Source organism: Pinus tabuliformis, chromosome 5_1 (assembly GCF_031772625.1).
Source record: "Pinus tabuliformis cultivar Carrire ecotype Pingquan chromosome 5_1, CPIR1, whole genome shotgun sequence".
In the NCBI taxonomy this organism is placed as follows: Eukaryota; Viridiplantae; Streptophyta; class Pinopsida; order Pinales; family Pinaceae; genus Pinus; species Pinus tabuliformis.
This window is the reverse complement of record NC_142305.1, coordinates 403,453,323-403,597,501: the sequence shown is the minus strand read 5'-3', so window position 1 is coordinate 403,597,501 and position 144,179 is coordinate 403,453,323. Positions and strand designations below refer to the sequence as shown.

The following is a 144,179-nucleotide window of genomic DNA, read 5'->3' as shown; positions in this document are numbered from 1 at the left end:
GATAAGCCCCAGATCAAGAACTGGCTGGGCTCTTTCAGAAAACACAATCTGGGAGTTGGCTGGTTTAGCCGAAAACTTCCCCTAATGACCGGTAATCTAAAAAAAAGATTTCATGCACAACTTAAAATCAACCATTAACATAGAGGGAAAAAACAATAGTGAAATCCAGATCAAATGGAGATACCTGCCACTATATTTCAGAATCTACACTATCATTCAAACCCCAGAGATCAGACAAGATACCTATGCCTAAATCAATCTTCATCAAGCTATTAACCATGGCTGAAAATAAAATTATGCAGAAAAATAAATAATCTTACAGCACTTTCAGAAGAGTAACACCAGCAAGATTTTTAACCCCAAAGTCTTTCTTTATTGCACAAAAAATTACTACAAGAGAGCTTTCTTTAGCACCAGACTCTCCGATCTAATCTGATCTCAAATGACCCCTAACATCCTATTTAAAGGAAAAATTCCCAACGGCTAGTTCAAGTGATCCATGTCAAAATGATCTCGACCGTCGATGAGGATCAAGATTTCTTTTAATCTTATCTGTCGAATTTTTAAATGCATTTTAATATATTAAACAATTAAAATTCTGCATTTATTTACTCAAAAATTTGACTTGTTATTATTTTATTATTTTATTTTATTTTATTTTTCAAATTTTTATTTATTTTTTTTATTTTATTTTATTTTATTTTTCAAATTTTATTTTTTAGTATTTTTTTATTTTTTTATTATTTATATCTTTTATTTTTTATTGTTTTTTATTTTTTATTTTTAAATGGATCCTCGAACTTAGCCTTTGGAAAAATTCCCTAGGACCTAGGACTTAGGACTTATGAGGGGACTAAAACATTTTCTAACCCTCAAGACACTTTACATCATGACTTTTACAATTTTACATCCGAAGGGAGAAAACCGATTTGACATAGACCCTCATAGACCACCTAGTTCTGCGACCAAATATAATCTAGCAGATTAACGCACTAGGATTCCCCTAAGATTCTAATGACAAAGTTCATTCCGGCTTTGGGGTTAGGCTGAAGGAAAACTCTGCCGATCATGGATCGGTGAGACAAAAAACCTTCCGAAACGTAGATTATCACTAGAAAATTAGGTCCACCTAGGCAATTTACATACATGACTCATATTTGCTAAGATTATTTACAATTTACACATGCAGATTGGGTTTACAACATAACACGATTAGGTCGACGATGATTGTCGAATGGCATGGACATATCGATCAAGCGCTATCCCTTTTGCGAAGAAAAAGGGGGTGTACTGCTATGGGAAGTTGACACGTAGTGGTCAACAGAACATAAGGACGAAAATCAAGAGGATACTTGCTCGCTCTACCAATAAAAGAAGGTTGAATCTTGTGCGTGTTTTCTAAAGTACATCTTATGTGGAATAGTGTGAAGGTTCTATGGAATAATGCAAAGTCTGAAGATATATCTCTATGGAACTATGCGAAGGTTTGAGGCACATTACAGTGTGCAACCATGCAAAGTCTAAGGCACATATTCCGAGGTATGATGCAAACATCTATAGCATAATCTAAGGCTGAGATAGAGGACAAGCTTCAGTCCTCTTGGAGACTTGTTTTTTGAGGTATATCTCTAAGGCATAGTGTGAATTCTGAGGCAGAGTTGTCAGTCATATGGAGACCTTGTTACAGAGATCTTTGTGGACACAATTGTGGAGGGTTGACTTGGTCCTTGATGGTTGGTCATCTTGTTAGTTATTTGACTTTGATATATTGCTTTTTGCATTAATTCTCAAAGGAAAAGGTTCGTTGGGTTTTTCCCCATTGTGGGTTTTCTGTTAAAATTGGCAACTAGGGCAAAACTCCATGTGGGTCACCTTATTTATGGCTAATGATATTTTTCCTAGATTCCTTTCGTCTAGAGATGTAGGATTGATTTAAAGATCATCTGATTCCGATAAGTATTTATAGAGATATGAATTTATTTTGATTATGGACAAATTGTCAAAGTCGGCCAACAAACTTAAGTAGGCTCAGAAGCCCAACAATCATGTCTATTCAACCTCAACGTTTGCATATAAATACAAGGAGCATTCTCTTCATTTGGACAATTCATTCACTCATCTTCTCTCTCTCTCTCTCTCTCTCTCCCCTACGCATAAAAGGAGCCTCTCTCTCACACACGTGTGGCTGAAAGGAAGACATCCTAGGGCAAGGAAGACGCAGAAAGAAGGACGCTAGGGCAACAGGTCATCTCATTGATCAGCGTCGACCAAGCGTTGACTATCTAGGGGTGCGGATTGGCTGTGGCTGCCTCTCCTAGGCAGGCTGCAAATTTTGGCATGAAAGCCGAGGTGATCTGACCTCTGGTTTGTCCAGTGTTGTTGACTTCATAAATCTGCAAATTGACTGTACTTTTGGGGTTGTTCAAGGGCTGTTTCTTCAGGCTGTTAGAGGACAAGTTGACCGGAAATTAACCAAGCATTTTAGAGGTAAATTTCAACTAGTTTGACCAAGTTTGACTTTGCTGATCTAGCATTCGTTGCTGCTGATATAAAATTACAGAATTCAGATTTTGTACTATTTCACTCTGCTGAACTATTGAAGATAAAAGAAGATTTGATCAAAGGGTTTCCCTGCATTGGGGTTTGTCTCTGGCTAGACGCCACATCTTGTGTCTCTTGTCTTGGCTTGTTTTCTGTTGATCATTTAATGTTCTATCTACACTTTACTTAATGTATATGTGATTGCTAATCTATGGCTAATAAGAAGAAACATAAGTAAACTGCTCTAAGCATAGAACATACCATAATTTAACATGGTACCAGAGCTGAGGTGAAGACAAAGCCCAAGCAAGAGCAAGAGCAAGAGCAATCACCGAAGAGAAGGTTGGCAAGGCTATCTTAAAGGAATCATGGGGTCCTCAACACACTTCCCTGCTGAAGACAAACTCCATGAGAAGTCTGACTATCACGGGTGGAAGATGTCTCTCGATCTAACATTAGAAGAGTAGGAAGTGTTGGACCATGTGAGAGGCGGGATTGTTGAGCCTCCATCAAATGCATCCGCTGCTGCTAGGAACAAATGGACCAAGGGAGAAGTCAAAGCAAGGAAGATCATCCGTGACTCTATCAACAAACGCTTGGTGGCCTATGTTTCCGAGCTGAACACCTCCAAAGAAATCTATGATAGACTGGTGAGTTTATTTAAAGTTAATGATGCAAATCAAGTCTTGTTTCTTAGAAATAAGCTGAAGGAAATTAAGAAGGGCAAAGATGAGAGTATGCAAGCATATTTTTTAAGGATCACCGAAATCAAGAACGATCTCCTATCTATTGGGGAAGTAATTCTTGACAGGGAAATGACACTCACAACTCTTGGAGGACTGCCATCTGAATGGTATATATTCAGGACTACTCTTTTCAACAATAACGTAATTCCTGGATTTGAGGAATTAATGGCTAGATGCATTCAAGAAGAAACGAGGATGGAAGGGCAAGAAATGCCCATACTTAAAGGTCATCCCTCTGCCTTTTCTTCTTATACTAAAAGAAGAAACAATTCCGAGGCTAAATTCAAAGGAAAGGCTGGACCAAAGGGTGGAAGAAAAGGACGATGTTACAATTGCAATAAAACGGGTCACTATGCTAGAGAGTTCCCTGATAAAAGGGACTCACACCGGGATGATGATCAAAATCCCTCTCAAGGCAATCAAAGGAATGGCGGGTCAAATGGCAGAGGTAAAAGAAGTACCAAAAATCAAGGAAGAGGACAACCATTCAAGAAGGCAAGAAATTCCAGGTATGAATCTAACACTGTTAACAATAAGCAAGATGAATATTATCTACCAGCTGCTCTATCTACTACTGCTTCCCTAGACTCGCTGGGAAATTGGCTTATTGATAGTGGTACCTCAAGGCATTTCACTAGTTACAAAGAAGCTCTCTATAATTTGATAGAGAAGGAAACCAACCTGGAAATTGTTCTTGGAGATAATTCAAAATATCCCATGAAATGTGTAGGAAATGTCACTCTTCAATTGAATTAGGGTAATACCATTCACTTACAAGATGTATTATATGTACCTGATCTCAAAAAGAACCTGGTGTCCATTTCGACAGTGGAAGACAAAGGCTACAAGGTGGCTTTCAGCAATGGCAAGGTACATGTATGGAAAAAGAAATTTGAAGATGCTTTTACTCTTGGGTTTCGAGTTGATCCATTATATCAGGTCAGAGGAAGTCCGTTGGGTGTCATGTCTTGTGACACATCTCTTCAGTCCGAACTATGGCACTGGAGGTTTGCTCACCTTCATTATAAAGCTCTACTTGATGTAAGAAAAATGGTGACCGGAATACCCGAGTTCAAATTAGAGCAAGAAGGTGTATGTCCAAGATGTACCGAAGGAAAGCTCAAAAGGGGACCATTCCCCTCAAGCCAAAGTAAGACCTCCGATATATTGCAATTGGTTCACTCAGACATATCCGGTATGATGCCTGAGAACTCCTTGGGAGGATATTTATATTACCTCACTTTTACAGATGATTATTCTCGCAAGACTTGGATATACTTCTTGAAAAAGAAGGATGAAGTGTTCTCTTGGTTTCGGCACTTCAAAGCCTTGATCGAGAATCAAACTAAAAGGAAGATCAAGACCTTAAGGACTGATAATGGGACTGAATATCAATCCAATGAGTTTCATGACTTTTGCAAAGTGGCCGGCATGAAGAGGGAGACTATTACACCATATACTCCTGAGCAGAATGGTGTGGCGGAAAGGAAGAATCGTACAATCGTGGAAGTTGTCCGTGCTATGCTCCATGATCAAAGACTTCTGAAGTTTCTATGGGCTGAAGCTGCAAATACCTTCGTATATGTACAAAACCAATGCCCTCATCAAGCATTGGGTTCCAAGACTCCCGAGGAAATGTTCACTGGTAAGAAACCTGATGTATCTCATTTTAGAATTTTTGGAAGCCCTGTATATTTTCATGTGCCAAAAGAGAAAAGGAATAAATTGTGTGCATCTGGAAAGAAAGGAATCTTCGTGGGCTATAGCAAAAATACTAAGGGCTATAGAATCTATGTAGTTGGTCAAAGGGAAGTCGAGATTAGTCATGATGTCACCTTTGAGGAAGATATGGCTCTTAGCAAAGTAGACAATCTTCCTACTTTAAAGGGATCTAAAGAAGCTGACACAGGGGAACCGAAGGAAAAGGAAGATGAGATGATGCTCGTTGTGGAAGAACCTATGGATCCTATTGATCCTCCTCCACAAGAGCCTTCCTCTTCTTGGAAGAGGCCTTCATGGCTTAGGGGGACACTTGATGATGCTAAAGGACACATTGCACCCCAAGGAACCTTCCGTGAAAGTAAGAAGTCGAATAGGTATCAGGGATACCTGACCATCATGAGCACGATCATCCAAAATGAGCCTTCGTCATTCACAGATGCCGTCAAGCATCAATATGAGTCCATTATGAAAAACGATGTTTGGGATGTGGTCCCCAGACCCCAAGACAAAGCAGTTGTCACTTCAAAATGGCTTTACAAGATAAAGCATGTAGTTGATGGAAGTGCAGAAAAGTATAAGGCTCGTTTTGTCGCTCATGGCTTCTCCCAGAAGGAAGGTATAGAGTATGACGAGATATTTGCACCTGTTGCTTGATATACCACCATCCGCTTGATCATAGCCCTTGCTGCTTTGCAAGGATGGAACCTACATCAGATGGATTTCAAGACTGCGTTCTTACATGGTTCGATCAAAGAGGAGGTCTATGTGGAGCAACCCGAAGGGTTTGAGATTTATGATTGAGAATCTCATGTGTGCAGGTTGAAGAAGTCCCTCTATGGGCTAAAGCAAACACCCCGAGCATGGTATGAGAGGATCGATAGCTACTTGATGAAGCTGGGATTCACTAGGAGTGAAGCCGACCCTAACTTTTACTTTAAGGTTATAGATGACAAGCCTCTCATATTGGTGCTATATGTTGACGACCTCTTTCTAACAGGTGCAGACCCTCTTATTCATGAATGTAAGAGGGAGCTGGCTTCTGAGTTCGAGATGAAAGACCTAGGACTTACGCACTATTTCCTAGGACTGGAAGTCTGGCAGAAACCAGGGGAGATTTTCCTATCTCAAGGAAAATATGTGGTGAATATATTGGAGAGATTCAGCATGGTGGACTGCAAGCCCGTAACTACCCTGATGGAGCTTGACTTCCAGAAGTTAAGCGGTAGTACTGCCGGACCTGTTTTACGAAATGCAACCGAGTATCGTTAACTCGTCGGAGCATTAATGTTCTTAGTGAACTCACGTTTGGATATATGCTTTGCAGTCAACACATTGAGTCAACATATGGTTGAGCCTCACCACTCACATTGGATTGGTGCCAAGAATCTGTTGAGATATCTTCGTGGTACAATCACTCATGGGTTGAGATACACTGTCGGAGATGTCAGACTACTTGGGTATACTGATGCTGATTGGGCAGGCAGTGTGGTGGACCGAAAAAGCACTTTCGGGTGCTGTTTCTCTTTGGGATCTACCTCGATATCCTGGATGAGTAGGAAGCAGAAGTCGGTGGCTTTCAGCATCGTCGAGGCAGAGTACATTGTTGCTAACATGGCCTCCTTTGAGGCAGTCTAGTTGCGACAACTCTTTAGTGAGCTGTTTGGATTTACATTGGACATCACCGTGATCCTGTGTGACAACCAGAGCAGGATCCGTTTATCAGAGAATCTCGTATTTCATGATAGCTCCAAGCATATCGATACTAGGTACCACTATATTCGAGATATGGTGCAGCGAGGAGCAATAAGGCTCCAACATATCGGTACAGATGAACAGGTCGCTGACATCTTGACAAAGCCCCTAGGAAAGGTCAAATTCTTGACTTTCTGAGAATGGCTTGGTGTCGTTTAGAGACCCTCTTATGAAGGTCGTGTATGATGAATTGAGATCTGGGAGCTCCAGGGGGGCGCAGGGTACTTCTTGGAGCGACATGTGACCACAGGGCAACTCACCATCCCTTGGTGGAGCACTATGTACAGGGTAAAAGGTTCAACCTTCCCTTGTGACACCCTGTGGCGACTGTGGAACAGGGTGATTAGTTCTCTTGTGGGCCAGGATGATTCGTTCTCCGTGGCGACTGTGGAACAGGATGATTAGTTCTCCGTGGCATCCACTGGACAGGATGATTCGTTCTCCTGTGGATAGGATGATTAGTTCTCCTGTCGAGGCATCCTACCCATGCAGTCTGGGACTCATGGGAACTACCTCTCATCTGATCAATGAGCAGGGAAACGAGGATAGGGACCTTAGTAGTACTATCGATAGACGCATCGTTGTATCTATCGTACTCCCTATGCTAGGATGACCTCCATTGATCTGGGATCAGTGAGAGTGGTACACACTCTGAGACTGACTTCGGGTCAGTGGAGGATGGTATGATACATCCTCGATCATTTCTTCTTCTTCATAGTTCGAGCAGAGTAGAGCAGAGTAAAACAAAGTAGAGCAGAGTGGGGTCAAGCTGTGCAGGACAGTGCATTTGATGGATGGATAGTAGCGACGGTCAGACGGATTGCAGATGGAGTTCTCTCTAGTTGAGAGAGAGTGTTAAAATTGGCAACTAGGGCCAAACTCCATGTGGGTCACCTTATTTATGGTTGCTGATATTTTTCCTAGATTCCTCTCGTCGAGAGGTGTAGGATTGATCGAAAGATCATCCAATTCCGATAAGTATTTATGGAGATATGAATTTATTTTGATTATGGACAAATTGTCAAGGTCGGCCAGCGAACTTATGTAGGCTCAGAAGCCCAACAGTCATGTCTATTCAACCTCAACGTTTGCATATAAATACAAGGAGCATTCCCCTCATTTGGACAATTCATTCACTCATCTTCTCTCTCTCTCCTACGCATAAAAGGAGCCTCTCTCTCTCACACGTGTGGCTAAAAGGAAGACGTCCTAGGGAAAGGAAGATGCAGAAAGAAGGACGCTAGGGCAGCAGGTCATCTCTTTGACTAGCGTTGACCAAGCGTTGACCATCTAGGGGTGCGAATTGGGTGTGGCTGCCTCTCCTAGGCAAGCCGCAGATTTTGGCACGAAAGTCGAGGTGATCTAACCTCTAGTTTGTCCAGTGTTGACTGCCCTAGTTTAGGGCTGCAAGTTGACTTCAGAAATCTGCAAATTGACTGTACTTTTGGGGTTGTTCAAGGGTTGTTTCTTCAGGTTGTTCGAGGACAAGTTGACCGGAATTTGACCAAGCATTTTAGAGGTCAATTTCAACTAGTTTGACCAAGTTTGACTTTGCTGATCTAGGGTTTGCTGCTGCTGATATAAAATTACAGAACCCAGATTTTGTACTATTTCTCTCTGCTGAACTATTGAAGATAAAAGAAGATTTGATCAAAGGGTTTCCCCGCATTGGGGTTTGTCCCTGGCTAGCCGCCACATCTTGTGTCTCTTGTCTTGGCTTGTTTTCTATTGATCATTTAATGTTCTATCTGCACTTTACTTAATGTATATGTGATTGCTAATCTGTGGCTAATAAGAAGAAAAATAATAAACTGCTCTAAGCATAGAACATACCATAATTTAACATTTTCCAATGGTAAATCTCGTGTTCTTGTGTGGTTCTCTTTATGATCCTTTTGTCTCAAATGTTGTATAGTTGATGTTTTCTGTATAATTAATGAATGATGGAATATTAAATAACAATGTGAAAAGATCATAATCATCAAAAATAATTATCAGTTTAGAATTCTATTATTAAATCAACATGCTAAGCTTCTTCTGCTCTCAGATCTACTATCGTTCTGCAGATGAGGATTTTAGTAATCTCCAACAAAAATATAATTGAAATAATACATAAACTGCTTGTTGTAATTAGCAAAGCACCAAAAATTATTTCCTTCACTTCTGCAAGCCAATTCTACCTCTTAGAAGCTATTTAGCCCTCTTAATCAATTCGGCCCTCCTGTTCATGACTCCTTCTCCGTGCGTCTAGGACCTAAATGATGAAATTTCAGTTGTCCAAAGATTTCATTCAGTGACCACAGACAGGGATAGTTCATTACAGGCTTCAAAGTCAGAACCTTGAGTATAAGCATTGTTGGGTTCATTTCATGGATATTGTGTATTTTTTTTTGCTGGATAGTTATGGATGAAGATATGGATCATTGTACTCTCTTTTGCTGAATCATTCAATGAGAATCTAATAAGAAGAATAATTTGAAAGGGTTTTCCCCATAATGGGTTTTTCACTGGTCTTCGACCAATCCTGGTGTATCTATGTGTCAATCATTTTCTTCTATTGTTCCCTTATGTTTCGTTGCATTGATGATGATGATATTGTTCTTTCTATATAGTTGCATATGATGTTGAATAATGATGTAAATATGAATGATGTTATGATGTTATGGGGTGAACTTAATGTGTTAATGAAGAAATGCAATTACCAAAGCAAAGAACAATATAGCCCCAAGAAAAATTAGCAGTCGTCTTTTAGCCACTCCTACCTAGGGAGGTAACACTTTTATGTGACTAAGGCCCTAAATTTTGGAAGAGAAACTTTGTATGAAGTGTCACATTTCCCATTACTTGCAAGTTTGGTTCACTTAGATGCAAAAATGATTAAATTTACATGATGTCATAGGTTGCAGCATTGGATATTATTTGTGATATGCACGTGGTTTCATTATGGTTTGCGCAACTTATCTTGGACCCATGTCCACCAGAGGATCATATTGACACCCACAGGTGAGGCATTAGGAGCCAAGGGTCCCCAAAAAATCATAGAGCATCACTTGCATGCATTAGCACCTTCAGCACCCATAGCTTCTGCACATTTCCCTACATTTTTCATGGGAGGATGCACTTAGACTAGTTAGCCCCCAGTTGGCTTAGCATATGTACATGGTGTGGTAGCTAATCTGAGCCCTAGATGAGGTTTGTCTTGTTCATTAAGACATGGGAGGGCTAACACCATCTTCGATTCCCTCCACATTGGAGCAAACACATAGATTAAGCCACATGGACACCCATGAGAGCAAGTTTGTGCCCCAAAACACATTTGGGGGTCAACAGGAGCATTTGCACCGAGGTAGAGGGGCCAACCCCTCCATCACAGTTTTAGAGGCCCTCTAGACTTCATTCGACACAAGAAGGCCTCAACGCATGCCCTCTAGAGGCCTACGTATGCATGATGTCAGCATTTCAAACATCTTTTGGAGATGTATTTTGATTTTCGCTTTGGTTACTAGGTCGACCAGTGACCTAGAGACTTCTCTTGCCCATTTTTTTATTATTATAGGGGTTTGTAAGAATTTTAGGTTATGCTACACCTCATAGATATTAGAGAGATGTCATTTAATCCCTCATCATTATCACACATGGGATTTTAGCCTCCTTAGAGAGACTCGCACTTGTTCTTTTTTATATTTGGAGCTGATTTTTGGACATATTTTGAAGCTAATGGATGGATTTTCTTGCAAAATTGTCTTGTAAGTGCTCTATTGTTGAAGGTCTTTCATTTTCATGTCAAATGTATGGAATGAGTATTTCTAATCTATGCTAAATTGTGCCCTAATTGTTGATAAATATCTATTGAATGCTACTTAGAAGAAATGCATTAAACTCCATTAATCCTTTGTTAGGATATTCCGACACATAGGATATAGTTAAGTTCAACTTGGTCTAGTATAGAGTTAGGTTAGAGTTAGGTAAAGTGTGTTTCTTTACCGTTGTACATTTTGTAACTTACAATCCGACGGTCACGATATGTAGTGATCCGACGGTTCACTCTCACCTCGGTATTACCGACACTTGATCCGTGGCTTGACACCCGATTGGTCCATGAGTTCTATTTAAAGCGCATGGAGGGTCATTGTTCAGGTAATCCGTGCATGAGAGAAGCTTATGTAAATTTTCATTCTTTGATTAATAAATTGCCTGTAGTACCCACGTTGGGACAGGCCGTGGACTGTTTCCCTCCTTGCACTCTGAGGGTTTTAACCACGTCAAAAATACTGGTGTATTGATTTGAGATCTGGTTGTGAGCGGTGTCCTTTTGGTATTCTTTCTGTGGAACTTACCCTGTAAATTCCTATATGGTATCAGAGCTATTTGAGGGCCGCGTCCGTTGGTGATCCAAATCTGAAGCCGGTAAAACTGCATGCGGCTGTCGTTTCCTAGATCTGTTGTTTCTGACTGCTTTCGAGCCGAGAGGACTGCTCTGTTGCGTTCGGAGCATCTGTTCTAGTGAGGAACCCCTTTCGTTTCACGCGAAAAGGTTTCTGGTAGCCCTAGCTGCGTCATTTTTCAGATCGGGAGGTATACAGTGTTTTTTGCAGTTTACTGTCATTTTCTCTCTGCTTATTTCGGTCTCAGTTTATTTAGCCTTTTTTTTTACCGGATCTATACCTTTCATTTCTGCGTATGCTCTTTGCCCTGCGACTCTGTGCGATCTGGGCAAATCAGAAACAGAAAGGAAGGATTTTTCTCATGCGTATGCTCTTTTCCCTGCACCTTAGTGTGATCTCGGAAAATCAGAAACATTGAGAAAAATATTTAGTTTTTCGGCTAAAGCTAACTTTGAGATTTTTTTTAAAATTTCTAGTTTTTTGCTAAAGCTAACTTCGAGCCGTAAGGTTCGTTTTTCTTTGCATATTCGTGTTGGGTTTTGTGTTTTGTGTTTTGTAGGGAAAAAGAGCTTTCTCAAGGCAAGCACGCAAACCAAGGCCCCCCCCCCTCTCTCTCTCTCTCTCTCTCTCTCTCTCAAATTTTTTGTATAGATCAATTGGTTCAAAGCTATTTTAAGAGAGTAGAGGTCTTGGGTTCAAGTCTCCATTTTGTGGGGGCGGATTTTTTCATTCCCGCACATTCGCGCACTTTGCCGGCAACGTCAACAATTTTTTTTCAAAAAGCCATAACTTCTTCATCCGGAAGCCTTTTTCAGAGCCGTTTTTTTTAAAACTGCCTATTTTTTCGAGATCTATCCATTGGAACACTTACTTTCAGCATCTTCAGCTTCAGTTTTTTTTTAAAAAAAAAAATGGAAAGTCCATGCCAAGTCATTCTTGACAGCACTAACTACTTCCAATGGGTAGCCTACATGGGAGATTTACTTAGAAGTAAAGGTCTCTACAGAATAGCCACAGACCAAGAGAAGAAACCAAAAGATGAAGACAAGGCGGCAAAATGGGAAAATAGACAAGATCAAGCACGTGGTTTGATAGGGATGTCTGTTTCTCCTGATCTTAGATTCCACATTGCAGAACTTGAGACTCCTCATGAAGCATTAGAAAAACTTGCTAAAGTTTTTGGGATTAAAAATGAAATTAGAGCCCATCAACTTGAAAATGAGCTGCTTACTTTGGATCCTAATAATTTTTCTTGCATTGAAGATTTCTTGTCCAAATTCAAGACCCTTAGATATCTCTTGGAAGGTGTTAAAGTTAAGAAAGAAGATGGTAACCTTATTTATTCCATCCTTACTAAGTTGGGACCAGCCTACTCTGTATTTGTTTCCACTTTCCATTCTACAAGGGAAGCTTTCATTTGTCAAGGACAAGACTACAAGGCCCCTTCCTTTGACTCCTTTTGTGATTCCTTAATAAGAGAACAAGAAAAACTCTTACACCTTGGTCTTCTTAATCTTGGAAACTCTTCCACAAAAGCGTTAGCCGCCCAGCAGCAACCAAATTCAAAGAATCCTAAGAAGTCATATCCTCAAAAGAATGGTCCTAAACCATCTCAGCCTCAAAATGAAAGATCATTTCAGCAAAATGATAAGACCAATAAAAACAAATGGAAGAAGACTGATAGACATTGTAACTTTTGTAATCGAGATGGCCACTTAGAATCTAAATGCTTTAAGAAGATGGAAGCCTTGGAAGCCGCAATGAAGAAACATAACATCCATGTGGAGCCTACTTCAACTTCAACTTCCGGAATGGCACTTTCTGCATGTCATTGTCAATCATCTCAGTCTGGTTATGCATTAAATGTATCTTCTTCTTCTTCTCATTCTCATGAGTGGCTCATTGATTCTGGAGCCTCTTGTCACATGGCCAAAAACCAAGCCATGTTTTCTTCTTTAAATGATTGTAACACCAAAAATATATATATTGGTGATGATAGATCTCTTAATGTTGTAGGGACTGGAACTGTTCATCTAGACAATGGTCAGTTTAATGATGTATTATGTGTTCCAACCTTATCCTGCAACCTTCTATCTGTCTATCAGATAACTCATTCAGGTGAAGGTAAAATTGTTGAATTTTCACCTCATGATGTTGTAATCAAGGATCTAAAAGATCCTAAACAGATTCTAGCTACTGGTCTTGCTGATGATTCCAAAAGGTTGTATAAGTTTCACAACTTTGGGTCATCAAATCTTCCCTCAGTATTTGTTGCTCATAATGATGAAGTGAGCAAACTTTGGCATGAGCGATTTGGTCACTTAAACTATCGCTCCCTTCAGCATCTATGTAAAGAAAATATGGTGACAGGTCTTCCTATGGTATCTTGCAGAGATGGTGTTTGTTCCGGATGTGTACTCGGAAAACATCATCGGGACAGTTTTGACAAACGTGCCTCTTGGCACGCCTCAGCCCCTTTACAGCTTGTGCACAGTGATTTATGTGGTCCTCTTCCTGTTGCTTCATTCTCTGGCTGCAAGTACTTCTTAACTTTCATTGATGATTTCTCCAGACGCACTTGGGTATACTTCTTAAAACTCAAGAGCGAAGTATTTAACACTTTTTTGGCCTTCAAAGCCTTTGTTGAAAAACAATCTGGACATCAAATTCTTAAGCTAAGAACTGATAATGGTGGAGAATATGTTAAAAACACATTCATCAACTTTTGCACCGAAAATGGAATTCAAATGCAACATACTGTTCCATACACTCCACAACAAAATGGTGTAGCTGAAAGGAAAAATCGCACCTTAAAGGAAATGGCTAATTGTATGCTGCAATCTAAAGGACTCAGTCTTAGTTTTTGGGCCGAAGCAATTAATTGTGCAAATTATATAATCAATCGCACTCCTACTAAGGTTCTAGAGAATATCACTCCAGAAGAAGCTTGGAGTTCCATTAAACCAGATGTAAGTCACTTTCGTGTGTTTGGAAGTGAAGCATGGGCCCATATTCCAGATGAAAAGCATAAAGCTTTAGAACCTAAGAGTGAGAAATGTACTTTTGTTGGATATTCTGAAGATGTAAAAGGTTATAGACTTATTCCATTTAAGTCCAAAAATGTTATCATTAGAAGAGATGTAAAATTTGATGAAAATAAATCGGCCTGCGAGCCTAGTCCGGCGGATGTGCCACCTCTTCCTATCTCTTCTACTTTTGAAAACATTTCTTCTTCAGATGATGAAAGCGAGGATGATAATCCTCCCCCACCTTCTCAGGATCCTCAACTTCCAAGATGGGTCCGTGCTACTCGGGATGCAGCAGGTGATCTTGCCGGTGATCCTACAGATCAGCGACGTACACGTTCTCAGTTTGAAAGAGCCTCTTCTTTACTGGCTCAAGCTCCAGTAAATCATGATCCTGACACTTTTGCAGAAGCTTCAGGCCATCCACATTGGGAAGCAGCTATGAATGAAGAATATCATTCATTGATGACAAATGATACATGGGATCTTGTTCCTCTACCAAAGGGACGCAAACTTGTTAGATGTAAATGGGTTTACAGAACCAAGTATGGACCAGATGGGAAAGTTGATAAACATAAAGCTCGTTTCGTTGCTAAGGGCTTTTCACAGGTTGAAGGCATTGACTACACTGAAACCTTCTCCCCTGTTGCCAAAATGAACTCTATCCGCCTTGTTCTTTCCCTTGCTGCCTCTTTAAAATGGGAAGTCCATCAGATGGATGTTAAATCTGCCTTCTTGCATGGGGACTTGCAGGAAGAAATCTATATGGAACAACCCATTGGCTTCATACAAACAGACTCCAGCCTTGTTTGTCGACTTAAGAAATCCCTTTATGGCCTCAAGCAAGCTCCTCGGGCTTGGTATGCCAAAATGGATAGCTTTCTTTTAGAATCTGGCTTTTCTAGGTGTCATTCTGACAATACTGTCTACACCAAGAAAGTGGGCAACTCTCTTATCATCCTTGTTCTTTATGTTGATGATCTTATTCTTACTGGTAGTGATCCCAACCTTATAAACCATGTGAAGTCCAGCCTTAAAAAGAAATTTGAAATGACAGACTTAGGACACTTACACTATTTTCTCGGTCTTCAAGTCTTGCAATCCCAAGAGGGTATTTTCCTTTCCCAGTCCAAGTATGCTTGTGATATTCTTCGTCATTTTCACATGGAAGACTGTAAGCCAGCCCCTTCTCCCTTTCAGTCTGGAGTCAAACTTTCAGTCTCTTGTACTTCTCCTGAAGTTGATGCTACCTTATACCGTCAACTTGTCGGAAAACTCTTGTATTTAACCCATACTCGTCCTGATCTTTCCTTTGTTGTTGGCCTTGTTGCTCGTTTTATGCAAAACCCCCGTGAAAGTCATTGGAAAGCAGCTAAAAGAATACTTCGTTATGTTCGAGGTACAGTACAGTTTGGGATTCATTACAGTGCCAAAGCAGCTCCTCTGTTAGTTGGTTTCACTGATTCTGATTGGGCTGGTGACCATGATGATCGGAAGTCTACTGCCGGTTATGTCTTCACTCTTGGTTCAGGACCTATTACATGGGCTTGTAAGAAACAGGCTGCCATTTCTCTTTCGTCAGCAGAAGCAGAGTATCGTGGTGCCGTGGAAGCTAGTAAGGAAGCCTTGTGGCTTCGTCAGATCCTATCAAAGTTTGGCTTTGAGCAGCAGCATCCAACCACACTTTGGTGTGATAATCAAAGTGCCATTCAGCTATGCAAAGATCCAGTCCAGCATCAGCGCAGCAAACACATTGAACTACACATGCACTTCATCAGAAAGCTCATTCATGACCATGTTCTTGAAGTGCAATATTGTCCAACAGATGATCAGGTTGCAGACATCTTCACAAAGGCTCTCACAGAGGCGAAGTTCACTAAACTTCGATATATGCTTGGAGTTCAGGAAGTTGTCACTAAGGGGGGATAGGCTCTAGTGCCTCCTTCCTTCTCCTATTGTGTCATATTTGTAAATCCTTCAATCCTATCCCAAGTTGTTCTTAAGGGGGGATGTTAGGATATTCCGACACATAGGATATAGTTAAGTTCAACTTGGTCTAGTATAGAGTTAGGTTAGAGTTAGGTAAAGTGTGTTTCTTTACCGTTGTACATTTTGTAACTTACAATCCGACGGTCACGATATGTAGTGATCCGACGGTTCACTCTCACCTCGGTATTACCGACACTTGATCCGTGGCTTGACACCCGATTGGTCCATGAGTTCTATTTAAAGCGCATGGAGGGTCATTGTTCGGGTAATCCGTGCATGAGAGAAGCTTATGTAAATTTTCATTCTTTGATTAATAAATTGCCTGTAGTACCCACGTTGGGACAGGCCGTGGACTGTTTCCCTCCTTGCACTCTGAGGGTTTTAACCACGTCAAAAATACTGGTGTATTGATTTGAGATCTGGTTGTGAGCGGTGTCCTTTTGGTATTCTTTCTGTGGAACTTACCCTGTAAATTCCTATATCCTTGAGAGGGTAAATGCTTGGAAAATAAGCTAGGGCATCAATTTTCAGCCTCCTTAAGAGCAAGATTGGCCAATCTTTGACATCCATGACTCCATACACCCAAACGAGCAAGGTACTTGTCCAAGTCTTTGGTGATCAACCTAAAATGTTATCCATAATTTACTCTCCTCAAATTCGGTCCTTTTAAGGCTAGGGTGAAAAGCTAGGGCTTGGAGGGAAATTTTAGGGAAGAAGCTTTTTTTAGATTTGAGAGCCTAAACATCAAGAGATAGGTCTATGCAACTTAACCTATCGATACAGTGGGAATCCACTCAAATTTCATTCATAAAATCTCTTGCCCAAGGTATTACTCTAAGAGAGAACCCTAGTTTCTTCTCCCTCAACTTGAGGACTTCCTTGAGGGTTTCATGAGCCTTGGATTAGATGAATATCATTGTAAGAAACCCTCTCCCTCAGGCTTTGACCTTTTGAATACCTATTACTATCGAAAACCTCAAAACTGTAGCCCTTGAGATTTCCTTTCTATGGCTCTTGTTTGAGAGTGATTTTCTTCATTTAAGCCTTGTACCTTTCTTGTGCCTCTCTTTGAAAGAGCTTTAGTAGGGTCACTTTCAACCTTATCATTAGCATATTGATTATAAGTGGTTCCTCCTTTACCGAGACTCCTTCCATCCGTGAAAATTCGTAAAGAGCAGGGGGTTTTGGCTGAGCTAACATTGCGCTTTGTTACCCACCACGTGTGGGTGACACCCATAGGAGAATTTTTTTCTCGTAGATTGTCTTCAACTAGCACCCAGCAACCACCAGATACCTCTATGTGCCATCATCTCTGCCACCTGAGTTGGCCATTATGCACCCTTGCCCATCTTCATCATCATATGTTTGAAGGCGGGCCTTCCAACACCAAAGGTACGTCTTTCATTATGTAGTTGGGTATTTTTTTGCTTACTTATCATGGACACTTCCGGGCATGGATTAGTGGGGGCATTCAAAGAATGGGCTTGGTCTATACTCTTGTCCCCTTGTCCAACTTGGTGGTTAACCTTGTATCCTACTTGTGGGATCTCCTCTAGTGGCTACTAGCTTTAGGAGTGGCACATGGGAAACCCCGATTTTGGTTATGTGGTCCTGCTTCCCGACATCACATACATCACTCCCCTCCACTCATTATAACCCCTTTTCACATATTTCCCATCGGGGTCAACAATGAGTTAGCCTCCCCCTCCCCTTGTCCACACATTGGACAAGCAGTTAGACCCCCTTGTCCCTTGTGGTCCCAAACTTTTACATGTTTGTTATCTCATAAGACCTTAAGAGAGATTCTTGTATTCCCAAAGAGTCTTAGGTCTAGGACAATTTTTGTTAAGAAATACCTCCAATCCCTAGGTCTAGCCTCTATTGAGCCTTTCTTAGAGAGCCCCTTACCTTGCCCCTAAAGCAAGCAAGCCTATTATTTGAGTCTCTCTTGTGAATGGGCCTTAGAAATCACTATATATCCTATCATTGACTTATCCCTCCTTGTGATTTCCTTATACTGGGACTCCTCCCATCGATGAAATTCCATAAAGAGTAGGGGGCATCGACGGAGGTGACGGTGGGTCCTTGTCCCATTGTTTCCACTTGTTCTAGTAGTTTCCCCTTTGGAACTCCTCCTAGTACCCCTGCTAGATTGAGCGGTAACAAGCCTCTACCCTATTGTTGTCCCACTATCTAGTTTGTACTATGTAGGATCTTCCTCTTCAAGGCCTGCTAGAGTTTGCAGAAACACTACCTCCACATGAAAGGTTGTCATCCTACATTATCCTGCCATAGCTCCCACGGTAAGAATGATCGTTGGCCCCTTCATTCTGCATGATTGAACAGTTTCCCCAAGCGTGATACTAGCAATACCTCCAACTCAATCGTAAACTCTATACCAAGTACCACTTCATAGTCATCTATCCTAATGATAGTCAAGTCTACGGTTCCTTGCCAACTTTCCTCTTTTCGATGAAGGAGAAGTCTAATATAAAGGAGTTTTACGAGGTGAAATGTAGGATTCAATGGGAAACCCAAACAAAATCTACAGTCACCTATGTTACTACCAAAATGACCATCAATTTATTATGATATGTGTCCTATGAATTATGGTCTTTATTCAAATTAAATATGGATTTAAGTTATATAATTTTTTGGAGCTATTTTAGATACTTCACTAGATGATTATCCAATGAGAAATTATTCCAAAACAGTCATGATCTTAAATCAGCGAAAACCTATTCTAAAATTCCTTCAAAAAGTAAAAAACAACATGTTTTAGCCACTTAAAAAAAATCTATGGGTGATTTCTATGGTTGAAGGCACAAGTAAATGTAGAATTAATGTAACCCAGTCCAACCTCTCATGAACCTCATATTCCAGTTGTCCTACCAACACACGAATGGTTGTCATCTTGCATTCTCCTGCCATAACTCCCACTGTAACAACGATTGTAGGCTCGTTCATTCCTGCATGAATGAACAGTTTCCCCAAATGCGGTACTAGCACAACCTTCTACTCAATCATAAACTCTATGACAAGTACTACTTCATAGTCATGCATCCTAATGATAGTGAAGTCAACCTTTCCTTGCCAACTTCCAATCTTCATTGCAACATCTTCTGCTATCCCAAGGGCTTTGCTTCCTTCTAAATTCACCACTTTAAAATATGCACAGGTTGGAAAGAACCTTTGTCCCAACCTCCTAGCCACATCTTCCTTCATGATGTTGTGAGACATTGTAATATAAAACACACCCATCAGCGGACTCCCAACTACATCCATCTTCAAGAAATTTAGCTTCCTCCTTTCCAAATCATGTTTCGAGGTAGCTTCCTTCACCGTAGCTACTATCGAAACCTTCTTAAGTCCAACTGGTGCACAAGAACATTGTTCTCTCTCTTCCTTCTTGACTTGTTGCAAGGCTACCACCTTCTGCATTAATGGACAATGCTTGGTCATGTGCTCTTCATTGCACAACCAACACACAAGAAGTTTCTTCCCCTTTGGAAAGCCACCCAAATTCGTTCCATCTTCCTTCGCTCGCCCTACTCCTTCCCTTTTTTCTTTCCTTCACAGTAATCTACAACTATGTCTATAGTTGATCCATAAACTTCCGTGGATATTCCATTGGATAGTTTGTCACAAGAGATCTTATAAAATTATATTTAAAATCTGAAATTCTACACTATTAAAGTTTTATTTCTTTTTAGATTTATGGATTTTGTAGATTATTGTTAATAGTGTATGTACTGTGTAGTGAGGCCGATATCTTATTATTGTAGAATTAGTCTTCAATCAAATTTTTGTACAATAGACACTTCAAAACTTAACATCAATTACAGTTTATTTCAATTAACTTAACTTCAACAATAATCACATTCATTCATAAACAACACAAATCAAATAAAGAAATAACACTTCAATAAATGAGAGGGGGAACTCCCATAATGATTTCCCACTAATATTCAATTACAAAACTTCAATATACAAAACTTCGATTTATAATGGACTTCGATTTGGTTGGGTCGAATTCCAAATAGTTTGTTGCCACAACACTTGACCAATAGAAATATACAATAACTGGGTTACAACACTTTGACTAGAAACCCACACCCAAAACCCAATAAATAACTAAGTCGTAGCCCTTCAACCTACCCACAACCTGAATACAGAAATACCCCACCACATACCACCTGCAGCAATACTTCATTCCACAAACTCGCAAAACTTCCTTCTGTAGCGTGCTTTAGAAAGCGAGCTCCTTCTTGAGACTCAGCTTTCTTATTCCTTCATTGTCTCCTTCTTCTCTTGTGATGAGAGGATGTTGATCTTTGGTCGATTGATGTTCTAACTCGTCTCCTCCTCATCTTATATATATGAGTCACCCTCCTTCTTGAACAGTCGCGTATCTTCCAAGGGACACATTGGTTGAGCGTTCGAGCTGACCTTCTTTTGTTCCGGCTAACCATAAACACGAAATTTTGTCGCATAATTTGTTGCATACAAACTTGCCTTCGGTTCACCTTCTGTTGTGTTCCTTCTCATCCCGTCCTCAGTCGTGTGCCTTTGAAAGTCGGGAAAGCACATCTCGAATAGGAACGCCTTGTCTTCAATCGGATGCAACTCGTCTGGGTGTTCCTTCTCTTCGGTCGAGAGCACCTTGGCTACGCACCCTCATCGTGCTGCCTCTTCGATTCGTTCCAATGGACTCATCTCAATTGGCATTTGTAATTTGTTCCAATCATTCCACCAGACTCATCTAGGTTGGCATTCTTCATGTGCCTATCTCACGAAATTCGTTCCACCTAACTCATCTGGGGTGCACTCTTCGAGCCAACCAAGTCGTTCCACTGTACTCAACTCGCACTAACTCAGGTGCGCTTGGGTGCCTAAGCTTGAGGGGTTGACATCCTCTGCCACTTCAAAATGGTTTTCATCCTCAACAACACACACCTTGGTAAGCTTCTTAACCAAAGTTTGAAAACAATCCTCATCATGAACAACCTTCACATCAATTGTCTTCATGAATACGAAAGAATCTCGTCTCTGCATATATCCCATGTGTCTGCATGTATCACAACCTGTAAGAATGACATGTGTTGGATCCCCTCGTGTAATCAACTAGTCAGGTAGCTAACCTGACTATAGCGTCAACTCCACAAGAACACATGCACCCAAACATGTGCAACCATCGTCACCACTACCCTGTCACAAAATCTTTACTCTAGTTCTAGCCATCATGAAGTGCCTTTGAATGGCACCTCAAGCTCCCAAGAGTCTCACCATCCCGAGCAAGCGATAGCGATACCATCTCCTTCATAAGCCTTAAAAATATGGTGGTGTGGAGAGGTCATATGACTTCCCTATCCACATCACAAGGCCCTCTCTCCTCGTCTCCGAGATGAATCCACCCACAGCTAGTATGAACCCTAGATACTTTTGTACAATACACTTCATCAAAGGTGTATAGGAACACCTACTCATACTCTCTTCCGTTAACTTCATCAAAAATGGATCGTTATGGCTTGGTATATATTGTAGTGCCCACTCTAGTTTCCTGACCCTGATACGACATTATCTTAGACACTCTATTCTTCGAGGACCTCAGATTGAGGATCTGGACCCATGACACTATTATTAGTGATTGAGAGATTCATGGTTGTGATGTTTATGAATGCTTTCCATTGATATTATGGTAGCATGAATGGTTATGTATCTTATCTATCAGTATTCTGATGATTGCAATATTAATAGATAAGTTGGTCTCTATTTGAAATTATGATGAGGGTAGTAAAGAATATGTATGCGCTCTACTAAAAGCATAATGAGGATAAATTTTATGGATAGGTATATTTCTACGATGTTACGATGTGATAGCTTAATGAATATGTATGTTTCCATTAATGATTATTGATAATAGCCATGAGGGATGTGTCCCCTATTTTACCCACTTCCTTTAGTTCAGACTTACAATGGACAATGATGTGAATGACCAGGAATTGTTAATGATGCTATTATGATAATTGACTAACATTGAGAAACCGTGTTACTGATGATTATTGAGTATGGCAGGAAACCATCAGAGGCACTCGCATATGACATGTCGATGACACCTGGTTTGATGAAAATTTATATTACTTTATCTTTGAAAGTCTAAGTCGATCTTGGAATCTGTCATATATGTTTAACTATATTATGATGATATATTAATGGTTGCAGGCACAGATTAGCTGCTTGACCGAATGACTCACATATGGGTGATGGGGTTGTACAAGTGGATGGAACTACATGGGAGGGGTGGGACAGAGTCCCTGATCTCACCCACTAGCACTCCCGCCGTGACTTGGGCTGGAAGGGTTGAAACACCTTCGCCTTGAAGATCACGATGCCATGAGGGCAGGTTCCAATGTTGGTTCGCTCATGAGGACTTTACCGGGGGGCGCGCATCAAGGCGGATTCCTTGACCCCCGACACCATTAGTCTCACTATAGCAGGCAACATAAGAGATGACAGTGGTCTATGACGTTGCACTATACTTTCCCCTCGTAATCACTGGATTCTTGAAGGGCAAGTGGTGTGGCACCCTTGGAACTTCAGGGGAATTTCTTGAAGGGCACGACCAACTTGGCACCCTTGGCATCACAAATAAACTATTAGGTGTGGCACCCTTGGAACTTCTAGGGAAGTTCTTGAAGGGCACAACCAAGCTGGCACCCCTGACATCACAAATAAACTATTAGGTGTGGCACCCTTGGAACTTCTAGGGAAGTTGTTGAAGGGCACAACCAAACTGGCACCCTTGACATCACAAATAAGCTATTAGGTGTGGCACCCTTGGAACTTCTAGGGAAGTTCTTGAAGGGCACAACCAAACTTGGCATCCTTGGAATCATTAAAAATAAATAATAATAAATAAATATAAGCAAGGAATGGAAACTAGGTAAATTTACATCAAGCGTAAATGATGATTAGAAACCAATGTAATTAAATCAAAAATAAAACTTGGAATAAGGAGGATCATAGGAAGAATTAAAATAAAGTACCTTAAAAACTCTACCCGTCCCATTCTGGAAAATACTAGGAAGATTATGTGGTTTAATTAGGAAAAAGGGGAAAGACAAACATAATAGTAAGGATAAAGATTAATCCTAAACTAATTTAAACCTAATTAAAAAAAAGGGGGGAAGGTGAATTAAAATGAGAATAATAAATTAAATTTAGAGAATTGTAGAGAAGCTCCATGTGTCAACAACCAACATAAGAATATCCATCTAGGAGATAACCTGAGTTAAATTAGGGAGTAGATTGGGGATAAAATCTTGACTCATTAATTGACTTCAAGTAATGAACACAAATTAAGGAATAAAAGGGGGGGAATAAAGAGACAACTAGGAGAAGAAATAGGAATCTTGTTGAGGTGAGGAAAATATTAGTTTTAAATAAAAATTTAAGTAAATAATTTTGGGAGACCTTGATGTGAGAATGACACATGGGTGGGTGAATAATCAAGTTATTGAATTATAACAAAATAATTAATTATGCATGACATGACAAGTGTCACCTATGAGGACTCCTATAAAAGAAGGGGCAATTCATGGGAAAAGGGACTTTTTGGGAACCCTAATGTTGGATGGATGAGATGTTGTGAGAGCAGTGATTACGAAGCTATAGTGAGTTTGGTGAGGTAGAGGATTTAGAGAGGGGACTCTTGAGCCAAGGTGTGCTCTCCTCTACTAGCTAGTGCTTGTCTCCATTGTACAACCCCATTGCAGCTCGGGGGTCCGCGGGGAAGAAGAGTACCCAAGGAGTAGGCTGGGAGGTTAACCGGTGAGTCTTCGCATTTGGATCAAGTGCGTCATCATTCACTCGCGGAGGTGACCAGCTACAAGGGAATACCAGCAAGAACAGAGCAAGCGGAGTCTCGCCTTCTGGTGAACGGTACACATGTATTTCATTACTGTTGATCTTAGTTAACATATGTAAATGTTATGAGATGTTTTCCTGAAATGAGTTCCAGGAATGTGTGTGCTAAATAAATTTGAAAATTCAATGCGTTTCTTTTCTAGTTGTATTTGTTGTTAACTTAAAAAAAAAAATGTAATTAGTCTGAATCGTGGTCCTTACACTTGGTATCGGAGCTAAGTTAAACCCTTGAGACCTATGGGCCCATGACTAGTTTTGATTAAATTTCTACAACATTCTACCCTAAAATTTTGTATAATGTACTTTAGAACCAATGTTCTAAATGACCATATGCTAAAATGATTTGTGAACAAGACTCTGCGGATAAAATAAGGTCCTATAGTAATGTCGTGGAGACGGTCGACCTACAGGTTACCGTAACTATGTCTACAACTTACTTAAAGGTTAGAAGCCGCAGTACAATATATTATGTTAGGCTTTGGAAGTCTTTGATTTTTAATGCTCATCACGTTATTGTCTTTCTGCTTGCATTCAAGATTTCCCACTGGGATGCCCCTGCAAAAATAGTATTGCTTAACCTTATTACGGATTTTGTGATATGTCTGTTTTTGATCGCACCGAAAAAAAAAAAAGGCATCCGAATACGAAGAGATTCGAACCCTTCTCCTCCTGAATGATACCAACCCAAATATTTTCACTTTCGTCCAGGATCGTTTCTCTTCCGACACCTTCATTGCCATCTCCTCACAGGAGAAATCTCGCCGCCTCCGATCAGACTACCCCAAGCTCACCAAACCCCATTTAGTTCGCCAATATGTTGCAAGGTACACTGCGGGGGAAGATGTCTTAACCCTAAGCCGGGACTCGAGACTTTCCCCTGTCTTCTCTGCAGGTTTTTGTTCGAAAATCTTCTAGGCTTAAACAAGCAGCAGATCACGCAGTGCCTTAAAGATCCACTGAGCCTTCGTGGATTTGAAAAAAATTCAAATTCGAAGGATAATGTCTCAATAACCGTTACCAAATTTATTCAGGATGCTGAGAAATGCGTGGAGTCGGACCAGGTTGCTTCGCCACGGGTTGAGATGATCCGCCGAGTTACTGGACTAGAATTAGTCAAGGCCTGCGCAGACCTTGTGGCTCTACAGTGGGGTATGGAGATCCATGTGGAAATAACTAGAAGGAGATTGGACTCGAATGGTTGTGTAGGGAACGCCCTGGTGGATATGTATGCTAAATGCCAGAGAATGGATATTGCCTGCAACCATTATCATTTCAACATCATACCCACTGCAGAAGCTTCAGATTCTGTGGTGGAAAAGTGGTATCCATTTGACAAGTTCTTTTGCCAAAAAGCAGCAGCAACAGCGTTTCCAATGGATTGCATCCATTGAACGTCGTGGGCGCTCCAGTTATCCAATCCCACACACTTAGTACGAGTAATATGGATCCCAATAGAACGGTGGATTCCATAGCAGCGATTGCAGATGAAAATCCCCAGGGTAATGGAGGCGTATCTGGGCTTTGCAGCTCCACAATCCGCACATCTAGAGTTCGATTCCTGCTTCAACAATTCTCGAAGTTTCGCTTCTGGATCGTCGGCCGTATGTCTCTTCTTCCTTTTCTCCATGGGTTTCTGCTGGAATCTGAAATCTGGCCGACCAAATTGAAGATTGTTACGCTCGATCGAGGAAAAATGAATAATTGGCCGCTCTCAAACGAAATGAAAAATCTTAATTGATGCCTTCATCGATTTTTCAAAAACACCGATAGTGAATTAGTAGGCTTAAGATGTTTTTCAGTACATTTCTTAGTATTTCATTTAATTTATGATTAACATTAGAAAAAATTAGTATATTGCGTATTTACTTTTGAAGTAACAACTCATGTGTGGACAAGATGTTATTGGGTTTTGCTTCACATACTACAAAATTATGTTCACCATAAATCACGATTGGTGCACATCCCTTACCATATATTTAAGTTATTTTGTTGGCTGCTACAACTATAGGGTTCTTATGTGTTTAAAACAGTTGCTACAAAATCAAAACTTTGCTGCAAAGTTAGACCTGTAACAGTCTGCTGTGAAATCATACATGTAGCAGCCTACTACGAAATCAGACCTGTAACAACCTTACCTATTTGATTGAGTTGCATTGCTGCTAAAAGGATCCCAAACACCCATGCTGCTAGAAGGATTAGAAGCAGGCCAATCCCCTGTTGAATTAGCACTGATAAATGGACTCCAGTCATCAATTTGATAATTTCCTTCCTTGGAAGAATGGCTAGCACCCAGATACCCTGAACATTGTTGTTGGTTTGTGGTAGAGTCCACAGGGCAAAAAAAAAAAGCTTTCTTTCATATTTGTCTCTGATCCACTTTTTTCCACAAGATTATGTTGTACTTGGTTGTTCGGCCTATTCAAGGAATGCATGACTAATACTTCCATATATCTAAGGTTACTGCCATCAAGAGAATGTCATCGCTGTCATCAAGGTCACTGTTATGGAACAGGGTCATACTTCAAAGATACACTGCAATATAAACTTTACTTCCATATCAATATTACTGTCATTTTCTTCTGCACTCACCCAATAATTCTTCCAAAGGAAATATCAACACTCTCAAACGTCATAATCCTAAATTTGGCATTCAATTCTCAATCAACATTAGCATACAGGCCTTGGCTTCCAAAAACTTACGGGCCAGTAAGACTTTATGTTCTAAGGATTATTCATTTCCAATGCAACAATAATAATGATTTTAGTTTTTCATATGGCTAGTAATATACTTTGTTGTCAGTGATATATTACAGCATAACTTTTCAATATTCCATACGTTCTTCTTGCATATCATCCTTGCGCATGTCTTTCACAACGTTTGTCTTGTTTAGTCAAGGAAGAAGCTTGATCATACTTCTGAAGGAGTCTTGTGAACCAACACCACTACTACACACTGTGTATCACAATTCTTTTTATGCACACATAGTGCATCTTAGGTATACATGCACAGCTTCCAGTTCTTTATTGCATAGACAACGTTGCTCCAGATTTCACATTTTTGTCACCTAATGCACTAAAAAGGACTGTGTAATCTTCAGAACGTAGCTATCAAAAGTGTTGTTGGCTTACATTCCTTAGGCTACAACAAGCTTACAAGAGTTAGCATCCAACAATCATACATAAGCAGAGCTACTTCAAATTGGATCAGTCTTCACGTTGAATGTGTATCACTTTCAGCAAAAGGATCAAGTATTCATCCAGAACTCGTGATCAAGTCCTTCAAGTTAGACCACAGAGTCTATTCATTAAAACATGGAACATGTAATCATATACATTCGACATTTTCCATTCATTAAAATTGGGTAAATCTAGAATATTTAAAATATCTTTCTTCGATATTTGTATTTCAATTTTCTTGGCAACGATTTTCCATTTCAATTGCATTTACAATTTTATGGATTCTGTGCGGTTGGTCAAGTATTTTGGTATGTAAATTATTTGATATTTTAATGTTTTCAAGCAGGTTGTTTTGCCATGGAGAATTTAAGTGAGATATATTGAAGGTATTATTTTTAATTGAAATAAAATTTCCAATAAAAATTTACAGTGTAATTCGAATTATTTTAGTTTCTATGAAGTATTCAACTTTCTTGACTTATTGTGATTTTCTCTTGATGTTTAGCTTGCTCATTTTGGTTCCCTATAAATTGATACAATAAAAAGTAATCTAATATATAAACTTAAATCATATTAGTAGTAATAGAACTATATTTGTCTTGAAACTTCTATAACGAATTTATCAAATTTATAATGGAATAAACCCCTTGCTGGTAGATGAAGTTTGATCCCAAGAGTTCAGCCTTATTTAAGATTTATCCAACAACAAAGAATGATCCAGCAAGGAGTGATTATGTACATGCAATGTCTAAATAGGTCTTATTGTTTATCAATGGCCAAATTTGAAGAAGAGATAGTACTTTGGATGATTGGATTTTGTTTCTCATGTTAGTTAAAATGTTTGTTTCCAGTGGTATTTCCCTCTTGTCCTTTTCCTGTTTTCCTTGGAATGCTTGTTTTCTGTCGATGTTGTGTCCCATGAAAATATGTCACGAGTTTTTACATTGCTGGACCTATTTTTTTTCTTCCTTCTTTCAAAAACTGAATTGGCCAAACTAAAACCTTTCAACTTTCAAGTTATTTCTATTCTTATGGGAAAGGGACACGTTGATGAGAGTTTATTAGCTTATTGCTCAGTGGGCTTATTTTATATGATTGTCAACGTTATACAGTAACCATTTTAATCATTGCTCACTTCAGGGCATTTGTGCGAATTAACAGGCCTTGTATGAGTGGGCCATCTTGCAGGTGACCCACTTACATGAAGCCACAGAGAAGTACTTATTCCAGTGTGAGAGTGCTTTCTAGTCCAGATCAAGCTTCCGATATTACATCTTTCTCTTTGATCTCGGATGCGAGGAGAGCTTTTGTGCATTGGGGCATTCACAACTATCGATGATGACATCAATAGCTGTTCTTCCATCTCTACGTCTTATTTCTACCTCTAGTGCTGAGTGGTTCTTTTCTCTTTGCTATGGTTTATTCTCTTGCTTTACACCTTCCTACCTTCTACTTCATTTTCATTTGCATTTGTTTATTTTTGGCACTTAGGAGTTGCCTTGGTACTGCTACATTATGATTGTGAATTGTTTGTACTTTTTAGTCCCATTGATCTCTTTTGGTCACTTTATCTCATCTTCTCTCTTTTACTGAAAATCAGAGGTAGTTTTTGTGCAAGCTTTTTGACTTTTACTTTTCTCACATTATAAGGGGGAAAGATATAGCACTTGTCTTGCTTTTTAAAAGACTATTCTCATTGCACTATTTTGGTTTCTCATGAACACTAATAGAATTTCAATTATCTCATCTTCTCTCTTTTACTGAAAATCACAGCTCGTTTTTGTGCAAGGTTTTTGACACTTATTTTTCTCACATTATATGGGGAGGAGATACAGCACTTGTCTTGCTTTTTGGAAGACTGTATGTAGAGATTAAAACTTCATTTTGCCTTTAGGAAGACTGTATGTAGAGATCAAGACTTGTCATTTCATTTCAGATATTCTGCTGCAAGAGGAAGCTAGATGGCCTCATTATTCTCTGTGTGTTTTCTTTAGCTTTTATCCCTTTGCAGGAATTGTGAGAACCAGAGTTTGTAAGGCATTTTTATAATTGATGTATATTGATGATTTTATCTAAGTATTGCTTCTGTTCTTATTTCAGTGTTGATGTCTGTGGTCTGTGTTGACAAAATCTCCAAGTATTCTCTTTAGCCTTTCCCTCCAATATGATACAATAAACTGTAAAGTTTCTTGTGATTGAAGGTATTACTCTTGTAGTTTCTTTAGCTTTGGTATGTGTTTATTAAATGCTAGATATTGATAAATAGAGAACCTATTGACAGATAGCCTGGATTAATCAAACAGAACATGTTTTAGCTGCCATTTAAAAATAGTCTTCCTAGTAAATATTGAGTAATATTTGGAGAAGATTTTGGATGGAACATCATTGGGAGTCTTAGAGGGGATGTTATACTCCCAAACAGGAATACTGGTGCCTCATTAAATAGTGTTTAGAGGTAATTTCGTTAATGGCTTTTATCTTTGTATTTAAATTTTACAGAATCATTAATATGTGGTGATACCTGAGTTATATCTAGGCTGAATGTCGGATGCAATGGCCCTGTAAATCAGGTGGAATGTTGCAGATTGAATTTTAAACTTGCTGGACAGATTTTAAATCTTCTATGAGCAGTTGTTGCCCTATAATATTCATCTTCTAGTACATATTTTCTTTTGTGTGATGGGTGCTATTTTTGAAGTAATAATAAATATATATCAGTTTTTCTGATGATAATGAGCCTTGGAACTAGCTTTTGGAAAATTACAAAGACTCCCATGAAAAAAAAAAAAAAAAAAAAAATTCCACTTAGAGGTGAACAAAAAACGATGATCAATATTTTTGATCTGCTTTCAGTGACTAATCAAACACAAGAAGTGATGTTACATGGAAAGGCTACGCAAAAGTTATGTTTGTGAAATATTTTGTTGGTATGTACTGAGTAGTATGTTTAACTTTATTGAATGAGGATAAATAAAGTGATACATGGTTATGGTTCAAGGTTCCAAATGTGGAATAAATACACCATGAACAAAAGGAAATACTGCAGATTTGGTTGTTCAAGGGATCTTCGTTTAACAATAGAAGCTCCTAATGACACAACCCTGCATTTATGCCAGGTAAACTTCCTGATCTGACTGAATTCTCTGACCACCCATTCTATCTGAAGTTCTGTTAAGTAGGTTACATTCATAATATATTCAATTTCTGATTAGAAATATCTTATATATATTGGGTAAGGAATGCAGCTTTATTCTAGTTTGCTCTCTTCTTCTGGCATGTTGTTTCAAAATTTAAACTTCTATTGAGATGCACATTGGTCTAGATATCTCTTTTATCTTTGAGGATTCAATTATGGATGAATTCTGATTTTTTTAAATGAATGGGGCAAGCCTTGTATTACATATCATTAGATTCAGTAGGATTAAATAAAGATAGACCCCAGATAGCCTCACTCGCTTACCCTAGCGAAAGGAAGTAGAGTAGCTGGGTTTGAAGGGATGAAGGTTTGGACTACTCATTCATTGCAAGTGATGATTACGTTCTATGTAGTTAACATATTTTTTTATCTCTAGATAGTGTGTACCATTAGGTATCCACTAGAAGGGAGTGGTATGCATTTATTTTGAAGTGCAAATGGTAGTTGTAAAACATTGAACTTTCAGAACATGGATCATGAAGGTAAATCAAGTCTCTAAGAAGGTGTAGTAGGCATTGTTAGGTCCCCCTATCAAGCAGTGGCATATGTTTATTTTCAAAGTACTGTTTGTAGTTCCCAACAAAATTGAAGATTTAGAACATGTAAACAAAGGTGGATAACGTCATAGGTGAAATATCAAGCAATAATTAACACAATTATTATTGACCATTACAAATATTGAAGTCCAAGCTTAAGGTGGGTAGTTCCTCCTATGAAAAAGGCATAGGCATCCCCTATGAAATTGAGTTAATGCACAATTATTGCTATCTTAATTGCACGATTGAATGAATAAAACTAGAGAGATTTCTCCTAAATTAGTCAATTTGTAAATTGAAGGAGGTGGGTGTTATTAATTGTTGCTTAATTTAGATGTGATTTTGATTATGATGATTTTGTTGGAAAAGTTTATGTATGACGCTTCCTTTAACTATTAATTTAGTTAATATCTATAATGTATGTTTTGTACATTTATACAAAAAGTGGGTTGCAATGTTCCCCAGATATAGTCCTTCAGTCATAATGGAATTCGTGTTATAGATACCTTGGGAAAATTTTAACCTGCCCACCAGAAGGTTGGCAAGAGTTTCAGGAAGGGTTCCTAAGATTATGTGTCTCCGTTTCTCCTTTATGTTCTAAGGACTTCGGGACGAAGTCCATTGTTAAGAGGGGGTGTATGTAGTGCCCACTCTAGTTTCCTGACCCGGATACGACATTATCTTAGACACTCTATTCTTCGAGGACCTCAGATTGAGGATCTAGACCCATGACACTATTATTAGCGATTGAGATATTCATGGTTGTGATGTTTATGAATGCTTTCCATTGATATTATGGTAGCATGAATGGTTATGTATCTTATCTATCAGTGTTCTGATGATTGCAATATTAATAGATAAGTTGGTCTCTATTTGAAATTACAATGAGGGTAGTAAAGAATATGTATGCGCTCTACTAAAAGCATAATGAGGATAAATTTTATGGATAGGTATATTTCTACGATGTTACGATGTGATAGCTTAATGAATATGTATGTTTCCATTAATGATTATCGATAATAGCCATGAGGGATGTGTCCCCTATGTTACCCACTTCCTTTAGTTCAGACTTACAATGGACAATGATGTGAATGACCAGGAATTGTTAATGATTCTATTATGATAATTGACTAACATTGAGAAACCGTGTTACTGATGATTATTGAGTATGGCAGGAAACCATCAGAGGCACTCGCATATGACATGTCGATGACACCTGGTTTGATGAAAATTTATATTACTTTATCTTTGAAAGTCTAAGTCGATCTTGGAATCTGCCATATATGTTTAACTATATTCTGATGATATATTAATGGTTGCAGGCACAGATTAGTTGCTTGACCGAATGACTCACATATGGGTGATGGGGTTGTACAAGTGGATGGAACTACATGGGAGGGGTGGGACAGAGTCCCTAATCTCACCCACTAGCACTCCCGCCGTGACTTGGGCTGGAAGGGTTGAAACACCTTCACCTTGAAGATCATGATGCCATGAGGGCAGGTTCCAATGTTGATTCGCTCATGAGGACTTTACCGGGGGGCGCGCATCAAGGCGGATTCCTTGATCCCCGACACCATTAGTCTCACTATAGCAGGCAACATAAGAGATGACAGTGGTCTATGACATTGCACTATACTTTCCCCTCGTAATCACTGGCACCCTTGGAACTTCAGGGGAATTTCTTGAAGGGCACGACCAACTTGGCACCCTTGGCATCACAAATAAACTATTAGGTGTGGCACCCTTGGAACTTCTAGGGAAGTTCTTGAAGGGCACAACCAAGCTAGCACCCCTGACATCACAAAAAAAATATTAGGTGTGGCACCCTTGGAACTTCTAGGGAAGTTCTTGAAGGGCACAACCAAACTGGCACCCTTGACATAACAAATAAGCTATTAGGTGTGGCACCCTTGGAACTTCTACGGAAGTTCTTGAAGGGCACAACCAAACTTGGCATCCTTGGAATCATTAAAAATAAATAATAATAAATAAATATAAGCAAGGAATGAAAACTAAGTAAATTTACATCAAGGGTAAATGATGATTAGAAACCAATGTAATTAAATCAAAAATAAAACTTGGAATAAGGAGGATCATAGGAAGAATTAAAATAAAGTACCTTAAAAACTCTACCCGTCCCATTCTGGAAAATACTAGGAAGATTATGTGGTTTAATTAGGAAAAAGGGGAAAGACAAACATAATAGTAAGGATAAAGATTAATCCTAAACTAATTTAAACCTAATTAAAAAAAAAGGGGGAAGGTGAATTAAAATGAGAATAATAAATTAAATTTAGAGAATTGTAGAGAAGCTCCATGTGTCAACAACCAACATAAGAATATCCATCTAGGAGATAACCTGAGTTAAATTAGGGAGTAGATTGGGGATAAAATCTTGACTCATTAATTGACTTCAAGTAATGAACACAAATTAAGGAATAAAAGGGGGGAATAAAGAGACAACTAGGAGAAGAAATAGGAATCTTGTTGAGGTGAGGAAAATATTAGTTTTAAATAAAAATTTAAGTAAATAATTTTGGTAGACCTTGATGTGAGAATGACACATGGGTGGGTGAATAATCAAGTTATTGAATTATAACAAAATAATTAATTATGCATGACATGACAAGTGTCACCTATGAGGACTCCTATAAAAGAAGGGGCAAGCCATGGGAAAAGGGACTTTTTGGGAACCCTATTGTTGGATGGATGAGATGTTGTGAGAGCAGTGATTACGAAGCTATAGTGAGTTTGGTGAGGTAGAGGATTTAGAGAGGGGACTCTTGAGCCAAGGTGTGCTCTCCTCTACTAGCTAGTGCTTGTCTCCATTGTACAACCCCATTGCAGCTCGGGGGTCCGCGGGGAAGAAGAGTACCCAAGGAGTAGGCTGGGAGGTTAACCGGTGAGTCTTCGCATTTGGATCAAGTGCGTCATCATTCACTCGCGGAGGTGACCAGCTACAAGGGAATACCAGCAAGAACAGAGCAAGCGGAGTCTCGCCTTCTGGTGAACAGTACACATGTATTTCATTACTGTTGATCTTAGTTTAACATATGTAAATGTTATGAGATGTTTTCCTGAAATGAGTTCCAGGAATGTGTGTGCTAAATAAATTTGAAAATTCAATGCGTTTCTTTTCTAGTTGTATTTGCTGTTAACTTAAAAAAAAAAAATGTAATTAGTCTGAATCGTGGTCCTTACATATATGACTTCACAGTCCCATCTTGGTCCACAGAAATCCCTCCAAATTCCTCCTCTTCTCAGTCTAGTTCCTGCTCCAAACTCTCAATCCATCTATCAACATCTTCATCCAATTGACATACTCCTCTACCCGTTGATCCTCAGCCCCTCTACACTCTTCAATGGTAGAAGTTTGGGCATCAACAACCCCACACTCTCCAAAGCAAGTCCCCGCATCCATCCTCTTTGGCCTATCCGATAAACTCAAAATACCATCTGACAATGTTGCTATCAAGTTCGAATGCTCCATGAGCTTGGACCTTACTCGATCCAACCTCTCATGAACCTCATATTCCATTTTCCCTACCCGTTACCCACCAAAAGTGGGTTACCCCACAGGAGAAATTTACTCCTTATCATCTCATCCAGTCGGCATCCAATGGCCCCGAACAGCCACCTAGTGGTCGATGTGGCATGCCATTCATATCTCCACCACCTAGTAGTCAGGATCACATGTTGGAAGGTCGACTTCTTGTTGGAAGGTACTTTATTCATTTTGCATTCGGGTGCTTATGCTTATGCTTGTTTGTGACTTGGAAGAAAGAAGGGTCTTGGCCTTAGTGTTGCTCCCTCACCTGAAATAGGGAGTTAATTTTCTATCCTAGTCCAGCAGAACCGCCTCTAATGGCTTATGGCTAAAGGCTTTCATTCATGACATTGTAAGAGGTATCCTAGTGGTGAAACTCTTTGAAGCTCTTCCCACAAATTCCATTATTCCTTGAGTGGGTAAATCCTTGGAAATTGAGTTAGGCCATGAATTTTCAGCCTCCTTAAGAGCAAGATTAACCAATCTTTGACATCCATATCTCCATACACCCAAGGGGCAAGGAACTAGTCCAAGGCTTTGGTGATCAACCTAAAATTTTGTCCATAATGTCGTCTTCTGATATTCAGTCCTTTTAAAGCTAGGGCGAAAAACTAGCACTTAGAGCGAAATTTTAGGGAAGAGTATTTTTGGTGATTTGAGAGCCTAAACATCAAGAGATAGGTCTATTCTACATAACCCATCAATCTATGGGCATCCACTCAAATTTCATCCATAAAATCTTTTGCTCTAGGCATTGCTCTAAGAGGGAACCCTAGTTTCTTCTCCCTCAATTTGAGGACCTTCTCGAAGGTTTCATGAGCCTCGTATTAGTTGAATATCATTGTAAGAAAACCTTTCCCTCAGGCCTTGACCTTGGGAAAACCTATTGCCATCGAAAACCTCAAAACCCTAGATCTTGAGCTTTCTTTTCTAGGGCTTTTTTGTGAGAGCGATTTTCTTCATTGAAGCCTTGTAGCATTATTGTGCCTCCCTTTGAATGAGCTTTAATAGGGTCACTTTGAACCTTATCATTAGAATAAAGATTATAAGTGATTCCTCCTTTACCGAGACTCCTCCCATCGATGTAAATCCGTAAAGAGTAGGGAGTTTTGGCTGAGACATTGGGCCTCTACCCCATTACTGTCCCATTGACTAGTTTATACCTTGTAGTGTCTTCATCTTCAAGGCCTGCTAGATTTTGCGGCAACACTACCTCCACATGAATGGTTGTCATCCTTCATTCTTCTGCCATAGTTCCCACAGCAGGAACAATCATTGGCTCCATCATACCTGCATGAATGAATAGTTTCCCCAAGTGTGGTTCTAGTAAAACCACCTGTTCAATCATAAATTCTATGCCACATACAACTTCATAGTCATCCATCGTAATGATAGTGAAGTTGACCTTTCCTTGCCAACTTCCAACTTTCACCAGAAAATCTTCCGCTATCCCAAGGACTTTGCTTCCTTCCAAATTCACCGCTTTAAAAGATGCAAGGGTTAGAAGGAACTTTGGTCGCAATCTCCTAGCCACATCTTCCTTTATGAAGTTTTGAGTTGCTCCACTATCCAACATAGCCATCAACAGACTCTCAAGTACATCCATCTTAATGAAATTTAGCTTCCTCTATTATCATATGAAAATTGTACACTCATCTGTATGCATTAGAAGACATGCAGATTCAGTGATCAACACATATAGAGGTTACATTTTTAGCAGAAAGCACCATGAAGACCAAAAATTAAAAGCTTTCCTAAGGTTCAAGTTAAAAAATTGATCCGCGCAGGTGCACCATTATCAGAAACTACTAACTGCATGGTTGTTTCTTCGGTAGCCACACAGTCACGAAAAGTCCAGTTAGCACCTCAGGCCGCGAACTTGCTTTAGGAACACTCCAAATCTTGACATGATGGGTTGACAAATTCGAGTCTTGAACCCCAAGAAGCCTTTAAGGCAAGGAGATGGTAGCTTTCATCTCATTTATGAGGTGAACAACCACATTACTGAGCTAAGGAAGGAAGGAGTGTCCAAAAAAATCTATAAATACAAGTTCAAGGAGAGCTAAGAAACAATAACAAGTAGAGCATTGTTATGTTGCCAAAATTATTCCCTAGCAATCAATCATTTCATTGAGAAGAGTATTCCATCATCGAGAGTGTCTTCTATACTTCTTTGAGAGAGAGAGAGAGAGCTTGCAAGGAGATTGAGAAAGGGAATTCCTTGTTCAAGATTTTTTAGCACCATTGTTCAAAAAATTATCTTCAAGTGTCTTGTATTCATCTATTATAACTCTTCTACCATAAGAAGTAAAAAATGGGGACCCTTTTCCTAGCCTTTCTTGATTTGTTTGCTTCAATAAGCTTGGTTATATGTTATCTAGTGTAGTTTTTAGTTTATGTTTATATTTATTTATGCATTTCCATTACTTTCAATGCTTTGTTTATCCATTTTGTCCACTAACAACATCCAATTACTTATATGCTCCTTGTAGGGAACAACCAACTCCAAGGAAGGTGTCTGCGGTACTCACAAGCAATAAACACACCAATACATCCTCCATTCTGGATCATGTTTCGAGGTAGCTTCCTTCACCGTAGCTTCTCCCAAAACCTGCATAACGCCAACTCTTCCAAAATAGCTCGTAATTCCAAGGAGAGGTTTCAAACGTAAGAATATATCCGCAAAATAATGTAAGGGACCTCCAAAAATGTTGAAATGACCCTCTCTGAGTAGAAAATAATGAAGCCACATGTTCACTAATAGCATGTAGATGTGTCCACCAAAGGGTTTTGAGCTTTATTCCAGTTCAAAATAGTTGGAAAGATGATGATATAGGAGGGCGTTCAAGGATATTCAACATGGAATGTCAACAGGATGCCCATGCATGCGAAAGTTGCCTAAATGGGCCTTGAATGATGTGACCAATGACGTGGCATATGTGTATTACCAGGTCAACTATGAAATTGCCCCATGAAATATGATGCCACATAAATAATCATAAAATAATCTCACATTGACCCAATCCAAAACGTGTCAAATACATAAAACGAGGTCCATGCTTAACAAGGTAGATAAGAGTAGTGTTAAGCAAGAAGCATAAATGAGATGCAAAAAACCAAGGAAGAATAGTTAGAATTAGGATACTTATAATTCATTGAACAAAAGAAATGTCTTGATGTTGGAGCTTGTTGAAGGATGATCATGTTATGGTTTTACATCTACAACAAAACATGACACCAACTATTTAACAAAGACACGAGGTGAACAAAATCAAGAGGAAAACACAAGAGAAGTATTGACACTACTCTAGCACTTGACATGTCAAAATGATGCCCTTGCATGAAAATGTTTCCTGAATGTACCTCAAATAACGTGACAAATGCCTTGGGATATGTGTACTACCATGAGAACTATTAAATTGCCTTACGAAATCTGACACCACATGAACAATCATAGAGTCAACCCCAGGAGTCCCTAGCCAAAATGTGTCAAATACATACCATGGGGGGGCATGCTTAACAAGATAGATAGGAATGGTGTCATGCCACAAGCATAAGAGAAATGGAAAAGACCCAAGGAAGAATAGTTAGAAATATGATACCTATAATTAACTCAACAAAAGAGATGCGTTGATGTTGGAGCTTGTTTTACAATCTAAAAGATGTGAAAATGGTAACACCACTAACAAAATAGGTTATAACCCTACAATGGTCATCTTAGAATTTTTCCTTTAGGGGAGGGGGAAAGAAGGTGACACCCCTCCCTTGCAAGTACATGAGGTGAGGAAAATCAAGAGGAGAAAACAACAAAGGTATTGACACTAATTAAGCACCATCACAAACTAAAGGTAGAAATGTCCATGTAAATAAATTAAGGGAATCTAAAGTGGTAAAGTTCATGAAATAGCTATGACGCTAATAGGTAGTTATGCCCTATTGATTTTTGGTAGCATCGGATGTAATCTAGCCTTGAAATTTGGAGGAGAGGCTAAGGAACATGAGATCTCCAAGACCCATAAATCATTTTGAGAAATTCCATCCAGATGAGGAGTTATTAAAATAATTAATATTTTTAATGGGTTCCTAAGTCTAAACTTAGGAAAATAAAAATATTAATGGGTATTAATAAAGATAAGGATGAGAAGCTTCTAAGAGACGAGGATCAAGTCTATTTTAATCTTAGCTATTGATTAGGGACTTAATCTCGGTCATTGATTCATCAACAGGAAAAGTATAAGAGAAAACTTGAGGGTCATTTCGAGAAACACCGGCAGATACTCAGTATCTCAAGGAATTTGATTATCAAGGAAGAGGAGATCGATTTTAGAGGGAGTTGCAGGGTGGAGGAAGAGAAGGGCTTCAGCAGTAGGCAGTGATCGAGGAGGAGGAGACACAGGGTCAGTGGAAGACAGCGCAAAAAGAGAGAGGGACACAGGGACGCAAAGCCACTCAGAGCCACGCTAGGTCAATCAGAGTGCTACAGGGGTGACACAGAAGTGGGAGCAAGGTCTCCAAAGTTTCAGATGGTCTCAGAGGGAAAGTCTCAGGTGTTTTCTTTCAGTGTCTCTGTAAAATCATTCCTTATAAAAGAAATTGCTACTGAAGATTAATAAAGCCCTCATCTGCTGCACCGGTTTTCCCGCATTGGATTTTTTTGGGGACAATTGTCCAAAAATCAATGTGTCAATGTGATTGATTCTTATGCATGTATTTTTTCTCTCTGGGTAATTGTGTGATAATTACAGTAGAATTTATTTTAATATTTGCTGAAGGAATATTTCGCAAATAACTTATTGAGAATAATAAGTAGGTGAAGTAAATCAGTTGTTGCAGTAATAGAATTTCAGTTTAGAAATTTTCACATGGTATCAAAGTAAAGATCCGACAACAGGAAAGGAAAATCGATTATGGGTCAAGAGCATGATGCAGAGGCATCCACTCAAGGGGACTCGCGCAGATTTCCAAAAGAATGCACAAGGGACGAATATTCGATGTTAGCTTCTAGATTGAAAGAAGTCGCTTGCCTTGCAAGCTCTGCCTCCTCGGAGATTTGGTAAATAGACAGTGGAGCTTCCTGGCATATGACAGGAATCCGAGAATGTTTTTCAGATTATCAAGAAGAAAGAATGAATTTTCATATCACCATGGGGAATAAGGCAAAGTGTACTCCAGTAGGAAGAGGTACCATAGTTTTTCAAACTGAAGCAGGAGAGCAACTTCAGGCAACCAATGTGCTGCATGTGCCGGGATTGGGGATGAATTTACTTTCCGTATCTCAACTTCAAAACAAGGGCTATGACGTTTCTTCATCAAGGAGAAATTATATGTCAAACACCCAAGTTGGAAAAAGAAGGCTCAGATTGGAATTAGAAGTAACAGGTTGTACAAGTTACAACTAGAATCACCAATGGCACTGATAGGCAATGATGGAAACAAAGACTTGAATGAGCTATGGCACAGGAGGATGGGACACTTACACCATGGGGCTCTGAGAATTCTTGAGAAAACAATATCGGGAGTTCCAGAACTAAGTACTGAACGGGATGATGTATGCAGAGGGTGCGCTTTGGGCATGTATGCCAAAGTTGCATTTTTGAGAAGTAACAATAGAGTGAAGAGTGTGCTAGGATTGATACACTCAGACATCTGTGGACCGAAGTCCACAAAAGCTCTTAATGGTGCCGAATACTTCGTCACCTTCATCAATGACCATTCCAGAAAGACTTGGATCTACTTTCTGAAAACCAAGGATGAGGTTTTCGGTCGATCCAAAGAGTTCAAGGCTCTAGTGGAGAATCTGACAGGAAAGAAGATAAAAGTGTTGCGCTCAGACAATGGTGGAGAGTATGTTGACAAGGACTTCATGAATTTTTGCGCTAAGGAAGGCATCAGAAGGGAGTGGACAACTCCCTACAATCCGGAGGAGAATGGAGTAGCAAAAAGGAAAAACAAGACTATTGTGGAAGCATCTAGGGCAATGATGTATGATCAGGATATACCTAAATTCTTGCGGGCATAAGCATGCAGCACAACATTTTATGTCCAAAACAAGACTCCTCACAGGGCATTGGGAAAAATCACTCCGGAGAAAGTCCTCACTGGGAAGACACCTGAAGTCGGTCATTTCAGAATATTTGGGAGTTTAGTATATTGCCATATACCTGAAGGGAAGAGAAAGAAATTAGATCAAACTACTGAGAAATGATATCTTGTGGGATATAGCGAGCATGCTAAGGCATATAGAGTCTATCTTCCAGGGAGTAGGAAGGTAGTAGTTCGGCGGGATGTAAAGTTCATGGAGGATAGAGCTTTCAGAAAATCCTGAGAAATGCCTTCCGATGAGCAGTCGAAAGACGAGCCGTTGGTCAGACCATTTCAACCAGCGGAAACTAGTCCAGAAATCATCCTGAAGACAAGGCTTCAGAACATGAGGAATCTCAGGAAGAAGAGAAGTTGATAGATGTACCTACTACCAGTGGAAGAACGAGCTGACAACTCCGAAAAATTCTACGGGATGCAGAAAACTTCATTGGTGCACCCAAGAATAGTATAAGGGAGCGAAGACAACCAGACAAATACCAGGCCCTAGTAGCTCAGGTTGGGGACCCTTCTAGTTTTCAGGAGGTCGTTCATCATCAAGTATGGGTAGATGCTATGGTGGAGGAATACAGCGCTATAATGGTCAATGATGTCTGGGAACAAGTACCTAGGCCTCAGGACAAATCAGTGGTAGGTTCGAGATGGATCTACAAGGTCAAATATGTTGTAGATGACAGTGTGGAGAAATACAAAGCCAGGTTTGTGGCTAAGGGGTATGCTTAAAAGGAAGGGATAGACTACGAAGAAACCTTCACCTCAGTAGCCAGGTATACTTCTATTAGGACCGTGATATCTCTTGCAGCACAGATGGGGTGGGAGATTCATCAGATGGATGTCAAGATGACATTCTTGAATGGGGTAATAGAAGAGGAAGTATACATCGAACAACCAAAAGGTTTTGAGACACATGAGAAGAAATCTCATGTATGCAGATTAAAGAAAGCCTTGTATGGGTTGAAACAGACACCTAGGGCATGGTACGGTCGAATTGATCGCTACTTGCAAAAGATGGGGTTCGTCAAGAGTGACGCAAACCCTAATCTCTACTATCTGGTTGTAGAGAATGAGCCTCTAATCCTAGTGTTATATGTGGATGATCTCTTCTTGAGAGGATCATCCAGGCTCATCAAACACTGCAAGAAGAACCTAGTCACAAAATTTGACATGAAGGATTTGGGACAGATGCATTATTTTCTGGGGTTGGAAGTTTGGCAGTAGAAGGGTGAGATCTTCCTAGGACAAGGGATATATGCTACAAAAATCCTGAGAGATTCAAGATGCAAGACTGTAGACCTATGTCTACTCTAATGATCACCAACTGGAAGAAGATTGATGCATCAGAAGATAAAGATGTTGATCCCACCTTGTACGACAGCTCATAGGGTCCCTGATGTATCTGGTCAATACCAGGCTAGACATTTGTTATGTTGTCAACACCCTCAGTCAGTTCATGGTAGAACCTATGAGGGCGCACTAGGCAGCAGCCAAATATGTTCTCAGGTATATACAAGGAGTAGTCGAGCATGGAGTATTGTACACCAGAGGTAATGACATCAGGCTGAGTGGGTTCACTAACGCAGATTGGGTTGGAAATTCAGCAGACCAAAAGTACAACAGGGTATTGTTTCAACATTGGATTAGGAATGACCTCCTCGTGCAGTAGGAAACAGAAATTCGTGGCTCTGAGCTTAGCTGAAGCAGAATATATGGCAGTTAGCATAGCTTCGTGCGAAGCCATATGGCTTAGAAAATTGCTTGTGAATCTATTCAGGAGAAGGATGGAAGCGACTAGGATCATGTGTGATAATCAGAGTTGCATCAAGCTCTCTGAGAATCCAATATTTCATGATTGGTCGAAGCATATTGATATCAAGTGTCACTTTGTCAGAGGCTATGTCCAACGAGGAGCAATACAGTTGAGGTACACTCCTACAGGAGAACAGGTGGCAGACATCCCCACCAAGGCTCTAGAAGAAAAAAGTTTGTTCATTTCAGGGAGAATATGGGGATGGTAAAGAATCCATTTCAATAATGGATAAGTATCAGAAGTTGCAGTGCAACAGTCAGTAGTGGCAGTGCTATGGGCAGCATGATGTAGCAGGTTGAGAGGGAGCTATAGTACAAGAGTAGCAGTGGCAGTGGCAGTGTCATGGGCAGCAGTACAGGAAGCAGTGGTGCAGAGGATGTGAGGCAACAAGCCAAGCATCAACACAGGTACAAATGCGGAAGATCAATGTGATGTTTCTATAGTGAAATATTGCTAGAGCATATTCCTCACTAAGAGGGAGTGTTGATTTTTGGTAGCATCGGATGTGCTCTAGCCTTGAAATTTGGAGGAGAGGCTAAGGCACATGAGATCTCCAAGTCCCAGAAATTGTTTTGAGAAATTCCATCCGGATAAAATAATTAATATTTTTAATGGGTTCCTAAGTCTAAACTTAGGAAAATAAAAATATTAATGGGTGTTAATAAAGATAAGGATGAGAAGCTTCTAAGAGACAAGGATCAAGTATGTTTTAATCTCAGTCGTTGGTTAGGGACTTAATCTCGGCCGTTGATTCATCAACAAGAAAAGTATAAGAGAAGACTTGAGGGTCATTTGGAGACACACCAACAGATACTCAATATCTCAAGGAAGAAATTCGGTTCTCAAGGAAGAGGAGATCGATTTCAGAGGGAGTTGCAGGGTGGAGGAAGAGGAGGGCTTTAGTAGCAAGCAATGGTCAAGGAGGAGGAGACACAGGGTCAGTGGAAGACAGCGCAGAAAGAGAGAGGGACGCAGGGCCTACGCAGGCTGACACAAAGGGATGCAAAGCCACTCAGAGCCACGCTAGGTCAATCAAAGTGTCGCAGAGGGAAAGTCTCAGGTGGTTTCTTTCAGTTTCTCATTAAAATCATTCCTTGTAAAAGAAATTGCTGCTGAAGATTAATAAAGCCCTCCTCTGCTGCACCAGTTTTCTCGCATTGGGTTTTTTCGGGGACAATTGTCCAAAAATAACTGTGTCAATGTGATTGATTCTTGTGGGTGTATTTTTCTCTAGGTAATTGTGTGATAATTGCAGTAGAATCTATTTTAATATTTGTTGAAGGAATTTCGTAAATAACTTATTGGGAATAATAAAAAGGTGAAGTAAATCAGTTGTTGTAGTAATAGAATTTCAGTTTAGAAATTTTCACATGCCCACATGTAGCAACCTAGGCTGCAAGAGATACAAAGATTGGTGAAGCACCAATGAAGGAAAGATCTAGAAATACTATCACCATGGTAGCTCTAGCATGAGAACTAGTGATTTAAGATAGGCAAAATCAAAGGCTACATCAGACAATGTTAGCACAAAACAAGCAAAGGTGTGAGTTGTGTTGAGCAAGTGACATACTAGTGAAGACAAAAATATCTATCATGAGCAAGTAGATGTTGGAAATATGAAAAAAGAAGAATGAAAACAAGAAAAAATCTAGATATAGAAAGAGGGAAAACTTGTTACAACACTAAAGTTGTATTAGCTAACTCAAGAAGCAAACAATTAGAGGAAGGATGTGTTGGATAAATCATTAAGCAATCCCATAGTTGCAGTCTACGAAATGCAACAACCAAAACCAACCTTCCAAGGAATTGACAAGGAGGAGGTATCATGGCGACTAGAATTATCTAAGAAGAAGTATCCCAAGTCGGGCCCAACTCAAGACAATGACCTAGAGGGAATCTATCACTATTGTGGTGACTATTACCCACCATTTTGTGTGTGATATCCCTAGGATAAAAAAATTCTCCAAGATGGTCCTCAGCAGGTAGCTAGCAGCCCCTTGCAGCCACCAACTAGCTCGATGTGCCATTTCTCCGCCACCTGAGCCAGCCATGTGGTCCCTTGCCCATCTATTATGATCATATTTTTGAAGGTGGGCCTCCCAAACCTAAAGTTATGCCTTGTCATTTGGTCATTGAATATTGCAGTTTGCTTATCGTGGACACTTCTGGACATGGATTCATGGGTGGATTCGACGGAAAGAGTGTGCTATGTCTGTGATCTTGTCCCCTAAACCTCTTTTGGATCCATGATTGTCCCAACCCCTAGTGGGCAATGAATCGCCCTACCTTAAAGGGGGTATCCATTGCTATATCTCACACATCATGCTCTTATCCCTTGAGCCATGTTATCAACTTTTGCCTACACCTACCTACAAGTTAGTGAAAAAAGCCTTCAACCCCACAAGGTGTGGTTTGTGGCAAGGAACTCAGAGAAGGGGTTGTCAAACTAATCCTGACTCACTCCGTTTGAGCTATCTCCTAGGTTAGCTAAGGGGGGTGGTCCCTAATGGAAAGTTAAGTTAAAAGATGTGAGTTTCTAGGAGAATTGTTAGAGTTAAATAGATTATTTCTTTAAGATTTATTAGAAAAAACTTATATGAGCAATAACCATCAATACATAAGATAAGCATGAAAAACATAAACAATCAGAGCCTTCAAAGTATTAATATTTAAGAAATGAAATTGTATTTTCTTAAAATGAAGTGAAATGCTTTCAAATGGAAAGCCAAAGTAATCATGAAAAGTGAAACAATAAATTGTTAGCACGAGATGTTATAAATGCTTTTAAGATGAATAAGTCTACAAATCAAAGCATGGAAACTATCTGGCTCAAAAGGATACAATTAGAAATCTACTTCTGAGAATGAGATGAAAAAAAGAACTCAAATGTTAGACCAAGCTGACAACATGCAATTAAGTTTGCAACCCAAAATAATAGTACTTGAAAGTGAAATCAACCATTCATGACAATATGCAATTAAACGAAAAGATAAGCCAATTTCCAAGTACAAGAAAATTAAACTTGTTGCAAAATTAAAAGAGATTACAATGTTTGCATCCAAAGTGCCTCTTGAAATAAGATTTGCATGTGAGACTTTAAACCATCAAGATAGCAAAAAATTTAAGAACTTCGCAAACAAAGCAAATGTGATGGAATGTTGTTCTTGGTTTATTTTATTAATTAGTGCTAAGGCAAAGTTACAATTGAACTTTAGTCCTCAGACCTCATCCTCGCCCAAATATTTGGATCTCACAATGAGGAGTCAGTAGAGGTAGAGGGTCCCTAAAAATCTATTCAACCAACTTAAGTTGGAGGTAAGTTTTAGTGATGCTTGGGGCATGTAAATAAATTAACCAAACAATGAAAATTAACCTCAACTTGAAATGTACTTGGCTGACATGAAATAAAATGTTACTTTATGGAGAAAATTTGTCCAAATACTTGATGCATGTAAAATATGTTTAATGGTGAAGCATAAGTAAACTTGGAACTATGTTCAAACCAAATAAGATCAAGTAAAAAGTGTTTGCATGCAAAAATTCTGAACTTGTTATGGATTTAAAACATGTAGTGCAAAATGAGTGTGATGCATGTTGTGTTAATTTCCCAATTATATGATATGCATGCAAAATGAAATAAACCAACAAAGTCAAACCACCAAGCCTCTCCAAAAGGTGGAGAGATAGGGATACCAACAAGTAAAACCTACGCTCTCAAAATCAAAAATTTTATTAGTTCTTACAAGAAGGAAAAGACAATGAAGTCTCCTCTAAAATCCAAGGAAAGTCTTAACAAATTGGTATCAGACCATAGCCCTTTCCTCGCTAAAAATTTCTGCAATTTGAGGCCCACAAAGGCTCAACAAAATGCAGATTGTTTTTTTTTTAAGAAGAGAAGATCAGCCTCCTCTATGGCCACGCCAAGAGAGAGAAAGAGATGGCCAAAATGAAATCGGCCTCTCTCAAGAAGAACACAACCTTATCCAAGATGAATTCGGCCTAAAGGTGAAAGCAATCACTAAATCTGAGCCCCAAGGTTCTGCATGCAAACTTGTAAGTAGTTTTCTGATGATGAATCCCGCAATTAGCTGCAAGAGAACATGTTAGAAATGACTACAACAACACAACAAATATTAGCTTAGGAAAACTATAAAATATGTTACAGAAATAAGCTACAATAGGCTAGGCCAAAGAGTATGAGCAAACTCTCCTCTTTGACTAGCCATGACTTAACTCTTTGAAATAGCCACATATTGATAAATGAAGTACAATACGTAAAAAAAATAAAAAATAAAAAATCCAAGTTTGATATTTTGATGCAAGAAATAAAAGTTTTAAGAAACTTGAAAGAATCCCTGCAAGACACAAATAAGATATAGATGAGACTTTGGAGTTCAACACATGCGGGTTCTCCTTGAATATTTTTCAAGATGGATTGATTCCTCTGAGAATTTCCCCTCGCGCTTGAAAAGCTTGACCAAATAATGATTCATCTACAAACTTCACCACAAATCATTAAATCGACATGAAATTGAATAAGCGCGGTGGAAATAATTCCTAGAAATACATCTATTATCCACTAGAAGATTTATTTTCCTAAAGAAAATAATTAATTCTTATGCTAATATGAGACAGATGCATACTAACATAACTTGAAACAAGCAGGAAAGAAACAATGACATGAGAAAATAGATAGAAGCATAACAACAAGTCAAGAATTTACACATATACAAGAAGAAGAACACCATCATGCTTTACCCCAGAGACTGTTGTATTATATTGCAAGTAGTGAATACAATCCCACAGAGTCTCCTTAAGCACAATAACTCGTATTACATGATACAATATGAGAGCACATAGCCTCATTATATAGAGAGTTGGGAGAAAATCCCAAGGAAGAATGTATGTGAGAACTGAACTTGGATCAAATCCCAAGGAAAGATAAGTCAAGTTCGATGTGGAGAAGATAGAGACACCAGAGCAAAATCGAATTCCATATGTGCACCTCAAGGAAAATCAAATTCCATATATGGCATAGTAAACATATCCATGAGTGAACCAAAGCAATGAGATAACTCCAGTCAAACCAAATCAAACTCGAACCAAGTGTCGCCACTTCAGATGATGATACCAAAGATGATTTGCGCAGATCCCTAGGAACTGCGTGATTTCCTCAAGTGAAAATTGTAATCCTCCATGTGAAGTGCTATGTGTAGAAGCAACTTGAGCTGACAGTGAGAGAAGGCCCCACGAAATCCTCAATCTAAATATTCCGTAGAATATTCCTTCAGTGCATGAGTTCCTCTAATAAATTCAATTTTCTACATGCAACTTTTGCTTTATCTCTGGGAAATTCGATTTTATGAAATAATAGTATATTTATGATGCAATGTGCTCAGTCATCTTCCACATGTCCGTTGACTCAACTCTTTAACTTAAAATAATTTCCAAGTCATTTCCATGTCATTTTGTCCCATGGAATAATTTATAACTCTCTATTTTATTTAATTCTAGCCTAATTAAATGCCACAATTTCCACTAAACTTAAGAAATATGGGTTTTGAGGGTCCAAAACAAGTTATGAACCCCTCAAAGTGTGTCATAGTAGAAAGTTGAAGGTGAGAGGTGTCATTTTTATTACTCATACCCCATACAACTTCTCTAGACTACCCTTATTATAATTTAAATACAAATTTATTTGCAATCTTTGACTTGCGATAAATCTAAAAAATTAAAAAATGACTACCTAAACCTAACTAAATTCCATCAATTTTTTATGTGATCTAGTATGGTAATATACATTGACTCTAGACACTAAGATGTGTTAGGGGCTCAACCTTCAAAACGTCACCCCGGTTTTGGCGTAAAAAGTGAGCGAAAAAACCTAGAAAGTTATCTTCCTTCGAAAAAGAAGGGATAATTAACCAGACAAAAAAAACATTCAAAAGTGTACTCGTTTGTTGATATAGTCCCAACATCCTAGGCCTGTTACAGACTCAAAAACTCATCATTACTAATATCACTTATTACAATTCCTCGCAAGGTGTGGAATCTGGGTACAAGAAAGATGATGAGAAGATAGAAGTAGAGCTAAAAAACTTTGTTGACTGATGATATCTGATGGTACAAGTGTCCTCTGGATCATCCTTCAGCTTGGAGTCTTTATATAATTATCAGGTGCCACTCCAGTGGTCAACAAGCCCCAAGCAGACAGTTATAGAAAAATCATAAAAGGCAAAAGACATAAATAATGGCGGAAAAATCAAGGTCGAGGCACCTTATATACCATGATTGCTCCCTCCTATACATTATATACCCAATTGTGGGCTTCCCTTTTATTGGCTACCCTTGTACCCCAACATGTGGCCCAGAGCTGCCCCTTTTCATCCCCTACTCCATTCATCTCTTTATCACATGCCACCACCCTTTAAAAGATGTACCTTGGACATATTATCCCCTTTCAAAGTAGAAACCACCTAATAGGGAACTTGGTTAACCCCGTTTGGAGTTTGGAGACATTAGCACATGCCAAAGCCCACTATGGAAGGGCATGTCATTATGAAGTGCCCACCTGTTGTCCATGGTTTGTAAGCTGTTTTACTCAATTTCCTTGATGATTGTTGTACTGGAAGGCTAGGGGATGCATTGGATCTTATGCAGGATTGCAGGTGGTCTACATTTTGGATTTGGTCTCCCTATACGAGGCCCTAACTATTGAAGGAAATGTAACTAGGTTCGGTCTTCATAAATGTACTTTTGATATTTGTATTTATTCAAGAAAAGAAATATTATTTTTATTATATATGTCAATGAGTTTCTTGCTCATTGAAATAGGTCTAGCACATGTTAAAGTGCTATAGGTGAGTTCAAGAGTCAAAAGAATCATGTTGAGGACCTTAAGGGCATGTTACTGTAGGTATACTTATGTATTAGAGTCAAGGAAGACACCTCCAAGCAAAGTCAAGTCCCCTCCAAGCAAAGGCACCATCAAATGAAGTAATCTGTAGCAAAGAAAACAAGTCTGCCTACAGTCTTCAAGTCGGCCTTAAGGAGGGACATACCTCTATATATAGATATATAGAGGTTGTCCACTCCTCCAACATCAAGCTCACTCATATCTGAAATCAGCAAAGTAAATGAAGCCGATAAAAGGGTGAACAAAGGACAAAGAAGGGGTCTCCAAGTGCAGCGAAGAAGAAGGGTACACAACCGAGCCTAAGAGGACTGTTTCTAGGGCAAGCTACAGTCACACATGCAAGGAAAAAGAAGGTTGTCTGCTGTCATAACAGCAAAAACTCATAGTCAACATATCTCACCACTTGGGCTAGAAACATAGGCCTAAAATGCCTCCCATTCAAGCGAAGAAACAAGGAAGGAAAGCGAGGTTAATAGGACTGTTCTAAATCCTATTACAATCACACGTGCAAAGAGAAGGAGGCTCTCTTTGCTGTCATAACAGTCCTCCCATTACAGTCATACAAGTTCATTGGTTGGTGAAGAAGAGGAAGACATCATCCCATGTGAAAGGGTCTCATCAAAGATCAAGGATAAGTGTCTCATCTAGAGAAAGTGCAACAAGATCTAACAAGAGTTGGAAAGAGGACGAAGTGTCGAGGAACGAAGTGTCGAAAGAAGGAAGACGTGTCAGAAGAAGGAAGACTAAGTGCCGGGGAACAAAGTGGAGAAAGGGGAAAGGACTTGACTTGTGCTTGGAGGAAATTCTAGTCAAGGGTCTAGGGTTTGGCATTTATCAATAGAAGCTTCAATAAGAGAAACTTACTAAAGGGTTTTCCTCTCAAGATAAGAGAGGCTTTGGCCCTGGCAAAGAGCCAACATCTTGTGTTCCTGTTCTTATGTTTCTGGTAGCATTTTGATGAAGTACACGCATGCATTAATAATAAGAAGAAGAAGATTAAGATAACAAGAAAAAGTTAAAATACTCCACAAATTGTTATCAAGTCAAGAAGAATCACACTACACCTAATTGTCCTTGATTCTTCAACATGGAATCAAAGCTAAGGTGACACATCAAGAAAAGGGCATCTCAAGAACACTCATCAAGGAAGGTTATCTACAATGTTGAAGCATCAAGCCAATAAATCTCTATCACATCAAGGACAAGAAGGTCTACCATCCATCACTCATCAAGGAAGACAACAAAGCAAGAAGAAGATCCCTATAAAGGCACCTACAAGAAGAGCAAATTAGAGAAGGACCTACATCAAGCTACAAGTCATCAAGCAAGCCCACTTGAAAAAAAAAACAAAAAACAACTTGAAGAACATCAAGATCTAAGGAAGGCAAGCCATCAAGTCTTCAAGGAGAAAGCAAGTCCACTACATCTCAAAATCTATCAAGTAAGTATATGTCCCCTTCTAAATATACATCAATGTCTTTTTTCAAGGAAAGCAACAAATTGGTAGGTACCAATAACTTTCTTACATGGAAGAAGAGGACTGATTTACTTCTCAAGGAGAATGAACTTCTAGAACACATCAAAGGGAATATCGCTATCCCTGCTAAGGAACAAACTCAAGCCTTAACCAAGTACAATAAGGATGAGACAAGAGCTCAAAGGATTCTAATAGAATCCATCAAAGATTCTCTCATTCTTTATGTCTCCAAACTTGAAACATCAAAACAAATCTACGACAAACTAGTAGAGCTATTATCTGTAACCACAACTGGAGAAGTGATATCTCTACGAAAAGAATTGTACAAAATGAAGATATCAAAGGAAGGAATAGCTCCCTACTTCATGAAGATCTTTCAGATGAGGGATCAACTTCAAGAGCTAGGGGAAGTCATGTCCAACACAGAAATGACAACTGTAGTACTCAATGCTCTACCTGAGGATTGGGTCAACTTCACATCAAGCATATATGCAAAGAAGGAAGCCACCCCACTAAGTGAAATGTGGTATCTATGCAAAATAAAGGAAACAAGACTCAAAGCAAAGGAAGATGTGGGATCACAGGAGCAAGCATTTGCTACCATAGCCAAGAGAAAGGGAAAATTTGGTCCACGAAGAACACACAATAGAGATATGTCTAAAATCCAATGCTTTGGATGCTAAGAATAGAGACATTACAAAGGGAATTGTCCAAAACTTAAGAAGGACAACAACAACAAAAGAAAAAGGGAAGAAGCTCACACGACTCGAGAGGTGAAAGAAGAAGCAAAAGAAGGAAGATCCTCCAGATCTCTAATATGACTAAGTCTACTTCTTTACTTCAAGTCTTCTTTCAAAGTTTTGAGTAGTATAGGAACATGTAGGAATAGAATAAAATTGCATGTCTAGAAACATCTTCTAGAATCTAGAAGCATGAAGTACATAGAGTTCAAAATACTCATGTAGAAGGAGCATTTATAAATAGAACAAAATGCATGGTTAGAAATATCTTCTAGAATATAGGAGCATGGTATATAGCTCAAGATATTCATGTAGAAGGAGCATACCTACTATAGGACCTCATCCACAATGAAAGAAAATTGATCATGATTAAGAATATTAGAAGACATCCATCATCAAAAAGAAAGAAACATTTGCTGGGTAAGGGTCTTCAAGATCCTCATATGCAATCTTCAAAAGAAGATTCATAATCAAAAGCAGATGTATCATTGGGAGTCCCATTCATGGGATTCAAGAAAAGGATGATCAGTAGGCAAGCTAAGATAAAGCGAGAAGGGCACACCATGGACAATCAATTGAAGCTAATATGATCAAATGAGAATCAAGATGAGGTATGTATGCATCAAAGTTTAGTCATGTTATCATATGTATATTATTGTGTCATGGGAATAGTTCTATGACATGATCAAGTAGGAAAGAATCTCTTTCACCAATGACATGCTCGAAGGCATGTACCACAATGCAATGAAGGTCAACAAAAAGAAATACTCACATAAGGAGTATAAGATTGCTAACTAAGAAGCAAGTGAAGAAGGAATGTTGACTAGTCCTAGAAGCAAGTAATGAAGAAGTGCTCCCACAAGGAGCATAAGGTGATTGACTAATCTATCCAAGAAGAAGAAGATGAAGAAGGAGATAAAGCATGTGAAGAACACCATGATCACAAAGAATCACTATCTAACAAGATTCATTGAAGACATCTCCCGAAAGAATGCAAAACAACTCTGACAAAGGAAGGAAAAGATCAAAGGACCCTTGACACCTATGAAGGCCTTGGAGATATGAAAGGTGCAAATAATTGATTCTACTCTACAAAGATGTCATGATGAAGAATCCATCCAGAAAAAGCAACATTTAATGTTGAAGCAATATCAGGATGAAGTCATGAATGGCTACTAGATTAAAGCATGGGAACAAGCAAGTACAACGAAGCATCCATGTGAAGAGTAGTCCGAAGCATAGACAAGATGACAAAGGAGTAGACAGAAGACAAGAGAACCTGATATATGCCAAGAAGGCCACTTTCCACAAAGGAAGCAATGACATGACAAACCAGGAAGGAAAGTGATTGATGGATGGTGCAATATCAAGAAGAAGTTTGAACAAAGACTTCATGACATCAAAGGAAAGAAGGAGATAAAGCAGCTGGAGGACCCACGAAGAAGAAGTTTCTAATGAATGGACAAGTCCCTAGCCAAGAGGGAGTTATAACAAGTTCCCAATCACAAAGGAACTTGGGCAAGTACCTTGTCAGAGGATACTTGTTAAAATTGGCAACTAGGGCCAAACTCCTTGTGGGTCATCTTATTTATGGCAACTGATATTTTTCTTGGATCCCTCTCATCGAGAGGTGTAGGATCGATCTAAAGATCATACAATTCCGATAAGTATTCATGGATTTATGAATTTATTTGTGTTATAAGGCAATTCGTCAAGGTCGGCCAGCAACCAAATAAACCCCACATGTGCTCAACGTTTTAGTATAAAAGGAGATGACTTGAGAGTCATTTCACACACACTTCTCTCTTGATTCCTCTCCACTCGCTTTAGGTTTTAGTGGAAGAGAAATCAAGGAGTGGAAGCCCTAGACATTGGAGGAAAGAAGGCTGCCATAGCCATAACAAAGAAGACAGGCCAACGAAGCTATGGAAGGGATCTACATTGACCTAAAGGAGCTCATGGAAGAAGTTTAACGCAGCTATGGAGGAGGCCTTAACAAGCCCTAACCGCAGTCCTAAAGCAGCCCTAACGCTATCCTAAATCTGCCCTAACCGCAGGTCTGCCCAAGCCCTAGACGCAGGTCTATTGAGGTGTCTTGGGTACAAGAAAGGGCAGTGTATGATGCTACAAGAAGAGACCAAGGCAGCAAGGGAGTTAATGTCTGGTTCAAGGCTAACCGAGTTGTTGTTAGAGGGCCGAGGAGCTGAGCTTGGAGGCCGAGTTGAAGAAGGGTGATCACAGGTCTGTTTGGGGCAGCGAAAAGGTAAGGGAACCCTGTTTTGAGTGGGTTGTAGGTGACAACATGGGACTGTGGTAGCATGCAGTCCTAACCACTTCAAAACAAGTACAGCGTGGAGAGGTTGAGGGCTCAAACATGCCCAAAACAGTAGCGTGCTAGGCGAAGTGTCTCATGAAGGTGTGTTGCAGTCTTTGAGGGTTGTTTGTGGATTGTTAGAGGAGTTTAGGGCTGCCCTAGTACCCTAACCAGAACAACCATGAACAACAGTATACAAACATATTTTAGCAACATTTGTATGGTGTGTTGGCAGCTAGATACATGGGACAGCAAGGTCACTTGGTGGAGAAACCAATAGGACAACAATCAATGACATGGTGCAACAAGGCTACAATGGGACAAAAGCAATAGCATAGTGTTGCAAACTCATTAGGAGCAGCAAGGTACAACATGCCAAATGAGACAGCTAGGCAATGGTGCTTGTTGGAGCATAGCAAATGGGACAGCAGTATGCCAAACATGGAATGGCAATGTCACTAACAGTGGGACAGCAGTATGCCACATGGAATAGTAGTGGCTAGCATGGTGCAGCTATGGCACATGGGACAGTTGTGGCAGCATGATGCAACAATGACACATGGGACAACGTAGCATAAGGTGCAGCAGTATGATGTGTGCAACATGGTTATGAGGTCCAACATAGTGATGATGAGTGCAGCATGGTGTAGCACGGTGAGGTGCAACATGATGATGAGGAGCAGCACAATGAAAGGTGCAGCATGGTGATGGAGTCACCTTGGAGAATCAGTTGAAGCAGCTTGTCTTCAACTGAGTTCAACTACCTCATGTATCATCTACTCAGAGATGATCTATGCTCGTACTTAGATAAGTCAAAGTGTTGACTTCTATTGTATATGTACTATCTCTCTCTCTCTCTCTCTCTCTCTCTCTGTTGAACTACTAAAGAACATATAAGAAGAATTGATCAAGGGTTTCCCCACATTGGGGTTTGTCCCTGGCTAGCGCCACATCTTGTGTCCTCTTGTCTTGGCTTGTCTTCTGCGATTTGTGTTTATGTTCTCTCTGAAATTTACTATTATGCTAATGTGATTGCTAATCTGGAAAAAATATTGAGCTAACTGTGAAAATTGAAATAAATTGCTCTAAGCATAGAACATACCTAAAATTAACATGGTATCAGAGGTGAGGTGAAGACAAAGCCCAAGCAAGAGTGAAAGAGAAATCACCGAAGACAGTTGGGAAAGGACAAAAGGCTCAATGGATTCCATATCCCTCTTCAAAATCACCAAGGGTGAATTCGAAGTAGAGAACATTATCAAAATAGTGTAGCGGAAGTTTCTGATGGCCTACCTAAAGATCACTTCAATGGGAAGTCCGGATCTAAGGATGGAAGTAAAGCCAGATGCCTTGTTTGTAATAAGTTCAGCGATTATGCGAAGGAGTGTCCAAATGGTAGTGACACATTACTTGATGATGATAACAATCATTTCAGGGACATCTTCAATGATCAAAGGAATGACAGGTAATGTAGGTCATCAAGGAAATAACCGACTCTTCAAAGTAAGCAAGGAACCCCATGTATGAAGAATCAAATGTTGTTTCTGATAAGATAAAGAAGCATTATCTTATATTGGCCCTCTCCTTCAGACTCTTTGGGAATCTAGCTTATTGATTGAAGTGCTTCGAGGCACTTCCTCGGATAGAAGGGTGCTCTGTCTAATTTGGTAGAGATGGAAACAATCGTGGGATTATACTTGCAGTCGATGCCACATTTACGAGAATCCCTTTATGTACCTGATCACAAGAAGACCCTGGTGTCCATTTCGGCAATGGAAGTCAAAGGTTTCAGGGTGGAATTCATCGATGGAAAGGTACGTGTTTGAAAATAGAATTTTCAAAGATGCTTTTATCTTTGAGTTCAGGGTTGGCAGTTTGTATCAAGTTGCAGGATGGTCCATTGGGGACCATGTCAGTTGTCACATCTCATCTATAGCACCGAAGGTCCACTTATTATGGGGCCCTACCCGATGTGAGTCAGATGGTGACAAGGATGCCTGAATTCAAAAGGAGCATGAAGGTACATGTCTAAGATGTACCGATGGAAAATCTTACAAGGCGACCATTCCCCTCATGTAGCAAGTCCACAGGTTTGGAACAACTCGAGGGGTTTGAGATTCATGATCAGGAATCTCATGTATGCAGGTGCAAGAAAGCCCTTTATGGCTTGAAGCAAAACACCCCAGGCTTAGTATGAGAGGATTGATAGTTGTCTGATGAAGTTGAGATTCACTAGGAGTGAAGCCGATCCAAAGCATTGCTTGAAGGTTGTGGATGATAGACCTCTCATACCGGCACCTTCTGATGATGACCTCTTTCTGACAGGTGCTGACCCTCTCAGTTACAAAAGTAAGAGGGAGTTGGATTCTAGATTTAGAATGATGAACTACAAGCCAGTGACTATCTCGATCGAGCTTAACTTTCAGAAGTTATGTGGTAGTGATGTCGGACCAAATTTGGGAAACGCCTTTATAAACTCATTCGCATTGATGTTCTTGGTGAACTTCTGTCCGGATATATGTTTTGCAATTAGCATGATGAGCTCATATATAGTTGAGCCTCACTGGATTGGTGCCAAGAATCTTCTGAGATATCTTCAGGGCACAATCTCTCATGGATTGAGATACACTTCCGGAAATGTGAAGCTACATGATTATTCTGATGCTGATTAGGCAAACAATGTGGAGGATTGCAAGAGCACTTCTGGGTGCTGGTTCTCTTTGGCTTCTGCTCGATATCCTGGATGAGCAGGAAGCAGAAGATGGTTGCTTTGAGCACCGTTGAGACCAAATACATAGCTACGAGCATGACCTCATGTGAAGCTGCCTGTTTGTGGAATCTCTTCAGTGAGCTGTTTGTACACATGATGGATACCATCGTGATCTTCAGTGTCAATCAAGGGGGGATTCGATTGTTGAGGAATCCCGTATTCTATGATTGCTCTAGCATATAGACATCAGATACTACCTTATCTGGGATATGGTACATCAATAAGGGAGAAGGCTCCATCGCATTGGGATTGATGTGCAAGTCGCAGACATTCTGTCAAAGCCCCGAGGAAAGGTCAAATTTGTAACTTTCTGAGAACGACTTGGAGTCATTGAGAGACCCTCTTATGAGGGTCTTGCATGATGCATGCCTTGAGCTCTAGGAGCTCTAGGGGGCTTGGGGTACTTCTTGGAGCAACAAGCGACCATAGGGCGACTCACCCTCCCCTAATGGTGTGTTGTGTACAAGGTGAATGGTTCAGCCTTCCCCTATGATACCCCGTGGCGACTTATGGACAGCATGGGTGGTTCTCCTGTCGAGGCATCCTACCCATGCAATCTGGGACTCATGGGAAGTACCTCTCATTTGGCCAATGAGCAGGGAAATGGGGTTAGGGACCATAATAGTACTATCGATGGACGCATCATTGTATCTACCGTACTCCCTATGTTAGGATGACCTTCATTGATCTGGGACCAATGAAACTAATCTGGGATCAGTGTGAGTGGTTTGAGACACTCTCTTTTGATATTGACCTGCGATCAATTGGAACTGACTTCGAGTCAGTAAGAGTGATATGACTCACTCTCTTGGAACTGATTTGGGATCAGTAAGAGTGGTATGACACACTCTCTTCATATGGAATAGACTTCGGGTCAGTAGAGAATGGTATGAGACATTCTCGATCAATTCTTCTTCATGATTCAGCAGAGTAAAGTAGAGTAGTGCAGGGCACTGATGGCAGAGATAGTACAGTGTGGCAGATGAATCAGTGGATGGAGTTCTCCCTAGTTGAGAGGCAGTATTAAAATTGGCAACTAGGGCCACACTCCATGTGGGTCATCTTATTTATGGCAACTGATATTTTTCAGGATCCCTCTCATCGAGAGGTTTAGGATTGATCTAAAGATCATCTGATTCTGATAAGTATTCATGGAGTTATGAATTTATTGGTATTATAAGACAATTCATCAAGGTCGGCCAGCAACCAAATAAACCCCACATGTGCTCAACGTTTTAGTATAAAAGGAGATGACCTGAGAGTCATTTCACACACACTTCTCTCTTGATTCCTCTCCACTAGCTTTGGGTTTTAGTGGAAGAGAAATCAAGGAGTGGAAGTCCTAGACGTTGGAGGAAAGAAGGTTGCCCTAACAGTCGCAAAGAAAACAAGCCAACGAAGCTATGGAAGGGACCTACGTTGACCTAAAGGAGCTTATGGAAGAAGTTTAACACAGCTATGGAGGAGGCCTTAACAAGCCCTAACCGCAGTCCTAAAGCAGCCCTAACGTTGTCCTAAATTTGCCCTAACCGCAGGTCTGCCCAGCCCTAACCGCGGGTTTGTTCAAGCCCTAGACGCAGGTCTATTGAGGTGGCTTGGGTACAAGAAGGGGCAGTGTATGATGCTACAAGAAGAGACCAAGGCAGCGAGGGAGTTAAGGCCTGGTTCAAGGCTAATCGAGCTGCTGTTAGAGGGTCAAGGAGCTGAGCTTGGAGACCGAGTTGAAGAAGGGTGATCACAGGTCTGTTTGGGGCAGCAAAAAGGTAAGGGAAGCCTGTTTTGAGTGGGTTGTAGGTGACAGCGTGGGACTCTGGTAGGCTGCAGTCCTAACCACCTCAAAATAGGGACAACGTGGAGAGGTTGAGGGCTCAAACATGCCCAAAACAATAGCGTGCTAGGGAAGGTGTCTCATGAAGGTGTGCCGTAGTCTTTGAGGGTTGCTTGTGGATTGCTAGAGGAGTTTAGGGCTGCCCTAGTGCCCTAACCAGAACAACGACGAACAACAGTATACAAACATATTTGGAGCAACATTTGTATGGTGTGTTGGGAGATAGATACATGGGACAGCAAGGTCACTTGGTGAAGAAAGCAATAGGACAACAATCAATGACATGGTGTAGCAAGGCTACAATGGGACAGCAGCAATAACATAGTGCTGCAAACTCATTAGGACAACAACAAGGTACAACATGCCAAATGAGACAACTAGGCAATGGTGCTTGTTGGAGCATAGAAAATGGGATAGCAGTATGCCAAACATGGAATGGCAATGTCACTAACAGTGGCACAACAGTATGCCACATGGGACAGTAGTGGCTAGCATGGTGCAACTATGGCACATGGGACAGCTGTGGCAGCATGATGCAACAATGACACATGGGACAACAGTGGCAGCATAAGGTGCAGCAATATGATGTGTGCAGCATGGTTATGAGGTCGAGCATAGTGATGATGAGTGTAGCATGGTGCAGCACGGTGAGGTGCAACATGATGATGAGGAGCAACACAATGAAAGGTGCAGCATGGTGATGGAGTCACTTGGAGTATTAGTTGAAGCAACTTGTCTTCAACTAAGTTCAACTACCTCATGTATCATCTACTTAGAGATGATCTATGCTTGTACTTAGATAAGTCAAAGTGTTGACTTTTGTTGTATATGTACTATCTTTCTCTCTCTCTCCACTGAACTATTGAAGAACATATAAGAAGAATTGATCAAGGGTTTCCCCACATTAGGGTTTGTCCCTGGCTAGCGCCACATCTTGTGTCCTCTTGTCTTCTGCGATTTGTGTTTATGTTTTATCTGCAATTTACTATTATGCTAATGTGATTGCTAATCTGGAAAAGATATTGAGCTAACTGTGAAAATTGAAATAAATTGCTCTAAGCATAGAACATACCTAAAATTAGCAATACTTGGGCATGTCTTCCTCAATTGAGAGGAAGAGATAGACACAACATTCTTGTCTCCACTTGGGAAGAAAAAATGGGAGGACTGGGTAATCATCTGGCATCCGATACTGTTTGAGGATGTGTAGGCATCCAAGATAAGAGTAGGCAAAAGGATCGATATTCTTTGAGGGCTGGGAACCCAAGATAAGAATAGTCCTAGAAGGTCATACACAGTGAACACCCGGGTGGGTATGTACCTTGAGAGGCAATGACTAAGGTGTCTATAAGTCATTGATCTTGCCAACATTGTGCTCTGATGTATTGAGAGATAAAGCTGTTAGTCAAGGCCTTGCTGTGGAAACAATGTTGGTTACTATGATGCTATAACAGATGGATTTCCAATCCGGCTTCTCTTCTGTGGATTCTTCGAGATTGAAAAAATAGCCAAACACCTTGTAATGTTGTATGAATACCTCTCTAGTTAAGAGGGAGTGTTGAAGGAAATGTAACTAGGTTTGGTCTTCATAAATGTACTTTTGATATTTGTATTTATTCAAGAAAAGAAATATTATTTTTATTATATATGTCAATGAGTTTCCCTCTCATTGAAATAGGTCTAGCACATGTTAAAGTGCTATACGTGAGTCAAACAGTCAAAAGAATTATGTTGAAGACCTTAACGGCATGTTACTATAGGTATACTTATGTATTAGAGTCAAGGAAGACACCTCCAAGCAAAGGCACCATCAAAGGAAGCAATCTGTAGCAAGAAGACAAGTTAGCCTGCAGTCTTCAAGTTGGCCTTAAGGAGGGACAGACCTCTATATGTAGATATATATATAGGTTGTCTACTCCTCCAACGTCAAGCTCACTTGTCTCTGAAATCAACGAATTAAAGGATGTTGAGAAAAGGGTGAACGAAGGATAAAGAAGTGGTCTCCAAATGTAGCAAAGAAGAAGGGTACACAACCAAGCCTAAGAGCATTGTTTCTAGGGCAAGTTGCAGTCACACGTGTGAGGAAAAGGAAGGTTGCTTGCATTCATAACAATAGAAACTCACAGTCAATATATCTCATCACTTGGGCTAGAAACATCGGCCTAAAAGGCCTCCCACTCAAGCGAAGAAACAAGGAAGGAAAGTGAAGTTAATAGAATTGTTCTAAAGCCTATTACAGTCACACATGAGAAGAGAAGGAGGATGTCTCTGTTGTCATAACAGTCCTCCCATTACAGTCATACAAGTTTGTTGGTTGGTGAAGAAGAGGAAGACATCATCCCATGTGAAAGGGTCTCATCAAAGATCAAGGATAAGTGTATCTTCTAGAGCATGTGCAACAAGATCTAACAACAGTTGGAAGGAGGATGAAGTGCTGGAAGAAGGAAGACTAAGTGCCAGGGAACAAAGTGCAGAAAGGAGAAAGGACTTGACTTGTGCTTGGAGGACATTCTAGTCAAGGGTCTAGGGTTTGGCAATTATCAATAGAAGCTTCAATAAGAGAAACTTACTAAAGGGTTTTCCTCTCGAGATAAGAGAGGTTTTGGCCCTGGCAGAGAGCCAACATCTTGTGTTCTTGTTCTTATGTTTTTGGTAGCAGTTTGATGAAGTACACACACATGCATTAATAATAATAAGAAGAAGATTAAGCTAACAAGAAAAAGTAAAAAAACTCCACAAATTGTTATCAAGTCAAGAAGAATCACACTACACCTAATTGCCCTTGATTCTTCAACACTAATTCTCCAAAGGGATACATTGGCACATGTAGGGTGTGCATTGAGAGCCACGGGCCTCAACAGCATTAGAAAGCACACCATGGATCCCCAGAGATGTTCAGATATTGCTTGATATTCACCTATTGTACGAGGAAGATGTACCTGTTTCACCTCTGCCCAGGCAGCCCCATAGTTGTACCATACTCTTGGCAGATGACCCAGGACTTGTATGTTGATGTGGCATCACTTACACCATCATCTGAGCCCTTACAAATGGTCTACAAGCATCTTCGACTTACTTGGAGACCCATGAGGTCACTTGTGTGCCCTCACACCCATTGGGAGCACCACAAGTTTATTATGTGGAGAACAAGGGGCGAACCCCTTGTCCATTATTTTGGAAGTCCTATTCATTATTATGGCACTTATGGACTTCATCAAGCTTCTTAGAGAGCCCAAAGATATGTATTATTGATCACTCGATCTCTTGAGAGGCTTTTTGGTGGGATTGTCACCAAAAGTTAGTTATTTGCACATTATTTCTATTTTAGGGGCTAATGTCGGTATAAATAGCTAAATTGAACTCCTTAGAGGTGAATAAATACAAATGATGAGAGTTCATTTATCATCATCACTTGGTTTAGACTTGGATCTCTCTTGAGATTTTTGCTATTCCTTCTTGGTGGACGGAATTTTGGGTGCATGGATGAATTTTGATGTATGGATTGTCTTTACTTATCTTGGAGATTCTTGATTGGCAAGTTTATTGGTGTTTGGATATATTCTCTTACATGTAAGTACAAATTTAATGCTATTTATTCTTTTACCTTTTCACATACATTGATAATGAGATTTTCGTTATCTTAGGGCTAGTTGTTGCATGCATTTACAGCGAAATTGTGGAATTATGTTTCTATATAGCATATCTCTATGTATGGGCCATGGATGTTGAACGAATTCTCCTAGGGATAATTCTATGGTTGAATTTATCTTGATAATCCACTTCACCTTCCAAAATGAAGTATAAAAGCCTTTAATGTCACTCTCCTTTGCCCTAATGACAAGCGAAGTTGATCTTAGAGCCTCCTTGACCTAGAAACCAAGTCTATCTTCATATTCTTCTTGAATCCAATCTCCCCAAAGGATTAGGCACTAGTCTACCATAAGGTGATCACATAAAGAAACATTTCTCTTCACCTCTCCTTCTTTATTCTAGGTCTAGCCACATTAGGATTCCTAGGGCATCATTTTCCTGACAAACCACTCATAGAAACACTTCGATCTCTTGGCCTCAACTGCGTTGGTGTCTCTCCTAGGCCTCCTCCAAAATGGAGGAAATTCCAACAGTGGGGTTGTCAAATATCCCAAGCCCTAGCCTCGAGATTTGTTTTTGCCCTAGGTTTCCAAGGCTAGTTCCTCATAGGGATCATTTTGCACCTTCAACTGAAAATCAATTCTTAGATCCCCTTCTCCTCCTTGTTTAGGTCAAGTCTATCATTGGTTGTTAAACTCCTTCCTCTTGACCTAACCTGGGTCCCATAACTTTGAAAAGTCAACTCTTCAAAAACCACTTGGGAAACAAAGTTCAACAAGAATTTTAGAGTTTTGGAAGCTCCTTTATAATTCACACTCCTCAAACCTAGCCCTTAAATCCTCATCCCCTTCTCCTAGAAAGCCCTGTACGATGCTTAAAAGGCAAGCAAGTCCCATTCTTGAGCCTCCCCTAGGAAAGGGTCCTGAGATCACTTCACACCCATTTTCGCTGATCTATCCTTCATAAGTGATTCTTTATATATTGAGTCTCCTCCCATAGGTGAAAGTCCATAAAGAGTAGGAAGCTTTAGCTGTGGTGATAGTGGCCTTTAGCTTCATTGTTGCTCTTAACCTAGCAAGTGACCCTCTAGGACCCCTGCTAGTTTGAGTGCTAACATTTTGGCGTTGTTGCCAGGGACACGAAACATGTGTTCCCTATACGACATATTGACATATCATTATTGGCGACTCCGTTGGAAGAATGAAGCCATAGTTCTTCATTAAGCTTTAAAGTTAATGCTTGTAGGGTGAAGCAAGCATCTTTCAAGGCACTTTAAGTCACCCTGGCGACTCCATTTCAATCCTAATATGCAAGACCATAGAAAATGTACTATAGTAAAAGAAAGATTGATCTTGGTTCTATATTCACAAAACTCACTGACCAAGGCATTCAAGAACTACAAAAGAATGGGAACAAATATGCAGAATCTTATCAAAATGTATTGGAAGGTATGGATATGGAACTCATGCTCGGGGTTTATAGATCACAAAAAGTATAACTCGACATAATGAGGGATTTCTATAAGGGGGATCCTAGTCACCTCTTTGACCTTGCTCGCCTAACCTATGCTCTGAATATTCTGACTGACCTGGTCAATGATAAATGTCATAGTCAACCGCAAAGTCCCACAAAGGGAAATCAATTGGACGACATTGAAGAAAGCTTAAGTGCAGGTAAGGATGATGAGAAAATGTCAGTTATAGAATTGGAAGACTATGGCGATAAGAAGAGGAACAACTCCTCTGACGATGAAGAGTTGGATCCTCTAAGCCTCTGAATCACGCAAGAAAGAACGGATCAATATAGTAGATCATGCAGGGGGTTAGTAAGGGAATGTAATTCTAACGAAGTGTTCTTTCATTTGCACAAAGAAGAGGTGAAGCTTCATAAGATGAAATGTGAATAGAAAGAAAACCCCACTAATACTCTCCTCCTAGAAGCATATTACCAAAATCATGTAACAAATGCCTTATCAGTTGTTCTTCAAGAGAAGAGGGAAGAAGAGATTTCCCACTTGTCAACCAACCAAGATGAAGATACCCTTGAGAATCTATCTGATAAGCAAGAAGGTGTGTCCTTGTTGGGTCCACATGATGAACGGGATGAATTTGAGAACACATGTATTGGGGATGATGAGGCTATAGAAAGTAAAGTTTAGCCTGACCTTACCTTTCTTAAGAATATCAATCCTTATGACTCTTCTTTTGAGAACCTTGAGGAAGGAGATCCTGTGAGCTCCATGAAAGATGACATTGGAGACTATTTCCGCATTGAAAAGTAGAAATGGGAAATTGTTGGGCCTCAATTTGATTATGCTCCCATTTATGATACCAACAAAGAGGATGAGGCTGAGAGTAGTTTTCCCTTTCTCCCAGGCTTTACTTGCGATGACATATCCATCAATACCCCCAAGAAGGAAAATTATTATTTTCCCTTACATGAAGAAAGACAGTTGGAAATAATCACTTCTCCTTTTAAGGGAAACCCGACCGTTGATGCTTATAATGAGGAAAGCAATAAGGCTCCTACCTACCTTCCTCATGATTCTGAGAGTATAGTCAAATCACTTAAGCCTCTAGAGTTGGATTTTCAGGATCTGTTGAAATTTCATCTTGAGTCTTAATCAATTGATTCCCTCACCCCTTGTCATATGATCTCAAGTGACTATGAGCCCTTTACCCCTTCCAAGTATAGTGTCGAGGAAGAGCCCCTCATTGATTATACTTTACCTTCTTGGACATACCCTCAGGGTTTTGATCACTCCATGAACTCACATGTCAGATGTGACCATCACATTGAGGAACCTATTTGTTGCACTCCTTTCCCTCACCCTTCGCTCCCCTCTCATCACAACCTTGTGACATCTTCAAAGCATAATATTACAAGCAATGATTGTGATAAGGAGTGCTTCAGAGTGATCTTTCATTCCAAGATTGTGTACTTTGAGGGAAAGCCCCGCACTTCTAGATTGTTAAAAGTGGCAACTAGGGCCAAACTCCATGTGGGTCATCTAATTTATGATGGCTGATATTTTTCTTGGATCCCTCTCACCGAGAGGTGTAGGATTGATATAAAGATCATCCGATTCTGATAAGTATTCATGGAGTTATGAATTTATTTGTGTTATAAGACAATTCCACAAGGTCGGCCAACAACCAAATAAACCCCACATGTGCTCAACGTTTTAGTATAAAAGGAGATGACTTGAGAGTCATTTCACATACACACTTCTATCTTGATTTCTCTCCACTTGTCTTGGGTTTTTAGTGGAAGAGAAATCTAGGAGTGGAAGCCCTAGAAGTTGGAGGATTGAGGCTGCCCTAGCCACAGTCAAGAAGAAGAACGATGCCCTAATCTAGAGGACGCAGTCAAGTGAGAAGCCCTAACGCTACAAGGAGGACAACCCTAGTATCTACGCAGTCTAGAAGAAGAAATACGCTGCCTAAGCACTAACGCTATCAAGAAGAAGCCCTAGCCTATACGATGGCCTCTACGCAGCCAAGAAAGAGGTTGCCTTAGACATCGTGAAGAGCTGTGCGGACAACGGAGCCTTAGCCGTAGTATGAAGGCTCAAAGGGACAGCGGAGGTTACCCTAGACAGCGTGAAGGGTTGTGGTGACAACGTGGTGAGAAAGAGCAGTTTTGAGGGTAAGTTAAGGGTTGTTCCTAGTGCATATTGTTGGGCAGATTAGGCCGAGGAACAACAGGGCAGACTAGGCCGAGGAGCAGCGTGTCAGTTTTGGAAGAGAAGTCGAGTTAGGGCTTCACAAGTATTGTTTTAGGGCAGTGTGGTGAAGGTTTGGAGGGAGGTTGAAAGCTACAACAACTGTTGTGTGAGGTCGTAGCCAACAACTAGATAAAGGGTTGTAGGGTGATGCCCTAACCAGTGATGCAGTGCAATGGTGCAACGTCATGGACAACAATATGGTGAGGCTATTAGACAACAGCAAAGGTATGCTAAGGCAAAGAGCATGGACAGCATGACAAGCAAGCAAAATGGCCATGTCACTAACAGTGGGACATCATTATGCTAAATACGATAGCTGGCTACATGGTGCTGCTAACTAGTGCAACAAAGTAAACAGGACAGCAAGGTGACTAGTGCAGCAAAGATGCATGGGACAGCAGGCTACATAGCGCTGCAAAGATGCATGGGACAATAGGCTACATAGCATCGCAAAAATGCATGGGACAACAAGCAAACTTGGAATGAACAATGGGACAGCAGTGACTAGCATTGTACAACCAATGGACAACAGCAAAGGTATGCTAAGGCAAAGAGCATGGACAGCATGACAAGCAAGCAAAATGGCCATGTCACTAACAGTGGGACATCATTATGCTAAATACGATAGCTGGCTACATGGTGCTGCTAACTAGTGCAACAAAGTAAACAGGATAGCAAGGTGACTAGTGCAGTAAAGATGCATGGGACAGCAAGCTACATAGCGCTGCAAAGATGCATGGGACAATAGGCTACATAGCATCGCAAAAATGCATGGGACAACAAGCAAACTTGGAATGAACAATGGGACAGCTGTATGCCTCATGGGACAGCAGTGACTAGCATGGTACAACCAATGGACAACAGTGCAGCATCAGGGGCAACAGTATGTAGTGGTTCAGCATTGTGATGATGGGTGCAGCATGGTGGAGCACGGTGAGGTGCAGCATGATGACGTGATGTAGCACAATGATAGGTGAAGGAGTCACCTTGGAGAATCAGTTGAAGCATCATGTCTTCAACTAATCTCATGTATCATCTTCTTAAGAGATGATCTATGCTCTTATCTAGATAAGTCAAAGTGTTGACTTCTGTTGTAAATGTACTCTCTCTCTCTGCTAAACTATTGAAGAACGTATAAGAAGAATTGATCAAGGGTTTCCCCACATTGGGGTTTGTCCCTGGCTAGCGCCACATCTTGCGTCCTCTTGTCTTGGCTTGTCTTCTGCAATTTATGTTTATGTTCTATCTGCAGTTGACTTTAATGTTGATGTGATTGCTAATCTGGAAAAGATATTGAGCTAACTGTGAATATTGAAATAAATTGCTCTAAACATAGAACATACCTAAAATCAACATGGTATCAGAGCTGAGGTGAAGACAAAGCCCAAGCAAGAGTGAAAGAGCAATCCCCGAAGACAGTTGAGAAAGAACAAAAGTATCAGTGGATTCCTCATCCCTCTTCAAATTCACCAAGGGTGAAGTCGAAGCAGAGAATATTATCAGAATGGCGCAGCAGAAGTTTCTGATAGCCTACCTAAAGATCACTTCAATGGGAAGTCTGAATCTAAGGGTGGAAGGAAAGGCAGATGCCTTGGTTGCAATAAGTTCAGACATTATGCAAAGGAGTGTCCAAATGATAGGGACACATCACTTGATGATGATAACAATCATTCGAGGGACATCTTCAATGATCAGAGGATTGACAGGTAATGCAGGTCATCAAGGAAATGGCCGACTCTTCAAAGAAAGCAAGGAACACCAGGTATGAAGAATCAAATGTTGTTTCTGATAAGATAAAGAAGTGTGATCTTGTATTGGCCCTCTCCTTCAGATTCTGTGGGAATCTGGCTTATTGATTATAGTGCTTCAAGGCACTTCATCGGATAGAAGGGTGATCTCTCTAATTTAGTAAAGATGGAAACAATCGTGGGATTATACTTGGAGCTGATGCCACCTATCCCGGAAAGGGTGTAGGGAATATAACCCCTCAATTGAATGAGGGTAACTCAATTCATTTACAGAATCTCTTTTATGTACTTGATTGCAAGAAAAACCTGGTTTCCATTTCGGCAATGGAAGTCAAACGTTTCAGGGTGGCATTCATCGATGGAAAGGTACGTGTTTGAAAATAGAATTTTCTAAGATGCTTTTACTCATGAGTTCAGGGTTGGAGATTTGTATCAAGTTGCAGGATGGTCCATTGGGGACCATGTCAGTTGTCACATCTCATCTATAGCACTGGAGGTCTATTTATTATGGGGCCCTACCCGATGTGAGTCAGATGGTGACAGGGATGCCTGAATTCAAGAACAGCATGAAGGTACATGTCCGAGATGTACCAAAGGAAAATCTTACAAGGGGACCATTCCCCTCATGTAGCAGGTCCAATGGTTTGGAACAACTGGAGGGGTTTGAGATTCATGATTGGGAATCTCATGTGTGCAGGTGGAAGAAAGCCCTCTATGGCTTGAAGCAAAACACCCCGGGGTTAGTACGAGAGGATTGGTTGTTGTTTGATGAAGTTGAGATTCACTAGGAGTGAAGCCGATCCAAACTATTGCTCGAAGGTTGTGGATGATAGACCTCTCATATCGGCACCTTCTGAGGACGACTCATTTCTGACAAGTGCAGACCCTCTCATGTGCAGAAGTAAGAGGGAGTTGGATTCCGAATGTGGAATGATAAACTGCAAGCCCGTGACTACCTCGAGGATCTTAACTTTCAGAAGTTATATGGTAGTGATGTCGGCCTGATTTGGGAAATGCCTCTGTGTTTCATAAACTCATTTGCGTTGATGTTCTTGGTGAACTTCTGTCCAGACATATGTTTTGCAGTTAGCATGATGAGCTCATATATGGTTGAGCCTCACTGGATTGGTGCCAAGAATCTTCTAAGATATCTTTGGGGCACAATCTCTCATGGATTGAGATACACTGTCGGAAATGTGAAGCTACATGATTATTCGAACACTGACTGGGTAGGGAATGTGGAGGATCGCAAGAGCACTTCTGAGTGCTGGTGCTCTGAGGCAAAGAGCCAATGTGTTATGTTCTTGTTCTTATGTTTTTGGTAGTGTTAACACCCAGGTTGTTCCCTTTGACTCTAAGGGAATACGGCCGGGGTAACCACTAACCAATCTTTGGATTACAGCTTCTAGCCAAACTGTGATCAGAGAGGGCTCTCTCTTTAATATTTATCTCTGTTTTGAACTGATTTTAGGCTAGCTATAAGTTCAGGTTTGTTTAAGGTTTTGGTTGGATGATAATTTCAGTCAAGTTGCTTATGCATTCTCCAAAGTGTTATAGTCCATTGGGCTATGGAGTCAGTGGTCCTTTAGTTATTTTGAGGCGCTGAGTGATTTGCTGTAGTGACGCTGCAGAGCCAGATTAGTGTCTGAGAACAACGTTTATAATAGTGATTAAGTGGAGTGTATCCAGTTAATGCAAGGCAGTGAAGAATCTTGCAGTGAACTGCTAAAGAAACACAAGGGGAATATTGTCCTAGAAGCAATTAAGAATTTCTAGGTAGTATTCATACTTATAGAATCAATATAGACATGAGCAATTAAGAATTCATGTGCATAGTAATCCTGAAGACAAACATTTACAGTAGTAAAAATTGAGTACAAGGTGTAGCGAAACAAGTCCTGCACTATTCTTTCTTTTTACTGCTAGCCTAGTATAAGATGAGTATGATTTTGACAAACATAAGTAAAACAAGAACAGAGTTTGGAGAAAACTTGTTATTTCATCAGACAGCACAGGAATTCTGCATCAGCACATGGAGCATCATCCAGACATCAAATATTTCAGGAAATCACTGAGCTCATCCAGCCCTTTGTATTAGATAATTCTGAAAGTGTACAATACATTTGTCTCATAGAGAAAATTACCAACCCCTTATGAGTTACTCAGGGGAGTATATATACAAAATTTACATCAAAAATATCAGCGAATGAGTTAATATCTCATTTATGATATGCTAATCTCTGGAATGCAGTAGCTGAAGGAGTGAATGCTGCAGTAATTCCTTAATGCCTCAGCTGTCAAAATGGTCAGAAGATATTTGGACTTTATGGCTGTTACAGTCGGCTGGAGATGTGCTGTCTGAAACTTGGATAGCTGTCATTGTCTATGTGATGAGTCACTTTTTTAGCTGCTTTAACTGCTGACATTTGTCATGTTATTTGTCTTGTAGTGACCTGGAGCTGGCAGTGGCCGAATGACTGAAGCTACCGTGGCAAAATCTGAAGCATAAATTGCCACCAATCCTCCTTAGGCATTTGATGTCTGCGCATCTTTATCAATGTTTCCTCGGCCTCTGTATGTCTATAAAGATTGGGAGGGGTTTCAAACAGGTGATTCACTTCATTCTCAATGAAGAACAGGCCTTCAAGTTTTTCATATAAGCTCTGCCCTGTGGGAGGCCCTGCTTGTTCAGATGAACTGCCAGATGCAATAATCTGATTTTCAATAGTGGTTGCCATTCTGTTGGCCATTTGATCTGGAGAGATCAGTTTTCCTGCACCACTTAGTAAGCTGGGCAGGCCTTTTGCTTGCAGCACTCCCATTTTAACTTTGTATTCCTCCACATCTGCTTGCATCTCATAGTACTGTTCAGGAAGTCTATCATTCTGTTTGCCTGCTCTGCTCTGTTCCCTAGCACTGTCTTGGCCTTTTGAATTTCTGCTTGAGCTTGACCCATTAAATCCATCTGCTCATGCATTATTTTTATTGACCTCCATTGCTGTTTGATGGATTGGCCAATTTTGGCCCATAGGATTCTCTTTATGTCGGCCATAGCAGTCTCCAGATTCAGCTCTTTCTCTAACGCCTCTATCTTTTCTTTTTGGGCCTTTATTTCTCTGCCCTGTTCTGCTACAGTCACTTTGGACTTGTCATACTTGGCATCCAGTTCTGCCAACTTCTCCTTGGCCTTCTTTATTTCATCTGCCTGGAGCTCCATTGCTTTGACGGCCTTGGTCAATTCCTCTACACTTGGGCTGGCATCTGGAGCTGCTGCTGTTCCTGCTGTTTCTGTTGTGGGGGCCACTGCTGCCCCTGAAGTTGCTGTTGTTGTTGAAGTAGTTGGAGGAGCTTGGGAAGTGGATTCTGCCTGTTTATCTTGTAATGCTCCTTCCAGCTCTCTCTCCAATTCCCTGATCCTGTGGTCTTGCTGCATTAGGAGGTCCAGTTGGTCCTCAGCCTGTTTTTGCTTTTGAAGTTCTGCTGTTTGAGGGTGCTCTGTGGGTTGCAGCTTCAATCTTTTCTTCAAGGCATTGAGGTCATCATCTTTCTTCTTCATAAGGGCCTTCACACCCTTTGGATCACTAGGATCATGTCCTAGATCAATGATGATCTCCTCCAGAGACTTTATTCTATTGTCTTTGGCCAGAGAGGACATTCTCTCAAAGTCCAATTGGGTATTGGTGTTTTTGAGGGACTCTTTCAGCTCATGTGCCATGGTGGCCTTCTCCACCAAGGTTGCATAGACCATCTCCCCAGCTTGCTTATGGAGTTCAATCTGGTCCATGGGATGTATATCTCTGGCTAGGACCTCCACCCTTGTCTTTACAAAATCTGCAACTGTCTTAGGCTGCGGCCCTTTGGGCTTAAAGTGGCTGAGGAGCAATTTTTCCTCCTGAATGTCATATACCGACATTAGCCTTTGCTGCTGGGCTGGTGTTGCATCTATGAATTGCTTGTAGACCTCAGCCCTTAGCAGCTCATTCTGAGCTTTTATTTGTTTGAAAGAAGCCTTGGTGCTCTTGGGCTTCTTGCTTTGTTGGGAAGAAGAGGACACCTCCAAACCGAGCTGTAAAGTTTGCTCCTGCTGAAAGGAGCTTGTACCTGTATGCTGACTGCCCTACCTGTCTTTTCTTGCACTGTCCAAGACATCTTCAGTAATGTCTTCTACCTATGGGGAGTCTGCTCTTTGCCTTTTGGCTTCTGGCTGGTGGGAGGATCCACTGAGAGGAGTGGACTCTTCTCTATCTCTTTTTGTCCCCCTTTCCTCATGTGCTGGGGTCTGTAAAATTGGAGCAGTTACTGGCTCAGTTTGTGGGGGTGGAATTTGCAGTGTTGGAGCTGCTGGTAGCTCAGTTTGTGGAAGGACAGTTTTCCCTTGCTGCTGTTCTTGTTGCTGCTCTTGCTGCTGCTCACCGGAAGGGGCAGACTTTTCTTTCATTGTTTGTTCTTCTGCACCCATTATCCCTTTGCCTTTATCTAACATTGGTGCTGTTGTGGAAGATGCCTTTATTACTGGTGCAGTCCTTGAGGCTGAGGTCCCTTCTCCCACTGAATAAGGCGGTCTGAAAGGTACCTGCTGCACATAGTCTAGGTCAATAGTTTTTTCAAGCTCCTTCACATTCTTTAGCATTGTCTCTTCCTCAGTTAGATTTTCAACTAGAGTATCCATCTGCCATTCTTGCAGGTTGGCATATTTTTCAATGTGTGGGTACTGGCAATGCTTAATGCCTATAAGCCTATACTTGTTTCTCCTAGCAGTGATGAAACCTTCAGGGTCATAATGGACCCACCGAAAACTATAGGACAGCTTGTATTTATCCTTAAGGATTAGGTCTGCATCTTCCCACCCTTCATTCTTGTTCATGATGAAGGGGCCCAACTGGTGTTTGAACTTGAGGTGGGCCTTCTTTTTGGCGTTGTGGAAATGGGTGAGGTCGGACTGAATCAACTGCCTGTAATACTCCAAGGCAAATAACCTCATAGGTACATATTTTGGGAGCCTGTATGGACAGAGCTCACAGCCATAGATCCTAATGACAGTATGGTTCTCATATAGGTACCAGTTACCTATTTTATATTTTTTGGAAAGCTGCAGAGCTTTCTTTATCTCATTTGATATTCTGGGAGGAGGGGACCTCATCAACAGGCAAGAGACTGGGTATACAAATTGGTCAACAAATTCACAGTAGGTGTAGGGTGAATTTGTGACTTTGTGATAGACAGAGGTCCAGAAGATGACAGATCTTCTTTCCCCTCTGTGATCCAGCTTTTTGATGTAGCATGGGAAGGCTTCAGAATGATAGTACATGAACAGGTGGTAAATATAGGCCGAGTACTTGAAGACCCCCTGTCTGTCCACTCTGCTCAACTGATCATGAATCTTGTTAGCTATGAACTTAGCAAAGTTATATTTGCGGGCAGGGGGTTGGCGTGGGCTGTAAGCAGATAGCAATACCAGCATTGTTTTATCCACATGCTCACTGTTTTTGTATCCCAACACATAGGCAATCATGTCCAGTAAAACCCTGCCTACATCATTGAAATGGACATCCAAGTAGGGAGGTGGCCCTGTAGGCTGGCACTCAGGTCTCATGAATGTCCTGGACCTTTTGAATCTCCTCACTGGTCATCTTGGCACCAGTGTCCAGCAAATAGTTCATGGAAAATGGGATTAGCAACTCTGTCTGATCAAAATGTAACATTTTGTTGATGGACTCAGCATTAATGTAGAAAAGGATCCTCCCAGATGGAGTGCTAATAGCTCTGTGCTGCACATCATAGTTTTCAGCACATAGGTGAATGATTTCAGGGAAGACATTTACAGCTGGGAGACAATAGTATGGTAGGTTTGACTCCCATATCCCATGTGTACCATGACCATCCTTATAGTCCTCTCTTAATTGACAGAAGGTCTGCAAGAAGTCCCTGTTACCTTCAAAGTCTTCAATAAGATAGTCCTTGTCAGCAAATGCCAAGGCCTCCAGCTCTTTATTTGGTGGATTTAATGGAGTTACACTGAGGGATGAGGATGCAGAAGCAGCCATTGTAAAACTTGATTTTGAAATAAGGTGATGGCAATGGTTTGCAAAGTTCTTTAAGAGCTTAAGTAATAGGCCAAATGTAGACCAAGTCTGAAGTGTTTTTCTCAGTGGAAAATGCAAGCTGGTTTCTGTAGTTTGTTGCAAATTCACAGGGATGTGAATTGCTAAGGGTAAGTTGCAGAGGGTATGAGGTTTCCTTTGGTAGAAATTGCAGCTGGCATGTACTCGGCAAAAGGGAACAATGTCGAGCACCTCGAGGACAATTTTATGGTTCTGGCCCGCAGAGAGACTGTTTTAATGCCAATTTTTAGTTCTGGGGGCAATGCAAGTTACTTTAGCTGACTCTTGGTTAGCAGACAGAGCTAGACTGTGGATTTTGACCAGTCTTCAATGGTGAATTTACAGAGAAATGGAATGCATGGGCAAAATGGGGAAATCTGGTGAAATACCTGGAAAAACGTTTGACAGGCCTGCGGGCCGAACTGTGCAGGCTCAATGTAGCTGAATCCTTGACTTGTAGCGGTCTGAATCTTGAATTTGATGGCTGGAAACGAATTTTCGCAGCAGCTGGTTGACAACGGCTACGTCGTTTGTGCGTGAAAATGACCGCAAACGGCTAATTTGGTCGTTTATAACGACAAATTTGGAAAAAACATGCTATTGGCGCTTTTCCGCCGATGACGTCAGCATGACGTCATCGTGGGGCCCGGGTACGGAGGTGACGTGGCTGCTGAGGTGTAGGCCAGGGTGGCAGGAGACGGTGGCGGGTAGATGCGGTGGCAGGGCTACGTGGAGGGCCACGGGACGCGGGGGCGGGCGGAAGCGACATGACGTCAGGCTGACGTGAGGGTGACGTGCGCCGGATGGATGGTAATGGGGAGGCGGTAAGCAGGTTCCCCGCACCACCTTTGGGCCAAAGGCGGCATCGGGGAGGGGGCTCCGAACAACCCCACCACCTGCCACGCGTCCCTGTACGGGGCGGAAAACCATTTTCCCCGGACGCTAAAGGTCGGCAGATCCGGGCCCAAGAATACCCGCCCACCGTTAGATCATGGGTGGCGGAAGATCGACAGCTGGCGGGCCCTCCGACGGATCGTGCAAGTTGGGGGGACCCGCTGGCCTATTAAAATATTCAATTTAATATTTTTAGGCGGAAAACTTTAGAGTTAAGGGTTTTTGCGAGTTTTTTCGGGGTAAGGGTCAATCTGAAAGGGGAAAAGTGGTAAAAAGGTGGTTTTGAGCAGAGAAAAGGGGTTCTTGTGAAATTTACCGGGTAGAGGTGAGGTAATGGCTTAGGGGGAGGCTGTCACTCCAACCTGAGGTCAGAGCAATCCCATGACAGGGTTGACCATAGTCCATGATGGACTAATGTCTCCCTTGACAACTTATTTGGCTATAGTGCTAAAGGGAGGATATGTATATAATGCTGGGATTTATACACCATAGTGTTATTATAGTAGGGAAAGGGGACCATAGGGGACTTAGATAATAGAGTTAGGGGTTAATATGGATAGAAGAGGTGAATGAGGAGTGAAATGACCAGGTTTATTTGAAAACCACTTAGCTGTAGTAGTAGATCAAAATGAAAAGATTTTACATAGGAAATGTGGCTTTTAAAGGCATAAGCACCAGTATAAAACCTCAAACTTTTTCATGAATCTTGGCTGCTCAAGGGATGTTAGTAAATGGATGTGAAAAAGGGGACAATGGGAAGTTAGACATGCTCCTTTGCCTTGCTTTTCTTATCTCGACCAGCAAGATTCAATCTGAAATGAATATCACTTCTGCAACCCCATCTACTTACCCAGCTATTTTGCCTAGCATTTTTTGTTTCTTCTTGGAGGGTGCACTTGAACTAGCAGACCCTTATGTGCCTTTTCTTTTCATTGGCTTTTCTTTTGATCATCTATCTAAAACTGCCCTTATTTCTTCCAAGGCCCCAGATTAAGCAGTTGGGAACCTTAATTCTCTACCTAACTACCTTTGCCTGCCAAGATTAAACTGTTTGGACATACTTCTTTCTCTAATCTACAACAAAAATTGAGACATGGCATGACCTAGCTTAGGCTGTTGGATCACCCATTGAGAAGTATAACATCACTAATAAAATGCACATGTGTGCCTTTCATCAGAATATGAGATCTTTGCCTTGCCAAAGTAGATCATATTGGCATTTCCCAAGCCAATCATGAAAAATGAAACCTATTGGTATAGGTAGCTAACAGTGGCTCCACTTGGGGATGGTTTTTCTTCTTGAAAGACCAAGAACACAGGTCAGAATGCCTTGGTCATTGATCTGTTTTTACCAAAACTTTTAAGTTCTCTTCTTGTAGTTTCAAAATTCGGAGGCCACAACCTCTGTGGAATTTCTGAGACACTAAGCCCCCTTCTGCTTATTTACAGCAGCATTCTCAAAATGAACTATTTACATGCTGAAAAGAAAAGATATATACAGCTGTCTTATGTACAGAAGGGAACACCCTGTTATGTGGATGAAAAGTGATCAAAATAGTGTTTCAACATCCTGCCATTTACAGGACCTTCACCTAGGTCGGTGCCATCCAAATTCTCCAAAAAATAAGTGTTATTTCCTTGTAATGCTTGAATGACAAAAGGTCCTGTCCAAAGGGAATCAAATTTGCCATGTTTTCCTTTATCTTCTCTTCTTGAATCCCACTTGAGCACCTTGTTCCCTATGAAAAAGTCTTCAGCTTTGGTTCTTCTGTCAAAGGCTTTCTTCAGCTTCTCTTGAAGGATTTGGACTCTGTTATACACTTGATCTCTAGTTTGCTGCAGACATATAATTTGATTCACCCTCCTTTGCATATCATTGGGCTCAGCTTGACTCTCTTGCAGTAGTTTCATGACAGGAACCCCTAGTGAAGAAGGAAATTTGACTTCTAGTCCATAGACTAACTCATATGGGCTGACCCCAACAGACCTCTTGGTTGTTAGCCTATCTGCCCATAAGGCATTCACTAGTTTCTTATGCCAATTCTTCTTGTTTTCTTCCAACACTTTCTTTATGATGTTCACTAGGCTTTTATTTGATGATTCAGCTAGGCCATTCCCTTGAGGGTAGTAAGCAGTGGAGTGGCCCAAAGTAATCTGAAATTTGTGGCAGAAGTTGACCATCTTCTTGGATCTGAAAGCAGCAGCATTGTCTGTTATTATCTTGTTGGGGCAGCCAAATCTAGACAGTATGTTATTCTCCAAGAACTGAATAATTGTTGAATCATTTGCCTGTGTACATGGAATGGCCTCAACCCATTTGGTAAAGTAGTCTGTGGCTGTGAGGATCCATCTATGTTGGCCTGAAGATGAGGGATGAATTTCTCCAATGAAATCCAAGCCCCATTGCTGAAAAGGTCTTTCTGTTGCAATAGGCCTCAAGGGAAGTGGCAACAACTTTCTTTTTCCCTCAAATATTTGACATTTATGGCATGAGGTAGTAAAATTCTTAACATCAGAGAACAAAGTGGGCCAATAGTAACCAGCCCTGAGTATTTTATCCACAGTGGACTTCCAATACAAGTGTCCACCACAGTCACCTGCATGAAATTCTTCCTTGATCTTGTTAGTCTCATTTTCAATCAAGCAGTTCAATAAGATACCCTCATGGTTTTTCCAAAGAAAATTGCCATTCATAACACAGAATCTTGAGGCTTTCATTTTCACAAACCTACACTTAGTTCTGGACAGTCCTGGGGGAGCACACAGGTTTTGTAACACATAACAGATATCAGAATACCAGGGGGATTGTTCAAAGGCTACATTGATCTTTGGAGTCGCCAGCTCCGGTTCACTGTCCAGTTGATTGATGTCCAAGGCTTGGAAATTTGTTTCAGACATTAATTTGGCCAAGCCTTGCCCTTTTATCAGTTTTGTAGGTTTTATTTCAATATCAAATTCCAAAATGTTGGCAATCCATTTTCCTCTTCTACCTTCCAAGTTCTCTTGAGTAAGTATGTCTTTCACAATTGGGCTTGGTACATAGGCTATAACATGGGAGTACAGGATGTAGATCCTAAAGTCTTTAATAGCTTTGACCAAGGCATATGCTTGCTTTTCCATGATCTGGTATTTCAGGGGTGCATCTCTAAGAGCTTTACTAAAGAAAGCAATGGGTTTCTCATTTCCTTGGTCATCTTTCTGTAATAAAACAACGGCAATTGTGTGTTGGGAGGCAAAGGAAAATATGATAAATTCCCTATCAAATTGTGGATTTGTTAGAACTGGGGTTTGGGTGAGGGCCACCTTTATTCCTTCAAATGCTTGACTTGCTTCTACTGACCATTTTACCTTTGAATCCTTTTTAAGCATATTATTGAGTAACCTACTTAATTCGGCCAGATTTGGGATAAATCTCCTTAGAAAGTTGATTTTCCCCAAGAAGGCTTGTAATTCCTTCACATTTCTTGGATGAGGCATTTGTAAGATGGCCTGGATTCGGTCTGGATCAATCCTAATTCCATCTTTAGAGATGATGTGACCTAACAGTTTACCTTCCTCCAAACAAACAGGGATTTTTTAGGATTTAAGGAAATCCCATATTTCCTACAAGTTATGAATATCTGTCTCAAATGTTTCAAATGTTCTTGGTCAGATTTGGAAAAAGGTGTGAGGTCATCTAGATAAATGACAAGGAAGTCATGAATCTCTTTGGCAAAAGCAATATCCATTGCCCTTTGGAATGTGGCCCCTGCATTTTTCAACCCAAAAGGCATTTTAACATATTTGAAGGTTCCCCATGGGGTTGTAAATGTTGTTTTGTCCTGATCATCAGGATGTACTAAGATCTGGTTGAAACCTGAGAATCCATCAAGTAGAGAAATTCTTGAGGCCCCCACTACTCTCTGCAAGATGTGATCCATCTTAGGTAAGGGGTAATTATCTTTTAAGGAAACCTGATTCAAGTTCCTTAGGTCAACACAAAGCCTTATCTCACCGGTTTTCTTTCTTGTAGGGACTAAGTTTGAAATCCAATCAGAAAATCTGATTGGTGCTATGATGCCTGCCTTAAACATTTTCTGTACTTCTTGTTCCATTGCTGGGAGAAGCATAGGATTTATTCTCCTAAGTTTTTGTTTAAAGGGTTTTTGATCTGGCTTGAGAGGGATGGTGTGTTGAATTACAGAGGTGTCATAGGATTTTAAATCCTCATAACTCCAGGCAAAGACATCCTGGAACTCCTTGAAAAGGTCAATGTATTTAGGCTTTTGATCAGGGGGTAATGCAGCAGACAGCTTTATGATTTTGGGTTGTTCAGCAGTCCCAATGTTGCACTCTTCTATGGCAGTGTTGAGGGGCTGCAATTTTGGTTTGCTGGGAACATCATTGGAATCAAAAATATCTTCCAATGGAGCTAAACCAGTGGGAAGAAAATTGTCCTTCAATTGTATAACTTCAGCTTCATCATCAGCTGTCTCCTCACAATTAATTTGTTGAATTTCTAGTATATTGTCTTTGTTAAAAATTGTAGGATGTAGCATTTGGTTAGCTGTTTTAGGTGATATTGCTTTGTTATTTTGTTCATACTGTATTTGTGATTGACTTGCTCTTTCATGTATTTGTGATTGACTTGCTCTATCAAGTATTTGTGATTGACTTGCTCTATCATGTATTTGTGATTGACTTGCTCCATCAAGTATTTGTGATTGACTTGCTCCATCAGTGTCAATACTTAGTCCTGAAAATTCTTGCTGCAAAGTCAAGAAATTTTTTATTTGCATGTCATCATCAAACACTTGCCAATCCTTAACATTGTTTGGGACAGACGGTCTGTGTTTTATCTCAGCTGTAAAGCAGTGGTGGGGCTCAAAAGGTAGCTTGCAGGTACTTGCAAATGTGGCCAAGCTATGAGCATGAAGGTTCTGAGTCCTAGGAATTTTGGTAATCTGAAATTCAGTAAACGAATTTAATAATTCAGCAGCAGCAGACCTATAGGACCTCAGTCTTTTGTCATTGGTGACAAAATTACCCTTGACTTGTTGGATAACTAGGTCTGAATCTCCTAGGATTGAAACTTTTATAGCTTGTAGGGACTTTACTAGCTTGAGACCTAGTAAAAGAGCCTCATATTCAGCCATGTTGTTAGTGCATCTGAAGTTCAATCTATAAGCTCTGCCCTCTGCATGACTGTTTTGTTTATTGTGTACCCAAATTCCAGCTCCAGCCCCTAGCTTGTTGACTGATCCATCAAATTCTTGGAACCATAGGATCTCATGTTCTAGGGGAGATTTAATAACTTCTCTATGATCTGGGATGGTGAGTTGAAGTTCTGGTTTTTTATTTGGTTTGTTTTTTGGAACAGTCTCATCACTTGATTGGATCAGCTTTATATCTAGAGCAGCAGCTTGTTCATTAGAGTCCTGATCTTGTTTGAGTGTGTTGGTTTCATCATTATTTGTGAAACCTGACTTATCATTGAAGAGAATGTATGAATCTATATCAGAATGGACAGCATATATGGGAAAGTTTTGAGGTTTTTCTTCACTGCTGACCATGTATTTCATGAGTGACTCTCTATATAACCTCTTGGGTTGACCAAAGACTGTGATTGTGGCATATGACATGTCTAACTGCAAGGAACCTTGGAGTTTAGCCCCCCATGATCTTGATAACAGCATTCCATATTTGGGTGGGATATCAGCAACTACAACATCCATTAGGATTGTTTTGTTTGGGTATTGGACAAGGGATACACACAAGTCTTTTATCAAACCTAAACACTTAACTTGGCTGGAGTCAAATGAGAATAGGTCCTTATATGGTCTCGTAATGTCTAGATTCAACCTCTCCATCACTGATTTAGGCATAAGGTTATGAGAAGCACCTGAATCAAACATTGCATTGTGTAGTATTTTGTCATGCACATGTAAACTAACATAGAAAGGTAATATCCCTGTGACAGCTATTTTTCCATCAACCTCTGGACCGAACAGCAATTCTGGGGTGTCATCCAACACATTGACATTATCTTTACTATGAGTGAGTTGAAGGGATTTCTTGATCTGCTGTTTGTAGATGTCATGTTTGGCTAATTCTGAGAGAGGAATGGCCACTTTCAGTTTGCCAATTTCAGCCTCCAAGTCAAAAGGTTTTTCAGTTTGAACCTTAGTGTGGTGGGCAGCAACCTTTTCTTTGTTCACTGCGTTTTCTTCTTGATCTTTGTCTTGATCTTGGGGCCTATGTTTGTCATTCATTTTTTGAGAATTATCAGTTGGTTTAGGCTGCAAAGAAGGTACAGCCAGTGGCTGTTGTGTTGAGGACATTTGTTCAGTAATCTCTTCCACAATTTCCTCTGTTGCAGGTGAATCAGTTATGTTGATTGGTTCAGTGACTATGGCCCTTTTAGGCTGCAGCCTGTCCCTTGGTTTCTCAGGCTGTGTTATATTTACAGTTCTGCTCCTTAATTTGTATTGTTTATGAACTTCATAAACAGCTGTGTCATAGCCTTGTTTGAAGTCAAATGACTCACCTGATTTGGTTTGGAATTGTGGAATATCATCATCTTTGTGATCTTCTTGACTAAGAAAAACTTGCTGCCCATCATTCAAGCCCATCAGGTTGATGTGGGTATCATCTTCTTGCTCATTTGAAGTAGATGTTTCAGCATAGTTTTCTTGAAATGGAGGTCTGATTTCTGGATCAGCATTGGCCTTGCCAACGTTTGGGTTTGGATTTCTCCTAAAATTGGGATTCCTGATAGGGTTGTTTTGTGGTGCTTCCCATGATGCTTTTCTCTCAACTGATTCCACCCTATCACCCAACCTCTTCATACCATTAAGTATCGCATCAAGTTTTTGATCAAAGGCTGAAGGTTCTTCTTTGTATATGTTTCTCTTTTCTAGTCTTGCCTTGTTTCTTTTAGCAATCAGGTTTGCTTCCACTGTGACAGCAACCTTTTGGGCTTCTTGGAGAGTTTCAGGTGCCCTTTCCTTCAACTGATATGCCATGTCAGGATCAAATCCATCAGGGAATTTGTACAGGGCCAAATCAGGGGGAGGTCTTAAGTTTTGTGGTATTGCATTGTATACATTGTTGAATCTAGCACAATACTCCAGAACGGTCTCTTGAGGACCCCTCTTGATTGTGTCATATTCACCAAGTATGTGCAGGGGATCTTTCTTCTTCTCCCATCTATTAGTAAATGCTTGATAAAGCTCATCAGGGGTTGTGATAGTGTTTGCAGCAAGTGACCTGAACCAGGTTCTAACATCACCTGTCAGGCTTTGGACAAAAATTCTCATCCTCACACTGTCATCATCTATTTCATAGTTTTCAAAGTGATCTTGCATCCTCTTAGCATGTTGGATGGCAGAGTAAGGGCCAGTGGAGTCAAAGTATGTGATTTTGGTTTGGTAATCCTGAGGTAAGGCTGCAGGATTAGCAGGTAACTGTAAGGGTGCATATCTGTTTGCCATATTTACAGGGTTTAGAGGATTAACAGGGGCAGCTGGGATAATAGGAACAGTGGGTACCACAGGGGTAATAGGTAAGGGTGAACCTAGAGTGTTGGTCAAGGGGATATGTGCAGTGGATGAAGATGTGAGAGGAGGACTTTGAGATGTGGATGGTGAACTAGGGGAACTAGGGGTAGACCGGAAAAGGACCTTGCATGGAGTAGAGATGAGGCTGGGATGATCTGAATCTGAGGTTAAATCAGCAGGCTGCTCCTGCCTTTGCTGCCTCCTAATGTTTCTAGGGATAGTATTTGGATTATCAACAATGATGGGTGGATTAGGGTCAGGATTTGCCCTAGTATGCCGTGGATTTTTCTTGGGAGCCAGCTTCTAACTGTTTTTAGGATTTTATAGGAAGTTTTTATATCTGCAAGGACTGGATAAAGATTTTGGAATGGCTATATATATTTCAAAGCTGAGATGAAGATTCACTGAAAAAGCTCTTCCCTAAAGCTGTCAATGTGACACAGAAACAGTTTTGAAGGCCTCCTGACTGATTTCAGGCTTGATTTGTAGCTTTGAGAGATGTATAGAAATTGGAAAATCCTAAGAAGTCCCCAGTGGAGTCGCCATTTATGTTAACACCCAGGTTGTTCCCTTTGACTCTAAGGGAATACGGCCGGGGTAACCACTAACCAATCTTTGGATTACAGCTTCTAGCCAAACTGTGATCAGAGAGGGCTCTCTCTTTAATATTTATCTCTGTTTTGTACTGATTTTAGGCTAGCTATAAGTTCAGGTTTGTTTAAGGTTTTGGTTGGATGATAATTTCAGTCAAGGTGCTTATGCATTCTCCAAAGTGTTCTAGTCCATTGGGCTATGGAGTCAGTGGTCCTTTAGTTATTTTGAGGTGCTGAGTGATTTGCTGTAGTGATGCTGCAGAGCCAGATTAGTGTCTGAGAACAACGTTTATAATAGTGATTAAGTGGAGTGTATCCAGTTAATGCAAGGCAGTGAAGAATCTTGCAGTGAACTGCTAAAGAAACACAAGGGGAATATTGTCCTAGAAGCAATTAAGAATTTCTAGGTAGTATTCATACTTATAGAATCAATATAGACATGAGCAATTAAGAATTCATGTGCATAGTAATCCTGAAGACAAACATTTACAGTAGTAAAAATTGAGTACAAGGTGTAGCGAAACAAGTCCTGCACTATTCTTTCTTTTTACTGCTAGCTTAGTATAAGATGAGTATGATTTTGACAAACATAAGTAAAACAAGAACAGAGTTTGGAGAAAACTTGTTATTTCATCAGACAGCACAGGAATTCTGCATCAGCACATGGAGCATCATCCAGACATCAAATATTTCAGGAAATCACTGAGCTCATCCAGCCCTTTGTATTAGATAATTCTGAAAGTGTACAATACATTTGTCTCATAGAGAAAATTACCAACCCCTTATGAGTTACTCAGGGGAGTATATATACAAAATTTACATCAAAAATATCAGCGAATGAGTTAATATCTCATTTATGATATGCTAATCTCTGGAATGCAGTAGCTGAAGGAGTGAATGCTGCAGTAATTCCTTAATGCCTCAGCTGTCAAAATAGTCAGAAGATATTTGGACTTTATGGCTGTTAGAGTCGGCTGGAGATGTGCTGTCTGAAACTTGGATAGCTGTCATTGTCTATGTGATGAGTCACTTTTTTAGCTGCTTTAACTGCTGACATTTGTCATGTTATTTGTCTTGTAGTGACCTGGAGCTGGCAGTGGCCGAATGACTGAAGCTACCGTGGCAAAATCTGAAGCATAAATTGCCACCAATCCTCCTTAGGCATTTGATGTCTGCGCATCTTTATCAATGTTTCCTCGGCCTCTGTATGTCTATAAAGATTGGGAGGGGTTTCAAACAGGTGATTCACTTCATTCTCAATGAAGAACAGGCCTTCAAGTTTGTCATATAAGCTCTGCCCTGTGGGAGGCCCTGCTTGTTCAGATGAACTGCCAGATGCAATAATCTGATTTTCAATAGTGGTTGCCATTCTGTTGGCCATTTGATCTGGAGAGATCAGTTTTCCTGCACCACTTAGTAAGCTGGGCAGGCCTTTTGCTTGCAGCACTCCCATTTTAACTTTGTATTCCTCCACATCTGCTTGCATCTCATAGTACTTCCTCTCCACTGTTTGTATATAGTTCCTGAGAGTTAGTACCTTCTTGGCAGAGAGGACAGCCTCTGTTCTGTTGGGAATGCCTATAGCTGCCAATTCCTCCCTTTCTTGCCTGTTCAGGAAGTCTATCATTCTGTTTGCCTGCTCTGCTCTGTTCCCTAGCACTGTCTTGGCCTTCTGAATTTCTGCTTGAGCTTGACCCATTAAATCCATCTGCTCATGCATTATTTTTATTGACCTCCATTGCTGTTTGATGGATTGGCCAATTTTGGCCCATAGGATTCTCTTTATGTCGGCCATAGCAGTCTCCAGATTCAGCTCTTTCTCTAAGGCCTTTATCTTTTCTTTTTGGGCCTTTATTTCTCTGCCCTGTTCTGCTACAGTCACTTTGGACTTGTCATACTTGGCATCCAGTTCTGCCAACTTCTCCTTGGCCTTCTTTATTTCATCTGCCTGGAGCTCCATTGCTTTGACGGCCTTGGTCAATTCCTCTACACTTGGGCTGGCATCTGGAGCTGCTGCTGTTCCTGCTGCTTCTGTTGTGGGGGCCACTGCTGCCCCTGAAGTTGCTGTTGTTGTTGAAGTAGTTGGAGGAGCTTGGGAAGTGGATTCTGCCTGTTTATCTTGTAATGCTCCTTCCAGCTCTCTCTCCAATTCCCTGATCCTCTGGTCTTGCTGCATTAGGAGGTCCAGTTGGTCCTCAGCCTGTTTTTGCTTTTGAAGTTCTGTTGTTTGAGGGTGCTCTGTGGGCTGCAGCTTCAATCTTTTCTTCAAGGCATTGAGGTCATCATCTTTCTTCTTCATAAGGGCCTTCACACCCTTTGGATCACTAGGATCATGTCCTAGATCAATGATGATCTCCTCCAGAGACTTTATTCTATTGTCTTTGGCCAGAGAGGACATTCTCTCAAAGTCCAACTGGGTATTGGTGTTTTTGAGGGACTCTTTCAGCTCATGTGCCATGGTGGCCTTCTCCACCAAGGTTGCATAGACCATCTCCCCAGCTTGCTTATGGAGTTCAATCTGGTCCATGGGATGTATATCTCTGGCTAGGACCTCCACCCTTGTCTTTACAAAATCTGCAACTGTCTTAGGCTGCGGCCCTTTGGGCTTAAAGTGGCTGAGGAGCAATTTTTCCTCCTGAATGTCATATACCGACATTAGCCTTTCTTGCTGGGCTGGTGTTGCATCTATGAATTGCTTGTAGACCTCAGCCCTTAGCAGCTCATTCTGAGCTTTTATTTGTTTGAAAGAAGCCTTGGTGCTCTTGGGCTTCTTGCTTTGTTGGGAAGAAGAGGACACCTCCAAACCGAGCTGTAAAGTTTGCTCCTGCTGAAAGGAGCTTGTACCTGTATGCTGACTGCCCTCCCTGTCTTTTCTTGCACTGTCCAAGACATCTTCAGTAATGTCTTCTACCTCTGGGGAGTCTGCTCTTTGCCTTTTGGCTTCTGGCTGGTGGGAGGATCCACTGAGAGGAGTGGACTCTTCTCTATCTCTTTTTGTCCCCCTTTCCTCATGTGCTGGGGTCTGTAAAATTGGAGCAGTTACTGGCTCAGTTTGTGGGGGTGGAATTTGCAGTGCTGGAGCTGCTGGTAGCTCAGTTTGTGGAAGGACAGTTTGCCCTTGTTGCTAGCTCAGTTTGTGGAAGGACAGTTTGCCCTTGCTGCTGTTCTTGTTGCTGCTCTTGCTGCTGCTCACCTGAAGGGGCAGACTTTTCTTTCATTGTTTGTTCTTCTGCACCCATTATCCCTTTGCCTTTATCTAACACTGGTGCTGCTGTGGAAGATGCCTTTATTACTGGTGCAGTCCTTGAGGCTGAGGTCCCTTCTCCCACTGAATAAGGCGGTCTGAAAGGTACCTGCTGCACATAGTCTAGGTCAATAGTTTTTTCAAGCTCCTTCACATTCTTTAGCATTGTCTCTTCCTCAGTTAGATTTTCAACTAGAGTATCCATCTGCCATTCTTGCAGGTTGGCATATTTTTCAATGTGTGGGTACTGGCAATGCTTAATGCCTATAAGCCTATACTTGTTTCTCCTAGCAGTGATGAAACCTTCAGGGTCATAATGGACCCACCGAAAACTATAGGACAGCTTGTATTTATCCTTAAGGATTAGGTCTGCATCTTCCCACCCTTCTTTCTTGTTCATGATGAAGGGGCCCAACTGGTGTTTGAACTTGAGGTGGGCCTTCTTTTTGGCGCTGTGGAAATGGGTGAGGTCGGACTGAATCAACTGCCTGTAATACTCCAAGGCAAATAACCTCATAGGTACATATTTTGGGAGCCTGTATGGACAGAGCTCACAGCCATAGATCCTAATGACAGTATGGTTCTCATATAGGTACCAGTCACCTATTTTATATTTTTTGGAAAGCTGCAGAGCTTTCTTTATCTCATTTGATATTCTGGGAGGAGGGGACCTCATCAACAGGCAAGAGACTGGGTATACAAATTGGTCAACAAATTCACAGTAGGTGTAGGGTGAATTTGTGACTTTGTGATAGACAGAGGTCCAGAAGATGACAGATCTTCTTTCCCCTCTGTGATCCAGCTTTTTGATGTAGCATGGGAAGGCTTCAGAATGATAGTACATGAACAGGTGGTAAATATAGGCCGAGTACTTGAAGACCCCCTGTCTGTCCACTCTGCTCAACTGATCATGAATCTTGTTAGCTATGAACTTAGCAAAGTTATATTTGCGGGCAGGGGGTTGGCGTGGGCTGTAAGCAGATAGCAATACCAGCATTGTTTTATCCACATGCTCACTGTTTTTGTATCCCAACACATAGGCAATCATGTCCAGTAAAAGCCTGCCTACATCATTGAAATGGACATCCAGGTAGGGAGGTGGCCCTGTAGGCTGGCACTCAGGTCTCATGAATGTCCTGGTGACCTTTTGAATCTCCTCACTGGTCATCTTGGCACCAGTGTCCAGCAAATAGTTCATGGAAAATGGGATTAGCAACTCTGTCTGATCAAAATGTAACATTTTGTTGATGGACTCAGCATTAATGTAGAAAAGGATCCTCCCAGATGGAGTGCTAATAGCTCTGTGCTGCACATCATAGTTTTCAGCACATAGGTGAATGATTTCAGGGAAGACATTTACAGCTGGGAGACAATAGTATGGTAGGTTTGACTCCCATATCCCATGTGTACCATGACCATCCTTATAGTCCTCTCTTAATTGACAGAAGGTCTGCAAGAAGTCCCTGTTACCCTCAAAGTCTTCAATAAGATAGTCCTTGTCAGCAAATGCCAAGGCCTCCAGCTCTTTATTTGGTGGATTTAATGGAGCTACACTGAGGGATGAGGATGCAGAAGCAGCCATTGTAAAACTTGATTTTGAAATAAGGTGATGGCAATGGTTTGCAAAGTTCTTTAAGAGCTTAAGTAATAGGCCAAATGTAGACCAAGTCTGAAGTGTTTTTCTCAGTGGAAAATGCAAGCTGGTTTCTGTAGTTTGTTGCAAATTCACAGGGATGTGAATTGCTAAGGGTAAGTTGCAGAGGGTATGAGGTTTCCTTTGGTAGAAATTGCAGCTGGCCTGTACTCGGCAAAAGGGAACAATGCCGAGCACCTCGAGGACAATTTTATGGTTCTGGCCCGCGGAACGACTGTTTTAATGCCAATTTTTAGTTCTGGGGGCAATGCAAGTTACTTTAGCTGACTCTTGGTTAGCAGACAGAGCTAGACTGTGGATTTTGACCAGTCTTCAATGGTGAATTTACAGAGAAATGGAATGCATGGGCAAAATGGGGAAATCTGGTGAAATACCTGGAAAAACGTTTGACAGGCCTGCGGGCCGAACTGTGCAGGCTCAATGTAGCTGAATCCTTGACTTGTAGCGGTCTGAATCTTGAATTTGATGGCTGGAAACGAATTTTCGCGGCAGCTGGTTGACAACGGCTACGTCGTTTGTGCGTGAAAATGACCGCAAACGGCTAATTTGGTCGTTTATAACGACAAATTTGGAAAAAACATGCTATTGGCGCTTTTCCGCCGATGACGTCAGCATGACGTCATGGTGGGGCCCGGGTACGGAGGTGACGTGGCTGCTGAGGTGTAGGCCAGGGTGGCAGGACACGGTGGCGGGTAGATGCGGTGGCAGGGCTACGTGGAGGGCCACGGGACGCGGGGGCGGGCGGAAGCGACATGACGTCAGGCTGACGTGAGGGTGACGTGCGCCGGATGGGTGGTAATGGGGAGGCGGTAAGCGGGTTCCCCGCACCACCTTTGGGCCAAAGGCGGTATCGGGGAGGGGGCTCCGAACAACCCCACCGCCTGCCACGCGTCCCTGTACGGGGCGGAAAACCATTTTCCCCGGACGCTAAAGGTCGGCAGATCCGGGCCCAAGAATACCCGCCCACCGTTAGATCATGGGTGGCGGAAGATCGACGGCTGGCGGGCCCTCCGACGGATCGTGCAAGTTGGGGGGACCCGCTGGCCTATTAAAATATTCAATTTAATATTTTTAGGCGGAAAACTTTAGAGTTAAGGGTTTTTGCGAGTTTTTTCGGGGTAAGGGTCAATCTGAAAGGGGAAAAGTGGTTAAAAGGTGGTTTTGAGCAGAGAAAAGGGGTTCTTGTGAAATTTACAGGGTAGAGGTGAGGTAATGGCTTAGGGGGAGGCTGTCACTCCAACCTGAGGTCAGAGCAATCCCATGACAGGGTTGACCATAGTCCATGATGGACTAATGTCTCCCTTGACAACTTATTTGGCTATAGTGCTAAAGGGAGGATATGTATATAATGCTGGGATTTATACACCATAGTGTTATTATAGTAGGGAAAGGGGACCATAGGGGACTTAGATAATAGAGTTAGGGGTTAATATGGATAGAAGAGGTGAATGAGGAGTGAAATGACCAGGTTTATTTGAAAACCACTTAGCTGTAGGAGTAGATCAAAATGAAAAGATTTTACATAGGAAATGTGGCTTTTAAAGGCATAAGCACCAGTATAAAACCTCAAACTTTTTCATGAATCTTGGCTGCTCAAGGGATGTTAGTAAATGGATGTGAAAAAGGGGACAATGGGAAGTTAGACATGCTCCTTTGCCTTGCTTTTCTTATCTTGACCAGCAAGATTCAATCTGAAATGAATATCACTTCTGCAACCCCATCTACTTACCCAGCTACTTTGCCTAGCATTTTTTGTTTCTTCTTGGAGGGTGCACTTGAACTTGCAGACCCTTATGTGCCTTTTCTTTTCATTGGCTTTTCTTTTGATCATCTATCTAAGACTGCCCTTATTTCTTCCAAGGCCCCAGATTAAGCAGTTGGGAACCTTAATTCTCTACCTAACTACCTTTGTCTGCCAAGATTAAACTGTTTGGACATACTTCTTTCTCTAATCTACAACAAAAATTGAGACATGGCATGACCCAGCTTAGGCTGTTGGATCACCCATTGAGAAGTATAACATCACTAATAAAATGCACATGTGTGCCTTTCATCAGAATATGAGATCTTTGCCTTGCCAAAGTAGATCATATTGGCATTTCCCAAGCCAATCATGAAAAATGAAACCTATTGGTATAGGTAGCTAACAGTGGCTCCACTTGGGGATGGTTTTTCTTCTTGAAAGACCAAGAACAGCAGGTCAGAATGCCTTGGTCATTGATCTGTTTTTACCAAAACTTGTAAGTTCTCTTCTTGTAGTTTCAAAATTCGGAGGCCACAACCTCTGTGGAATTTCTGAGACACTAAGCCCCCTTCTGCTTATTTACAGCAGCATTCTCAAAATGAACTATTTACATGCTGAAAAGAAAAGATATATACAGCTGTCTTATGTACAGAAGGGAAGACCCTGTTATGTGGATGAAAAGTGATCAAAATAGTGTTTCAACATCCTGCCATTTACAGGACCTTCACCTAGGTCGGTGCCATCCAAATTCTCCAAAAAATAAGTGTTATTTCCTTGTAATGCTTGAATGACAAAAGGTCCTGTCCAAAGGGAATCAAATTTGCCATGTTTTCCTTTATCTTCTCTTCTTGAATCCCACTTGAGCACCTTGTTCCCTATGAAAAGTCTTCAGCTTTGGTTCTTCTGTCAAAGGCTTTCTTCAGCTTCTCTTGAAGGATTTGGACTCTGTTATACACTTGATCTCTAGTTTGCTGCAGACATATAATTTGATTCACCCTCCTTTGCATATCATTGGGCTCAGCTTGACTCTCTTGCAGTAGTTTCATGACAGGAACCCCTAGTGAAGAAGGAAATTTGGCTTCTAGTCCATAGACTAACTCATATGGGCTGACCCCAATGGACCTCTTGGTTGTTAGCCTATCTGCCCATAAGGCATTCACTAGTTTCTTATGCCAATTCTTCTTGTTTTCTTCCAACACTTTCTTTATGATGTTCACTAGGCTTTTATTTGATGATTCAGCTAGGCCATTCCCTTGAGGGTAGTAAGCAGTGGAGTGGCCCAAAGTAATCTGAAATTTGTGGCAGAAGTTGACCATCTTCTTGGATCTGAAAGCAGCAGCATTGTCTGTTATTATCTTGTTGGGGCAGCCAAATCTAGACAGTATGTTATTCTCCAAGAACTGAATAATTGTTGAATCATTTGCCTGTCTACATGGAATGGCCTCAACCCATTTGGTAAAGTAGTCTGTGGCTGTGAGGATCCATCTATGTTGGCCTGAAGATGAGGGATGAATTTCTCCAATGAAATCCAAGCCCCATTGCTGAAAAGGTCTTTCTGTTGCAATAGGCCTCAAGGGAAGTGGCAGCAACTTTCTTTTTCCCTCAAATATTTGACATTTATGGCATGAGGTAGTAAAATTCTTAACATCAGAGAACAAAGTGGGCCAATAGTAACCAGCCCTGAGTATTTTATCCACAGTGGACTTCCAATACAAGTGTCCACCACAGTCACCTGCATGAAATTCTTCCTTGATCTTGTTAGTCTCATTTTCAATCAAGCAGTTCAATAAGATACCCTCATGGTTTTTCCAAAGCAAATTGCCATTCATAACACAGAATCTTGAGGCTTTCATTTTCACAAACCTACACTTAGTTCTGGACAGTCCTGGGGGAGCACACAGGTTTTGTAACACATAACAGATATCAGAATACCAGGGGGATTGTTCAAAGGCTACATTGATCTTTGGAGTCGCCAGCTCCGGTTCACTGTCCAGTTGATTGATGTCCAAGGCTTGGAAATTTGTTTCAGACATTAATTTGGCCAAGCCCTGCCCTTTTATCAGTTTTGTAGGTTTTATTTCAATATCAAATTCCAAAATGTTGGCAATCCATTTTCCTCTTCTACCTTCCAAGTTCTCTTGAGTAAGTATGTCTTTCACAATTGGGCTTGGTACATAGGCTATAACATGGGAGTACAGGATGTAGATCCTAAAGTCTTTAATAGCTTTGACCAAGGCATATGCTTGCTTTTCCATGATCTGGTATTTCAGGGGTGCATCTCTAAGAGCTTTACTAAAGAAAGCAATGGGTTTCTCATTTCCTTGGTCATCTTTCTGTAATAAAACAGCGGCAATTGTGTGTTGGGAGGCAAAGGAAAATATGATAAATTCCCTATCAAATTGTGGATTTGTTAGAACTGGGGTTTGGGTGAGGGCCACCTTTATTCCTTCAAATGCTTGACTTGCTTCTACTGACCATTTTACCTTTGAATCCTTTTTAAGCATATTATTGAGTAACCTACTTAATTCGGCCAGATTTGGGATAAATCTCCTTAGAAAGTTGATTTTCCCCAAGAAGGCTTGTAATTCCTTCACATTTCTTGGATGAGGCATTTGTAAGATGGCCTGGATTCGGTCTGGATCAATCCTAATTCCATCTTTAGAGATGATGTGACCTAACAGTTTACCTTCCTCCAAACCAAACAGGGATTTTTTAGGATTTAAGGAAATCCCATATTTCCTACAAGTTATGAATATCTGTCTCAAATGTTTCAAATGTTCTTGGTCAGATTTGGAAAAAGGTGTGAGGTCATCTAGATAAATGACAAGGAAGTCATGAATCTCTTTGGCAAAAGCAATATCCATTGCCCTTTGGAATGTGGCCCCTGCATTTTTCAACCCAAAAGGCATTTTAACATATTTGAAGGTTCCCCATGGGGTTGTAAATGCTGTTTTGTCCTGATCATCAGGATGTACTAAGATCTGGTTGAAACCTGAGAATCCATCAAGTAGAGAAATTCTTGAGGCCCCCACTACTCTCTGCAAGATGTGATCCATCTTAGGTAAGGGGTAATTATCTTTTAAGGAAACCTGATTCAAGTTCCTTAGGTCAACACAAAGCCTTATCTCACCGGTTTTCTTTCTTGTAGGGACTAAGTTTGAAATCCAATCAGAAAATCTGATTGGTGCTATGATGCCTGCCTTAAACATTTTCTGTACTTCTTGTTCCATTGCTGGGAGAAGCATAGGATTTATTCTCCTAAGTTTTTGTTTAAAGGGTTTTTGATCTGGCTTGAGAGGGATGGTGTGTTGAATTACAGAGGTGTCATAGGATTTTAAATCCTCATAACTCCAGGCAAAGACATCCTGGAACTCCTTGAAAAGGTCAATGTATTTAGGCTTTTGATCAGGGGGTAATGCAGCAGACAGCTTTATGATTTTGGGTTGTTCAGCAGTCCCAATGTTGCACTCTTCTATGGCAGTGTTGAGGGGCTGCAATTTTGGTTTGCTGGGAACATCATTGGAATCAAAAATATCTTCCAATGGAGCTAAACCAGTGGGAAGAAAATTGTCCTTCAATTGTATAACTTCAGCTTCATCATCAGCTGTCTCCTCACAATTAATTTGTTGAATTTCTAGTATATTGTCTTTGTTAAAAATTGTAGGATGTAGCATTTGGTTAGCTGTTTTAGGTGATATTGCTTTGTTATTCTGTTCATACTGTATTTGTGATTGACTTGCTCTTTCATGTATTTGTGATTGACTTGCTCTATCAAGTATTTGTGATTGACTTGCTCTATCAAGTATTTGTGATTGACTTGCTCTATCAAGTATTTGTGATTGACTTGCTCCATCAGTGTCAATACTTAGTCCTGAAAATTCTTGCTGCAAAGTCAAGAAATTTTTTATTTGCATGTCATCATCAAACACTTGCCAATCCTTAACATTGTTTGGGACAGACGGTCTGTGTTTTATCTCAGCTGTAAAGCAGTGGTGGGGCTCAAAAGGTAGCTTGCAGGTACTTGCAAATGTGGCCAAGCTATGAGCATGAAGGTTCTGAGTCCTAGGAATTTTGGTAATCTGAAATTCAGTAAACGAATTTAATAATTCAGCAGCAGCAGACCTATAGGACCTCAGTCTTTTGTCATTGGTGACAAAATTACCCTTGACTTGTTGGATAACTAGGTCTGAATCTCCTAGGATTGAAACTTTTATAGCTTGTAGGGACTTTACTAGCTTGAGACCTAGTAAAAGAGCCTCATATTCAGCCATGTTGTTAGTGCATCTGAAGTTCAATCTATAAGCTCTGCCCTCTGCATGACTGTTTTGTTTATTGTGTACCCAGATTCCAGCTCCGGCCCCTAGCTTGTTGACTGATCCATCAAATTCTAGGAACCATAGGATCTCATGTTCTAGGGGAGATTTAATAACTTCTCTATGATCTGGGATGGTGAGTTGAAGTTCTGGTTTTTTATTTGGTTTGTTTTTTGGAACAGTCTCATCACTTGATTGGATCAGCTTTATATCTAGAGCAGCAGCTTGTTCATTAGAGTCCTGATCTTGTTTGAGTGTGTTGGTTTCATCATTATTTGTGAAACCTGACTTATCATTGAAGAGAATGTATGAATCTATATCAGAATGGACAGCATATATGGGAAAGTTTTGAGGTTTTTCTTCACTGCTGACCATGTATTTCATGAGTGACTCTCTATATAACCTCTTGGGTTGACCAAAGACTGTGATTGTGGCATATGACATGTCTAACTGCAAGGAACCTTGGAGTTTAGCCCCCCATGATCTTGATAACAGCATTCCATATTTGGGTGGGATATCAGCAACTACAACATCCATTAGGATTGTTTTGTTTGGGTATTGGACAAGGGATACACACAAGTCTTTTATCAAACCTAAACACTTAACTTGGCTGGAGTCAAATGAGAATAGGTCCTTATATGGTCTCGTAATGTCTAGATTCAACCTCTCCATCACTGATTTAGGCATAAGGTTATGAGAAGCACCTGAATCAAACATTGCATTGTGTAGTATTTTGTCATGCACATGTAAACTAACATAGAAAGGTAATATCCCTGTGACAGCTATTTTTCCATCAACCTCTGGACCGAACAGCAATTCTGGGGTGTCATCCAACACATTGACATTATCTTTACTATGAGTGAGTTGAAGGGATTTCTTGATCTGCTGTTTGTAGATGTCATGTTTGGCTAATTCTGAGAGAGGAATGGCCACTTTCAGTTTGCCAATTTCAGCCTCCAAGTCAAAAGGTTTTTCAGTTTGAACCTTAGTGTGGTGGGCAGCAACCTTTTCTTTGTTCACTGCGTTTTCTTCTTGATCTTTGTCTTGATCTTGGGGCCTATGTTTGTCATTCATTTTTTGAGAATTATCAGTTGGTTTAGGCTGCAAAGAAGGTACAGCCAGTGGCTGTTGTGTTGAGGACATTTGTTCAGTAATCTCTTCCACAATTTCCTCTGTTGCAGGTGAATCAGTTATGTTGATTGGTTCAGTGACTATGGCCCTTTTAGGCTGCAGCCTGTCCCTTGGTTTCTCAGGCTGTGTTATATTTACAGTTCTGCTCCTTAATTTGTACTGTTTATGAACTTCATAAACAGCTGTGTCATAGCCTTGTTTGAAGTCAAATGACTCACCTGATTTGGTTTGGAATTGTGGAATATCATCATCTTTGTGATCTTCTTGACTAAGAAAAACTTGCTGCCCATCATTCAAGCCCATCAGGTTGATGTGGGTATCATCTTCTTGCTCATTTGAAGTAGATGTTTCAGCATAGTTTTCTTGAAATGGAGGTCTGATTTCTGGATCAGCATTGGCCTTGCCAACGTTTGGGTTTGGATTTCTCCTAAAATTGGGATTCCTGATAGGGTTGTTTTGTGGTGCTTCCCATGATGCTTTTCTCTCAACTGATTCCACCCTATCACCCAACCTCTTCATACCATTAAGTATCGCATCAAGTTTTTGATCAAAGGCTGAAGGTTCTTCTTTGTATATGTTTCTCTTTTCTAGTCTTGCCCTGTTTCTTTTAGCAATCAGGTTTGCTTCCACTGTGACAGCAACCTTTTGGGCTTCTTGGAGAGTTTCAGGTGCCCTTTCCTTCAACTGATATGCCATGTCAGGATCAAATCCATCAGGGAATTTGTACAGGGCCAAATCAGGGGGAGGTCTTAAGTTTTGTGGTATTGCATTGTATACATTGTTGAATCTAGCACAATACTCCAGAACGGTCTCTTGAGGACCCCTCTTGATTGTGTCATATTCACCAAGTATGTGCAGGGGATCTTTCTTCTTCTCCCATCTATTAGTAAATGCTTGATAAAGCTCATCAGGGGTTGTGATAGTGTTTGCAGCAAGTGACCTGAACCAGGTTCTAACATCACCTGTCAGGCTTTGGACAAAAATTCTCATCCTCACACTGTCATCATCTATTTCATAGTTTTCAAAGTGATCTTGCATCCTCTTAGCATGTTGGATGGCAGAGTAAGGGCCAGTGGAGTCAAAGTATGTGATTTTGGTTTGGTAATCCTGAGGTAAGGCTGCAGGATTAGCAGGTAACTGTAAGGGTGCATATCTGTTTGCCATATTTACAGGGTTTAGAGGATTAACAGGGGCAGCTGGGATAATAGGAACAGTGGGTACCACAGGGGTAATAGGTAAGGGTGAACCTAGAGTGTTGGTCAAGGGGATATGTGCAGTGGATGAAGATGTGAGAGGAGGACTTTGAGATGTGGATGGTGAACTAGGGGAACTAGGGGTAGACCGGAAAAGGACCTTGCATGGAGTAGAGATGAGGCTGGGATGATCTGAATCTGAGGTTAAATCAGCAGGCTGCTCCTGCCTTTGCTGCCTCCTAATGTTTCTAGGGATAGTATTTGGATTATCAACAATGATGGGTGGATTAGGGTCAGGATTTGCCCTAGTATGCCGTGGATTTTTCTTGGGAGCCAGCTTCTAACTGTTTTTAGGATTTTATAGGAAGTTTTTATATCTGCAAGGACTGGATAAAGATTTTGGAATGGCTATATATATTTCAAAGCTGAGATGAAGATTCACTGAAAAAGCTCTTCCCTAAAGCTGTCAATGTGACACAGAAACAGTTTTGAAGGCCTCCTGACTGATTTCAGGCTTGATTTGTAGCTTTGAGAGATGTATAGAAATTGGAAAATCCTAAGAAGTCCCCAGTGGAGTCGCCATTTATGTTAACACCCAGGTTGTTCCCTTTGACTCTAAGGGAATACGGCCGGGGTAACCACTAACCAATCTTTGGATTACAGCTTCTAGCCAAACTGTGATCAGAGAGGGCTCTCTCTTTAATATTTATCTCTGTTTTGTACTGATTTTAGGCTAGCTATAAGTTCAGGTTTGTTTAAGGTTTTGGTTGGATGATAATTTCAGTCAAGGTGCTTATGCATTCTCCAAAGTGTTCTAGTCCATTGGGCTATGGAGTCAGTGGTCCTTTAGTTATTTTGAGGTGCTGAGTGATTTGCTGTAGTGATGCTGCAGAGCCAGATTAGTGTCTGAGAACAACGTTTATAATAGTGATTAAGTGGAGTGTATCCAGTTAATGCAAGGCAGTGAAGAATCTTGCAGTGAACTGCTAAAGAAACACAAGGGGAATATTGTCCTAGAAGCAATTAAGAATTTCTAGGTAGTATTCATACTTATAGAATCAATATAGACATGAGCAATTAAGAATTCATGTGCATAGTAATCCTGAAGACAAACATTTACAGTAGTAAAAATTGAGTACAAGGTGTAGCGAAACAAGTCCTGCACTATTCTTTCTTTTTACTGCTAGCTTAGTATAAGATGAGTATGATTTTGACAAACATAAGTAAAACAAGAACAGAGTTTGGAGAAAACTTGTTATTTCATCAGACAGCACAGGAATTCTGCATCAGCACATGGAGCATCATCCAGACATCAAATATTTCAGGAAATCACTGAGCTCATCCAGCCCTTTGTATTAGATAATTCTGAAAGTGTACAATACATTTGTCTCATAGAGAAAATTACCAACCCCTTATGAGTTACTCAGGGGAGTATATATACAAAATTTACATCAAAAATATCAGCGAATGAGTTAATATCTCATTTATGATATGCTAATCTCTGGAATGCAGTAGCTGAAGGAGTGAATGCTGCAGTAATTCCTTAATGCCTCAGCTGTCAAAATAGTCAGAAGATATTTGGACTTTATGGCTGTTAGAGTCGGCTGGAGATGTGCTGTCTGAAACTTGGATAGCTGTCATTGTCTATGTGATGAGTCACTTTTTTAGCTGCTTTAACTGCTGACATTTGTCATGTTATTTGTCTTGTAGTGACCTGGAGCTGGCAGTGGCCGAATGACTGAAGCTACCGTGGCAAAATCTGAAGCATAAATTGCCACCAATCCTCCTTAGGCATTTGATGTCTGCGCATCTTTATCAATGTTTCCTCGGCCTCTGTATGTCTATAAAGATTGGGAGGGGTTTCAAACAGGTGATTCACTTCATTCTCAATGAAGAACAGGCCTTCAAGTTTGTCATATAAGCTCTGCCCTGTGGGAGGCCCTGCTTGTTCAGATGAACTGCCAGATGCAATAATCTGATTTTCAATAGTGGTTGCCATTCTGTTGGCCATTTGATCTGGAGAGATCAGTTTTCCTGCACCACTTAGTAAGCTGGGCAGGCCTTTTGCTTGCAGCACTCCCATTTTAACTTTGTATTCCTCCACATCTGCTTGCATCTCATAGTACTTCCTCTCCACTGTTTGTATATAGTTCCTGAGAGTTAGTACCTTCTTGGCAGAGAGGACAGCCTCTGTTCTGTTGGGAATGCCTATAGCTGCCAATTCCTCCCTTTCTTGCCTGTTCAGGAAGTCTATCATTCTGTTTGCCTGCTCTGCTCTGTTCCCTAGCACTGTCTTGGCCTTCTGAATTTCTGCTTGAGCTTGACCCATTAAATCCATCTGCTCATGCATTATTTTTATTGACCTCCATTGCTGTTTGATGGATTGGCCAATTTTGGCCCATAGGATTCTCTTTATGTCGGCCATAGCAGTCTCCAGATTCAGCTCTTTCTCTAAGGCCTTTATCTTTTCTTTTTGGGCCTTTATTTCTCTGCCCTGTTCTGCTACAGTCACTTTGGACTTGTCATACTTGGCATCCAGTTCTGCCAACTTCTCCTTGGCCTTCTTTATTTCATCTGCCTGGAGCTCCATTGCTTTGACGGCCTTGGTCAATTCCTCTACACTTGGGCTGGCATCTGGAGCTGCTGTTGTTCCTGCTGCTTCTGTTGTGGGGGCCACTGCTGCCCCTGAAGTTGCTGTTGTTGTTGAAGTAGTTGGAGGAGCTTGGGAAGTGGATTCTGCCTGTTTATCTTGTAATGCTCCTTCCAGCTCTCTCTCCAATTCCCTGATCCTCTGGTCTTGCTGCATTAGGAGGTCCAGTTGGTCCTCAGCCTGTTTTTGCTTTTGAAGTTCTGTTGTTTGAGGGTGCTCTGTGGGCTGCAGCTTCAATCTTTTTTCAAGGCATTGAGGTCATCATCTTTCTTCTTCATAAGGGCCTTCACACCCTTTGGATCACTAGGATCATGTCCTAGATCAATGATGATCTCCTCCAGAGACTTTATTCTATTGTCTTTGGCCAGAGAGGACATTCTCTCAAAGTCCAACTGGGTATTGGTGTTTTTGAGGGACTCTTTCAGCTCATGTGCCATGGTGGCCTTCTCCACCAAGGTTGCATAGACCATCTCCCCAGCTTGCTTATGGAGTTCAATCTGGTCCATGGGATGTATATCTCTGGCTAGGACCTCCACCCTTGTCTTTACAAAATCTGCAACTGTCTTAGGCTGCGGCCCTTTGGGCTTAAAGTGGCTGAGGAGCAATTTTTCCTCCTGAATGTCATATACCGACATTAGCCTTTCTGCTGGGCTGGTGTTGCATCTATGAATTGCTTGTAGACCTCAGCCCTTAGCAGCTCATTCTGAGCTTTTATTTGTTTGAAAGAAGCCTTGGTGCTCTTGGGCTTCTTGCTTTGTTGGGAAGAAGAGGACACCTCCAAACCGAGCTGTAAAGTTTGCTCCTGCTGAAAGGAGCTTGTACCTGTATGCTGACTGCCCTCCCTGTCTTTTCTTGCACTGTCCAAGACATCTTCAGTAATGTCTTCTACCTCTGGGGAGTCTTCTCTTTGCCTTTTGGCTTCTGGCTGGTGGGAGGATCCACTGAGAGGAGTGGACTCTTCTCTATCTCTTTTTGTCCCCCTTTCCTCATGTGCTGGGGTCTGTAAAATTGGAGCAGTTACTAGCTCAGTTTGTGGGGGTGGAATTTGCAGTGCTGGAGCTGCTGGTAGCTCAGTTTGTGGAAGGACAGTTTGCCCTTGCTGCTGTTCTTGTTGCTGCTCTTGCTGCTGCTCACCGGAAGGGGCAGACTTTTCTTTCATTGTTTGTTCTTCTGCACCCATTATCCCTTTGCCTTTATCTAACACTGGTGCTGCTGTGGAAGATGCCTTTATTACTGGTGCAGTCCTTGAGGCTGAGGTCCCTTCTCCCACTGAATAAGGCGGTCTGAAAGGTACCTGCTGCACATAGTCTAGGTCAATAGTTTTTTCAAGCTCCTTCACATTCTTTAGCATTGTCTCTTCCTCAGTTAGATTTTCAACTAGAGTATCCATCTGCCATTCTTAGGTTGGCATATTTTTCAATGTGTGGGTACTGACAATGCTTAATGCCTATAAGCCTATACTTGTTTCTCCTAGCAGTGATGAAACCTTCAGGGTCATAATGGACCCACCGAAAACTATAGGACAGCTTGTATTTATCCTTAAGGATTAGGTCTGCATCTTCCCACCCTTCTTTCTTGTTCATGATGAAGGGGCCTAACTGGTGTTTGAACTTGAGGTGGGCCTTCTTTTTGGCGCTGTGGAAATGGGTGAGGTCGGACTGAATCAACTGCGTGTAATACTCCAAGGCAAATAACCTCATAGGTACATAATTTGGGAGCCTGTATGGACAGAGCTCACAGCCATAGATCCTAATGACAGTATGGTTCTCATATAGGTACCAGTCACCTATTTTATATTTTGGAAAGCTGCAGAGCTTTCTTTATCTCATTTGATATTCTGGGAGGAGGGGACCTCATCAACAGGCAAGAGACTGGGTATACAAATTGGTCAACAAATTCACAGTAGGTGTAGGGTGAATTTGTGACTTTGTGATAGACAGAGGTCCAGAAGATGACAGATCTTCTTTCCCCTCTGTGATCCAGCTTTTTGATGTAGCATGGGAAGGCTTCAGAATGATAGTACATGAACAGGTGGTAAATATAGGCCGAGTACTTGAAGACCCCCTGTCTGTCCACTCTGCTCAACTGATCATGAATCTTGTTAGCTATGAACTTAGCAAAGTTATATTTGCGGGCAGGGGGTTGGCGTGGGCTGTAAGCAGATAGCAATACCAGCATTGTTTTATCCACATGCTCACTGTTTTTGTATCCCAACACATAGGCAATCATGTCCAGTAAAAGCCTGCCTACATCATTGAAATGGACATCCAAGTAGGGAGGTGGCCCTGTAGGCTGGCACTCAGGTCTCATGAATGTCCTGGTGACCTTTTGAATCTCCTCACTGGTCATCTTGGCACCAGTGTCCAGCAAATAGTTCATGGAAAATGGGATTAGCAACTCTGTCTGATCAAAATGTAACTTGTTGTTGATGGACTCAGCATTAATGTAGAAAAGGATCCTCCCAGATGGAGTGCTAATAGCTCTGTGCTGCACATCATAGTTTTCAGCACATAGGTGAATGATTTCAGGGAAGACATTTACAGCTGGGAGACAATAGTATGGTAGGTTTGACTCCCATATCCCATGTGTACCATGACCATCCTTATAGTCCTCTCTTAATTGACAGAAGGTCTGCAAGAAGTCCCTATTACCTCTCAAAGTCTTCAATAAGATAGTCCTTGTCAGCAAATGCCAAGGCCTCCAGCTCTTTATTTGGTGGATTTAATGGAGTTACACTGAGGGATGAGGATGCAGAAGCAGCCATTGTAAAACTTGATTTTGAAATAAGGTGATGGCAATGGTTTGCAAAGTTCTTTAAGAGCTTAAGTAATAGGCCAAATGTAGACCAAGTCTGAAGTGTTTTTCTCAGTGGAAAATGCAAGCTGGTTTCTGTAGTTTGTTGCAAATTCACAGGGATGTGAATTGCTAAGGGTAAGTTGCAGAGGGTATGAGGTTTCCTTTGGTAGAAATTGCAGCTGGCCTGTACTCGGCAAAAGGGAACAATGCCGAGCACCTCGAGGACAATTTTATGGTTCTGGCCCGCGGAACGACTGTTTTAATGCCAATTTTTAGTTCTGGGGGCAATGCAAGTTACTTTAGCTGACTCTTGGTTAGCAGACAGAGCTAGACTGTGGATTTTGACCAGTCTTCAATGGTGAATTTACAGAGAAATGGAATGCATGGGCAAAATGGGGAAATCTGGTGAAATACCTGGAAAAACGTTTGACAGGCCTGCGGGCCGAACTGTGCAGGCTCAATGTAGCTGAATCCTTGACTTGTAGCGGTCTGAATCTTGAATTTGATGGCTGGAAACGAATTTTCGCGGCAGCTGGTTGACAACGGCTACGTCCTTTGTGCGTGAAAATGACCGCAAACGGCTAATTTGGTCGTTTATAACGACAAATTTGGAAAAAACATGCTATTGGCGCTTTTCCGCCGATGACGTCAGCATGACGTCATCGTGGGGCCCGGGTACGGAGGTGACGTGGCTGCTGAGGTGTAGGCCAGGGTGGCAGGACACGGTGGCGGGTAGATGCGGTGGCAGGGCTACGTGGAGGGCCACGGGACGTGGGGGCGGGCGGAAGCGACATGACGTCAGGCTGACGTGAGGGTGACGTGCGCCGGATGGGTGGTAATGGGGAGGCGGTAAGCGGGTTCCCCGCACCACCTTTGGGCCAAAGGCGGTATCGAGGAGGGGGCTCCGAACAACCCCACCGCCTGCCACGCGTCCCTGTACGGGGCGGAAAACCATTTTCCCCAGACGCTAAAGGTCGGCAGATCCGGGCCCAAGAATACCCGCCCACCGTTAGATCATGGGTGGCGGAAGATCGACGGCTGGCGGGCCCTCCGACGGATCGTGCAAGTTGGGGGGACCCGCTGGCCTATTAAAATATTCAATTTAATATTTTTAGGCGGAAAACTTTAGAGTTAAGGGTTTTTGCGAGTTTTTTCGGGGTAAGGGTCAATCTGAAAGGGGAAAAGTGGTAAAAAGGTGGTTTTGAGCAGAGAAAAGGGGTTCTTGTGAAATTTACCGGGTAGAGGTGAGGTAATGGCTTAGGGGGAGGTTGTCACTCCAACCTGAGGTCAGAGCAATCCCATGACAGGGTTGACCATAGTCCATGATGGACTAATGTCTCCCTTGACAACTTATTTGGCTATAGTGCTAAAGGGAGGATATGTATATAATGCTGGGATTTATACACCATAGTGTTATTATAGTAAGGAAAGGGGACCATAGGGGACTTAGATAATAGAGTTAGGGGTTAATATGGATAGAAGAGGTGAATGAGGAGTGAAATGACCAGGTTTATTTGAAAACCACTTAGCTGTAGGAGTAGATCAAAATGAAAAGATTTTACATAGGAAATGTGGCTTTTAAAGGCATAAGCACCAGTATAAAACCTCAAACTTTTTCATGAATCTTGGCTGCTCAAGGGATGTTAGTAAATGGATGTGAAAAAGGGGACAATGGGAAGTTAGACATGCTCCTTTGCCTTGCTTTTCTTATCTTGACCAGCAAGATTCAATCTGAAATGAATATCACTTCTGCAACCCCATCTACTTACCCAGCTATTTTGCCTAGCATTTTTTGTTTCTTCTTGGAGGGTGCACTTGAGCTTGCAGACCCTTATGTGCCTTTTCTTTTCATTGGCTTTTCTTTTGATCATCTATCTAAGACTGCCATTATTTCTTCCAAGGCCCCAGATTAAGCAGTTGGGAACCTTAATTCTCTACCTAACTACCTTTGTCTGCCAAGATTAAACTGTTTGGACATACTTCTTTCTCTAATCTACAACAAAAATTGAGACATGGCATGACCCAGCTTAGGCTGTTGGATCACCCATTGAGAAGTATAACATCACTAATAAAATGCACATGTGTGCCTTTCATCAGAATATGAGATCTTTGCCTTGCCAAAGTAGATCATATTGGCATTTCCCAAGCCAATCATGAAAAATGAAACCTATTGGTATAGGTAGCTAACAGGTAGCAGTTTGATGAAGTACACACACATGCATTAATAAGAAGAAGAAGAAGAAGAATAAGCTAACAAGAAAAAGTAAAAAGACCACAAATTGTTATCAAGTCAAGAAGAATCACACCACACCTAATTGCCCTTGATTTTTCAACATGGAATCAAAGCTAAGGTAACACATCAAGGAAAGGGCATCTCAAGAACACTCATGAAGGAAGGACATCTACAAAAGTTGAAGCAACTAGCCAAGAAGTCTCAATCACTTCAAGGACAAGAAGGTCTACCATCTATCTTTCATCAAGGAAGAATACAAAGAAAGAACAGCCTTACATAAAAGCACTTATAAGAAGAACAAATCAAAGAAGGACCTACAAGTTATCAAGAAAATCTCAAGGAAGTCGACTTGGAGAAAACAACTTAAAAAACATCAAGATCGAAGGAAGGCTAGCCATCAAGTCTTCAAGGAGAAAGCAAGTCCACTACATCTCAAAATCTATCAAGTATATGTCCCTTTCTGAATATACATCAATGTCTTTTTGCAAGGAAAGCAAAAAATTGGTAGGTACCAATAACTTTCTTGCATGGAAGAAGAGGATTGATTTACTTCTCAAGAAGAATGAACTCCTAGAACACATCAAAGGGAATGTTACTATTCCTACTAAGGAACAAACTCAAGCCTTAGCCAAGTATAATAAGGATGAGACAGGAGCTCAAAGGATTCTAAAAGAATCCATCAAAGACTCTCTCATTCCTTATGTCTCCAAACTTCAAACATCAAAAGAAATCTATGATAAACTAGTAGAGCTATTCTCGGTAAATACAGCTGCAGAAGTGATATCTCTACGAAATGCATTATACAAGATGAAGATATCGAAGGAAGGAATAGCTCCCTACTTCATGAAGATCTTTGAGATGAGGGATAAACTTCAAGAGCTAGGGAAGTCAGCCAAGAAGGAAGCCACCCCACTAAGTGAAATGTGGTCTCTATGCAAGATAGAGGAAACAAGACTCAAAGCAAAGGAAGATGATGGATCAAAGGACCAAGCATTTGCTACCATAGCCAAGAGAAAGGGAAATTTGGCAAATTTGGTCCATGAAGAACATACAACAAAGATATGTCCAAAATCCAATGTTGTGGATGCCAAGAATATGGACACTACAAAAGGAATTGTTCTAAACTAAACAAGTACAACAACAACAAAAGAAAAAGGGAAGAAGCTCACATGAGTCAAGAGGTGAAAGAAGAAGAAAAGAAGCAAAAGAAAGAAGATCCTCTAGATCTCTACTATGACTAAGTCAAACTCTTTACTGAAAGTCTTCTTTCAAAGTTTTGAGTAGTATAGGAGCATGTAGGAATAGAATAAAATTGCATGGCTAGAAACATCTTCTAGAATCTAGAAGCATGATGTACATAGAGTTCAAAATACTCATGTAGAAGAAGCATTTTTAAATGAGAACAAAATGCATGGTTAGAAATATCTTCTAGAATATAGGAGCATGGTAGATATAGCTCAAGATAATCATGTAGAAGGAGAATACCTAGTGTAGGACCTCATCCACAATGAAAGAAACCAATGACATGACAAACCAAGAAAGAAAGTGATCGATGGATGGTGCCCTACCAAGAAGAAGTTCGAACAAAGACTTCATGACATCAAAGGAAGGAAGGAGATCAAGCAGCTGGAAGACCCGCGAAGAAGAAGTTGTTGATGAATGGACAAGTCTCTAGCTAAGAGGGAGTTGTAACAAGTTCCCAATTACAAAGGAACTTGGACAAGTACCTTGTCAGAGGATACTTGGGGCATGTCTTCCTCAATTGAGAGGGAGAGATAGACACAACATTCTTGTCTTCACTTGGGAAGAAAGAATGGGAGGATTGGGTAATCATCTAGCATCCGATACTCTTTGAGGATGTGTAGGGCATCCAAGACAAGAGTAGGCAAGAGCACCGATATTCTTTGAGGACTGGGAACCCAAGTGAAGAATAGTCCTAGAAGGTCATACTTAGCAAACACCCGGGTGGGTATGTACCTTGAGAGACAATGACTAAGGTGTCTATAAGTCATTGGTCTCGCCAACATTGTGCTCTGATTTATTGAGAGATAGAGCTGTCAGTCAAGGCCTTGTTGTGGAAACAATGTTGGTTACTATGATTCTATAACAGATGGATTGCCAATCCAGTTTCTCTTATGTGAATTCTTCAAGATTGAAACATAGCCAAACACATTGTAATGTTGTATGAATACCTCCCTAGTTAAGAGGGAGTGTTGAAGGAAATGTAACTAGGTTTGGTCTTCATAAATGTACTTTTGATATTTGTATTATTCAAGAAAAGAAATATTTTTTTTCTAATATATGTCAATGTGTTTTTTTCTCACTGAAATAGGTCTAGCACATGTTAAAGTGCTATAGGTGAGTCAAATAGTCTTAAAAGAAAATGTTGAAGACCTTAAGGGCATGTTACACCATGTATGTTTATGTATTAAAGTCAAGAGAATACCTCCAAGCAAACTCAACAAGTCTCCTCCAAGCATGTGACACCACCAAAGAAGCAATCCGAGCTAAATATGTCAAGTCGGCTTGCAGTCTTCTAGTCGGCCTTCAAGTCAACCTAAACGAGGGACAATCCTCTATATATAAGAGGTTGTCCACTCCCTCACAACGTCAAGCAATCACCTCTGAAATCAGCGAAGGTAGGAAGCAGAGAAAAGGGTGAAGAAGAACGAAGAAAGGGTCTCCTAGTACAGCGAAGAAGGAGGAAGAAATACCGAAGCCTTGAAAGTCTATTCTAGGGCTAAAAGAAAGTCACACGTGCGAAGAAGGAGAAGGTCTCTCTGTTGTCATAGCAGCCCTCTATCACAGTCACATAAACTTCATTATTTAGGCTAAGAACATAGGCCTAAAGGGCCTCCCACTCAAGTGAAGAAGCAAGGAAGAAGAGCGAGGTAATAGAGTTGTTCTAAAGCCTATAGGCTATTAGAGTCACACGTGCAAAGAGAAGGAGGTTGTCTCTGCTGTTAGAACAACCCTCCCATTATAGTCATACAAGTTTGTTGGTTGGTGAAGAGAAGGAAGGGATAATCATAAGGAAAGGGTCTTATCAAAGGTATCTCTTCTAGAGCACGTGCAACAAGATCTAACAATAGTTGGAAGGAGGACGAAGTGCCAAAAGAAGGAAGTGTCAAGGAACAAAGTGTAGATAGGAGGAAGGACTTGATTTGTGCTTGGAGGATATTCTTGTCAAGGGTCTAGGGTTTGGCATTCATCAGTAAGAAGCTTCAATAAGAGAAATTTACCGAAGGGTTTTCCTCTCAAGAGGAGAGGCTTTGGCCCTGGCAGAGAGCCAACATCTTGTGTTCTTGTATGAAGTTATGAAGTTACCCTTACACGCTGTTCATATGATATATATATATATATACGCCGTCAGCTGCAGTAAGATAAGGAATACAGCGTGGATGGAACACAGTTATATACATATGCTGTCCAGAAGCTCACAGTCAATTAATGAATGCAGCACCGCTATCCAGAAACCCTTACTCGCAGTAATGAACGCAGTCAAGGGAGCACCGTTGTCCAGAAACACGCAGTTAGATTATATACGGACGCAGCAAATCTATGCATTGGATATATATACGCAATACAACGCAGCAAGATTCACGGGCAATGACTCAACGCGGCAATATATATATATATACGCAGTTATTTATGAAACACAGGTCATATATGGAACCCGCAGTTGGAACGCACCCGCAGTATTGCAACACTGTTATTTATGGAACGCAGGTCATATACGACACTTGTAGTTATGAAATGTTGTTAGCCGCAGTCTCATATAGAGGAGCCGCAGTAGGGTCTGACTGCACCTAGGGTTTTGGTGCAGTCACAACCTTGATGCCAGAAGCAATAACGTCATCGTAGCGAAGAAGAGTCTCAGCATGGGAGCAGATCCGCACTGCAGGAAGAATGATGCTGATCTCAGTTTGAAGATGCACGTGATGTTGAAGATGTTATTCGTGGCCGTAATGGATATAACTTTGATGGTCATCAAATACGGGTAGAGCTTGCCCATGGGGGTCGAAGGACGTCTTCATCTCTAGGTCGACCCAGTAGCTACAGTAGCAGTGTTGGTGGGCGTGGTGGGCGTGGCGGAGTCTCTAGACACACTGACTATCGCGTTGTTGTGACAGGATTACCTTCATCAGCATCGTGGCAGGACCTGAAGGATCACATGCGACGGGCTGGTGATGTCTGCTATGCTGAAGTGTTTCGTGATAGCAATGGTACACGTGGAACTGTGGACTACACCAACCTCGAGGACATGAAATATGCTATCAGGAAACTGGATGATACTGAATTCCGGAATGCCTTCTCTCGATCTTATATACAGGTGAAGGAATATGGACCTCGGAGGAGCATCTCTAGAAGTTATAGCCGAAGTCACAGCCGCAGCCGCAGCGTTACTCGAAGACATAGTCGTAGCATTAGTGTTGGTAGGAATAACAGATCTCGGTCAATGTCTTTAACAAGGAGCCCAAGACGCCCACCTCTATCCAAGGTTCATGGTTGAAGTGCTAGCAAGAGTCACAGCTCATCTCGTTCTCTTTAACTAGTGAAATAATTAATGCAAAATTCCACAGCGAGGAACATATAAATCAAGAATTATGAACACTGGTTTTAGTTCTTGAAAGAAGATTGCTTGGGACTGCCATATGGCAAAAATTAGCACATGTTGCAGCCAAACTAACCTTTGTTTTAGTTAGCAAGGAGCAGCATGATGAGATCATGGGCAGCATGAAGCATGATGATGCATGCGTAGCATAAAGCATGATGAGATCATGGACATGGGCAGCATGATGATAATCATGATTAGTGCAATATGCAGTGGTGAAGCAAGTAGTCCAGATGCAACACTACGACAGGTGAAGCCGTCATCTTGGAGAATCAGTTGAAGCAGAATGTCTTCAACTGATCTCATCATTATACGAAATGATTTATGCTAGATCTAGATAAGTCAAAGTGTTGACGTATATTGTAAATGTAATCTCTCTCTCTCTCTCTGCTGAACTTTGAAGATAAAAGAAGATTTGATCAAAGGGTTTCCCCACACACTGTGGGGTTTGTCCCTAGCTCGCGCCATATCTTGTGTCCTCTTGTCTTGGCTTGTCTTCTGCATTTTATATTTATGTTCTATCTGCAGTTTATCGTAATGTTGATTGGATTGCTAACTGTGAAAATTTAAATAAATTGCTCTGCATAGAACATACCTAATCTTAACATGGTATCAAAGCTCAGGTGAAGACAATGCCCAAGAAAGAGTGAAAGAGCAATCACCGAAGACAGTTGGGACAAGACAGAAGGATCAATGGGTTCCTCATAATTCACCGAGGGTGAATTCAAAGCAAAGAATGTTATCAGAATGGCGCAGCGGAAGATTTTTGATGGTCCATCTTAAGATCACTTCATTGGGAAGTTCGGATCTAAGGGTGGAAGGAAAGGCGAATGCCTTGTTGAAATAAGTTCGACCGTTATGTGAAGGAGTGTCCGGATGGTAGAGACACATCTCTTGATGAAGATAACAATCATTCTTGGGACATCTTCAATGATCAAAAGAATGACTGGTAATGCAGGTCATCAAGGAAATGGTCGACTCTTCCACGAAAGCAAGGAACCCCAAAATCTCTTTTATGTATCTGATCGAACCTGATGTCCATCTCGGAAATGGAAGTCAAAGGTTGCAGGGTGGCACTTATCGATGGAAAGGTACGTGTTTGAAAATAGATCTTCTAAAGATGTTTTTGAGTTCAGGGTTATATCAAGTTGCAGGAAGTCCACTGGGGACCATGTCCATTGACTCAGCTCTAGAGGTCTGTGAGTCAAATGGTGACTAGGATGCCTGAATTCAAAAGGAAGCATGAAGGTACATGTTTGAAATGTACCAAAGGAAAATATTATAAGGGTACCATTCCCCTCATGCAGCAGGTTCACAGGTTTGGAACAACCCGAGGAGTTTGAGAATCATGATCAAGGAATCTCATGTATACAGGTGGAAGAAAGCCCTATATGGCTTGAAGAAAAACACCTCGGGCATAATATGAGAGGATTGATAGCTGTCTAATGCATCTGAGATTCACTAGGAGTGAAACCGATCCAAACCATTACTCAAAGGTTGTGGATGATAAACCTCTCGTACCGGCACCTATGTCTGACAGGTGCAGACCCTCTCATTTATAGGAGATAGAGGAAGTTGGATTCTAAATGTGGGAAGATAAGTTGCAAGCTTGTGACTGCCTCAAGGATCTTAACTTTCAGAAGTTATATGGTAATGATGTCGGACCAGATTTGGGAAATGCTTCTGAGTTTCATAAACTCATTCGTATTGATGTTCTTGGAGAACCTCCGTCCAACATATGTGTTGCAGTTAGCATGGTGAGCTCATATTTGGTTGAGCCTCACTGGATTGGTACCAAGAATCTTCTGAGATATCTTCAGGGGCACAATCTCTCATGGATTGAGATACTCTGTCGAAAATATGAAACCACATGATTATTCGAATGATGAGTGGGCAGGCAGTGTGGAGGATCACTTTTCAGTGTTGGTTCTCTTTGGATTCTGCTTCGATGCAGGAAGCAGAAGTCGGTCACTATAAGCACCACCAAGACCGAATACATGGCTATGAGTATAATCTTGTATGAAGCTGCATGGTTGCGGAATTTCTTAGCTGTTGTCGATTATTGAGGAATCTTGTATTCGACAATTGCTCCAGCCAACAAACATCAGATACTGCCTTATCTGGGATATGGAAAGTCGATGAGCAAGGAGGCTCGATCGCACTGAGATGATGTACAGGATAGAGCCCTGAGGAAAGATCAAATTTGTGATTTTCGCAAACGACTTGGAGTCGTCGAGAGACCTTTGTAAAAGGGTCCTGCATGTTGCATACATTGAGCTCTAGGAGCTTTGGGGGACTTGCGGTTCTATTGGAGCAACATACGACCACAGGGTGACTCACCCTCCCCTAGTGGTGCACACTAGAACAAGATGATTCGCTCTCTTGTGGGACAAGATGATTCGCTCTCTTGTGGAACAGGATGATTTGCTCTCCTGTGTAGCAGGATTGATGTGTTCTCCTGTGAGGCCTGGATTGATGTGTTCTCCATGGCGATTGTAGCAGGATTGATGTGTTCTCCTCTGAGGCCTGGATTGATGTGTTCTCCATGGCGATTGTAGCAGGATTGATGTGTTCTCCTGTGAGGACAGGATTGATTAACTTCTCCTGTCGAGGCATCCTACCCATGCAGTCTAGGACTCAAGGGAAGTACCTCTCATCTGATCAATGAGCAGGGAAATGAAGTTAGGGACCATAGTAGTACCGATGGACGCATCATTGTATCTACCGTACTCCCTACGCTAGGATGTCCTCCATTGATCTGGGATCAATAGTACTGGTCTGGGACCAGTGGTAGGAGTTGTACATACTATGACGCTGACTTCGGGTCGGCTGAGACTGGTCTGGGACCAGTGTTACATACTCCGAGACTGACTTCGTGTCAGTGCAAGACTGGTCTAGAACCAGTGAGAGTGGTACATACTATGACGCTGACTTTGGGTCAGTTGAGACTGGTCTGGGACCAGTGGTACGCACTCTGAGTCTGACTTCGGGTCAGTGGAGAATGGTATGAGACATTCTCGATCAATTCTTCTTCTTCATAGTTCAGCAGAGCAGAGCTAGCAGAGCCAGCAGAGTTGAGCAGAGCCAACAGCGCTGAGTAGAGCTGAGCAGAGCAGAGCCAGCATAGCTGAGCAGAGCAGAGCTAGTAGAGCCAGCAGCGCTGAGTAGAGCTGAGCAGAGCAGAGCCAGCATAGCTGAGCAGAGCAGAGCTAGTAGAGCCAGCAGAGTTGAGCAAAGATGGGCAGAGCAGTGCAGGGCACTGATGGCAGAGATAGTACAGTCGGACATTTGGATCAACAGATGGAGTTCCCCCTAGTTGAGAGGGAGTGCTAAATTGGCAACTAGGGCAAAACACCATGTGGGTCAGCGTATTTATGGCAGCTGATATTTTTATTGGATCCCTCTCGTCGAGAGGTGTAGGATTGATCCAAAGATCATCCGATTCCGATAAGTATTTATGGAGATATGAATTTATTTTGTTTATGTAATTATTATCAAGCCGACCAGCTCTTATGTAGCCTCTAGAAGCCCAACCGACGTGTCTATTCATCATCCTTGTTTTAGTATAAATAGAAGAAGACTTTAAGTCATTCGACACACTCACTCTCTCATGATCTCTCTTCATCCTGTTTTGGGTTTGATGGAGAAGAGATCTAAAAGGAGTGCCCTAATATCTACGATGCCCTAATGGAGAACGCAGTCATGAGTAATCTACGACTTAAGGCGCAGGGATAGAAGTAGACGCAGTCAATACGCTGTCATGGAAACCCTTACACACAGTTATGCTGAACGCAGGACATAAAGTTATTAATATGCAGTTATGAAGTTACCCTTACACGCTGTTCATATGATATATATATATATATATACGCCGTCAGCTGCAGTAAGATAAGGAATACAGCGTGGATGGAACGCAGTTATATACATATGCTGTCCAGAAGCTCACAGTCAATTAATGAATGCAGCACCGCTATCCAGAAACCCTTACTCGCAGTAATGAACGCAGTCAAGGGAGCACCGTTGTCCAGAAACACGCAGTTAGATTATATACGGACGCAGCAAATCTATGCATTGGATATATATACGCAATACAACGCAGCAAGATTCACGGGCAATGACTCAACGCGGCAATATATATATATATATATATATATATATATATATATATATATATATATATATATATATATATACGCAGTTATTTATGAAACACAGGTCATATATGGAACCCACAGTTGGAACGCACCCGCAGTATTGCAACATTGTTATTTATGGAACGCAGGTCATATACGACACTTGTAGTTATGAAATGTTGTTAGCCGCAGTCTCATATAGAGGAGCCGCAGTAGGGTTTGACTGCACCTAGGGTTTTGGTGCAATCACAACCTTGATGCCAGAAGCAATAACGTCATCATAGCGAAGAAGAGTCTCAGCATGGGAGCAGATCTGCACTGCAGGAAGAATGATGCTGATCTCAGTTTGAAGATGCACGTGATGCTGAGGATGCTATTCGTGGTCGTGATGGATATAACTTTGATGGTCATCGAATACGGGTAGAGCTTGCCCATGGGGGTCGAAGGACGTCTTCATCTCTAGGTCGACCCAGTAGCTACAGTAGCAGTGTTGGTGGGCGTGGTGGGCGTGGCGGAGTCTTTAGACACACTGACTATCGCGTTGTTGTGACAGGATTACCTTCATCAACATCGTGACAGGACCTGAAGGATCACATGCGACAGGCTGGTGATGTTTGCTATGCTGAAGTGTTTCGTGATAGCAATGGTACACGTGGAACTGTGGACTACACCAACCTCGAGGACATGAAATATGCTATCAGGAAACTGGATGATACTGAATTCCGGAATGCCTTCTCTCGATCTTATATACAGGTGAAGGAATATGGACCTCGGAGGAGCATCTCTAGAAGTTATAGCCGAAGTCACAGCCGCAGCCGCAGCGTTACTCGAAGACATAGTCGTAGCATTAGTGTTGGTAGGAATAACAGATCTCGGTCAAGGTCTTTAACAAGGAGCCCAAGACGCCCACCTCTATCCAAGGTTCATGGTCGAAGTGCTAGCAAGAGTCACAGCTCATCTCGTTCTCTTTAACTAGCGAAATAATTAATGCAAAATTCCAGAGCGAGGAACATATAAATCAAGAATTATGAACACTGGTTTTAGTTCTTGAAAGAAGATTGCTTGGGACTGCCATATGGCAAAAATTAGCACATGTTGCAGCCAAACTAACCTTTGTTTTAGTTAGCAAGGAGCAGCATGATGAGATCATGGGCAGCATGAAGCATGATGATGCATGGGTAGCATAAAGCATGATGAGATCATGGACATGGGCAGCATGATGATAATCATGATTAGTGCAATATGCAGTGGTGAAGCAAGTAGTCCAGATGCAACACTACGATAGGTGAAGCCGTCATCTTGGAGAATCAGTTGAAGCAGAATGTCTTCAACTGATCTCATCATTATACGAAATGATCTATGCTAGATCTAGATAAGTCAAAGTGTTGACGTATATTGTAAATGTAATCTCTCTCTCTCTCTCTCTGCTGAACTTTGAAGATAAAAGAAGATTTGATCAAAGGGTTTCCCCACACACTGTGGGGTTTGTCCCTGGCTTGCGCCATATCTTGTGTCCTCTTGTCTTGGCTTGTCTTCTGCATTTTATATTTATGTTCTATCTGCAGTTTATCGTAATGCTGATGTGATTGCTAACTGTGAAAATTTAAATAAATTGCTCTGCATAGAACATACCTAATCTTAATAATACCTCTATCAAACGGTGTTCCTCTGTTGTAGCACCGAGACCCATATCTCATGAAACCAAACTTATGTTTAGCGCTAAAATGATCCTCACTGTCCCTTGAGTTCCTTTTGCAACTTGTCATCCAAATTTGTCTTCTTTTATTGTCACTATAACCTCGTATACGAATCACAGAGATGTATGAACTTATCTCTGCATTAGGCCACCCAAATTCAAAGATATCCAAACTTGATCACTGCCACTATTCACTCGAAAATCTCAGAGATATATCCGAACTTCACTGTCGAAATGCGAATGTCATACACGCATATATATGTTTGTTTGTCTACATAAATAAGTCGACATGATCTATTGAATGGATGTGTCTCCAAAATCACTGAGCCGACATGAGTTTCTACTTCATCTTGAGGCCGACATGAAGAGAACTAATGCTAGTCTTTGGAGGGCTTCATGACAATTCTATAGAATTGTATACATTTGTAATATGCCCAAGAAGGGCTCTTCATACATCACATTGACTCTTTTGACTTTTATGACAAATCCTAAAGGCTCACAATGGGAGCCATCTAAAAATTAAATCCTTGCTCATGAAACCCATGAGTCAAGCGTAAAAACATTTTATTTTTCTTCTTTAAATCAATCATATAAAATCCCAACTACACATGTCATTATGAAGACCAAACCTAGTTACACTTTTCAACACTCCCTCTTAACTAGGGAGGTATTCATAATGGTACTTGGTCCTTTTCAATCTGAAGAATTTCTCATAAGAAGAATCAGATTGGTAACCCATTTGTTTAGCATCATATCAACCAACATTGTTACATAGCAAGGCCTTGACTAACAACTCTATCTCTCCACAAGATCTGAGTTCAATGCTGGCGAGACCAATGATTTATAGACACTCTCATCATTGTCTCTCCCGGAATATACCCCACCCAGGTTCTTAGGGTGTGTTCCATCAGGACTATCCTTATCTTGGATTCCCCAATCCTTAAAGAATATCGGTCCTCTACGATTACTCTTATCTTGGATGCCCTATCTCATCCTCAAAAAGCATGAGATGCCAAATGGTTACCCAATCATCCATTCTGTCTTCTCAGGTGAAGACCAAAATGATGTGTCTATCTCTCCCTCTCAATTAGGGAGGACATATCTATTCCAATAAAGAAATGTACTCATTCCTACAGAAGGAATGTACCTAAGCTCCTTCTTGGCTTAGGAATTTCAAAGTTTCTTAATTAGGGACCTATAGCAGCTCCTCGGGTGGAGATGAAAAGACAACCAAATACTTGAAGAGCTCCTTCCTTCGATGCCATGAATTCCTTTGTCAAAGAGTCTTCATCTTTTGTGACTTATTCATAGGGCACAAACCATTCATCACTTTTATCCATGAGTTAGTCATGTCATCATTCCTTTCATCAGAAAACGATCCATTAGTCTACAGTTGGCCTTGCTTCATGTCATGCTGCCTCCTTCATGCCATATTTTCCGAAAGGATCTTACATCCTTCTATATGGTCCTCTTGGAAGACATCCATAGTTCTTCACTTGGCAGACCTGCATAAACCCATCCAGATATTTGTTCAAAGATAAGAAATGAACACTTAAATCAAAATTACCTTTGTGATGGTCTTTCATCATGACATCTTCCAATTTGCATCAACATCCTGCATACATGTTGACATATCTCCCAAAGGTATCCATTGTCAACGGTCTCCATCTTTTTCAGACTTCCATCAGAATCTTCACATCTTTCTGGGAGATTTCCTAGTCAAATATTCTTGGTCTTCCGAATGTTGATTGCATATCTCAAGATCTCTTCCTTCCTTTCTTCACACATTTCATTCCCATGAGCTTCCAATCTGAGTTCCTCAATTGTAGTCAACCACCTCATACTCCATATGAGGACATATTCTGTTGATTTCATCTAGTGTGACCCATGCCTTCCAGCATTCTTTCAAGGAAGGAGATTCCTTTCCATTGATCATGCTTCACAAGATAGAGCAATGATCCATGTTACCTGCAACCATACAATATGACTTTCTAATATTGAACACATATATACCTCATTTACCTATAGGTCATCTAGGCTTCTTTTAGCAGCTTCCTTAGTCGAAAAGAGTTTCAACCCCTTGATCTGCTTCACCTCTTATGTCATCATAACATCATCCCATGAATTCCGCAAGTTGGAATTCCTGATGAAACACTTGCTTCCTCTTTTGTTTGGTGAACCATCCGATGAAGATTCCATCAGAGAATCTTGAGCATCTTGCATATCCCTATCCAACAGATGTTTCCTTTTGACTGATGTATGATGATACTTGTCCTGGATGACTTCTTCCTTTTTCCCATAAGTGTTACTTGAGCTTTCAATGAGGTTCTCAAGAGCAATATCCTTCATAGTTGATTGTCAGACATCCTTCATGTTTCCTATGGTGATGTCACGAGCTCTTACTTCTAATGCTTTTCCTCTTTTTTAGACTTCCTCCTTTCAGCTTCTTCCATTTCCTCGGTGAAATGGACTTCTTCTATGTCTTACTTGTTACTGCCCTTCTTAAGCTTAGGACAATCTTTCCTGTAATGCTCATAGCATTGATTCTTAGTTATGTTCTTCTTTCCTTTCGACAAATGTCTGAATACTTTTTTCCCTCTACTTGTCTTCCTCTATCTAGCATAGAGACCACAAGTTGTTGAATGAGATATCCTTTTATCCTCATTGACGTTTGTCACCTTGTTCATCAGTTAATGTATTTAGAACAAAAGAGATTATTTCCTTATCCGAAATCATCTCTCCCAGATCTTGCAGTTTTATGAAGATATCCCTTCATCCTTTGATACCTTCAATTTGTGTAGATCAAATCTAAGAGATATGACCTTTCTTATTGCATATTCAGAGAATAGTTCTTCCAACTTATCATATATACCTCTTTGATGTCTCCAATTCTGCTATATGAGGGGACATTTGACTGATTTCATAAGAATCCCTCGAGCCCTTTGATACCTTTCCATGTATTCAGAGGAGACTTTTCTACTGATATGATCAATGACTTCTTTTTCTTCGAGCACTATGTCTATCCTCCTTTTTCCATGCAAGGAAGTTCGATGACCCAACTAGCTTATAGATCTCCTTGCAAAACGAAGTCATTTTACTAGATCTAGATTATAGAATAAAGATACTTACTTGTTAAGTGAACATGAAATCTTCAACTTGATTTCTTTGTTGATGATGATCGATGAAGATGACTTGATGCTTCTCGGATGATCATTTTTAAGGATAAGGAGGTCCTTACTTCAATGAGGGGAGACTGCCTTCTTTTGGATGATCTTCTTCCAAATGAAATCCTTGCTTCAATAAAGAGAAGATTGCCCTTTTTATTGCAATGTCTTTAGATCTAGCCTTTTATGGATGAATAGCCTTCAAGATATTTCAACTTCAAGTTGATTGAGATTGGATCCCAGGAATGCTACTTAGGGTTTCGACTTTCTCCAAGATGATGTGTTCTTTGTTCTTAAAGTGCTTCTCTTCGATGTCTATACTTTGGGCTACCTTGCTTTGTAGATCTCTTCAACTTGATGAGGGTCTTTGTGGTCTTTTGACGATGACTAGAGGATCCAACACTTTTGCAGGTGTAGACTTCTAGTTTCCTTGATTTGAATGATGATCCCAAGACTCTTTTGAAGTAAACTTTCTTCTTTGATCTAGGGATTGATTCTTCAATGTAGATCTTTGAACTTTTGCTTTGATATCCTTCGACTTGCTTTGATTACATTCTTGAACTCAATCCTTGAGTGTCCCTTTGATTAGATGCCCTTCCTTAATAGTCACATTATCTCTCACACCATGTTGAGAAATCTAGGGCATCAAATTCTTCTTATAGAGATTCCAATTGATGAATACCAAGACCCTTGACCTATTAGCCACTCCAAGGCCAAGACACTAGTTCTCTGTCTTCTTCTCTTTTCTCCTTCTTGACTCCTCTTCCTCTTCGACCTTCTTAACACTGAGATCATCTCCTCAACGAATTGTAGATACACTAGAGATGGCACCGAAGCATTTCAATGTAATGTCACCAAAATGTGACCACTGTAGCAGCACAGAAATACTGTGATAGATCTCAAAACTGTAGCTCCTTCATAGCACCACACAGTGGTCTCCATAATAGCACCGAGTTGTGGTTTCTTCAAAGGACCGAGTTGTAGTATATAACGGTGTTCCTCTGTTGTAGCACCGAGATCCTTATCTCATGAAACCAAACTTTTGTTTAGCCCTAAAATGATCCTTGCTGTCCCTTGAGTTCCTTTTGCAACTTGTCATCCGAATTTGTCTTCTTTTCTTGTCACTATAACATCATATATGAATCACAGAGATTGCTAAACTTCTCTCTGCATTAGGCCACCCAAATTCAGAGATATCCGAACTTGATTACGGCCACTATCCACCCGAAAATCTCAGAGATATATCCGAACTTCACTGTCGAAATGCGAAGGTCATACACACATATATAGTTTGTCTACATAAATAAGCTGACATGATCTACTGAACAGATGTGTCTCCAAAATAAGTGAGTCGTCATGCATTTCTACTTCATCTTGAGGCCGACTTGAAGAGGAAAACTAGTGCTTGTCTTTGTAGGGCTTCATGACAATGCTCTAGACTTGTATACATTTGTAACATGCCCAAGAAGGGATCTTCATACATGACATTGAGTCTTTTGAATTTTATGATAAATCCTAAAGGCTCAAAATGGGAGCCATCTAAAATTAAAATCCTTGCTCATGAAACCCATGAGTCAAGCATACAAACATTTTATTTTTCTTATTTACATCAATTACATAAAAACACAATTACACATGTCATTATGAAGACCGAACCTAGTTACAGTTTTCAACAAAGGAAGCAAGGCAAGCTTAGTCGATGGGAAGCCTTGGAAGGCTAATTTCGCTCACACATGTGGATGTAGTAGCAGTAGCAGTTGCAGGGGGGCAAAAATTTTAGACCTACAATACAGGTTGAAATTCTGAAGCTGGGGGTCGAAGTTGTGCTGTTGGAAGAGATTTTATTGGGTTTGACTTGGAAAATAGAAGCAAATCATTCAGAAAGGTTGGACTTGGTCTTGGAAGGTATTGGTCTTGGTCTAGAGGTCTTGGAATTCGTCAATTGAAGAATCTATAAGAAGAGGAGAATTTGCAGATTTTCCTCTCAAGTGGAGAGATTTTGGCGCTAGCTTGCAGCCTACATTTTGTGTTCTTGTGTATTATTCTTCTTGTTTTCGTAGCTATTTGATTATATTCGAACATAATAATAAGTGAAGAAGTTAATAAAGTAATTGTTAAAATTGGCAACTAGGGCCAAAACTCCATGTGAGTCATCTTATTTATGGCAGTTGATATTTTTCTTGGATCGCTCTCATCGAGAGGTGTAGGATTGATCTAAAGATCATCCGATCCTGATAAGTATTCATGGATATATGAATTTATTTGTGTTATGGGACAATTCGTCAAGGTTGGCCAGCAACCAAATAACATCCATGTGTGCTCAATGTTTTAGTATAAAAGGAGGTGACTTGATAGTCATTTGTACACACACTTCACTCTTGATTTCTCTCCACTTGTTTTGGGTTTTAGTGGAAGAGAAGTCTAAGAGGAGGAAGCCCTAAACGCAGGTCTAGAAGGAGACCCTATTCGTAGTAAAAGAAAGATGCCCTAGCCACAAGTCTTGTGAAGTTTTGGCTGCAGTTCAAAGGTAGATCTAGTATGGTGAAGAAGGCCTAACAGTTGTCCCTAAACGCAGTCTTATCATACCCTAGATGCCCTAATCTATACGTTGTTTGAGACAGCCCTCAGATGTTGGAAAAGAGATACCCTAACCGCAGTAAAGAGGCTCCCTAAATCGTTGTCTAAAGGATGCCCTAACCAGCAAAGAAGGTAGGGAAAATGTGGGTGTCTTAGGGATGTTGGAGCCTCTTGGTGACTGCATGGAGGGTTGTTCTATGCTACAGCCAAACCGAGTTTGAAGAAGGGAGCACGCAGGTTTGTGAGGGAAGAAAGAGATAAGGTATGACAGTTTTGGAGGGTTGTTAGGGTGCCGCAGAGATCTGTGGTAGGCCGTAGGCCTAGCCACTCTAAAACAGGGCTACGTGTAGGCTTGAGAGGCTGCCAAATGCCCAGAACAGGAACATATGGAGGCAGCACTTAACCTTGACTAGGTCGCAATTATTTGGAGGTTGTTTGTGTGGGTTGATAAGGATTGTTGCAGCGTGCACATGCCCTAACCAGGAACAACAGTATTGCAGCGTTGATTGTGTAGTGTGTTGGGTCAATGTTTTGATGCAGTCAACCCTCATCCTATACAGACTTGGAGCAGCATAGCAGGATGTATAGTGCACATAGGAGCAGCAATGAGTACATGTTGTACAGTGCAGCATAGTGCACATACGAGCAGCAATGCATAACATGATGTACAGTGCAGCATATGATGATGCACCATGGTGTAGATCAGTGTTGTTGGGCATTGGATCAGCAATGGGACAACATGGTTATGATGGGCATATAGCAGCAGCGAGAATGCATACAACAACAGGATGATGAGGTATTGCCGCATCAGGATGATGTCGTATTGCAGCATGTATTTGGGTGTAGCATAGTGCAATGCACAGCTCAAGATAGTGCAGCAGTATAGTGATGGGTACAGTCATGATTGGTGAAGCATGATGAGATGCAGCATAGTGATGATGAGTGCAGCATGATGATGAGGTGCAACACAATGATAGGTGCAGCATGGTGATGGAGTCACCTTGGAGAATCAGTTGAAGCAACATGTCTTCAACTGAGTTCAACTACCTCATATATCATCTTCTTAGAAATGATCTATGCTCTTATTTAGATAAGTCAAAGTGTTGACTTCTGTTGTATATGTACTATCTCTCTCTCTCTCTCTCTCTCCCTGTTGAACTATTAAAGAACATATAAGAAGAATTGACCAAAGGTTTCCCCACATTGGGGTTTGTCCCTGGCTAGCGCCACATCTTGTGTCCTCTTGTCTTGGATTGTCTTCTGCAATTTATGTTTATGTTCTATCTGAAATTTACTATTATGCTGATGTGATTGCTAATCTGGAAAAGATATTGAGGTAATTGTGAAAATTGAAATAAATTTCTCTAAGCATAGAACATACCTAAAATTAACATGGTATCAGAGCTGAGGTGAAGACAAAGCCCAAGAAAGAGTGAAAGAGCAATCACCGAAGATAGTTGGGAAAGGACAAAAGGCTCAATGGATTCCTCACCCCTCTTCAAATTCACCAAGGGTGAAGTCGAAGCAAAGAATATTATCAGAATGATCCAGCGGAAGCTTCTAATGGCCTACCTAAAGATCACTTCAATGGGAAGTCCGGATCTAAGGGTGGAAGGAAACGTAGATGCCTTGTTTGTAATAAGTTCGGCCATTATGCGAAGGAGTGTCCGAATGGTAGGGACACATCACTTGATGATGATAAACAATCATTCTAGGGACATCTTCAATGATCAAAGGAATAACAGTTAATGCGGGACATCAAGGGAATGGCCGACTCTTCAAAGAAATTAAGGATCCCCAGGTATGAAGAATCAAATGTTGTTTATGATAAGATAAAGAGCATTATATTATATTGGCCCTCTCCTCTAGACTCTTTGGGAATCTGGCTTATTAATTGTAGTGCTTCAAGGCACTTCATCGGATAGAAGGGTGCACTCTCTAATTTGGTAGAGATGGAAACAATCGTGGGATTATACTTGGAGTCAATACCACCTATACCGGAAAGGGTGTAGGGAATGTTACCCGTCAATTGAATGAGGGTAACTCGATTCATTTACAAGAATCTATTTATGTACTTGATCGCACAAAGAACCTAGTGTCCTTTTCGGCAATGGAAGTCAAAGGCTTCATGGTGGCATTCATCGATGGAAAGGTACATGTTTGAAAATAGATTTTTCAAAAATGCTTTTATCCTTGAGTTCAGGATTGGCAATTTGTATCAAGTTGTAGGATGGTGCATTGGGGACCATGTTAGTTGACACATCTCATCTATAGCACCAGAGGTCTGTGTATTATGTGGCCCCACCAGATGTGAGTCAGATGGTTTGAGATTCATGATCGGGAATCTCATGTATGCAGGTGGAAGAAAGCCCTCTATGGCTTGAATCAAAACATCTCGGGCTTGATATGAGAGGAATGATAGTTGTCCGATGAAGCTGAGATTCACTAGGAGTGAAGCCGATCCAAACCATAGGTTGTGAATGATAGAGCTCTCATACTGGCGCCTTATGAGGACGACCTCTTTCTGACAGGTGCAGACCCTCTCATTTGCAAAAGTAAGAGGGAGTTGGATTCTGGATTTGGAATGGTGAACTGCAAGCTCGTGACTAACTCAATGGATCTTAACTTTCAGAAGTTATGTGGTAAGGATGCCAATCCTGATTTGGGAAATGCCTCTGAGTTTCATAAACTCATTCTAGCATTGATGTTCTTAGTGAACTCCCATCCGGATATATGTTTTGCAGTTAGCATGTTGAGCTCATATATGGTTGACCCTCACTGGATTGGTGCCAAGAATCTTCTGAGACATCTTCGGGGCACAACCTCTCATGGATTGAGATACACTGTCGAAAATATGAAGTTGCATGACTATTTGAATGCTGACTAGGTAGGCAGTGTGGAGGATCGCAAGAGCACTTCTGAGTGCTAGTTCTCTTTGGGTTCTGCTTCGATATTCTGGATGAGCAGGAAGCAGAAGTCGGCTACTATAAGCAACGCTGAGACCGAATACAAAGCTACGAGTATGACCTCCTGTGAAGCTGCCTAGTTGAGGAAGCTCTTCAGTGAGGTGTTTGACACATGGTGGATACCATCGTGATCTTCTGTGACAACTAGAGGGGGATTTGACTATTGAGGAATCTCGTGTGTTATGATCGCTCCAAGAATATAGACATCAGGTACCACTTTATCAGGGATATGATAAATCGATGAGCAAGAAGGCTCCATCGCATTGGGACTGATGTGCAGGTCGCAAACATTTTGTTGAAGCACCAGGGAATGCTCAAATTTGTGACTTTCCAGAACGACTTGGAGTCGTTGAGAGACCCTCTTATGAGGGTCCTGTATGATGCATGCATTGAGCTCTGGGAGCTCCGGGGGGCTTGGGGTATTTCTTGGAGCAACAAGTGACCACAGGGCGACTCACCCTCTCCTAGTGGTGCGCTGTGTACAGGGTGAATGGTTCAACCCTCCCCTGTGATACCCCGTGGTGACTTGTGGGCAGGATGAGTGGTTCTCCTGCCGAGGCAGCCTACCCATGCAGTCTGGGACTCATGGGAAGTACCTCTCATTTGGCCAATGAGCATGGAAATGAGGATAGGGACCATATTAGTACCGACGGACGCATCGTGTTTCTACCATACTCCCTATGCTAGGATGACCGATATTGATCTTGGATCAATTGGAACTGACTTCGAGTCAGTAAGAGTGATATAGCTCACTCTCTCTTGGAACTGATCTGGGATCAGTTTAAGTGGTCTGAAGGAGGCCTAACAGTTGTCCCTAAACGCAATCTTATCATACCCTAGATTCCCTAATCTATACGCTATTTGAGACAACCCCTAGACGCTGGAAAAGAGATACATTAACCGCAGTAAAGAGGCTCCCTAACTCGTTGTCTAAAGGATGCCCTAACCAGCAAAGAAGGTAGGGACAACATGGGTGTCTTAGGGATGTTGGAGCCTCTTGGTGACTGCATGGAGGGTTGTTCTATGCTACAGCCAAGCCGAGTTTGAAGAAGGGAGCACACAGGTTTGTGAGGGAAGAAAGAGGTAAGGTATGATTGTTTTGGAGGGTTGTTAGGGTGCTGCAAAGATCTGTGGTATGCCGCAGGCCTAGCCACTCCAAAACAAGGCTGTGTGTAGGCTTGAGAGGCTGCCATATGCCCAGAAAACCAGCATATGGAGGCAACACTTTACCTTGACTAGGCCACAGTTATTTGGAGGTTGTTTGTGTGGGTTGATAAGGATTGTTGCAGCGTGCACATACCCTAACTAGGAACAACAGTATTGCAGCAGCAATTGTGCAGTGTGTTGGGTCAAAGTTTTGACGCAGTCAACCCTCATCCTATACAGACTTAGAGCAAAATAGCAGGATGTATAGTGCACATAGAAGCAACAATGAGTACATGTTGTAGAGTGTAGCATAGTGAACATAGGAGCAGCAATGCATAACATGATGTACAGTGCAACATATGATGGTGCAGCATGGTGTAGATTAGCGTTGTTGGACATTGGAGCAACAATGGGACAACATGGTTATGATGGGCATATAGCAGCAGCGAGAATGCATACAGCAGCAGGATGATGAGGTATTGCAGCATCAGGATGATGTGGTATTGCAGCATCAAGATGATGAGGTATTGCAGCATGCATTTGGGTGCAACATAGTGCAATGAAGAGCTCAACATAATGCAGCAGTACAATGATGGGTACAGTCATGATTGGTGAAGCGTGATGAGATGCAGCATAGTGATGATGGGTGCAGCATGGTGCATCACAGTGAGGTGCAACATGATGATGAGGTGCAGCACAATGATAGGTGCAGCATGGTGATGGAGTCACCTTGGAGAATCAGTTGAAGCAGCATGTCTTCAACTGAGTTCAGCTACCTCATGTATCATATTCTTAGAGATGATTTGTGCTCTTATTTAGATAAGTCAAAGTGTCGACTTCTGTTGTATATGTACTCTCTCTCTCTCTCTCTCTCTCTCTCTCTCTCTCTCTCTATGTTGAACTATTGAAGAACATATAAGAAGAATTGATCAAGGGTTTCCCCACATTGGGGTTTGTCCCTGGCTAGCACCACATCTTGTGTCCTCTTGTCTTGGCTCGTCTTCTGCAATTTATGTTTATGTGCTATCTGCAATTTACTATTATGCTGCTGTGATTGCTAATCTGGAAAAGATATTGAGCTAATTGTGAAAATAGAAACAAATTGCTCTAAGCATAGAACATACCTAAAATTAACAGAAAGAAAAAGTAAAAAGACATCACAAGCAGTTAACATAGAAAGAGAAATCATCTTAACTATTGGCCTATAGATTTCTCAACACAAACCACCAATAAGTCTAGGGTTTCAATTGTAGGAAACTCAAATGCAACCTACAAAACTCATATTTATCCTAAAGCATCCATCTAGGTCTAGCCTAGAAAAATTACAAGAAAGTGACTTGTCATCCACAAGGTAAAGGAGACTAAGTCAATATACAAGTTATGCCAAATGTACAAAAAACCATCGAAGATAGCGGGTCATTCCCCAAAATATGAAGTTTCTTAGAATCAAGAAGCTCAATGTCCCTCAAGAAAGCCAATGTCCAACCTCAAAATGTGGGAGGTCCACAAGAGTGAAGTTTAAAGGGCCAAATTGGTTGAAGGCTCCTCCAAAACAGCTCATAAGTCCAAGGAGAGGTTTCGAACGTAGGCATTCTTGAAAATTGTAGCTAGGTTCGATCTTCATTATGATGTAATTGTAATCATGACATTGTATATTCTTTATAAGGAAAGAAAAAGAAATTATATTTTATTTTTGGAGTATGGGTTTCATACTCAAGTTTGAGTCAAAAGCATGTTCTTCGTTCTTTTAGGTCTTCTAGGCCTTTCTAGGATGAATAATATTGTTCATGTGTTATAGTCCCATTTGGACTCATTGTAATGAAGAAAAGTATTTATTTTGTCGAGATAAATCCATGGATAAGCCCAAGACCAAGTCGGCCCAAGGAGCAGATCAAGTGGGCCTAAAGGGAAGGAATTTGACCCTCGAGAAAGGCTATATAAAGGAGTGAAGCTCGACTCATTTGGTCACTCATCTAAAGAAAGATTGATTTGCAATAGTGAAGGTGAAGAAGAGTAGTTGGGAGGACGATGAAGAGGAGCAGAAGTCGAAGTTTATCAAAGAATCTCTTTCCTTGTCTCGATAGGATTTGTGAAGCTGCCAGTTGTAGTGAGCCGAAATTCTTTAGCAGTTGCAGGAGGCCGAAATTGCAGGACTGAAAATCTGTTGTAGGCGCTGAAATTGCAGCATCAAGGAAGCAATATTGAAGTTCTGAAGTTGTCTCAAGGAAGATCTTGTTGGAGGTTAGCTTTGGGCTTGGAGGGTTTGTTGGTTTTGGTCTTTGGGCTTGGAGGGTTTGTTGGCAGACGAAATTTTGTTCTCTTTTTTATCCTACACATTCAACGACGAAAATGTATGGGTTATTCACAGTGGTGCCTCCAGATATATGACGGGAGAATGCAGTAAACTACAAACCCTATCTAAGGGAAACTCATCTCATTCTATATAACTTGGAGACAATAAGAGCCATCAAGTGAAAGGCATTAGGTCTACATCATTGGAGCTCGAGTCAAGTGGAAGCATTCACCTCAACAACATTTTATATGTTCCTGGTTTGAAGAAAAACTTACTATCTATTTCTTGTCTAGCGGATAAATGTGATAGAATTTCTTTTGGTGATGGAAAGGTTTTTGTTTGGGGTAAGGGCTCAAGTATCGATGATGCTAGGGTGATTGGGATTTGTAAGGGGCCATTATATAGACTCTATACCTCTGGCCCAGGCTCTCGTACACTTGGATGTGAATCCTTCTAAACTATGGCATAGAAGGTATGGACACATTCACTTTAAGATTTTTCCATCTCTAAATCAAATTGTCAATGGCATCCCCGAATTGAAGGAAGAACATGAAGGGACCTGGAAGGGATGTGCTCTAGGGAAGAATGTAAAGAAACCATTTGCAAGTAGTGACACTAGGTATAAGGAAATTTTAGATCTCATACACTCGGATGTATGTGGACCTATGGCAATAAATTCTCTTGCCGGGCATCAGTATTATGTAACCTTCATTGATGATCACTCAAGCAAGACCTGGTTATAGCTTCTCAAGAACAAGGATGAGGTATTCAAAAAGTTTCAAGATTTCAAGAATGAAGTGGAAAACCTAGCCAAGAGAAATATCAAGACTCGCTAGTCCAATAATGGTGGAGAATACACCTTCAAGGAATTAACTGCTTTATGCAAGGAAGCAAGGATTAAGAGGGAGCTCATTGTTCCTTATAATCTTGAACATAATAGTGTGGCAGAAAGGAAGAATATAACTATTGAAGAATGTGTTATGGCAATGCTACATGATCAAGGTCTCCCTCAATTCCTATGGGTAGAGGCATGCATGACAGCGATCTACTTGCAAAATCGAAGTCCTCATAGGATTCTCAACAACATGACTCTGGAAGAAGCATTTACAGGAAAGAATCCAGGTGTGGATCATCTCCGAATATTTGGGTGTCATGTGTATATTCATATACCCAAGGACAAAAGAAAGAAGTTAGATCCTACCAATTTAAAGGGCATGTTTGTGTGATATAGTGCTTCATCAAAAGCTTATAGAATCTATATCAAGGATGCTCGTCGAATTGAAGTAAGCAGGGATGTCATCTATGATGATAGCATATCTTACAAGAAATCAAAGGATAAGTCAGTTGACTCTGATGAAGAAGAGATACCTATGTTTGAGGATATCTCTAGGCACAATTATGGTCAAGAGTAGACATCTACTCAAGAAAGTGTTGAAGGTCCTTTTGAACCTATATAACAAGTGATTATTCCAGAAAGTCGAAAGAGGCCTATTTGGTTGAAAACTACTCTTCAAGAAGCAGAAGGACATACAACATCGGGGACCTCCAGGGAAATTAAAAGAGTGGAGGAATGCTATGTAGGAAGAATACCAATCCATAATGATGAAAGATGTATGCGAGATTGTCCCTAGGCCAAGTGACAAATCTATTGTCACTTCAAAATGGATTTACAAGATAAAGCAAGTTGTAGATGGGAGCATAGACAAATACAAAGCAAGGCTTGTAGCAAGAGGCTTCTCAAAGAAAGAAGGAATTGATTACGAAGAAACCTTTTCTCCCACAACTAGGTATATAACCATAAGATCATTGGTTTTGTTGGCTGCTACTGTGGGATGGAACATCCATCAAATGGATTTCAATACAACTTTCTTGAATGGGACCATTGATGAGGAGGTTTACATTGAGTAGCCTCAAGGATTTCAAATAGCTCAGAGGGAAACTCATATCTGCAAATTGAAGAAAGCTCTATAAGGCTTAAAGCAAGCACCTAGGGCTTGGTATGCAAGAATGGATGCATACCTATTGAGACTTGGTTTTATCAATAGTACTACAAACCCTAACCTATATATCAAGGTGGTCCAGGATGAACTAGTTATCATACTCTTGTATGTGCATGATCTACTAGTTATAGGTGTAGAGCATCGGATTCAAGAATTCAAGAAGCAGTTAGCAGCCAAATTCGATATGAAAGATCTTGAGATTATGCATTATTATTTGCGACTACAAGTATGGCAGAAGCCAGGAGAGATATATCTTGGTCATGGTAAGTATGTGATGAAGATTCTTCAAAACTATGACATGATGGATTTCAAGCCTATGATGACTCCTATGATTGCCAATTTAAAGAACAAGTTGAGGAGTTCAGAATCTGTTGATTTGTGGTAGCATCGGACGTGCTCTAGCCATGAAAATTGGTGAAGAGGCTAAGGCTCATAAGATCTCCCAGACCCAGAAATCATTTGGGGAAATTCCACACGATTGGAGAGACATTAAAATAATTAATATTTTTAATGGGGTTCCTAAGTCTAAACTTAGGAAAATTAAAATATTAATGGGTATTTATATAAAAGTGGATGAGAATGTTCTAAATGACATGGATCAAGCCAAATCTAATCTTATTCGTTGATTAGGGACTTAATCTCGGCCATTGAAGACTCAACAGGAAAAGTATAAGAGTAGGCTTCAGGGTCAGTTGGAGATACACCATACTGATTAGTCAGTTCGATTTTCTAGAGCGGGGTTTGATGAGAGAATCGAACCAATGATCTGTTGCAACAAGGGGTAGTTTAGCACGAGGCCAATAATACATAGTAGAGACGCAGAGATAGTTCCAGAGAGAGCGCAGAGCCTGGGAAGGCTGACACAGAGGCAGTTGGAACTTACGCAGAGGCTGAGGAGGCCAACGTGGGTGACACAGAGGGTAAGAGTGCTGACACAGAGAGACAAGAGGTTGACGCAAAGGCATCAGTAGTTGTGCACAAGCTAGCAGAGATGACGCAGAGCCAAGAGGCAGCGTCGGGTGATTTTTGTGGGGCAGACTGAGTGTTGGTGAGCTGAGAGGGTGATGCAGTCCCTATTAGAGTGATGCAGAGCAATGGAGAAGCTTGGAGCATCTTTCGTTGTCCAGCTAAGGAACTGTCGTAGTTGTTGTGTGATCGTTCATCCGTTGACTGATCAGCCAGAATATCTGTCTCCAAGGAGAGGTATTACTATCGAGGGCATTCTTTGTTGGGTGAGCCATTTCTGGCACCCTAGTTGTATTGAGAAATTGCATAATAATAAAACCCTCATATATGCTGCATCGATTTTCCCACAGTGGGTTTTTCCGGGGACGATTGTCCAAAAATAACAGTGTCCCTTGTGTGTTTGTCTCAGCTATTTCAGTTGTTGATCTGTATATGTGTTAAGGCGGCATTTGTGTTTATTTTCGGTATTTATATTTATAAATAACTTGTTGAAAAGAACAAGTAGGAGAAAATAAACCAAATAATGCAGTAGGGATTTCTGACATGACAGACTTAGAAATTTCAACAGAATCTAATCCGACAAATCCTATTTGCTACAGACAATTGACTGGGTCCTTGATGTAACTAGTAAATACAAGATTGGACATTTGTTTTGTAGTAAATGTCTTCAGTCTATTTCAGATGGAAACAAAACATGATGATTCGATTGCAGCCAAGCATATCCCAAGATATTTGCATGCGACTACATATCACTACCTCCGGTCCATTGGTAATGAAGTCCAACTCGTAGAATATACAGATTCAGATTGGGGTGGTAATGAGACAAATGGAAGAAGCACAACAAGTGGATGCTTCAGCCTAGGATCTTCCATGGTCTCATGGAAGAGCAAAGAAAAGGATACATTTTCTTTGAGTAGCATTGAAGTTGAATATGTTGTTGCAAGCGAGGTCTATCGGGAAGCAGTTTGGCTCAAGAAGTTGTTATCAGATTTGGTTGAAGGACTGATTACCCCTACATGGATACATTGTCATAATCAAAGTTGCATAAGATTGACGGAAGACCCGGTGATTCATGCTAAGACGATGCATATAAACAACAAGTACCACTATAACAAAAGTTTGGTATGAGATGGGGTCGTGGAGTTGCACTAGCTACTTACAGATAAACAAGTAGAAAACATACTAACTAAAGCATTACCAAACAAGAAGCTTGTGCACCTGAGAGGTAAGCTTGGTTTCATTGATATCTCTTCCCTGATAGAGAGGGAGTGATATCAGATAGTTCTTGTCTTTATGGGTAAAGCCCCCTAGCATAATGCTCATAGTTAAAGATGAGTTTGTCCAGATAAGGCCTTCAGGGAGAGTGCCAGTCATGATAAAGATGCTTGACAAAAGATGGCTTATCAATATAAACTCTTCTTATGAGAATGCTTCAAGATTTAGATTCTTTGTACCATGAATAACTCTCTAGTTAAGAGGAAGTGTTGAAAATTGTAACTAGGTTCGGTCTTCAGTATGATGTAATTGTAATCGTGACATTGTATATTCTTTATAAAGAAAAAAAAGGAAAGAAAAAAAAATATGTTTTATTTTTGAAGTATGGGTTTTATACTCGAGTTTCAGTCAAAAGCATGTTCTTCGTGCTTTTAGGTCATCAAGGTCTTTCTACGTCTTTCTAGGATAAAGAATGATATTGTTCATGTGTCATAGTCCCATTTGGACTCATTGTAATGAAGAAAAATATTTATTTTGTCGAGAAAAAACCATGGATAAGCCCAAGACCAAATCTGCCCAATGAGCAGATCAAGTCGGCCTAAAGGGAGGGAATTCAACCCTCAAGAAAGGTTATATAATGGAGTGAAGCTCAAGTCATTTGGTTATTCATCTCAAGCAAGTTCAATCTGCAATTGTGAAGGTGAAAATGAGTAGTTGGGAGGGTGAAGAAGAGAAGCAGAAGTCTAAGTCTATCAAAGAATATCTTTCCATGACTCACTAGGGTTTGTAAAGCTTCCAGTTACAGGATGCAAAACTTTTAAAGTAGTCGCAAGAGGCCGAAAATGCAGGACTGAAATTCTGTTGCATGGGCCAAAATTGTAGCATCAAGGAAGCAATATCGAAATTTTGAAGTTGGCTCAAAGGTCTTACTGGGGGATGGCTTTGGGCTTGGAGGATATGGTTGCTTTGGTCTTTGGGTCTTGCAAGTCTCTTTCGTAAGCAGATTCTAAAGACGAAGAGAAGCATTTTCTGGATTTTTACCCTGGCTTGGAGCCTATATCGTGTGTACTTTTTCTCTTTGTCATCTTCATTCTTTTCGTAATTGCTTGATGAACAAAACTAAATAAGTAATAAAGAACCAACTAACATCACAACTAACATGTCAACTATGAAATTTCCCAGTTAAATGCAATGCCATGTGAACAATCATAGATACATCTCCAATATTCCCAAGACAAAATATTTCGAATACATAAAAGGGGGTTCTATGTTGAACAAGCTAGATAAGAGTAGTGTTAAGCAAGAAGCATAAATGAAATGCAAAAAGGCAAGGAAGAATAGTTATAATTACGATACGTATAATTCACTGAAAAAGAAATAAATTAATTAATTAAAAAAAAAAAAAGATGTCTTGACCTCCACAAATGATGAAATGACCCTCTGCAAGTCAAAAATACGGATGCCACATGTTCTCTAATAGCAAGTATATGTGTCCTCTAAAGGGTTTGGAGCTCTATTCCAATGCAAAATAGGTAGAATAATAATGAAATAGGAGAGTGTTCAAGGATATTCAATGTGGAATGACAAGAGGATCCGCACGCACACAAAAATTGCCCAAACGACCTTGAATGATGTCACCAACACCTTGGGATATGTGTACTATCATGTCAAATACGAAATTGCCCCATGAAATGTGATGCCACGTGAATAATCATAGAATCATCTCCAAGATTCCCAGGACAAAACATGTCAAATACATAAAAGCGGGTTCCATGCTGAAAAAGCTAGATAAGAGTAGTGTTAAGCAAGAAACATAAATGAAATGCAAAAAGCAAAGGAAGAATAGTTATAAGCGCGATACTTAAAATTCACTAAACAAAATAAACGTCTTGATGTTGGAGGCCACTGAAGCATGTGAAACATATGAAGATGGTAATCTCAATAGAGGCAAAGGAAACACCAACTCCTTAGCCCAAAAAAATTACAAGAAAGTCACTTGTCATCCACAAGGTAAAGGAGGCTAAGACAATAAGCAAGGTATGCCAAATGCAAACAAAACCATCAATTATAGAGGGTCATCTCCCAAAGGATGATTCTTTTAGGATCAAGAGGCTCAATATCCCTCTCCAAGGACCACGTTGCCCATCCGTATACACATTGCACACAACACTTGGCATCTTATCTAGAGCCCAAAGGAGGTTTTGTCTCACCCGGGAAGACATGGAAGGGCATGTGTCATCTTCTAGCCCTCATTGATGGAGCATCAACTTGATCGTGAGCCATTTGGAGACCTATGACATCCAGTTGGAGCCCACAGAGCCCAAATTGGGGTTTGGAGATATCTTGAAGCATTTGCAGGGCATCCCTTCATCACTTTTTAGGCCCTCACCCTCATTCTCAGCACATGACGCCTCAAAGCTAGAATTGGAGAGCACTCTGCATTGATTACATGAACTACAAGACAAATTAAGCAATAATTAATGTTTAAGCTATCTTGGTTGGCTTATAACCTAGGGTATCTCACATCATTCATTATGTTAGGGGCTTCTTCTTTAAGAATTCAAACTCACTAGACTTGTATAAATAAGAGAGACTCTCTCTAATTTTGAATTATCACACTTTGGATTTTTGGCTAGCCCCTTTAGAGATTTTTGGCCAGCAACTTTGTGGAATAATTTGGATCAATCTAACACATTTTGACATTTGGAAAAAATTGCTTTCTCTCATGGAGCTTCTCTTTGGCAATTTGATGGATGGATATATTCTTCATTATCTTGTAATTACTGTTTAATGCTATAATTCTGACCTAATAAATGTCTAATGCATGGAATATTGTCTATGGTTTTTAATGTGCCCTAATTTTGTTAGAACATTGAAGTTATTGGAAATTTTGCATGTGTAATGAATGGGTGAATGTTCTTGGAGGTTGTTTTGCATATTTCATCCTTAAAACTCTATTTATTCTTTCCTATGAACTATAAATTCCTAGAGTAGTTGTGAGGTTTCCTCCATTAGGGCTAGCGAAGCTGCCTTTGGGTCTCATAGAAGAGCGAAGTTCTCAAATCAAGATTATATTTTACTCCAATCCTCCCAACTGCAAGGCATTGGTCCTAAATCCTTGGTGATCACATTATACTTCAAAAACCATTCTTATTTCACCTTTCCTTCACCTCTTTCCTCATCCCTAGGGCTTGGTATGAATTTCATTATGAAGGAGCTTTTGCAAACCCGTTCGGATAGTCTCCTGTGTTGGTCTTTCCTCCAGCTTTCCCCCTAATTTGAGGCAATTATTACGGTGAAAACTCAATATAATTGATGCCCTACCCATCATACCAAGTGGGAACCCTAGTTGTTTTCCTTCAATTTGGGGGTTCTAGAAGGCTTGAGATTTAGTACTTGTTAAAGTATATCACTCATGGCATTTTCTCATGTTTATCTAGACCTTAGTTGAACTTCTATTTCATCAAATATCACAACCCTAGGCCTCGGGTAATCTTCCTTTCAAGGGGTTTTTCTTGGAAAGTCTTCCTAGCTTCTCCCAAACCTCGTACTTTCATTGAACCTTTCCTTTGAATGAGCCACCTTGCCTCACTTAAAACCTATCCTAGGAACATCTATCACAAGTGAGGGACACTAAGACTCCTCCTGTTAGTGAAAATATGAGAAGGGAAGGGGGCATTGGTTGTCGTGACAGTGGGCCTTTGTCCCAAGGTGTTGTTGTGCCCTCTAGCTTTAACTCGTTTACTACCCCTGCTAGTTTGTGTAGCAGCAGGCCCTACTCATGACAATGACTTGGGGAATCAATCACTAGTGAGGTGACCAAAAATAGAGTTGACAAAATGAGAAAATATAGAGAGAGAAGAGAAAAGAAAAACAATGGAAAAGACTAATTCCCGCCTTTGCCATGAATGATTCACAAGTGGGATACCTTTATGGCATGCTAAAAATTCAAACATGGTAATCTCATTTCCCAAGCAAGTTATATACTTCCACCAATAATATTTTTGGGTTGGCTCATGCAGAGGAAAAGGCAACACCAACTCCTTAGCCTAGAAAAATTACAAGAAAGTCACTTGTTGGGTTTATTTATTGAAGAACAAATCTGATGCGTTTCAAACATTCAAGAACTTTCATACGTGATTGAAAATGATGCACAATCTCATATTGGCTCTATTCGCACTGATAATGGAAAAGAATACACTTCAAATGAATTTGAAAACTATCTTCGCCAACATGGGATCAAACATCAAACAACTATTCCTTATAATCCCCAACAGAACGGAGTAGCTGAGAGAATGAATAGGACAATCTTAAATATGGTGCGCTCCATGATGATTTTCAAGAATGTAAAATTGATGTTTTGGGTTGATGCAGTTCTCTGTGTTGTATATGTAAAGAATAGATGTCCATCTAAAGCTATTATAAACAAGACTCTTTATGAAATGTGGTATGGGCAGATTCCTTCGGTAAAGCATCTCAGGGTCTTTGGTTCCACTTGTTATGCCTTGATACCAAAGGTACATAGAAACAAACTTGGTGCAAGGAGTTGTAAGTGTATCTTCTTGGGGTATTCAAACACCTCCAAAGCATATCGTCTCTATGATGAAGTTAATAAAAAGTTTGTTGTATCTAGAGATGTAATCTTTCTTGAATCTTCCAAAGCTAACAATGTTGTTGAGCAGCAACTTGATCGCTTGGATAGATTCAAAAATGCAAAATCATTTCACGAATTTGATAATCAGATTCCACATATTGAAGGGGGGATTCCTATACTGGATCAATATGTGGAATCTTCTTCTGAAGCACTCTCTCCCCCACATGAAACTCCAACCACTGATGATACCTTGGGTGATGTGATTGACAGAATTGGGAGACTCAATCTTGATTCGGTCCCAACTCAATCAACCAAGCAACCTAGACCATCTCAGAAAGGTCCCCCAAAGTGGCTGACAAAGACACTTGAAAGTGTTCATCCTGATGAGGTTGGAAAGACAGGGACAAGAAATTCAACAAGGCAAAATGGAGGTGATGCAGATGATTCTGATTCACTTGTTGATATGGATGCTTCTTATGATTGTGAACTGAATTTGTCTACATATTTTGACCAACTTTCTTCAAAGAAGTCGCTTCTCATGATGAAAGGAAAGAAGCAATGCAAAAGGAGTATGATGCCTTGATAAAGAATGGTACTTGGAAGATGGTTGATCCTCCATTGGGAACCAAACCAATTGGCTGCAAGTGGGTCTACAAGAACAAGTATAAAGTTGATGGCTCATTTGACAAGCACAAAGCTAGGCTTGTGGCAAAAGGTTTTGCACAGAAGGAAGGGGTTGATTATGAGGAGACTTTTGCCCCCACAACAAAATGGGCTACCATTCAGACACTCTTCACCCTAGCAGCTCAGAACAGTGGGAAAGTCCATCAAATGGATGTAAAAACTGCTTTCTTGAATGGAGATCTAAAAGAGAACGTTTTTATGTCCTAGCCTGAAGGATTTGCTATGAAAGGAGATGAACATAAAGTATGCAAACTTGTGAAATCCTTGTATGGCCTCAAGCAAGCACCGCGAGCCTGGTACGAAAAATTAATTGAGCATCTTCTGAAACTTAATTTCAAACATTATGATCTTGATGATGCAACTTTGTTTGTCAAGAAAGTTGGCAAAACAGTTGTATATCTTGTGGTATATGTAGATGATCTTTTGATGACATGGAACAATGAGAGCTACATTGCATCCATAAAGAAGGAATTCAGGAAAGGTTTTGAAATCACTGATTTGGGCTATGTTCATTACTATCTTGGTGTTGAAGTAACTCAACATCCGAAATCTATATTCCTTTCTCAAAAGAAGCACATTGGAGATCTGTTGAACAGGTTTGCCATGGCTGAATGCAATCCTCTAACTACTACAATGGAAAAAAACTTAAAGCTCACATCCATTGAAGGAAAAGAATTTGAGGATGCAACAAAGTATAGACAGATTGTAGGAAGTCTCAACTACCTGACTACTACCAGACTAGACATTTCGTTTGTTGTTGGAATCCTCTCCAAGTTTCTGCAAAAGCCTTGTGAGGGATATTGGTCTGCTGCAAAAAGAGTTCTAAAGTACTTGAAGGGAACTCAAGACTTTGGACTCAAGTATACACAGGTGGGCGACTTCAGCTTGATTGGATACTCTGATTTAGACTCTAATGACTCTTTATTAATCCTAGGAGTCCTCAATGGGGACTTTGACTAATAAAATGATGACCCAAGCATGAAACCCATGCTTTAATAAGTCATTGTAACAATAATAAAAATTCTTTTGACAAATACATTTTATGAAGACCGAACCTAATTACATTTTTCAACACATGGTGACTAGAACCATCTAGGAAGAAGTATCTCAAGTTGGGCCCTACTCATGAAAATGAGTTAGAGGGAATCAATCACTAGTGAGGTGACCAAAATAGATTTGACAAAAAGAGAAAATATAGAGAGAGAGTCAAAAAGAAAAAAAATGGAACAGACTAATTCCCACCATTAACATGAATGACTCACAAGTGGGAGACTACTATAGCATGCTAAAAATTCAAACATCATAATCTCATTATCCAAGCAAGCTATATACCTCCACTAATAATATTTCTGTGTTGGATCAAGTAGACACAAAGGCAACACCAACTCCTTAGCTTAGAAAAATTACAAGTCGTTTTTCCTCCACAAGGTAAAGGAGACTAAGACAATAAGCAAGGTGTGCCAAATGTAAAGAAAACCATTGAAGGTAGAGGGTCATCCTCCAAAGGATTAAGTCTTTTAGGATCAAGACGCTCAATATCCCTCCCGAAGGCATGGTATAAGCCTCAAAACATGGTGAGGTTTTCCTCCTAGAAATAACTTCCCTCAAGCAAGCCAATGTCTAGTCTCAAAATGTGGGTGCCATGCCCCAAAGCCGTACCTCTGAGCTATCAGCTTCCCGAGTTCCCTAAGGTGTCTGGCACCGGCATGCTTTCTCCTCAAGAGCAAACCAACTTGAATTTACTAATTCTCATATTACTCCTCTAGTCCATGTACTCTGTAGCGAGACCAACATCTTATACTTGTGAAATTTGTGTTCAATCAAATCTCAATACAATAGCCACTTCAAAACTTAACTTCAATTACAGTTTACTTCAATTAACTTAACTTTCGCAATAATCCCATTCATTCATAAACAACATGAGCCATGTACAGAAACAACACTTCAATAAATGGGAGGGGGAACTCCCAAAACGATTTCCAAACAACTCATTGACTATAAAACTTCAAGATACAAAACTTTGGTTTATAATGGACTTCGGTTCGGTTCAGACGAACTCTAAACAATTCGTTGCCACAATCGTTCACTAATACAAACGTACAATAAACGAGTTATAACCCTTCAACTAGTAACCCACAACAAAACCCAATAAATAACCAAGTTGCGGCCCTTCGACCTGCACATAACCTCAATACAAAAATACCCCCAACGTACCACTCTCAGCAATACTTCGTTCCTCAAACTTGTACCTTCACAACTCGGGCAGGCGCCTCTTAGCTGGGCGTGCCTTGTATTCGGTTAGGTGCATCTCGGGCCTTGTCTTCAGTCAGGAGCACCTTGGCTAGGCACCCTCGTCGTGCCGACTCTTCAATTTGTTCCAATCATTCCACTGAACTCATTTCAAGCGCATTCTTCGTGTGCTCGTCTCACAAAAATCATTCCATCGAACTCATCGCGGGAAATCCCTTTGTGGCAACCAGGTCATTCCACCAAACTCGTCTCGACCTAACTCAAGCATGCCCGAGTACCTGGCTTAAGAGCTTCACATCCTCCTCAACTTTAAAATAGTTGTCGTCCCCGACAACGCACCACTGGGAAAACTTCGCATCAACCGTCTTCATCAATACATAACAATCTCATCTCTAACATATATTCTATGTTTATGCATGTATCGCAACCTGTAAGAATGGCATGTGTTAGATCCAATGTGGAAAAAGTTGAAGTCGGGATTAATTCGGCAAGGATCCAAAAGTTGAAAAACTCGTCAAAGTCGAGAGTTTTTTGAAAAAGTCGGCAAAAAGTCGGCAAAATTAAAAAAACACAAAATTATCCATTTTTATTTTAGTTTTTTTAACATCTAGAGTATCCACAACATCAAATAAATGCATTTCCACATAAACATGTAAAGAAAGCTAATATATAATATGTATATGAAGTCTAATGCTACATCACATATCAAAATAGTGAATCAACTCCTGAATTTTGGGTCCTATCTGAGTCTCAACTCTCAAGAGTCAAAATCTCAACAAAAAATATAATAAATGTATATCATGAGTCATCTAAAAGTCATCAAGTAATCAATCACTAAGATCCTCTTCCCCTTTTAATTTTTGTTTCCGCTAATTGTATTAAGAAATAAGTCATGCATTTATTCAGTAGATTGTAATCTGCTTGGGTAATAAGGTGTCAGGTGGTAGGTCCAATGAAAATTAACAGTGAGTATCACAGTAGATGTGAAAATTAATGCTTGGTGACTCCAAGCTGCTTATTTTCTGAGAAAACAGTAGATGTCAGATTACTAACCTAGCCTTGGCATCTATTATTCAAAAACTCTTGGAGGTAAAATCCACTTCTGATACATAACCTTTGCCCACATTTACAGGGAGTTCACCACTAAAGAAGATTCCCTTTCAAAACGTGCTCTCATTGCAGGAAGGATCTTTCTTGTCACAAGATTTCACAGGTAATTTGTTCCTGTCTGAAAAATGGGTTCTTTTTTGAGGCACTGGTTTTCTTTTTTTGGACAGGTTGTTGCTATTTGATCTTCATGACCTCCTCTTTGTTTTTTCTTCTGGAACCATTCAACAACTGTAACAATGTTTTTGATGGTGTGGGGTTCTTTCTACGGAACATTGTTGTATGCCTGTCCTTTTGGTACTTTTGTAATCTTTTGAAGGGGCAGTGGTTGTTAGAGTCTGGATCACCGAAAGCCTGGAGGCTTAGCCAATGTATACTTTGCTTTCTAACTAGAAATATGAAGTATAAAGATTTGTTTTTCCTTGGAAAACAAAAACATATCTTAACCTCAAAACTAACAGATTACAAATGAGACTGCTATGCTCGCAAGAAGTATGACAAACAATACAATGCAATAACTTGAAAATGCATGGATGGAAGCTTCAATTTACAGTTTTTTCACCTTTGCGGCCTCTTTATCCGCGGCCTGGGAAGGGAGGCAGACTTTTTGGGTCGACTCCCGATTAAATCGGGAGTATAAGGAAAAAATCGGGATTTTTTCCTTTGTGAAAAAGTCGCCAAAAAGTCGGGGGATTAAATCGTTTAGTTCAAAAAATCGTGTTTTTAGGATTAAATCGGGATTTTTTCCAGACTTTTTCCACACTGGTTAGATCCCCTCGTGCAATCAACTAGTCAGGTAGCTAATCTGACAATTGTGTCAAATCCACACGAATACATGAACCCAAACATGTGCAACCGTTATCACCTCTTCCCTGTCACACAATCTTTCCTGAGTTATTCTCATCATGAGGCGCCATTCAATGGCATCTCAAGGTCCCAAGTGTCTCACCATTTCGACCAAGTGATAGTGACCCCATCTCCTTCATGAGCTTCAAACATATGGTGTGGGTAAGTCATATGACTTCCCTTTCCACATCACAAGGCCACCTCTCCACATCTCCAAGAAGAATCCACCCATACCTGGTACGAACCCTCCATACTTCTCTGCAATATACATCATCAAATGTGGATAGGAACACCTACCCATACTCTCTTCCATCAACTTCATTGGAACTAGATCGTTATGGCATCGTATATCTGTCTTTACGATTCCATTGTGGTCCACAAACATCCTTCCATCTTCATCCTCTCTCGGTCTGGATCCATCTCCATCTTCATCAAGTTATTATGATGTGTGTGCTATGAATTAGGGTCGTCACTCAAATTAAATTCTATATTAAGTTAGATACTTTTTAGGAGCTATTTTAGATGGTTCATTACATGATTATCCAATGAGAAATTATTCTGAAAAAATTATAATCTTAAATTTGCCAAACCGTGTTGTGTAACTTCCTTAAAAAACAAGAATTTATAGGAATAAAAAAGTAAAAAACAACAGCATGTTTTAGCAATCCAAACATATTTTTATGGGTGATTTCTAGCGTTAAAGGCATCAGTAAATCTAGAATTAATAGAACGTGTACTTTTAGAAACTTTAGGAATAGAACAAAACTAATACAATCCAAATGTAAGATAGATTTTACAAGCAAAATGATTTTCCAAGTCAAAACCCATCCAGACCACCAAGAAGTCAAGGTTTATATGGCGGAAACTCAAATGCAACCTACAAAAACTCATATTTATCCTACAGAATCCTCCTAGATCTAACCTAGAAAAATTACAAGAAAGTGACTTGTCATCCACAAGACAAAGGAGACTAAGACAATATGCAAGGTATGCCAAATGTGTAAAAAACCGTCAAAGATAGCAGGTCATTCCCCAAAACATGAAGCCGCAACTAATCAAGAGGCTCAGCGTCCCTATCGAAGGCATGGTATAAGCCTCAAAATATGGTGAGGTCACCCTCCAGAAAATAACTTACCTCAAGAAAGCCAATGTCTAGCCTCAAATGTGGGAGGTCCATGTTGAAGAATGTGTAACTAGGTTCAGTCTTCATAAGTATGAAATATATTCTTGTAAATGATAAAATGAAAACAAATTATTATTGGAGCATGGGTTTCATGCTCAAGTTCTTTTATTTTATAGGTCAAGCACCCATTGTGTGCTTCTAGGGTTTTTCCTAGGTTAAAGAGTCATTGTCATATATTGAAGTCAGCCTACATGAAGAGCCGCGTCTACCCCTTGGAAGAGCCTATATATAGAGAGGAACTCGTCGTCCATTCTACACATTCACTCAACTCATTCTATGCGAAGAAAAGGAAGATAAGAAGTGAAAAAAGAGGGTACGAAGAAGAGGAAGCCGAAGTGCTTGGGCTAGATCTCTCTCTTGAGAAGGTTGAAATTAGGGTTTCTGCGCTGGGACTATTGTTGGTTCGATCATGGAAGAGGAATAGAAGGAAAGGCAAGCGAAGGTCTCTTAAGGTGTCTTATTAGCCCTAAGACTCAAGGAAAGGCAAGCGAAGGGAGAAGAAGGCTATTCGAGGGAGATCGAAGTCTCCAAGAGAAGCAGCAGCAGTTGCCGTGAGCCAGAATTTCAGATCTTTAGTGGGAGGTCAAAGTCACTACATCAGGAGATTGAGTTGATCTTGATCTTGGATGGTATCTGTCTGAGACACTAGGCCATGGTATTCGCCAACTGAAGAATCTATAAGAGGAGATTTACGGGTTTCCCCTCAAGAGGAGGGGTTTGGCCTTGGCTTGCAGCCTATATACTGTGTCACTGTTCTTATTGTTTTGGTAGTTGTTTGATGTATCGCACATTGCAATAATAAGGAACAAAGCTAATAAGTAAAAAGGGTAACACAAACAGTTATCAAGTTAAGAGAATTAACCTACTTACTGCCCTATTGAATTCTCAACATCATATCAGAGCTAAGGTTATCTAAGGGCATCATGAAGATCTCCTCTACAATGAAGAAGTTCATCAAAAAGATTGCAAGCCATCTCAAGAAAGGTATTAAGGAAGCATGGAATTTCTTATTCTCTACAAACAAGGATCAATCAAAGAAAGGGATGAAGGTCTCTTCTCGGCTCTCTCTGGCACATTTCAAGATGAAGACATTTGGGTAATTGCCAGTGGTGCATTAAGGCACGTGACTAGCCTTTGTCCATCAAGGTGTTGCTCACCGAGCTCCAACTTGGACACTATCACGCTGTCCTCCGGACCATAAGTACCCAGTCACATCCACACTTGGTCCACTCTCACGCTGCCCTCCAACAATCCACGAGTGACCAAGTCCACGTTGTAGCATATGCACCTAGCTAGGGCGTCCTCACACCTAGGAGACCCTTACACATGGCTGCCCATAGACTTCTCCAACTCTGCCCTTTGCTCTACAATAGAGAAGCTATTGTACAAATCTAGGCACCAATCTTCACTATGGAAACTGCCCACTGGTTAAGGCTTCTAACCTCTACGTCAGCCCTCCCTTCTTGGCTTCCACAGGATGCAATACAATCGATCAAATACTGGTCACACACTATGACCCAACACACATCACTAATGTTTCCCTCGAAGTCTGTTGTTCCTGTTGTCCCTTGACTATTCTGGTTAGGGCAATCTATAACAAGCCTTCAACCCACTCAACAATCCATAAACAACTTTCCAAAATCTGCGACCTAGGCAAGAAGAGATGCATTTATTGTGGGCTACTATTCTTGGCTCGTTACAGCCCCACAAACTCCCACGCTGCCCTATTTTCAAGTGGTTAGGTCGGCTACCTACCACAAATATGGCTGTCACCCAACAACCCCCTCAAAACAAGCTTCTCCTTACCTCATTGCTGCCCATATAGGCATGTGTGCACCCTTCACAAAACTCGGCTTGTTTGTAGCATATAACAACCCTCCACGCAACTGCAAAGAGGCTCCAACAGCCCTAAAACTCCCATACTATCCCCTCCTTTGCCGCGGCTAGTTAACAGAATTCTTCCCACAAGGATGCTCTAAGATACACTCAAGGATCCCTCTATTCTTGTAATGAATCCGCACCTTCTTTGGGAGGTAACACTGCTCCTTGACACCTCCTTGTCACCATGCAATGTGCCCTAGAGCTGTGGCTTTTCCTCACACAGAAATCCGCACTAAAATAGAATTCGGCCTCCCATAAACATGTCCTTCATCCTTTTGTGTCCTATCTGCCTCCTCTTTGTCCGATTTCAGAGCTCCTCTCTTAGATGTGTTGTCCTCCCTTGGATGTCTAAATGAATGCTCCCTCACCTTGTATTTATACCAAATCCAAGGGCTCCAATGAATTCATGAAGAGTCATGTCTATTGGACAAAACATTTTCAAGCCTACATGACTTGACTGTCAAAATACTAATGACAACTTCAAAAATTCATAACTCAAGTTCTAGAGCTCTAATTTGGGTGATTTTCGAAGAGTTGGAATCAGCACGCCAAGCTCTATCACCTCAAATTTTCTCATGCTCAAATTCGTCATGGTTTTGGCCCAAATCCCAATGGGTGCAAAATTCCATGCTTGGGTCTCAAGCCCACAAGCCTACTTGTGCTTTGCACTCCAATCCCCGAACCCTAGGGATTGTAGTACCTCCAAAGCTACACAAAAAGCAACATCTTTTAGGATCAAGAGACTCAATATCCCTCTCAAAGGCACAGTATAAGCCTCAAAACATGGTGAGGTTTCCCTCCTAAAAATAACTTCCCTTAGGTAAGCCAATATCTAGCCTCAAAATGTGGGTGTCATGCCCTAAGGGCGCACCTCTTAGCTATGAGCTTCACGAGTCACCTGAGGTATGTGCCACCAGCTCGCCTCAATTGTGAAACGCACTTGAGTTTACTAATGCTCGTACTATGCATCTAGCCCATGTACCTTGTAGTGAGACCGATATCTAAAACTTGCAACATTCGTGTTCAATCAAATCTCAATACAATAGCCACCTCAATTACAGTTTACTTCAATTAACTTAAATTCAACAATAATCACATTCATTCATAAAAAACACGAATCATGTACAAAAATAACACTTCAATAAACGAGGGGGAACTCACAAAACAATTTCTCAACTTCTCCTTGACAATAAAACTTCAATATACAAAACATCAG

The 144,179-nt window shown here is 40.9% G+C and overlaps 3 pseudogenes; all 3 read left to right on the top strand.

Annotated features, from left to right (window-relative positions):
* The first annotated feature begins 24,425 nt into the window (after positions 1-24,425).
* Positions 24,426-25,478, top strand: LOC149165179 (uncharacterized; annotated as a pseudogene).
* Positions 25,479-25,589: 111 nt separating this feature from the next.
* LOC149165178 (serine/arginine-rich-splicing factor SR34 pseudogene) lies at positions 25,590-108,336 on the top strand (annotated as a pseudogene).
* A 3,885-nt stretch (positions 108,337-112,221) lies between these two features.
* Positions 112,222-113,390, top strand: LOC149165177 (serine/arginine-rich-splicing factor SR34 pseudogene; annotated as a pseudogene).
* The last annotated feature ends 30,789 nt before the right edge of the window (positions 113,391-144,179 follow it).